At 38.2% G+C, this 144,179-nt stretch overlaps 1 pseudogene; it reads left to right on the forward strand.

Moving 5' to 3' along the window:
* The first annotated feature begins 54,907 nt into the window (after positions 1–54,907).
* Positions 54,908–91,606, forward strand: LOC130860737 (zinc finger protein 42 homolog; annotated as a pseudogene).
* Positions 91,607–144,179: the final 52,573 nt, after the last annotated feature.

The following is a 144,179-nucleotide window of genomic DNA, read 5'->3' on the forward strand; positions in this document are numbered from 1 at the left end:
TTTATTTCAAGCCTAAAGAAAATGACTTGGTCTCATAAGCCAACAATGCTTTGCACATTGAAAGCATCTAAGCAGAGTGAAATACCATCATAATGGGGACAGATGTGGATGTACTATTCTCACGTATCTTTTGTTTTCTCAGTGGACTACTGCAAAGGAAGTGTTAACTGATTTTGGCATTCTCATCTGCTTTCCAGAGGCCTGTTCAAGAAGGAATTTGAGCACTTTCAGAATCCTTGATGTTTTTGGAAAGTAGGTTACGTTAAAACATTCTCTGAGTCCTAATTATATTCATTTCCCTTTTTGTTCCTGGCATATAATAAGTGTAAAAATAAATATTTGTGGAATAAATGAATTTTTAGACTTCTCTCTAGCCAGCAATTCGACTGCAAAGTGCCATGTTCTCTCTGGAACATCACCAACTCACTCTAGCATTATCAAGCATCTCCCTTCTGTGGGCTGTTTTAGTGCCCCTTACTTTGGAAACAGCTGACTGTGGGGTGTAATGAGATACATTTGAAAATGTGTCTCCAACTAGCCTCTAAGTCCCTCAGGCAGGACAGTACCTTCTTTCTCTGTGCTTCTATTACAGGGACCATAGCATAGTCAGCATTTAGTAACTACTTAGCAGTAAACTACAACCCACAGTCATGGCAAGATAGTCTATAAAATGAGAGTAGCAAGGCAAGTGAGGGGGACTTATTGTAGTGTGTGGTAATGTGGTCTTAAGCCGTGTAAACAGAATCATGGTCTCAAGACTACAGGGGAAGGCAATCTCCTGGATTGGTTAGATAATGTGTTGTATTTAGTTCTAGGCACTACTGTCTTCAGAGAAATAGGGACAGGCTAGGGACAAGGTTGGTGATTGGCTGGAAAGCATATGATGTAAAGACTGGTTTGATGCTCTGAAAGCATTTACTCAGGAAAGAAATAAATTAGAGCTGGCATGAGAGTTTTCTGAAAATATCTCAAGTGTTGTTGTGTAGCAGCAAGAGTAAGCTTATTGTATGCATTTTCTTGGGGCAAAACTGCGATTGGTGGGTAGAAAACAAGCTAATGTGGAAATAGTAGCCCTCCACAATATGCTACAGAGAATAGCTCACCCTCGTCTCTTAGGGCTATATGTCTAAATTCACAAGATCCCCAAACTGTGATATGTTTACCAAGATCAAAGATTTGTATTTATCACACAGGACTCAACATTCCTTCCTGGGTGAGATATAGAATGAAGTATTTCTGAATGGGGACAAATACTTTGTGCCTATCTCCTACTTGAAAATCTTCAGCCTGAAAGTGAATCTGAGGGAGGAAGCATGTTACTTAGTAAATAAGCCTAAATAATTCTGTAAACTCTAAGCTACAGGGTACAGGTCCTCAAATCCTGCAGATCCATGGTAATACCCTTGTGAAGGCTTTGAAGTATTTTAGTAACCAGAGCATCAAAAATACTCAAAGTTTGAGAACGATTTGATTTCTATCATCTTCACTTATTTCTAACAGAGGCAATGGTAGTAGGCTTGTGAGGTCATGGAAAGAGCCTGAGCCTCCCTGATTTGCCAGTGTACATTAGGCTGGTCTTGTTATAATCTCCTCTTGGGAGGTAGATTTCAGTTTAATAAAAGGGATGTCTTTCTAGAAGCTGGAATTACCAGGTGATATATACTGCCTTGGTACATGATAAGCTTTCCAGAGGACAATACTCACGGACTAAAGAAATAGCCTTCTGGCATACTACAGAGAGTAGAATAATTAAGTGTATGGACATTCCAGGATTTCCATTCTACTTATGCCACTCAACCACTGGTGAGCCCCAAACACAACCATAGGCACACTCCTGCCATTTTCCATCTTGGCTCTCATCCACTTTTCTTTAATAATTCCTTGTACCTGCTTCCATCTGACTTCTCTCTTTCCAGCAATGAATGTTATTGTAATCCTCCTAAAGCCATCCCTTTCTCACCCCTAAGACTTGATGTTTGTCTTATGACTCTGATCCTCATTTTGCCTTCTCGTTAACCTAGTTATATTGTCTCTGAGTGCCTAGGATAAGCCCAGCTCTAGGTTTCGTTGGCCTAGGACCCTTCTATTCCAAGATTTCCTTCCTTTTGTTTCCCTTCTGCTGGTTGCCTTCATCTCCCATTAACAAATAGAGCAGCAACCTAGAGATTCCTCAATTCTCTGAATCCTTTCTTAATGCAAAGTCAACTGGTTCTCTAGGTTGTAGGGACATGCACCTACGCAGGAAGGAGACATCCTCTCCTTTTACCCAATCACTTGGAAGGCTGAGTTCTTTCAGCTGGCTAATTCTATGGTTTCCAAGTGCAGAACAGAGCTGTTGCTAAAGAAACAATAAAACTGGGTGTGCTTCTCTCCCCCAACATTTGTGTTTCCCTCAGTGAACCATGCTTTGTACCACACAACTTAATTAAAACACTTTTATACACAGCAAAATTCTAGATTAAATATCTCCTCAAGGAAGACATAAAACAGCAATAAATGGAAATGAGCTTTGTCAACAAAAAGCCTCTGAGTTATTTTGCAGTTTTTCTAATTTAGGCTCACATGTTGGTAAAACAATGTAATCTGAAATTTTCTTCACTAATTTGCCTTTACAAGCCCATGCTAATAATGACTGTCCCTGGATATAATTTTCTTTTTAATTTTCCACCTGCCCACTTTATGTGACATTCTGGATTTTTCCATGCCTATTCTCCCCCAAGAAAGTTGGTCTTAGATGTGCCAGTGCAGTTAACAGAGATGTTCCAGTTCAGAAATGCTTTTGAGGATATTTCTTCATAATTAAATATGAACTAGCAGAGCATTTAAAAAATGTATTTCTCTTTAGATAGTGACCAGAGCAACCACAAATGAATTATCTGGAGCCTGAAGCCTGACAGTGAAGCTGACATGTAAACATGGAAGTGGAGGACGGTGCCATGAGGCAACTGTGGGGCCAAAGGGTGTGTCTCTACACATTCACCTGAGCCAGACTGTGGATGTGGATAGAAGAAGAGAATGTGTAGTTCAAACAACCTTCTGGTTTCTTTCATTCAGCTGACGTTGCTTAGACCAGTGGTTCTTAACCTTTTTGGGGTCACAGACTTTGAGAATTTGATGAAAGATTCGAGAAAGTCCTTAGACTTTTTTTCCTTAGAAGAAGTCTCATTCTCACATGGGTAATTTTATTCATATAGAGATCAAACAAGAGCTCCAGGCAAGGAGATTAAGAGGTTAGAGACTCAAAGTAAATTTAAGGTCTAATTTTCAGCTCACAACTCAAGGAGTACTTTTTTTCAGATGAATAACTATCTCTGGTTCCAGAATTTCAGACCCATATTTTAACAACCGGCTAAGCATCACACTGAATACCCATCCATACATGTCATTAGTAATTCAAATTCAATCTATCTAAAATTTAACATCCAAGCTAAAAATCTAAGTCATTTTGATTTCTTCTTCTGTGTTCCTCTTGGCAGTCAGTCAACGTGTCCAACCATTCCCCCGGTACCTCCCTCCCCAGGATCTCTTACATCTGCTCCCTCCTTGCTGTTTCCTTTGCCAGTCAGGTCCTCATCACCTCTAAGATGTTTTGGAAGTAGGTTTCTAACTGGTCTTGTCTACATCAACAAAGCACAGCTTCAATTTTTTTTTTTTTTTTTACCTTTGGCACAAAAGCATTTAATTTTTTTTCACTCATAGATTCCATCCAAAATCTGTAGCATGATATTCAAGACTCATGACTTCCAACTTTGATTCCTGCTTTGATTAAAATGCTTCTCTTTACCTGGTGACTTCATATAACTCTGATCCTTTCTTAAGAATCTCTTGAAACTTCTCCCACTTGCCTTTACCTTCCCTGTCCTTCTCCCTTTTGGGGAAGATATCTTTTTAATTCTGAACTTCATGTCACTATACCTACACTTCTTTTCAAGTCTGAATATATATATTCTAGGCTATATATACATATATGCATATATGGCTTTATTGAGGTATAATTTACATACTAGAAAATTCACCCATTTTAAAAGGGCAGTTCAATGATTTTTTAGTAACTATACAGGGCATGTAACCATCCTCACATTACAGTTCTGTATTTTAATGTAATAATAATAACCACACTGCAGGCACCATGATCAGCATATTAACTTTCACAAGTACTACCATTCTGAAGGTAGTAATTATTTCTAGTTCATGAAAGAAGAACTTGAGGCTTAGAAATGTTAAGTAATTGTCTGAAGTCACACAACCATTAGAAGTGACGTCAGGATTGGAGTCCAGACCTGCCTGACTGCAAATACCCTGTTTTTAGGCAATATGACATAATGTTTCTCAGATAAGAGAAACAAATCCTACTTTAAGGCTGTAATTTACTAAATTAAAAGTGATTTGGTTTTAATCCATGGTTGTATCCAAATGCTAGCACACATGTAAGCAAGCAATACGCATCTGTTCAGTGACTTAAGAATCAAAACCTGTGTTACATTATGGCATTACTTTAGAATTCCTCCACTGTTATTTTTGTTCAGATGATAGGCCATTGGTGGTCTTAGCCATGGATATAGTTTGTGTAACTATGACTTGGGGTAGGTGAGGGGAGGGCTTGTGAATCCAGTGCCCACGTGAGGTAGGGGGGTGAATAGGGTCATTTACTATGCTACCTTTGACCTAAATAATCTGTCAGGGTTTTAGTTTTCTAATCTGTAACAATATTCTGTGCACTAACAATATACTATGTACTCACCTTGAAGAATGATTACAGTGAGAAAAATGTGAGAGTAAAGGTGGAAAAAAATAAAGGAAGAGTAAAGGAAAACCTACTAGCTACGTTTAGGGGTATGTACACAACTTCTTTCTCTCTTGCTCATGTCTCAATGGCATATCCATCCCCTTTTCTTCTTGCAAAAAGTAAAGAATAGATACTCTCATAATTCTCCCTTGGCCATCTTGAAATTCTAGGATTTTTCTGGTTAATATGAATCTAGTATCATAACAATCAAATAAAACATTGTCTGCACCTGGCTTTAACTTCATTTTACAAATTATAAAACATTGTCAAATATGAGGAAAGGAAAGAAGGGAAGAAGTAATAAAAAAAAGGAAAATAAATTAAGGGAAACAATTGATGACAGGGAGAGAAGAAATGAATGAAGGGCCCAGAAGAAAAAAGTAACTGAAAGAAGAAAAGAGAAAGGGGATAAAGGGGCAAGAAGAAAGCAGAGACAAACAGGAGAAAGGAAAGAAGAAAATAAAAGTGAGCACTCTCAAGAGGCATGTAGAAAAGTTAGAAAGGCAGAGAAGAAAGCAACTCAGTTCAAATGATTTCAGCCAGGTCTATGCATTTTGAAGCAATACTTTCTGAATCCATGCTTTAACCACAAGCCTGGAAATGCAGTTTGAACTGGAAACAGTCTCCACCCTGACATTTCTCCAAATGTTTTTCTGCTGAAAAGACTGCCTAATGCATGGGATCCTTTTCTGTTCCAGTCCCTGTCTGAAAGCAAACCTGGAAGCCTCGGTTTTCTATTTCCATAAGGAGTGAAGGGTTCTGGCCTTGAGTTAGCCAGACATGGAAGGGCTCAATTCACAAAGGCACACTGGCCAAGGAAGCGGAACGTGAGTTGTACATTGCTGCAGGAGGGCTGGCTGGCTCACGTCTTTCTTGGTTCTGCTCCAGTGTGATCTCACACATCGTGACAGGGATTCTATCTCACTCTGGTGAAAATGGTCCTCATTAAGTGAAACCTAGAAGGCTTGACAAGGCAGAATAAAGACAGTCTGGGCTTGTCTGGGGGACTCAGCAAAAGGGAAGGATGCAGGACTTTCTATTGAAATGTTTAAGCCCAATTCTTAAAATAATCCATAAATCATGCAAACCTCTGATGGATGCAAATTCCCTTCTCAAATGGACTATGCATTCTGTTTATCTGGAAAAATGAACACAGCCACTCTGCGCAACTGCTTTTTTTTTTCAAGATAATGATTTGCTGTCTGTTTTATAGTGAGGCAAAATGATAGAACACATCTGTAGTTCCCAGAAAAGATTGTTTATAGTGTCGGCATTTCTACCATACCCTTCATCAGTGTGCTGGAGACATTGATTAGGTCATTCATATTTATTGAAGCTTAATTTCTTTGCTAAATGAAGTTAAAGCAGACCACAGGAAAAGTTTTATTTAAATGTGATTATACTAGGTCCATATTAACTAGAAATTTCTAGTATTTCAGTGCACTCTACAGGGAATTATGGGAGTTGTATATATGTTATGGACTGAAAGTTTTGTGTCCCCACAAAATTCATATCTTGAAGCCATAACCCTCAATGTGATGGTATTTGGAGATGAGGCCCCCTAAAAAAAGTAATTAAGGTTAAATGAGGTCATGATGGTGCGGCCCTGATATGAGAGAATCAATGTCCTTATAAAAAGAGATATCAGACAGCAAGCTTGTTCCTCTCTCGCTCCCTCCTTTCCTCTCCTCTCTCTCTCTCTCTGTCCCTCCACGCACACTGAAGACATCACATGTGTGGATGTAGCAAGAAGGTGGCCCATCTGCAAGCCAGGAAGAGAGCCATCACTAGTAATTGAATCCACTGGCATCTTGATCTTGGACTTCCCAGCCTTCAGAATTGTGAGAAATAAATATCTGTTGTTTAAACCACCCAGTTTGTGTTATTTTGTTACAGCAGCCCAAGTGGACTAAGACAGATTTGGGTACTAAGAATAGGGTATTCCTGTAGCAAATACCTAAATATGTGGCAATGGCTTTGGAACTGGGTAATGGGTAGAGACTGGGAGAGCTCTGGAAAAGCCACAATTGCCATGAGGTTAGAAATAAGGAAGTTAAAGGTGATTCTGGTGAGGGCTCAGAAAAAAAAAAAAAAGTAGTGAGCTAGAGACAGAGAAAGCTTCTGTCTTCTTAGAGAATATATAATTGACCCTGAACAGCATGTTGGTAGAAATAAGAACATAAAAGGCCTCAGATGAAAAAAGGTAAGGTCTCAGATGGAAAAGAGGAGCAAGTTATTGGAAACTGGAAGAAAGGCAATCCTTGTTATAAAGTGGCAAAGAACTTGGCTGAATTGTGTTCTAGTATTTTGTGAAAGATAGAATTTGTAAGTGATGAAATTGGATATATAACAGAGAAGATTTCTAAGCCAAATGTTGAAGGTATGCCTTGAGCCCACTTGACTTGCTTATAATATAATGTGAGAGGAGAGAAGTGAATAGAAGAAAGAGTTTTTAAGCAAAAAGGGACAAGAACTTAAGTATTTGGAAAATTTTCAGTCTATTCATATTGCAAAAAATGAAAAAGCATGTTCTGAAGATAATACCAAGAGTGTGGCTGGACTATCATTTGATGAAGAGATTATGGGATTATAGGAGCAGAAACACTGCCAGTTTCAACTGACTGGAATGGAGGTGAGATGAAATGAAGAAAAGCAATTGGATTTAGATTCTATAGGATAGGATAATAGAGTTATTCAGTTGCAAATGTGCATTGTTCTTCAAGATAAGGAAGGATGACTCTGAAGTTGATTCAAAGATCATTAGGGCTGTCTCTTAGATTCAAAGCGGGGGAACCCCATCGGTTTCAACAGGCTAGATGGCCTCTGCTCAAAGCCTTGGTGGTGGGACCTCCACATGGCAGAGACACAGGGTAGGGGTCTTGCCCCACTGGGTCTAGAAGGTGGGACCATTGCCCTAAGTAGATCTGGAAGGTGGGGCCACTGCCTTAGAGGGTCCAGAAGACTGGGCATCAAACCAAAGAGGATTATTCTCAAGGCTTAAGATCTAATAGAATTTGCCTTGCCAAGTTTTAGATTTGTTTGGGACCCAACACCCTATTCTTTCATATTTCTCCCTTTTTGGAATGGAAATGTCTACCCTGTGCCTTTCTCACCATTGTATTAGGAAGTACATAACTTGGTTGGATTCACAGGCTCACAGCTAGAGAGGAATTTTGTCTTGGGATGAATTTTACCTTGTGTCTTACTTGTAACTGATTTACATGATGTTAAGATGAAATTTTGGACTTTAGAGTTGATGCCAGAATAAGATAAAAGTTTGGGGGCTGTTGGGATGGAATGAATGTATTCTGCATGTGAGAAGGACATGGATTTTGAGGGGGTCAGGGCAGGATGTTATAAATGGAATATTCGTGTCTCCTCCAAAATTCATATGCTGAAACTCTAACCCCCAGTGCGGCCATATTTGGAGATGGGGCCTCTAAGGAGGTAATTAAGATTAAATGAGATCATAAGGGTAGAACCCTGATCTGATAGAATTAGTGTCCTTATTAGAAGAAGCATCAGAAAACTTGTGCTCTTTTTCTCTCTCTTTCTCCTCCAGCACAGCCACTGGGGAAAGGTCATGAGCAAACTTAGCAAGATGATGGCTTCCTACAAGCCAAGAGACAAGGCCTCAGAATGAAATCTGCCTTGTTGGCACCTTGATCTTGAACTTTTCAGCCCCGAGGACTGTAAGAAATAAATTTCTGTTATTTTAGCCACCCAGCTAGTGGTATTTTCAGGCAGCATGAGCAGATACTCTACATCTTGTGAGGAGGAAATGGGATGGATTTGCAACCAAGATGTGACCAAGAAAAGGGGTGACTATGTTCCCTTAACTGTAGTCTGTGATTTCCCTTTATTTCTGAACCCAACACTTTCATTCTTTAAGTGTAAAGCCAGACACTATAAAACTCTTAGAGGAAAACATAGGCAAAATACTCTATGACATAAATCACAGTAAGATCCTTTTTGACCCACTTCCTAGAGTAATGGAAATAAAAACAAAAATAAACAAATGGGACCTCATGAAACTTAAAGGCTTTTGCAGAGCAAAGGAAACCATAAACAAGATGAAAAGACAACCCTTAGAATGGGAGAAAATATTTGCAAACGAAGCAACTGACAGAGGATTAATCTCCAAAATATACAAGCAGCTTATGCAGTTCAACATCAAAAAAACAAACAACTCGATCCAAAAATGGGTGGAAGACCTAAATAGACATTTCTCCAAAGAAGACATACAAATAGCCAAGAGGCACATGAAAAGATGCCCAACATCGCTAATCATTAAAGAAATGCAAATCAAAACCACAATAAGGTATCATTTCACACCGGTCAGAATGGTCATCACAAAAAATCTAGAAAGAGTAAGTGCTGGAGAGGGTGTGGAGAAAAGGGAATCTCCCTGCACTTTTGGTGGGAATGTAAATTGATACAGCCACTGTCGAGAACGGTATGGAGGTTCCTTAAAAAACTAAAAATAAAACTACTATATGACCCAGCAATCCCACTACTGAGCATATACCCTGAGAAAACCATAATTCAAAAAGATATATGTAACACAATATTCATTGCAGCACTATTTACAATAGCCAGGACATGGAAGCAACCTAAGTGTCCATCAACATGAATGGATAAAGAAGATGTGGTACATATATACAATGGACTATTACTCAGACATAAAAAGGAATGAAATTGAGTTATTTGTAGTGAGGTGGATGGACCTAGAGTCTGTCATACAGAGTGAAGTAAGTCAGAGAGAGAAAAACAAATAGCGTAGGCTAACTTGTATATATGGAATCTAAAAAAATGGTACTGATGAACCTAGTGGCAGGGCAGGAATAAAGACATAGACGTAGAGAACAGGCTTGAGGACACAGTGCGGGGAAAGAGGAGCTGGGACGAAGTGAGAGAGTAGCATTGATGTATTTACACTACCAAATGTAAAACGGATGACTAGTGGGAAGCTGCCACAGAGCACAGGGAGATCAGCTTGTGCTTTGTGAAGACCTAGAGGGGTGGGATAGGGAGGATGGGAGGCAGCCTCAAGAAGGAGGGGATATGGGGATATATGTATAAATACAGCTGATTCATTTTGTTGTACAGCAGAAACTGATGCAACATTGTAAACTTAAATCAAGATGTGAAAAAAAAAAAACACAAAAAAAATCTTGGGTTAAGTAAATATTCCCAGGACATTTTAACACTAATCTACTGATTCCACAGTCATATATAAATGTGTAAAATGAAATATTCCAGATACCATGTTTTTTGCCCCAGAGACAGTAGTAGCCTTACGCTGAATTCCTATCTCCAGAGAAGAAAAGAAAATTCTATGGGGAGGGAATTTTCATGTTCCCTTCAGCCCATAGATTCAATTTACCCATTCACAGAAACTCCAATAGTCAGATGACTGTGATATTTACTAAGTATTTCAGACTCAGTCCAATTTGTTAATATTTTCAGAAGAACTTTTAGACATTAAGGACTGGGACCTTTAAACAGAGTCTCCCTTTAAAGGAATTTATGATCAAAACCTGGTAGGCCTGCATCTGCTCCCAGGTTATGGCTTTCATCAAGGGCCTTCCTCCTTCCCAATTGCCTCTCCCCCCGGTCCCTCCTCCAGTCACACCCTTGTACCCATTGTCCTAAAAATAATCAGTGCTGAAGGCTCCAGATTCATTCACACCTCTGGTCTTTTACTTACTGTCTGGAGAGTGCTCCTCTACTGGGATAATCCTATTTATCCACTGTATCTATTTAATTAACACTTAGTGAGAGATTACTATTGGACAGATGTGTTCTATAGCGATGTTGACTCATTTAGTCCTCATAATACTCTTCTTCCCACAATTTCAACAGTTATCACTGCAATGGAAGTTAAATAACTTGTCCATCTATGCCTCTGGTGTGTAATACAGGGGTTTGAACCCAGGTAGTCAGATTTCAGTCTGTGCTTCTAATCGTATACTATGCTCTTATCAAATCACTCCACAGATGTCGCTTTCTCTGGGAAGCCTTCTCTTTATGGCTGGGTTGATTGTTGTGTTCTGTTTTTCCCATGTGCTCTGACAGCCCCTTGTACTTATCACTGTGCTGTAATCTTTGCTTTCTTTCTTTCCACAAATATATGGTGAGCTACTTGAGAGAAGGCACTGTTCCTTTTGTATATATTTTTCTCTCTTTACCTGGCATATAGTAGGCCCTCAATAAATGAGAGAATGAATGAAGTGAGTGGCTGGATCATATGCTAGCTCTACAGGTTTTCTTCTCTGGGTTGGCTGGTTTATAGTAAAAAGCATAAGAGTACCCTTGGTTTGGAAGTTCCACCCTGTTTTTACAAGTGTCTTATTTTTTTTTTTTTGACATTATTTACCATGCAGGTGAAACCTTATGTAATCATCAAGTATTTATTAAGAATCTATTATTTACAAGATACTGTTCCAGGCACTGGGGCTATATTGGCATCTGTGAATGAACAAATATTCCTGTTCTCAAGAAATTCATATTTTTTATAAGCCACAGGTTGTATTGTCTGGGAAGCACACTCTGATATGGAGTTTAGGAGCCAAGATGTTTATTTTGAGGTACTCCTGATATCAAGACATATTAAAGGAAAAGAAAGGAATCAAGATTAGGAAGAGGGAACATCGAGTGGCAATGCAAGCTCAATGACAGTCTTGGTTACCCCGTGGGGAGATTTAGAGCTAAACTGGCCATCACAGTTGTCCCCACTGAAATGGATGGACCTCTGTTCCCCACCCTGACTAACGATTATATCTGAGCTCTCCCAGGAAGGGAATGACTTCGGGCAAGGTAGCTTTCTGCTGCTGAGACAACATCTTAAGGGGCAGACAGTTGAAGGCTCTCTGATGAGCAGGAAGGACATCATTATGTCCATAGCATCAAACGTTACATGCTACACGTCATATAACTCCAATATAGGTCTGAAAAAAATTGTGAGCCTAAATCCCAAAGCCATAATTTTTTTGGTTTGTTTTTAGCAAAAGGCTATTTAAAAAAAGATAGGAGCTGTTGATAGAATGTATATACTTTGGGAAATAAAAGAACATTATAATGTAAATTATTATATAAGGGACTGCAAATACTATAGAAATGTGATGATTCCAATTCCACATAATTTTATTAATTTCAATATATGTAATTAAAAAAATAAACAGGTGCTTTAAATTCTTTTTATAAAAGTGGCATAAAATATATGTGCTTATACATATACTTAAAAGAGAATGCTTAATGTGATTCAATGTTTATAACCTTATAGACTTCAAAAAAATTAATTCACCAAGAAGAGCAAAAGTTGTCAAAATTCCTGTATCAAATCTTGGTTTAAAAAATATGGTCACTGTATCATTTGGGTTCCCTCCAATGTTTGGGGATGAGTAAGCTGATGAAGATAATGTGACCCATTCTGGCTCTCCAATCTCTGATTTTGCCTTTGACTTGTCCCTCAACTGCTGAGAAACAATGGCTTTCTGCCTTGACCTATGGCAAAGTAGACCTTCTCACAACTAGACCTTCTCACAACTAGACCTGGGCTATCCCTTTGAATGAAATGGCCTTGTCAGCACAAAGAATGTGAGGGGAAAATGATCCTTATGCCTGGAACCCAAGGTAGAGTAATGAGTACATAGTCTACAGCAGGACCTAAAGTACCCAGGCCCTTCCTGGACAACTCTCTCAAGAAGTAGCAAGGGGCTCAGACAAGTTAGTACATTTTACGCAATAAGTGGAGAAATAAAGAGAAACACAGAAACACATGCACATTGCACACACACACACACCACACACACCCACACACACACACACAGATTCTCTGTGTTTTCCAGGTAACTCCAGAATTTCCTGGACAGATAATGGTCTCTTCCCCTAGAACCTGTGATTTCTCCTCCACTACCTGATAGAAGTTAGACTCTTGTGAGTGGGATTATCAAGTCCATCTTCCAGAAACAAGTCATCCCTAAGTGGACTGTTAAAAATCTAGTTTCTGAACCTGCAAAACAAAATCCATAAACTGTGTCCATGAGTGGATGCGATAGAGCAGAAAGGCAGTGCCCTTGATGTTAGAAGACCAGGATTTGGTTCTTAGTTTTACTATTGGTGACTGCCTTTGGCAAGTCCTTTGTTAAACTCTGCTTTCTGCTTTTCCCCCTCTCTTTACTAAAGGGATGATGATGAAAATTTCACCCCATGTAGTTGAAGAGTGCTGTGTAAATACACAGTATCATCATGATACAGAAACTCTGAGATCATTATTCCCATAGCTAGAAAACATTTGAGAAAGTGTTTCTCCGAGACCCTACCTTTAGAAAAATGAATGTCTGAATCACCACTGAGCCCCTGGTTGATTTAATTCTCAATTCAAAGCAAGAAAACTTAGCACTTGGGAAAAATATGGCTTTTCAGCTGTCACAGCAGTCTCTCCACAAACATTCGTCCAATTGAATTAAGTTGGAAATATTTTATGCATAGCTGATGTTAAAACTTCAAGTATGCAAAAACCACCTTATTTTTCCTGTCATTCTTCTTTCTCTCCTTGCCCTCTATTCTACTTGCTGCAGATTGCTTGAGCTAGTTGCTTGCAGGTGATTTCAGTCAATTCAGATAGAAAGCTCAGGCCCATTCAGAAGTTTCTTCTTGTTCTCCAGTTTTACCCAGTTCCTGCCACTGGGGTCTATACAGTGGTCATCTGCACTGTATCTTCTGGGAGGTACAATTGTCCCGTCTGTTCTTTAATCATCCACTGAGGAGACCGAACCTTCTACATATTTGCATCTCTTGAGAGCTCTGTGCCCCGACTTGGCTTCCATGGTCTACAGTCTATGCTGCCTTCTTCATCCCTTTGCTCCTTTTTTTCCACCACTTTGTCATATCACTCTTACCTTCTCCTCCTTTTTCTCTTCTCCTTTATGTGTTTCTTTGTTTCTCTCTCTCATGGCCTGACACACACACACCATTTATTGAGCACATAATAAGTGTCAGCCCTATAAAAGTTACTCAGATGCGGTCCTTGGTCTTAAGGAGCTCTCAGATAAAGAAACCTGTATCATCAAGGTGAGGCCAAAAATTTCAGCCTTAAAAAAGCCTAAACTCTCTCAAAAGAACTTTTCCATGAAGGAAGCCAAATCCCTAAGCACCAAAGACACGAGAGCCGGAAACTATCTTGTCTCTGAATCATTTGAGAAAATTCTACCCATCACCTGGCTCAGTGCCAGAAATGAGAGTGTTGCAGGGAGACCCAGAGGCTTCCTTTGTTTGAGAGCTAGGATGAGGGGGCTCATCTTCATCATCTCTTGCTAATTGCCAGCACTTTGACTGTGGTTACTGATGAGGTAAATTCCCTCAGCAGGCTGAGGCAATATTTTCCAAAGGAAGGCAAGTTTTGTTTTGTATTTGCTCCTCCTCCTCATCACAAGCCCTGCTGAGGTTCCCAGTCTGGATCTGCCCACAAGCGACCATCTGGCTAGCAGCTGCTCTGTCCAAGTGGGAACACTCTGGCGTGAGTAGTCCAAGGACTCCGTTTACTTCTTGTAAATGACAATATCTGCATTGTAGGTTACCCCATCCTTTCCACTGAAAAGGCGACAACTGTCATTTTTTTCCCTTCTTCTTTTCATATGTGGCTGTTTACCGTGGAAGCACATATGCCTGGCATATGGCAGGGGGCTAGCTGGCTTAAACTGGTAAGCATGACCAGTTGCATTTCATCAACTCTGTGAGTGCAGCTCTCCAGGAGAAGCTTAGAAACTGAAGTTGTAAGGTTCGAGTTGTGGAATCCAGCCAAATGCATGCTCATTTGGTTGGGAGAGCCTGCTGGCTGAGTGCTAACAGTGGTCTCAGCACCAGAGAATAACCTATTCCTTCCCCTTTGCTTGCCCTGATCAAGCCAAGTGACGTGGTTCAGAATAACAATAGTTAATATTTATAGCGTGCTTATTATGTGCCTGGCATGGTGCTGAGTGCTTTACATGCATTATCCTATTAAATACTCTCAACTACCTTATGAAGTGTTTCTAAATATTACCCCACTTTAACATTTTGAAATCCGTGGGTGAGTCATTTGTTCAAGGTCACATAGCTTGTCTGCCTACTTCCCTTGCTTTCTCAACGGCAGGATTCTTGTAAGCTCAGGAACCGTGAATTGTCCAATACTGAGCTCTCAACACTTAGCACAGAGCCTCAATCACAGAAGATGCTAAAATGAAAACAAAAACAAAAACCTTCAAATTGCCCCCCAAACCCAACACCTGTGGTATAAGTAAATGTTGAATGAGTGCAGAAATCTGTGCCTTTTACAGTAGAAGGCTGTTTGTTTTCTCCAATGAAAACCATGACTCTCTCCAACCAACCTTACTGGAAGTCATCTACATCCAGGAATATGGTAGAGAAAAATGCCACTGTTACACTGACCTCTCTGGGGACTGCTTTCACCGCCATGTAGCCTGGCAATTAATGTCTCCTTGATTTTGCCCTGCAGCTTTCCCTGTGGTCATGCTGCTTGCTTCATTAACATATGCTTTTCGTTTGAATTGTTCAATCCTGTCCACGTTGGAGTTTCGGCTCAGACTCCCTGTCCTCCCGAACGCCTCCCCCAGGATTTCTTGATCTCTATTTGCTTCTACAGTGATTACATCACTTTAACACCAGTTAGAGGGTAGTGATTGCCAGGAACCCCAGATCATCTTTAGAGGCTTAGGGTTTAGGTCCACTGGTTAAAGAGTGCTTTAGGCAGATATAGTCCTGTGTCCTGGACACTTCCTGGGTTGGTAGTTAATAGTGGCTTCATGATCCAGAGTTTGTGGCCAGACTTTTGGTCTTGTGTCCTTCATGGCTCACACACCCTTCTTTCCTCAGTTTCTTTACATCTGTAGGGTTCAAATTGTACCTAGTAATAGATACAACCTTATAATGAGAGTGTTTCTTCATATTGAGATTTTAGGCAATATTCAAATTCATGTACACTAAAACCTTGGTTTGTGAGCATAATTCATTCTGGAAATATGCTTGTAATCAAAAGCACTTGTATATCAAAGTGAATTTCCCCATAAAAATAACGGAAACTCAGATGATTTGTTCCACAACCCAAAAATATTCACATAAAAATGATTACAGTACAGTAATATAATACAAAATAATAAAGAAAATACAAAATATAAAGAAAAATAAACAAATTAACCTGCACTTACCCTTTAAAACCTTCATGGCTGGTGTGAGGGAGACAAGAGAGGAGAGGGTTATTGTGTAGGATGACTTTCACTATCACTAACGGAATCACTGCTATCTATTGGCTCAATGGAATCTTTTTCTTTTCATGCAACTTTAACAAGGAAACTATCCAATGACACATGCTTTTGCCTCCTTTTGAGGATTTTGTGGAAACGTGACATTGCATTGTTGTTAAACAGATTTATCACTTGCACTGCTACAGCCTTATTCGTGTGGTGCTTTTCTACAAAATTTTGCACTATTTCCCACATTTTACATATCTCCCTAATCTCACTAGAAGTGAGGGTTTCCTCTGCCTTTTCCTGCTCCTCCTCTGCAGACAAGCTCTCCTCCATAACCTCTTGCTGGAGGTTTTGTGGATTCCTTCTCCCTGAATCTTCTCTGTTACTTCTTGCTCCCTCCCAAAGTTCCATTCTTAGACATTTATTCTTTTGGTTGGTCTTATCAAGGGGCAACCATTTGGGTTCTGATGGCCATAATATTATGCCTTGAAGAGCTTTTTTTGGAAAGGCTGACAATCCAGAGATTCCAGCTGTCAGGCTGGCCGTGAGTTTGGCTTTGCTTTCTTACATGACACTTCCGTGTATTAGAACTAGGGTCGGGATTACCTCATAACTGATATTTGATCTGAGTATCATAGTTTGCAAAGTTCTTTCAGAGGACCTCTCCTGAGCCTTAATTTTCCGTATAAGGAATAAGAAGATTCTTATTCTCATTTTGCAAATGAAGAAACCAAGATTTATAGAGACTGAGATTCTGATCCAAGGCCACATGGACAGTAAATGAAGGACTGGTGTGTTCCATGTCTCAGCTTTTTTCACCATACCATGCTTCCAGTTCTTAATGTTCCCCCAGAGAGTGCTAACCCAGACATTCGAAAAACCTGGGATGTTTATTAAAAATGCTAATGCCAAAGCCCTATCCCAAGCAATTCGGATCTAATTGGTATAATTAGATCCTGGACATCAGTATTTTTTTCATGTCCCATATTTCTAATGTGAGCACCCTTAATCCATAGTTTTTATTTCCATGACACTTGGTGAATAGCAAAGGATTCTACAAACTGGTAGCAGTATAAATGTCAGTGTTTTCACAAGCAGAGATAGGATCAAGATGGCAGATTAGGAGGACATGCTCTCACTCCCTCTTGCAAGAGCACCGGAATTACAACTAACTGCTGAACAATCATTGACAGAAAGACACTGGAACTCACCAAAAAAGACACCCCTCATCCAGAGACAAAGGAGAAGCCACAATGCGATGCTAGGAGGGGTGCAATCAGGTTAAAATCAAATCCCATAAATGCTGGGTGGGTGACTCACAAACTAGTGAACAGTTATACCACAGAAGTCCACCCACTAAAGTGAGGGTTCTGAGCCCCACATAAGGCTTCTCAACCTGGGAGTCCAGCAATGGAAGGAGAAATCCCCAGAGAACCAAACTTTGAAGGCCAGCGGGATTTGATGGCAGGACCTCCACAGGACTGGGGGAAACAGAGACTCCATTCTTGGAAGGCACACAAAAAAGTGTGCTCACCAGGACCCAGGGGGAAGGAGCAGTGACCCCATAGGAGACTGAACCAGACCTACCTGCTGGTGTTGGAGGGTTGCCTGCAGAGGTGGGGGGCGGCTGTGGCTCACTGAGGACAGGGGCACTGGGGTTCTGAGAAGTACTCATTGGCATGAGCCCTCCCAGGGTCTGCCATCAGCCCCACCAAAGAGGCTGTGGGCTCCAGTGCTAGGTGGACTCAGGCCAAAGGACCAACAGGGTGGAAGCACAGCCCCACCCATTGGCAGACAAACAGAGTAAAGATTTACTGAACTCCACCCACCAAATAGGATTAAAGCCTTACTGAGCTCCACTCACCCAGCCCTACCCACCATCAGTCCCTCCCATCAGGAAGCACACAGGAGGCTCCTAGATAGCTTCCTCCACAAGAGGGCAGACAGCAGTATCAAGCAGTACCAGCAGTATTTAATCTTGTGGAACTGAAAACCACAGCCACAGAAAGACAGAGAAAATGAAAAATCAGAGGACTTAGTACCAGATGAAGGGACAGGATAAAACCCTAGAAAAACAACTAGATGAAGAAGAGATAGGCACCCTTCCAGAAAAACAATTCCGAATAATGATGATGAAGATGATCCAGGACTTTGAAAAAAGACTGGATGCAAAGATTGAAAAATTTACCAAAGACCTAGAAGAATTAAAGAACAAACAAACAAAGATAAGCAACACAATAACTGAAATGAAAAATACACTAGAAGGAACCAATAGCAGATTAATTGAGGCAGAAGGGTGAACAAGTGACCTGGAAGACAGAATGGTGATAATCACTGATGTGGAAAAGAATAAGGAAAAAAGAATGAAAAGAACTGAAGACAGCCTGAGAGACCTCTGGGACAATGTTAAATGCACCAACATTTGCATTATAGGGGTCCCAGAAGGAGACGAGAGAGAGAGAAAGGACCTGAGAAAATATTGGGAGAGATTATAGTTGAAAACTTCCCTAACATGGGAAAGGAAATAGCTACCCAAGTCCAGGAAGCACAGAGAGTCCCAGGCAGGATAAACCCAAGGAGAAACATGCTAAGACAAATAGTAGTCAAACTGACAAAAATTAAATTAAATGTTTTTAAAAGCAGCAAGGGAGAAATGATAAATAACATGCAAGGGAATGCCCATAAGGTTAAGAGCTGATTTCTCAGCAGAAACTCTGCAAGCCAGAAGGGAGTGGCACGATATATTTCAAGTGATGAAAGGGAAGAACCTACAACCAAGAATACTCTACCCAGCAAGGATCTCATTCAGATTCGAGGGAGAAATCAAAAGCTTTACAGACAAGCAAGAGCTAAGAGAATTCAGCACCACCACACCAGCCCTACAACAAATGCTAAAGGAACTTCTCTAAGTGGAAAACATAAGAGAAGAAAAGGACCTACAAAAACAAGAACAAAACAATCAAGAAAATGGTAATAGGAACATACATGTTGATAATTACCTTGAATGTAAATGGACTAAATGCACCAACCAAAAGATGCAGACTGGCTGAATGGAAACAAAAGCAAGATGCATATATATGCTGTCTCCAAGAGACCCACTTCAGACCTAGGGACACATACAGACTGAAAGTGAGGGGATGGAAAAAGTTATTTCATGCAAATGAAAATCAAAAGAAAGCTGGAGTAGCAATACTCATGAGATAAAATAACCTTTAAAATAAAATATATTACAAGAGACAAGAAAGGACATTACATAAAGGTCAGGGGATCCATCCAAGAAGAGGAGATAACACTTATAAATATATATGCACCCAATATAGGAGCACCTCAATACATAAGGCAAATGCTAACAACTATGAAAGAGGAAATGCAAGGCAGAAATAGAGACACAGGTGTAGAGAACAAACACATGGACACCAAGTGGGGAAAGCGGGCAGGGTTGGCGGGGAATGAATTAGGATATTGGGATACCAAATTGTACACTCTACATATATGCTGTTTATTGTCTGTTAGCTGTATCTCAATAAATGTTCTTAAAAAACAAAAACAAAAACAAACAAACAAAAAAAAGCAGCCTCTTCAGTTCTCCCCTTATACCCTAGTTCCATTCTCCAACAACTGTAAAATATTTGACTATTTTTGACGTTTTCCTTCTCATTTCTAAATAATACGTTAATGCTGACTTCTTGATTTATTAATTTTACAAATTATTTGTTGACCTGCTATCAACTTTAGAAATTATCTATTTACCTACTATGGTAGTTGTGGATTTAGTTGTATGTACCCTCTATATCCTTTAACTTCTCTATTCTTACCCTCCCTTTGAGCATAGTTATGTTACAATTTTGTTAAGTACTCATTTACATTATTTTGTCCATGTAAAAATTATTTGCTGCTGAGCCAAGTAGTATATTACGATTCTATTTTCTTTCTTGAATGTTTTGTTTTCTTTCTCAAGTTAATTGCCTGCTTTTATGTTTATTTCTTTTCCTTTGCTGAAATTGTATATAACCTTTTCAACAATTTCTTCATAATGCAACAATTCCAATATGCCTCCCAATGCTATTTTTCACATGTATTGATATATCGTCACATGTATCAAAAAATCTCTTAGTTCCATTTTGATATTTTCCCTTGGAAACCTCTTTCTCTATTATTGCTCTAATTTTGATGGGCTGTTCTATAGAACTGCGGAACAGCTGTCATCCTTTCTGTAGTCAGAAGCCTCTGAGATGGCCTCTAGCAATCCTATCTCCTGGTATTCATGTTCTTGTGTAATCTTCTCCTCTTGAGTCGGGATGGAAGTTATTTACTCACTTCTAGCAAACAGAATATGGCAGAAGTGATGGGATGTCACATACTGAAAAAAAAAAAAAGACTATGGCTTCTGCATTGGAATCTCTTTCTTAAGCACATGGGCTCTCCCTCTCTCTTCTTCCTGGCACCTTGTTTTTGTTTCATGGCTACAATATCTTCTCTAACTTCTCTGAGTCTACGCCAGTAGGTCATTCCAGGTATGGTGGTAGAATCAAAGCTGTAAAAAAACACTGAGCCCAGACTATGAACACTTTATAAAGCTAGGGGCATTCTGTAGATTGTAAGGAGATCAAATGACTTAAGTCATGTGTGGTCCTTAGTGCTTTAAGGACTACACATGTATATACAACACATATAATATGTGTAGTTTTTATGTGCTAAGAACACAGCATGTAAGTATTCAAAAGATATTGGAAGAAGAGACGGGAGAGAGGGAGGAAATCTTTTTAATATTTCCAATGAGATAACCTTGATTTGAACTAAACAGTGACATTGGATATAAAATAAAAGAAAGGATCAGAGACCTCTTAGAATAGAGGGAAAACCATGCTGTGTGATCAGTCTAGCATTGTTCTCTGATTATCTGTTAACATAGTCTACTTAATTAGATTGTTAGCTTCTGAAAGGTAGAGAGGAATCTTCACATAAGTTGATTATCTGAAGTCTTCCATTAAAGCTGTGCATAAACTGGATATGATCACTATTGCATCTTACACATCACCCACTGACCTTCTCCTCTCCTTACCTTCTTGCCCAGGCCCTTGCAATTCTGCCAGATGACCGGTCTCATTAAAACTCAATTATTTTCACTTTAGCCTTGAATGAAGGGTATTCAGTCATTATGCCATTTTTCTTTGGTTACTTGGATTACTGAAAACATATTATCATTTATGGAACAGGCCTTATAGGAAGGGGAAGAATGGAAAGACAGGCTGGTAAAATACTTCCATTGTTAGCATCACAATAAACCTCACTAATTCTTCAAAAATAATCATCCATTCCTCTCTCCGAAAAGAAGTAATTTATCTAAAGCCAGAGAAAGAGACTAAGTTTCTACAAATGAAATTTATATTAATTCTATAACATCTAAGCAGTCCATGGGAATCTATGAAAAAATACTTTCTTTACTGCCTCTTGCAGGGATCTATATTCATTGCAGTTAGACACAGAGCTTAGATTTGCCTTTGCCATTCATATATGCAGTATATATAGCTCATACTATTTAGTCAAAAAAATTTGGACAGATACTCAAGATACCTACACAGGCATTAGACAAAGAGGGAAGAGAGGGTGGAAACATTGTGCTCTTATCACCAGCATTATACTTCATTCTAAGACCCCCAGAACATTTATGGTTCAATTTGCTACTGGGTAAAGAATAAAATATATTTATGGTTTTAGAATGGATAATTAAAATAGGATACACGGTTTCCTTCCTGCCTCCCTCCCTTCCTTCCTCCCTCCCTTTTCTCCCTCATCTCTTCTTTCAGTCTCCTCTTCCAGCGCACCTCTGGCTCTTCCTTAATTAATTGAGTGACTATTATTTTCCATCCACTGGGTAAGGCACAGTTAGGAAGATTAAGCCTCTGCTATATTAACTGCAGACCTGGGAATAATTTCTACCATTGACAGGCTTTAAGTACTAAATATAAAATCAGTCTCTCTCACAATCTAAAATAGAGTTCAGCATGGCGCCCCGCAGCCTGGTGACCTTCATGTCCAGCCGGTTGTATTCTTTATTCCTGCCCCTGTGTTATTGTGTCTTGTCTCTCCCCCACAACCCACCCCGAAATCCACCTCCTTCAACTCTACTTGACTGTGAACTCCTGGCAGGGCAAGAGATTAACTTTCATTTTAATCTCTCTTCCATGTATTCTGTTCCTCAGCTCCTTACTCCTCTCTCTGATAGCCAGAAATGTTATTCTTCACATTGCAGGGACTCCATAAAGATTGTTAAAATAGATATTCTGAACAAGCAAAACACACCACCAGAGAGGGCCAAAGAAATTGTTGTGGGAATTTGAAGAGGAAATGTCACAAAGCAATGTAGCAGAGCAAAATCAAGGAATGAATACGTGGAACCCTGGAATGGGTGAGCTGGAAACATGATTGTAAAGCCTGTTCACTCTGGGGACTCTGAGGAAATTACCTACCCTCTTTGAGCATTGTACCTTGCTCTAAGTAAAATAAGCATAATAATATCTTTCCTTACCTCCCTGGACTGCAGGAGTCCAGAATAACATGTGTAAAAGTAATCTGAACTCCTTGGAAGCAGGAGTGACAGCCCCAACGCATGGTATTATGATTTTTCCCCCTGAAATTTGGCATTTAAAATAGTAATTTAAATAACATTATTCGAAGTTAAAAGAATTAATATATTTCATTTATGATGATCTTTTAATTGCAAGAACCTAAAGGCATATAAAACATTGGTTCAGATGGTTTTTTATTTAAAGTAGTTGCCGTACTTTATTAGTCAGGAGAGGCTAGGCTTACTCTGTGGTAACAAACAACCCCCAAATCTCAGTGGTTTAACACCTCAAGTTATTTCTCACTAATGCAAAATCTGTTGGAAATCCAGGCAACTGTCCAGGGCAGCTGCCAGGGCAGGGATACAGCTGTCCACACTGCTTCCGTCTGGGTTCCCGCATCTTAATATGAGACTTTCTCTGTGATTGCTGAGACAGAGGGAAGGGAGATTAGAGACATGCAGAGATTTTCACTGACAGCCACATCCCATTCTCACTTGTATTTTATTAGTCAGAACTAGACACATGCTCCTCCCTCCCCCTGAAATGTTAGGATGCATAGTCTCCTGTACACTGGACTCCAGTCCTAATTCCACACATAATGAGACATAACAGTGATAAACATGATAAAGGCAATCCAGCACTGATGACTCATTGTAGAGATACAGACACTAAGGATTTATGCCCTAGGCCACGAGCCCAGTACTGAGGAGTTAGGACGAGAACCCAGAGTTCCTGACTCCCAGTCCAGAACCCCTTCTGCTCCAACAGCCTTCCCCAAGTGCTTTTTTTGGAGGTTAATACAGTAGCTCTCTCTTATACACAAAAGTGATTCTGTGGTTAAATTATTTCACAAAGACAGGGTTAAACACTAGGATAAATAAGGCTAAATAAGTTTATTTGCAGAATAGCTTCTCAAAGCCTTTAACATAATTAAATACATTGTGAACCTTAAGTTAGCCAAATATTCAGAAATTACTTACCATTTTTGAACACAGGAAACATCTCGTTCCCCCAACTATTTGTTTTCTTCAGAGTACCTTGTCGGTTACGACCATGCTTTAGGAAATGCTACATTATCATATTATTCTTGAAGAATTGTTCATCTTTGGAAGTTAGCCTCATCAATATTGGTTAATAAATAGATATTTTTTCTCTTCACCCCTCCTTAGGCACCCATTGCTTTCATATCCTAATTTTGAGGGCCCTATCCCACTGATGTATATCATTATTCTTGCATTCATACATATCTTCACTCATATAATAAACACTTAGTGAGCATACACTCTATGCCAGGTCTGATAGTGATGCTGGACACTTACAGATGAACAAGATATAATCTCTGTTTTTATATTGCATGTAGGCTAAAATCAGAGACTGATTCCAAATAAACCATAAAACAAAATGTTCTAAGTGCTATTATTGACATAAGAATGATATTCTATGAGTGTAAAAAAGGATGTGACCAAATCTGCTCTTTCTAGTGAATTAAGACTCCTAGGAGATTTTCACAGGAACTATTCTTAAGTCTCTCTGACCCTTTATTTAAATAAGTGATATACTGGATCTCAGTGCTGGGCTTTATACTCTATATCAGTTACACTGTGTATCTTATCCACTTTGGCCTCCTGGGATAACTGGACAATGTCCTTTGGAAGCTTGGTTTAGTAACTCATGTGGTAGCTCTTCTTCCTCACTACTGCCATTTGCAGATTTGATAGACTTCCTTGTATGTTTACATCCAAATCCCTAATAACAACTTCACTCAGGCAGGGCCAATGATACATATTGAGAATTACTCCCAGCATTAGAAAATTTCATGCTTCTAGAGAATTATCTTCTATCCTTAAACCAATATCAGTCTAAGTGAAAGTTCTGAAAAAAAAAAAAAGCAAAAAAAAAAAAAAAAAAACCCAGGAAACATTGAAATTGTTCCAAACGGGCCACTGCTTTCCAAATATCTTTTTTATAGAAATTTGCATCAAGAAGAGAGACCTTTTAGTCTTTAGTGACCCTTATTTTCTTCTCTACATCTCCTTTTCTAAATGTTAATTGAGGTCCTACTAGGATGCCAGACATGGTGATAAGCATGGTATGGACATTGAACTCAATCTCTATATAGTGGTCTTGTATGTTGGGTACTCTGATCCTCATGTTACACATACAGACATTGAGAGGATGAAAATTTACCTGTCTTGCCTAGAGATACACATGCCAGTAGGTAGAGGAGCTGGAACTAAATTTGGGTTTGTCAAATTCCCAGATCCAAAAAGATTTTATTTATAATATACTGTGCCTTATCCTGAGGCTTCACAAGTCTCTGAATACAAATACACCAACCATTTTATTGACACTTGAATCCCCTTGCCTTATTACCTGCCAAGTCTCTTGTAATTATCTCTGGGAGAGCACAGGGATATCTTACATATATGTTGCTCCAGTGGTTCCTAATTCCATATCATTAGAATGATCTGAGAAGATTTTAAAAATCAGTTTCCTGGGCCCCACATTTAGATAATTTTGATTATACAGGTCTACAGTAAGGCCTAGGAAACTATATTTTAAAGAAAGTATCCAAGTGAAAAGAAAGCCAGAGTAGCAATACTCATATCAGAAAAATTAGACTTGAAAGTAAAGACTATTACAAGAGACAAGGAAGGACACTATATAATGATAAAGGGATCAATCCAAGAAGAAGATATAACAATTGTAAATATCTATGCACCCAACATAGGAGGACCTCAATACATAAGGCAAATGCTAACAACCATAAAAGGGGAAATCAACAGTAGCACAATAATAGTAGGAGACTTAAACACCCCACTTACACCAATGGACAGATCATCCACACAGAAAATTAATAAGGAAACACAAGCTTTAAATGACACATTAGACCATCTTGACTTAACTGATATTTATAGGACATTCCATCCAAAAACTACAGAATATACTTTCTTCTCAAGTATGCACAGAACATTCTCCAGGATAGATCACATCTTGGGTCACAAATCAAGCCTCAGTAAATTCAAGAAAATTGAAATTGTATCAAACATCTTCTCCGACAAGAATGCCATGAGTCTAGATATCAATTACAGGAAAAAGTCTGTAAAGAATGCAAACACATGGAAGCTAAACAATACACTATTAAAAAACCAAGAAATCACTGAAGAAATCAAAGAGGAAATAAAAAAATACCTAGAAACAAATGACAATGAAAACACAATGACCCAAAACCTATGGGATGCAGCAAAAGCAGTTCTAAGAGGGAAGTTTATAGCAATACAATCCTATCTCAAGAAACAAGAAAAATCTCGAATAAACAACCTAACCTCACATCCAAAACAATTAGAGAAAGAAGAACCAAAAAACCCCAAAGTGAGCAGAAGGAAAGAAATCATAAAGATCACATCAGAAATAAATGAAAATGAAATGAAGGAAATAATAGCAAGGATCAATAAAACTAAAAGCTGGTTCTTTGAGAAGATTAAAACAAATTGATAAACCATTAGCCAGATGCATCAGGAAAAAAAGAGAGAAGACACAAAAAAACAGAATCAGAAATGAAAAAGAAGTAACAATAGACACCACAGAAATACAAAAGATCATGAGAGACTACTACAAGCAACTATGTGCCAATAAATTGGATAACCTGGAAGAAATGGAAAAATTCTTATAAAAGTACAAGCTTTCAAGACTGAACGAGGAAGAAATAGAAAATGTGAACAGACCAATCACAAGTATGGAAATTGAGACTATGATTAAAAATCTCCCAACAATCAAAAGCTCAGGGCCAGATGGATTCACAGGCAAATTCTATCAAACATTTAGAGAAGCGCTAACACCTATCCTTCTCAAACTCTTCCAAAATATAGCAGAAGGAAGAACACTCCCAAGCTCATTCTACAAGGCCACCATCACCCTGATACCAAAACCAGGCAAAGATGTCACAAAAAAAGAAAATTACAGGCCAATATCCCTGATGAATATAGATGTAAAAATCCTCAACAAAATACTGGCTAACAGAATCCAACAGCATAGTAAAAAGATCATACACCATGATCAAGTGGGATTTATCCTTGGAATGCAAGGATTCTTCAATATATACAAAACAATCAATGTGATACATCAGATTAACAAATTGAAGGATAAAGACCACATTTTCATCTCAATAGATGCAGAAAAAGATTTGGCAAAATTCAACATCCATTTATGATAAAACTCTCCAGAAAGTGGGCATTGAAGGAAATTACCTCAACATAATAAAAGCCATATATGAGAAACCAAAAGCCAACATCATTCTAAATGGTGAAAAACTGAAAACATTCTTTCTAAGAACAGGAACACGACAAGGATGCCCATTCTCACCATTATTATTCAACATAGTTTTGGAAGTTTTAGCCACGGAAATCAGAGAAGAAAATGAAATAAAAGGAATCCAAATTGGAAAAGAAGAAGTATAATTGTCACTCTTTGCAGATGACATGATATTATACATAGAAAACCCTAAAGATGCTACCAGAAAACTGCTAGCACTAATCAATGAATTTGGTAAAGAAGCAGGTTACAAAATTAACGCACAGAAATCTCTTGCATTCCTATACACTAACAACAAAAGAGCAGAAAGAGAAATTAAGGGAACTCTCCCATTTCCCATTGCAACCAAAAGAATAAAATACCTGGGAATAAACCTGCCTAAGGAGGCAAAAGACCTGCATGCAGAAAAGTATAAGAAACTGATGAAAGAAATCAAAGATGATACAAACAGATGGAAAGACATACCATGTTCTTGGATTGGAAAAATGAACATTGTGAAAATGAGTATCCTACCCAAAGAAATTTACAGATTCATTGCAATCCCTATCAAATTACCAATGGCATTTTTCACAGAACTACAGCAAGAAATCTTACAATTTGTATGGAAACACAAAAGACCCTGAATAGCCAAAGCAATCTTGAGAAGCAAAGACAGAGCTGGTGGAATCAGGCTCCCTGAATTCAAAGTGTACTACAAGGCTACACTGCTCAAGACAGTACGGTGCTGGCACAAAAATAGAAAGGGAGATCAACGGAAAAGAATAGAGATCTCAGAGATCAACCTACGCACGTATGGGCACCTTTTCTTTGACAAAGGAGGCAGGAATATACAATAGAAATAAGACAGCCTCTTCAATAAGTGGTGCTGGGAAAATTGGACAGCTACATGTAAAAGAATGAAATGAGAACACTTCCTAACACCATACACAAAAATAAACTCAAAATGGATTAAAGACCTAAACATAAGGCCAGACACTATAAAACTCCTAGAGGAAAACATAGGCAGAACACTCTATGACATAAATCACAGCAAGATCCTTTTTGACCCACCTCCTAGAATAATGGAAATAAAATCAAGAATAAACAAATGGGACCTCATGAAACTGAAAAGCTTTTGCATAGTGAAGGAAACCATAAACAAGATAAGAAGACAACCCTCAGAATGAGAGAAAATACTTGCCAACGAAGATATTGACAAAGGATTAATCTCCAAAATATACAAGCAGCTCATTCAGCTTAATACCAAAAAAGCAAATAACCCATCCAAAAATGGGTGGAAGACCTAAATAGACATTTCTCCAAAAAAGACATGCAGATGGCTAACAAACACATGAAAAGATGCTCAACATAACTTATCATTAGAGAAATGCAAGTCAAAGCCACAATGAGGTATCTTCTCACTCCAGTCAAAATGGCCATCAACAAAAAGTCTAGAAACAATAAACACTGGAGAGGGTGCGCAGAAAAGGGAACCCTCCTGCATTGTTGGTGGGAATGTAAATTGGTACAGCCACTATGGAAAACAGTTTGGAGGTTCCTTAAAAAACTAAAAATGGAACTAGCATATGACCCAGCAATCCCACTACTGGGCAGATACCCAAAGAAAACCATAATCCAAAAAGAAACATGTAGCATAATGTTCATTGCAGCACTATTTACAATAGCCAGGACTTGGAAGCAACCTAAATGCCCACCAACAGATGAACGGATAAAGATGTGGCACATATATACAATGGAATATTACTCAGCCATAAAAAGGAATGAAATTGAGTTATTTGTAGTGATTGTCATCCAGAGCAAAGTAAGCCAGAAAGAGAAAAACAAATACCGTATCTAACTCATATATATGGAATCTAAAAAAAAAAAAAATGGTATTGAAGAACCCAGTGACAGGGAAAGAATAAAGATGCAGATGTAGACAATGGACTTGAGGACATGGGGCGTAGCAAGGTGGGGTGGGGTGGGCCGAAAGGGAAGCTAGGGTGAAGTGAGAGAATAGCATTAGCGTATATATACTACCAAATGTAAAATAGATAGCTAGTGGGAAGTTGCTGCATACCACAGAGAGATCAACTCGATGATGGGTGATGATTTAGAGGGCTGGGATAGGGAAAGTGGGAAGGAGTTGAGGGAAGGAGGTGATATGGAGATATATGTATAAATACAGCTGATTCCCTTTGTTGTACAGCAAAAACTGGCACAACAGTGTAAAGCAACTATATTCCAATAAAGAGCTTAATAAATAAATAAATAAATTAATTAATTAATTAATTAATTAATTAATATAAATTTAAACCAAAAAAGAAAAGAAAGAAAGTATCCAAGTGATCTGATGACCAGCTAGATTTTATAACATTTGTTTGTTTTTCTTTTCTTTTTGTTTTTGTTTGTGTGTGTGTGTGTTTTCATGTCATCATATACTGGGATTGTGGGTTGAGGCCCAGGTGGGGAATAAATGATCAGCAAATCTTCCTGTGATAATAAAGTTTAGAAAATTAAACTTTTAGCCCTTTCTCAATGGTCCCTTTTCCATCTTCCCTCTTGGGAAGTACAGTCCAGGAATCAAAGAACTAGACTTTGGTTTTTTCTCCTTCCTTATCTACTAAAGAAGACTAAAACGGGATAAAGAACCGTGATGACTATACCACCACAACATTTTTGGAATAAGAACTCACCACTCCACCTCACTCCCAGTCTAGGCTAAGACACCATCATCTCTCTGTGGGGCTACAGCAATATTCTTCTAGCTTGGTCTCCCTGCTTCTACTCTTACCCTTTTGTTCTAGCCACGCTGACCTTCTTGCTCTTTTTTGAACAAGCCAAACTTATTTAGGCCTTGTGATTTCCACGCTTGTAGTCTCTGCGTGGAATAATTATGGGATAACTCATTTGAGGTTTTCTCCATATTTTTCAACCTTCTCCCTCTCTACCTTGCTTCTGTTATTTCAAGTAGATAATCAATCTTCGTAATGCTTTGCTTCAGGTATCTTCAGAGTGTAGAAAAGACAGTTTTAAGATTATAGCTTTTCAAGTTTTGTAGAAGGCTAAATCCATTGAAGAAACTATGCAAGGTGTTTTGAAGGCAGAGGGAAAAGTACAATCATCTTTGATGGGAATCACATCTAAGAAGAGATATTGCTCCATTGGGAAGGTCAGAGATGCTGGTGAGACTCAAGGGCCAAGGATGAGGCAAGCCTCTAAGTAGATGGTTAGGAGGTACTACATGGTAGCAGAGATGCCATATATAAAGAAAATATCACAAGCTATGTCACTGACTTTGTATGTTGTGAACATGATAGATTGGAGATTAAAACACTTCATCTCCCACTTTTGGAATATATACCCTATAAATATCCAAGATCCTACATACCTTGGGAGGGGGAGAGTTCCCCAAAATGATAAAGAAGTACACAGCCCTGAGTGATATGGGTGAAGCATATTGACAATGGATATTGATAATGGGGAAGGGTTGAATTTAGAATTAATTTAATTTTTTAAAAAATAAAGTCAGTGTTTCCTGCACACTTTGAGTTTGTCACCAGTGGTATGTGTCATAGGAGAGAGATGGGAATATTGATGAAGGGTATCCAACTTAGCACCTGGAGTCAGGTGGGTTGTTACCAAAGACATCCTGGGGAAATGACCCAGAGACACTCGTATGCAGTGTTATTCTGTCTGTCAATATGCCTGTAAAACAGTGCACAATTTTAGGCAAATTGTTTTATTGACAATAGTGCAAACCAGGAGTAAATTCCTAATTATATGCTACTTCTAATTTTAAATATTGTTGGAAAGGCTTTATCTGATAATGTTTTATTTGCGTGATGTTCATAATAACAGTCTTGAATATAATAAACCGTTCTACTCTAATCAGTAAAAATACATTTCATGTTTCCTCATCTTCAGCAGGAGATTGTGACCTCCTTGAGGGCAAGTCTCTAGAGTTTTAAATTTTAACTTACTTATTTTTGCATTGTGAAGAAGAGTGCCTGACAGTAGTGGGTGATTGGCAAAACCTCAAAAGGAGAAGAGCAATCATAAAAACAGAGGAGGAGGGGAGAGAGAAAAAAAGAGCTGCAGGTGGTGGAAGAGGATGATAGTAGAGAAAGAAAGGGAGAAGAAAATAGAGGCAGGAGGCAAAAACAAAGAGAAAAGGAGGGAAGGTGAGGAAAGAAATGTGAGCATTTGCCAGGGAGAAGGAAATGGGGAAGAGGCCAAAGAGGTCAGTCCATTTCTCCCATTTCTCCATCAGATCAGAACAGGTCGTGGCTCCCAGGAGGCTTCAACGCTTGTCCTACACACCAGGACACTTCCCGCCTTTCTTGGAAAGAGTGACCCTACTTAGTGAGCAGTTTCATAAAGCTTGGTGATCCACCAGTTTTTCTTCACTGACAAGTTTGCAACCCTTGGTGCAGAGTACACAACATTCTGAGCGATGTTCTTACTTCCCTTCTGGTTGTTTTAATATTGGACAAAGTTGTATTGTGTTCAGGAAGAGAGAAGGGGTTAAGCTTTCACGCTTCTCACACAGCTGAGCTGCAGGTGTTCCAACTGGAGGCATCTTCCATGGATATCATTATTATCACTGAAGTAGCTTAAAAATATGTTAGGTTTTCTCCTCCCGTAAGTGTGAAATTAAGCTTTTCTTGTTACTTCCTGGGAATATTGCCTTTTCTCTAAACACGTTATTGATTTTTCTCTGTTTCTCCAGCATAGGCCCAAACAATTATATCTTGTTTACTTTTCTCTTTTTTCTGGTCATCACCCATGCCAGCAGGAAATCTGAACAAATTGTGCTACTCAAGCGGCTGCTGCCATGCTAACGGACATCACTACCGCCAGCCATTGGCAAAGTCACTATGGAAACAAAAGAGGAGAAAAGACAGGTATTTACTGGAAGAATGCAGAGGAGTGGCCAGAAACTGCCAATGAAATATATACCACTTTATAGCTCCTGCGTGTTAATGCATTAAGTTTCCTTAGAAATGAACAGCAGTGCTTTTTAGGTTAGGCAGCTTTACAAAAGTTTCTCTTCTGTATAAATGACTTCTCTCAGAGTTAAAATTGTTCATTTCAAGCCCAAGACTGAAAAATGTTACGTTTGGTATCCAAAAATATATTCTCTACTCCTTTGCCTTCTTACACAGGGACTTCTGAACTTGTAACAGTTTTTCTAATAAACAAGGATCAGTCCTCTGGGCCTCCATTCTTGTATTTGATGGTGATAAAATCTTATTTTCTGTCCTCTTTTATGCTAAATAAATAGTCATTTTCAAATGTTTCTCCCTTTTTTCTGTCTCTCTCTCTTTCTCATACTTTTCTACTCTTAGGTTTATTCTGTACGCCTTTCAAGGCAAATGGCTTTGGTGCTTGAGCTGTGTGATGGCTATTTCATGAGGTAAGGAGGGCATTTTTTGCTTAATTTAAAGGCATATTTGGAGCATTGAGTTTGCTAGAAATATGGCCTGAGGAAAATGGAACATTGCTTTATCAAAATTCACACATTGCTTCTTAACCACTGCAAGAAACTCTCCAAATAGTCATTTGTTACTTTTAATCACATAGGGTTTTTATAGTATGAACTACTCAACAAACTACTTTTTAAACTTTCTGCCAAATTACTATTTTGTGCCGGTACAAACTGTTCATCCTAGAAAAACACACTGGTCAGGTCCTGAGTGATTATGTGTGTGTGTGTGTGTGTGTGTTCATGTGTGTGTGTGCGCGTGAGAGAGAGAGAGAGAGAGGGGAGTTTGTTTCTCAATCTATTATACTTTTTTTTTCTTAAAGACAAGATTTGCACAAATAAATTGAAATCATTAGGATGCTTTGACTTAAGTTTATTTTTTTAAGGCCATCATTTGGAAATAACAGGGAATAGAACCAATTTTGCTTCTGTATTAAGTACAGAATGAATGCCTTCTATACACCAGTTACAGACATTCTGGCAACCAAGGCTGATGTTTAGCAGAAAGAGACTGGAATTACATCCACTGCAAGCTGATTTTCTGTCCTTCATCATCAGTCATAAATGACTTTATCCTGAGGCTCAGTTGATTCTGTCCCATAAACACAAATAATTATAGTTACAGAATTCACAGGGTTACCATATTTCACAGTCCCTTAACATCAGCTTTTTAATATATTGACTATGACTAAACAGTAGTTTAAAAAATACCTTCTTGTGTTCCAAGTGTCTCACATGACATTCTGTCCTCAGCCCTGCTGCAACAGAACATGGTACTCGGCTGCCATGTGTGTTTCCAGTATAAGGCCGCTAGACCTTGGCTCCAGTTTGACCAAATTCAGCTGCTTCCAGAACACACTATGACAAATTGGAGAGAGTCTATAATCAGCAGAGGATTTTTGTGGCTTGCAAATGCACCCCAAATTGCCAATAATGAATATTCCATAAGCAAGAAGGCTTTTTTTTTACTTCCAAATGCTATTAGGGAAGCAAAGATTTCTGTCAAAAATACTTATTTTGCTAAATACTTTTGAACTTAGCAAATGACTTTAGAGATTAAACAGAAAGAGTCCAAGCATGAGTGCTATTTACATCCAAAGTGGGATTTTCATGTACAAGCTGACTTCAGATGAAACCTCTCAAAATCATACTTATCTTCCAAAGGAGATGAGAAATTTGATCACATTTTCCAAAGGCTCAACCTCTAGGTCCAATCAATTTTGTTTATATTACTGGAAGATTTCTATTTATAAAAGATTGGATGTGTTCCTGCCAGTGACTAGGAAATAAATTGTTCACTGTTTGGAAGACAATTGACTTTCTCAGGTGGCTAGATGATTTTGTATGCTTTGGGGTTTTGCTGAAAAAGTAGAACTGCATTAAACAATTTGATTTCAAACAGATATGTTTGGAACATTTTAGAGCTGAAGGGGCCTTTGAGAGTATCTGGTTAAGAGGCATGATTTTAAAGATGAGGAAACCAAAGCCTAGATGTGAGAAAAATGTACCCAGATTTATGCTGTAAATTAGGTTGATCTAACTCTTCTGAGTTTCAGTCCCTCAAGTATTCCATCACATTAACGTATCATCATTTTTTCCACATTTTTAATCAGTTATTTAGGACATGCTGTATACCAGGTACTATGGAAGGTTCTGGATATACAAAGATGAATAAAAGAATTTCTCTATTTGGGGATCTAAATAATGGAGTGAGGGCAAAACAACAACTACAAAACCAATGGCGTTGTTGTATTCAATGTACTATGAGAACATGGAGTAAAGGATGAATGCCTTGATAGGGGAGGTAAGTGGGGCTGATAAAGACCAAGAAGGGGGTTCAAGAAATGAGTCCTAAAACCTTACTAGGATGAAGGATAGAGGAGAGCAAGTGCCAAAGATATGATGCATTTGAAGGACAGCAAGTAGTTTAGTGCAGTGGGATCAAAAGAAGATGAATCTGATGTGATAGACAGAGGTCAGATAATGAGAGGTACATACACCATATAATGGTTTGAACTCCACCACTATATTATAGGAAGATACTGAAAGGTTTAAGTCAGGGCATGATGTGATAGTATTTGCAATTTATAATCACAGAGCTAACAGGGTAGAGAGTATATCAGAGAATAAAAAGACCAGAGGCAAGGAGAACACATTGGAAGCAATAACAGCAGGGGGGCAAGAATGAGTGATGGTATGAATATTATGATAGTGATGATGAAGAGGAGAGAAACGGAGGGATTAATTTGACAGGTCTTCATAACTGATTGGATATGGGGAGTCTAGGAAGAAGAATTGGGGATAACACTCAGATGTCTGTGTCAGGCTCCTGGTAGAACAGTATCTTTTATTATGATGGGAAGTCCAAAGAGAGAAACGTTTGTGGTGGGAAATTAGGGCATGTTGAGTTTCAGATGCTACAGTGCACCCTAATGGAGGCATCCAGTGCATCTATGGCTCTAGAAGTATACCTGGGCTAAAGCTAAATATTTAGGAGTAATTAATTCTCCCAACCATAATAGCTACGCATGGAGAAGTTCTACATAATAGAATTTGACATGATGATCCCACCTAAGTTATCCATAAACCTTCCTGGGCCTCGTTCTTTCTTCACTCTTTTCCTTCTTCCATTTATTTTTTCTTTAAAAAATTACTTTGACTCTGGAGCCATAAGCTTTAATTTTGAGTAACAGCTCTTCCAATGTTCCAGCCTCATAATTTTGTTCAAGTGCTATATGATCTGTGAAAATTAGGTTTCTCTTCTATGAAAAGTCAATGATCTTCCACAGGGTTGATGTAACCCTAAAATGAAGTAATGAACGTTTAGGGATTTTGAAATGAAATGTAGATATGGAAGGCTTTGTATTATTTTGATGATGAAAAAGCCATGGCTACAATGAGATTTCATAACCTAAGGCTGTAAAAGTGCATGCATGCAAACGTGCACACACATACACAAACACACACAGTGTGTATTGCTGTCTTCTCTTCACTGTGTTGGCTGCTATCCTTGGTAAGGTCTTTAATATCTTTCCTTTCGATTGCTACAGTTTCCTATTCTTTTTAATTCCTATTCGTAATTCTCTCTCCTAGTGTCCTACATGCTACAATAATTTCGAGATTGCTTTTCTTTTAGTATTTTCAGCTTACTATTTAGTAACTTGCTAGATCTTGGTCAAGTCACTTTAACTCTTGAAACCACAGTTTACTCTTCTTTACATTTATTTTTATTTATTTATTTATTTATTGGCTGCATTGGGTCTTTGTTGCTGTTTTCGGGCTTTCTCTAGTTGTGCAGAGCAGGGGCTACACTTTGTTGTGGTGCATGGGCTTCTCATTGAGGTGGCTTCTCTTGTTGTGGAGCGCCAGGAGCCACCAGAAACTGGAAGAGGCAAGGGACAGACTCGATCTAGCCTAGAGCCTCTGAAATCTTTTTTTTTTTTTTAATGTCTCAGTGTAGGTTTCAGAGAAGAGTAGTTGGGAAGTGAAATTTTTTTTCTTTATTCTTTTAAATTATTTGTATTTTTTAATAAATTTATTTTTATTTATTTTTACTTACTGGCTGTGTTGGATCTTCATTACTGCCTGCAGGCTTTCTCTAGCTGTGGTGAGCAGGAGTGGGGCTACTCTTCACTGCAGTGTGTGGGCTTCTCAGTGCAGTGGCTTCTCTTGTTGCGGAGCATGGGCTCTAGGTGCATGGGCTTCAGTAGTTGTGTCAAGTGGGCTCAATAGTTGTGGCTCGCGGGCTCTAAAGTGCAGGCTCAGTAGTTGTGGTGCACAGGCTTTGTTGGTCTGTGGCATGTGGGACCTTCCCAGACCAGGGCTCAAACCCATATCCCCTGCATTGGCAGGTGGATTCTTAACCACTGCACCACTAGGGAAGTCCCGAGTCTTCTTTAAAATGTGTCTAATAACATTTAACCTCACAGAGATGTAAGAAGTGAAGATCATGTATATGAAAGACCTTCACAAATACAAATCATTATATTAATATTTAGATATTTTATTTTTAAATATTCTATTACATCATTTCCATAAAATTAAAAAATCTTTCTCTACAGCATCAAGATTCAACTCATCTTCTTAGTTTTTAACAGCCACTCTTCTCATTCCAGAAGAGCTTTCTGAGGCTATATCCATGATCCTCTCTGATTCAGTGCCTCTGTTTGCTATGCTCTGATCATTGACCCTATGAAGCCTGTGCTAGTATTGCTATGATAACACTCATCTTAAAAAATACTCCACATTCATCTGTAGCTACCTCCCCCTTCCTTTGTTTACATTTATAGCACAATTCTCAAATATCTCTATTAGCTCGCTAAACTTTTTTGCATTCTAGTCTTTCTGCAGCATTGATGCAGTTACTCACTTGTTCCTTCTTGAGATACCTTTTTTACTTGAAATCTGGGACACTGCTATCTCTTGGTTCTTTTTAATGATTCAATCACTGCTCCTTCTTAGTCTTGGCTGTTATGTCCTTCTAATCTTCTGGTTGTGTAAACATTGGAGAGTCTGGGAGCTCAATGTCTGAATGCCTTCTTCATCTCACGCATACCGCAGGTGAGCTCATTCTGTCCCATGACATTAATTACCACTTATACGCTAATAAATCAAACATTTACCTCCAGCCCCGGCTTTTCCTTTAAACTAAAGACTCACCTACTCACTTTCCCTCTAAACATCCACGTTTAGATGTCTGATAGTGATCTCAAACCTAACATGTCTAAAACCTAGCTTAATTTTTCTCTCCTCCAAACCTGTTCCATTCTCAGATGACCCCATCTCAGTAACTGGAAACAACATCCCTTCACTTCCTCAGATCAAGATTGCTGGAAGTTATCCTAGACTTCTCTCTATCTTTTGTAAACCACATCAAGTCTGTGTTAGTTTCATTAGGCTGCTGTTAACAAATTATCTCAAATTTAGTACCTAAAGACAACAGAAATTTATTCTTTTATGGAAGACCAGAAGTCCAAAATCAGTTTCACTGAGCCCAAATCAAGATTTCAGAGGCTTGGGGCCTCCCTGGTGGCACAGTGGTTAAGAATATGCCTGCCAATGTAGGGGAGATGGTTTCGAGCCCTGGTCCGGGAAGGTCCCACATGCCACAGACCAACAAAGCCTGTGCACCATAGCTACTGAGCCTGCACTCTAGAGCTCACAAGCCACAACTATTGAGCCCACTTGACACAACTACTGAAGCCCGTGTGCCTAGAGCCCGTGCTCTGCAACAAGAGAAGTCACCGCACTGAGAAGCTTGCACACTGCAGTGAAGAATAGCCCTTGCTCCCGCACGCCACAAGTAGAGAAACCCTGCAGGCAACAAAGAAGACCCAACACAGCCAATAAACAAAAATAAATAAATTTATAAAACAATACAAATAATTTTAAAAAATAAAGAAAAACAAATTCCCTTTCCTAACTACTCTTCTTTGTAACCTACTCTGAGATATTAAAAAAAAAAGATTTCAGAGACTCTAGGCTAGATCAAGTCTGTCCCTTGCCTCTTCCAGTGTCTGGTGGCTCCTGATGCTCCATGACTTGTGGCTGCATCCCTCTGGTCTCTGCCTCCATGGTCATATTGCCACTTCTTCTTTTTTGTGCCTATTAAAGCTCCCTCTGCCTCTTTCTTATCACATTTATGATTGCACTTAAGGCACCTTAGCTCAAAGTCTTTAACTTAACTATACCTGCAAAGACCCTTTTTCCAAATAAGGTAACATTTTCAGGTTCTAGAGATTAGGACCTGATATTTTGGCATGGTCATTATTCAGCCTACTACATTATTTATCAACAAATCCTAACAGTTCTGTTTTCAAAATATATCCAGAATCTAACCAGTTCTCACTACTTCAACAGCCAGTATCCAGGCCCATCACCTCTCACCTGGATTATCGCCTAACTGGTCTTCCTGCTACAGAGCTTATCCTCATCAGTTAATTGTCAAAGCAGCAGCCAGGAAAATCCTTTAAAAAATTCAGTCAGATCATGTCACTGTTTCTACTCATAACATTCCAAGAATTTCCATCCTCCTCAGAATAAGATTCAAAGCTTTAACCAGGCTTTACAAGGCTCTGTTTACTCTGGTCTCCTACCACCTCTCTGACTCATCTTTTATTACTAATTCTTTTCTAGGTTACTCAGTGAAACACATGCTAGTCTCCTTGAAGTCATCAGGCATGTTCCCACCTCAGGCATTTTGTCCTGCCAGGAAGACTCCTCCTCAACTTATCTTCATGATTTCCTCCTTCAGTTTATTCAAGTTCTTACTCAAGTACCAAATTTTCACAGTGACTTTCCCTGACCACTCACTATAAAAAGCAACCCTTTTCAGTATATCACTTTCAAACCCTAAATGTGCTTTATTTTTTCCCTTTGAAATGCTTATCACCTGTAATACACTAGTGATATTTATTGTTATTCTCCCACAATACAATGTAAGGTGTATGTCAATTTTGTTTCTCAACTGGCATATGGTCAGCACTCAAATTTTTTAAAAGGGTCTAGAAGACACTACGGATGTAAGTGCAATATATAAAATAAAAATACTTAAGTATATCCTGATGAAAATGATGAACAGCATTTATTTCCTTTTTAATCTATACCAAGGGAAAAACTATGCATATTTAACAGAATGCCTTCCTGAAATTCTTTGGTTTTAGTATCGACTGATACCCCAAAGTCTGAGAACAATGCAAGAAATTCTAAGTGCCCTCACATTCCTGAGTGAGTTGTTGACCACTTATACAGAGCTGCAGAGGTAATAGTTGTGAATCAGTTTTGTGATTCTCAGTTCAATAAATTTTCAATAGTACTTCAAAGGTTGGAAGGTTTGAGAAGCACTTTTTAGAGATAATTTCTATGGAGAGGGTTGTTGGACTTGAGTAATGTCCTACTTTCCCCAACCCAATCCCATACCTCCCAAAGGATTTTGAATCTGTTGGGCTGCTTATTTTTCATTTCAAGCCAAGTGAGAATGGCTTCAAAAGAACGATTCAAGGAGTTTGACTTGTATCCTGGAATTTGTGTGGTACAGAGACCACTGCTAGCCTGGTACCCAAAACACTCTAAAGGTAATGGATTATAGCTTTCTAGTATCTTAGAATAGCTGTATTGCACAATAACTTTATTTCTACCTATAGTAAATCAAGGGTGCATGTTTTTTTATTTTGTTTTTATTTTAATTTAATTTTATTTTACTTATTGGCTGTGCTGTGCACCATTTGGGATCTTAGTTCCCCTACCAGGGATTGAACTCATGCCGCCTGCATTGGGAGTGCAGAGTTTTAACCACTGGACCACCAGAGAAGTCCCAAGATGTATATTTTATTGATTATTCATTTTATTGATGATTCTACAGATGGGTCCAACTTGGGGTCATTTTGAATTCTTTTCCAAGGAAAGTCTAGAGGGGAAACAGAACCCCTATCCCTGCCTAAGCTGGAAAAAATACCTTCTGCTTCTGTTTTATTTTGGGGGCTTCCACAAGAGTTTATGCAATAATTTTGGATGGCTTGAAACAACAGCCTGAAATCTGCTGAAGAAAAACAAAAATAATCACTGCACAATGTGATAAATATTATATATTCAGTTTTAGAAGGTGTGAATGCCAGCAAAGAGGTAGAAACAATGAACTCTTCCAGAAGAGAACTTACAGGATGTTCTTAAAGAAGTAAGTTTTGACCTGAGTTTTGAAGAAAGAGAGAGGCAGAGGAAGAAGAGTGACAGTCTGAGCAGAAGAAACACTGTGTATTAAGGCTAGGGCTGGGGTGGGGAGAAAGATGGCAGTGAAGTAGAAGGATGTAGAATGCATCCCTCCTCACAGATGCATCAGGAATACATCAAAAGACACAATAATTCCCACAGAGAACCAGCTGAACACCAGCAGGAGACCTTGGACACCAGAAAGGACTACAAAGATCCCAACATAACTGGGAAGGACAGAGGGGGGAAAAAAGGAGAAAGAGGGGAGAAGAAAGGAAAGGGATGGGTCCCACACCCTGGGGTGGGGGGAGCTGAAACAGAGGGGAGATTGCTGAATTCAGGTAAATGTCCCTTATCTGATGGGGAAACCCCTTCTCCAACAGGGAATTTCATTGGGTCATAAGGGAGGCACTTGGGACTGTTCAAAGAGGGTGAAGTGGCTGATCTGTGGCAGACGGGAAATAGTGAGAAACACACAGAAGGTCTGCACCACAGCTCAGCATGTCCAGACTGAGATGTGGGTTCACAGCTGAACAGGGGTTCTGAGAGCTGGAACGTGGGAACCAGAGAACTGGTTCAGGGTGAGAAACATTGTTGGCAGTGGGGGGATGGACTGAGAGGACAGGAGGGAAGAAATCTGCAGTGGAAAATGCCTACCATGGAAAGCTGGGCGGCCATGGTGGTGGCTCACTACTGCTAACTTACAGGCAGTAGGGAGGAGCCACAGGTGTAGGCCCTCTCTCAGTGCCTGCAACGAACAAAGAAAGACCCTCTCTGGGCCTGGCTATCTCAGTAACAAAGGACCCCTGGCGGGGCTGGTCTAGAGTGCCTGCAGCAAAGAGCCAAATGTCTGCAGAGTGACCCAGATGTGGAGACATTCTGTTTACACCTGAGTTGCTGGCTTCTCTCTGCAATAGGCACTGCCATCGCCACCCAGGCTCCTGCAACCCAGGCAGGGTGCTACTGCAGTCACACAAAGGGGGGAGGAGCTGTGGTTGTAGTCTCTCTCTCTCGGCATGAGCCACTGGGGTCCCTCTGCTACAGGCACCACCACCGCCACCCAGGCTCCCACAACCCAGGCAGGGTGCTACTGCAAAGTCACACACAGTGGGGAGGAGCTGCAATTGTAGTATCTCTCTCAGCACCTGCAATGAACAAAGGACACCCTCTCTGGGCCTGGCTATCACACTCCACAAGAGATAACAAAAAGCCCCCAAGTGGGCCTGGCCTGGATTACCTGCAGCAGAGAGCCAGAAGTCCACAGAGTGGCCCAGCACTGGAGACATTCTGTTTACACCTGAGCAGCTGGCTTCCCTATGCGATAGGCACCACCACCACTGCCCAGGATCTCACGACCCAGGCAGGGTGCTACTGCTCATGCACTCCCAGGGGAAGGAGCCACTATTGTACCCACTCCCTCCCACACACCAGAACTTACAGACGAACAATAAAGGAAGCTCTACTGGTCACAGAATAATACAAAAAGCCCAAGGAGGGTAGAAGGACACTTACAGTGGAGACCCCAAGGAAACAGAAATATTATTATTAATTCTATTGATCTGGTCCATTCTGGGGTCAGTTCTAGGTTTTTTTTAAATTAATTATGATCTTAGTCCTAAGGGATCTACCTGTTTTACAACATATTTCTTTCTTCTATTTTTTCTTCTATTTTTATTTTAAGCCTTTTTATATATTTCTATTTTTAGCTGTTTTTTGTAGTGCTGACTTTATCTCGCCTACCTTTTTTTCTTATCTTTTATACATTTCTATTTTTCTCCTTCTTTTCATATTTCCAGTCACACTATGCTCTTCTGTTGCCCTGTTTTCTATCCTTTTTTAGTTTATTTTATCTTAATATACTTATAATCAATATTATCAGTCTGTTCTGTTTCCTTGCTTTATTCTTCAGATGACACACTGCTTTGGTTTTTATTATTAAGTTTTGTCTTTATCGTAGTTCTAATTATAATTGTCTGATTTTGTTTTGGGAATCTTCAGTATGTCTGGTTTTACTCTTGCTGTTTATTACATTTGATCCTAGCTTGTAAAATTTCCCTGGATTTGTGTTTGTGTGTGTGTGGTTTTCTTTCTTTCTTTTTTTTTTCTTTTTTTTGGTTTTGAATTTTTGTTGGTTCTCTTTGATTATCTGATTGTACACTGGGGTTCTTCTCTCAGGTCTCTCTAGGGCCTTTTGTTCTACTGGATTCAGTATTTGTGTGTCTTGTGCATGTATGTGTTTCCTTGATTTAGTATTTGTTTGACTCAACACTCTGCCATCAGTCTGGGGCTTGGACAGTTATTTTTAATCCCTTTTATTGCTGGGACAAGCAACCTCTGAAGTCTGGACTACTTGATCAGAAGTCGAGTAGGAGGCTCTGGGGAGGGAACACCAAATCCAGGATGCTGGACCACTATGGAGTCCTCAGCCACAAGGAAGTCTAATGGCAGAAAATTCTCACAGAGCCCTGTATCAGAGTCTAAGATCCAGCTTCATCTGACTGTCTGCAACTGCCAGTGCTGGACACCTCACACAAACTACAAACAAGACAGGAACACAAAATGACCCATCATCACGCAGACTACCTAAAGCCATATTAACCTCATTGATACCCTAAAACACACCACTTGACACTGTCCTGCTCATTAGAGAGTAAAGACACAGAGCCACACACCAGAAAGCAGACACCAGAGCCGCCCACCAGGAAGACTACTCAAGACACTGGACAAACCACACCACAGGGGGCAGAAAGAAGAAACAAGGGGAATTACTACTAGACAGCATAGGGAAAGGAGACAACAATTCCTATAAATTAGAAAAAATGAGAAAAAAAAGAAACAACTTGCAGGCAAAGGAGCAAGAAAAAAACCCACAAGACCAAATAAATGAAGAGGAAATAGGAAAACTGCCTGAAAAAGAATTCAGAGTAATGATAGTAAAGATGATCCAAAATCTCTACAACAAAATAGAGAAAATATGAGAAACAGTTAATAAGGACTTAGAAGAAATAAAGAGCAAACAAACAGTAATGGACAACAAAATAAGTGAAATTAAAAATACTTTAGATGGTATAAACAGCAGAATAACTGAGGCCAAAGAACGAGTAAGTGAGTTGGAAGATAAAATGGGGGAAATAACTGCCACAGAGCAAGAAAAGAAAAAAGAATAAAAAGAATGGAAGACAGTCTCAGAGACTGTGGTGACAACATTAAGCAAAACCAACATTCGAATCATAGGAATCCCAGAAGAAGAAGAAAAAAAGAAAGGGTCTGAAAAAATATTTGAAGAGGTTATAGTGGAAAACTTCCCCAACATGGGGAAGGAAATAATTAATGAAGTCCAAGAAGTGCAGAGAGTCCCATACAGAATAAACCCAAGGAGAAATACACCGAGGCATATATTAATCAAAATAACAAAAATTAAAAACAGAAAGAAAAAATATTAAAAGCAGCAAGAGAAAAGTAGCAAATAACATATAAGGGAAAACCCATAAGGATAACAGCTGATCTTTTTGCAGAAACTCTACAGGCCAGAAGGGAGTGGTAGCATATACTGAAAGTCCTGAAAGAGAAAAACCTACAGCCAAAAATACTCTACCCAGAAAGATTCTCATTCAGAATCGACAGAAAAATCAAAAGCTTTACAGACAAGCAAAAGTTAAGAGAATTCAGCACCACCAAACCAGCCTTACAACAATTGCTAAAGGAACTTTTCTAAGCAGGAAGCACAAGAGAAGGAAAGGCCTGCAAAAACAAACCCAAAACAATTAAGAAAATGGTAATAGGAACATACATGTCAATAATCACCTTAAATGTCAGTGGATTAAATGCTCCAACCAAAAGACACAGACTGGCTGAATGGATACAAAAACAACACCCTTCTATATGTTGTCTACAAGAAACCCACTTCAGACCAAGGGATGCATATAGGCTGAAAGTAAGGGGATGGAAAAAGATATTCCATGCAAATGGAAGTCAAAAGAAAGCTGGAGTAACAATACTCATATCAGACAAATTAGACTTTAAAGTAAAGACTATTGCAAGAGACAAGGAAGGACACTACATAATGATCAAGGGATCAATCCAAGAAGAAGATATAACAATTGTAAATATCTATGCCCCCAACATAGGAGCACCTCAATACATAAGGCAAATGCTAACAGCCATAAAAGGGGAAATCAACAGTAGCATAATAATAGTAGCAGACATTAACACCTACTTACACCAATGAACAGATCATCCAAACAGAAAATAAATAAGGACACACAAGCTTTAAATGACACATTAGACCATCTTGACTTAACTGATATTTACAGGACATTCCATCCAAAATCTACAGAATATACTTTCTTCTCAAGTGCACACAGAACATTCCCAGGACAGATCACATCTTGGTTCACAAATCAAGCCTCAGTAAATTCAAGAAAATTGAAATCATATCAAGCATCTTCTGTGACCACAATGCCATGAGACTAGATGTCAATAACAACAACAACAACAAAAAAAACTGTAAAAAATACAAACACATGGAGACTAAACAATAGGCAAGTAAACAACCAAGCAATCACTGAAGAAATCAAAGAGGAAATAAAAAAATACCTAGAAAAAAATGACAATGAAAACACAACCCAAAACCTATGGGCTGCAGCAAAAGCAGTTCTAAGAGGGAAGTTAATACCAATAAAGTCCTACCTCAAGAAAAAAGAAAAATATCAAATAAACAACCTAACCTTACATCTAAAACAATTAGAGAAAGAAGAAGAAGAAGAACAGCAACAACAACAAAACCAAAGTGAGCAGAAGGAAAGAAATAATAAAGATCAGATTAGAAATAAATGAAAATGAAATGAAGGAAACAATAGCAAAGATCAATGAAACTAAAATATGGTTCTTTAAGAAATTAAACAAAATTGATAGACCATTAGCCAGACTCATCAGGAAAAAAAAGAAGACACAAATCAACAGAATTAGAAATGAAAAAGGAGAAGTCACAACGGACACCACAGAAATACAAAAGATCATGAAAAACTACTACAAGCAACCATATGCCAATAAATTGGATAACCTGGAAGAAATGGGTAAATTCTTATAAAAGTACAAGCTTCCAAGACTGAATGAGGAAGAAATAGAAAATATGAACAGACCAATCACAAGCATGGAAATTGAGGCTATGATTAAAAGTCTCCCAACAAATAAAAGCCCAGGGCTAGATGACTTCATAGGTGAATTCTATCAAACATTTAGAGAAGAGTAACACCTATCCTTCTCAAACTCTTTCAAAATATAGTAGAAGGGGAAATACTCCCAAGCTCATTCTACAAGGCCACCCTCACCATGATACCAAAACCAGGCAAAGATGTCACAAAAAGAGAATATTACAGACCAATATCACTGATGAATATAGATGCAAAATCTTCAACAAAATGCTAGCTAACAGACTCCAACAGCACATTAAAAAGATCATACACCATGATCAAGTGGGCTTTATCCCTGGAATGCAAGGATTCTTCAATATATACAAATCAATCAACGTGATACATCATAACAAATTTAAGGATAAAAATCTTATGATCATCTCAAATAGATGCAGAAAACCTTTTGACAGAATGCAACACACAGTTATGATTAAAACACTGCAGAAAATGGGCATAGAAGGAAATTACCTCAACATAATAAAAGCCATATATGAGAAACCAAAAGCCAACATCGTTCTAAATGGGGAAAAACTGAAAGCATTCCCTCTAAGCACAGGAACAAGACAAGGGTCCCCACTCTCACCATTATTATTCAACATAGTTTTGGAAGTTTTAGCCACACAAATCAGAGAAGAAAAAGAAATAAAAGGAATCCAAATTGGAAAAGAAGTAAAATTATCACTCTTTGCAGATGACATGATATTATACATAGAAAACCCTAAAGATGCTACCAGAAAACTGCTAGCAGTAATCGATGAATTTAGTAAAGTAGCAGGATACAGAATTAATGTGCAGAAATCTCTTGCATTCCTATACACTAACAACGAAAAAGCACAAAGAGAAATTAAGGAAACTCTCCCAGTTACCATTGCAACAAAAAGAATAAAATACCTAGGAATAAACCTGCCTAAGGAGGCAAAAGACCTGCATGCAGAAAAGTATAAGACACTGATGAAGAAATCAAAGATGATACAAAGAGATGGAGGGACATACCATGCTCTTGGATTGGTTGAATCAATACTGTGAAAATGACTGTACTACACAAAGCAACTTACAGATTCAGTGCAATCCCTATCAAATTACCAATGGCATTTTTCACAGAACTACAGCAAGAAATCTTACGATTTATATGGAAATGCAAAAGACCCTGAATAGCCAAAGCAATCTTGAGAAGGAAAGATGGATTTGCTGGAATTAGGCTTCCTGACTTCAAACTATACTACAAGACCACAGTGATCAAGACAGTATGGTACTGGCACAGAAATAGAAAGGGAGATCAATGGAACAGAATAGAGAACCCAGAGTTAAATTCAAGCACATATGGGCAACTTATCTTTGACAAAGGAGGCAAGAATATACAACGGAAAAAAGACAGCCTCTTTAATAAATGGTGCTGGAAAAATTGGACAGCAACATGGAAAAGAATGAAATGAGAACACTTCCTAACACTATACACAAAAGTAAACTCTAAATGGATTCAAGACCTAAATTTAAGGCTGGACACTATAAAACTCTCAGAGGAAAATATAGGCAGAACACTCTATGACATCCATCAAAGCAAGGTCCTTTTTGACCCACCTCCTAGAATCATGGAAATAAAATCAAGAATAAACAAATGGGACCTCATGAAACTGAAAAGCTTTTGCACAGTGAAAGAAACCATAAACAAGACTAGAAGGCAACCCTCAGAATGGGAGAAAATACTTGCCAATGAAGATATTGACAAAGGGTTAGTCTCCAAAATATACAAGCAGCTCATGCAGCTTATGGCCAAAATAGTAAATAACCCAATCCACAAATGGGTGGAAGACCTAAGTAGACATTTCTCCAAAAAAAGACATGCAGATGGCTAAAAAACACATGAAAAGATGCTCAACATTACTAATCATTAAAGAAATGCAAGTCAAAGCAATAATGAGGTATCGCCTCACACCAGTCAGAAAGGCCATCATCAAAAAATCTAGAAACAATAAATGTTGTAGAGGGTATGGAGAAAATGGAATCCTCTTGCACTGTTGGTGGGAATGTATGTTGGTACAGCCACTATGGAAAACAGTTTGGAGGTTCCTTAAAAAACTAAAAATGGAACTACCATATGATCCAATAATCCCACTAGTGGGCATATACCCAGAGAAAACCATAATCCGAAAAGAAACATGTAGCATAATGTTCATTGCAGCACTATTTACAATAGCCAGGACTTGGAAGTAACCTAAATGTCCATCAATAGATGAAAGGATAAAGAAGATGTGGCACATATATACATTGAAATATTACTCAGCCATAAAAAGGAATGAAATTGAGCTATACATAATGAGGTTGCTGGAGGAATTGGTAGAGGTACGCAGGACACTGAGGCTTATAATGCAGGAAGCAATGTTTATTGTACTGCTACAGGCCCAGTGGATTCACATCCAAAGACTGAGCCCCGAACCGAAGGAGAGCTTCTCCTTTTTTAGACCAGTTCCCCCACTTTTTGGAACCTATAGCTATGTTTATCTATGCAGAAGCAATGCACAGAAGCCAGAGTGCATATGTCAGTGTTTCCTTATCTTGTTGACCAAGATGTTTGTGCTGTCCCTGGCAGGGTATTGTGAAAGAGGCCATAAGTTATTTATTCCCTGGAGCTTGCATTTTCCTATGTTTGCCTTGTCCTTCCCTGTTTTTGTTATTAACCTGCCTCATTTCCCCCTTTGATTCTTGGATCTAACTTAAGGTCCAATAGCATCATTTTCATTTTGACTTACTGGTTGATATTTCCATAGCATCAATGCATGGGTGGCCTTTTTTCTCTCAACTAAATTTTCAATGTAGTTTGAAATTTTCCATTTAATTAAGGGGACAAAACAGGGAAGTAATAGGAGAATTCCCAATATTGTGAGCACACTTATTATTAGAGTCTTGTAACCACCTAAAGTTGAGAACCATTTTTCCAGCGAGCCAATAACAGAGATTTAATTACTGAATTTCTAGCCAGTTCATTTACCAATGATGATAATCCCTTGAGGGTCTTAGTTATGGTGCCATCTGGGGTGGTGTTATTGGGGATAAAAGTACAGCAGTTTCCTCCCGGCATGACACTTACTCCCCCCTTTTCTCCTAACAACACATCTAAGGCAATTCTATTTTCCCAGGTCATGTGGCTAGTGGCATCTAATTGGCTAGCCACCCCTCTAGGGCCTCTCTAGTGTAGTTAATAAATCTTTGCTGGTTGTAGTAAGTACAGTTTATCCAATCTACATTTTTGTTAATTGTTTCCCATCAGAAAAGGAACAACTCAAATCATGTTGCTATCTGATCTCTGGCCTTGAACTCGTTGGGGACTCCCTGCGGCACTCCTATTGAGTCTAGATATACATCTGGGTCAAAAGATCCAGTATGGATCTTTTGGCCCTTGTAGGGGCATGGAATGCCAGGATGGATGGTATAGCCAATTGAACCAAGGCACATATTTCCGTCCATCCAGTGGGTAATCTGTCTAAGAGAGTCTGGTTTCTGCAGTACCACCAGACATCGGCCCAAGGAATATTTAAGTTAAAGTAATTGGCTCATGGTTCGTGCGACACATCTCTTGACTTTACACAGTCTGACAGATCTCCCATAGGAGTAGTGAACTTTTCTCCCCATCTAGAGAGACGTGAAGAGTAGTTCACCTTTCTCACCGAGAAGGAGGGTGTTACCCCTGGGTCTTACTCACAGATCACCAGGTAGACCAGAGCCAAATTCCTACATGCCTCATTTCCCCAGGCCTTTTTTTCTTGATAGAATGCCATCATGCAACCAAATCCGGAAGAATCATTGTCCCATCCGAGAGGTAACGGAACTACCTGTGCCTGTGGTCACCCTGCAGCACATGCGTAACAGTCACTTTTGTTTAGGGCCAACACTGAGAATTTTATCCAGGCATTTGGCCCCCCATATTCTGTTTCCATTTCTATGGTCTGTCTCAGATCCTTTACTTCGATCACCTTTACCTGTTTTGGATTATTTACAGGCTGGCGTTTTGATGTCTCTTTTCTTGGGTTAGGTGCCATGATAGTAGATTTAACTACTGGATCGCTGACTAAAGCTATTTTGAATTTTCCCTGGGGGTGCCTTCCAGACACATCAGCTCCCAGTCCATAAGTCCAAGGGTCTACTACAGGGAACGTGTTTATTTCAGCAGGGTTATTAATAGAAAGGATTATCGGCTTACACTGTAATGGCTGGCATTTAGGGGGTGTAGTTCCTTTGTAAATATGTAATTTTGGCTTCAGGTGGTCCCATCCCCGCCTAAGTTGCCACCTGAGTGGACTTGTGCTGGCTGTCCACCCTTGATACTGAATGGTCCATCATATGTCATTCCAAGTTGGACAGGGTGGCCCCATGCTATTATCTGTCTCAGGACAGAGGTATTTATCTAGCAGGGAAAGTTGTTTTTGTGCATTTAGATTTCCACAGGGTATGACTTGGCAAGCAGCAAACTTTACAGAAAAGGGAGTAGCTGATCTAGTCACATTAATGGTCAGCTTGATAGGGAAATGGGGGTTTTGGGTACTTCCTATCACAACAATTATCCCAAGCATCTAATAGCAAGCAAGAAACATAAGAATGAGGAAAAACAGCATGAGTAAAGTCCTTACCCCCCATGTCCAATCTTCAGGGGCAGTAGACACTAATCCCAAGCTAGATTTAGTGCTAAAAGTGCAGCTAGAATCAAGAAAAAAGGGTTACAGTCCATGGGGAGGTAATAATAGTCTTATCTGTCCTTTTGCTGTGGTGTCCTTTCTCAGGCTTCCGCCATGTGTAGATCAGTCAGCCTCTGGAGTGACTGAGGCAGGGCTGTTGTCTTCCAGGGTCCCAAGCACTGCAACTCGTTTCTTTTGAACAGTCAGTTTACACGGGGCCGTTGGATCAGGGATGCACTCCCAGTCTGCAGGGAGAGGCCGGCTTCACTCTGCTGTGGTGAATCCAAGGTGTCACCTCAGCCACCTTTACTGCAGTAGGAGTGGATAGAATAACACTGAATGATCCCCTCCAGAGGGGCTTCAAAGGCTGGACATTCCATTCCTTCACCCATACAGTATCTCCAGGTTTGAAGGAATGGACGTCAGTAGTTAGACTTACAGGCAGTCGTTCCCCAACCCAGTGATGTATATCCGTTAGGGTCGAGCCAAGAGCCTGCATTTGTTGCCTTAAAGTGATATTTCCTATTTCTTTTAAATCTCCCCTTATGCTCTTAACTATAGGGGGCAGTCGCCTGTAAAGAATTTCAAATGGAGAAAACCCAGTCCATTTTGTGGGGGTTGTCCTAATTCTCAACAGGGCAATAGGTAGCAGTTGATCCCAGTGTAAATGAGTCTCCTGACGTAACTTGCTTAGCTGTAGCTTTAAAGTTCTATGCATTCATTCTATTATCCCTGAACTCTGTGGGCGATAGGCCATATGTAATTTCCAAGTAATTTTTAATCCTTTGGCAACTAACTGTACTATTTCTGCCACAAATACAGGCCCATTGTCTGACCCTATGGTAATTGGAATTCCAAACCGGGGAATGATCTCCCTTAGAAGGAGGCAGGCTACTTCTCTTGCCTTTCCCATATGGGTGGGAAAGGCCTCTACCCACCCTGAGAATGTGCACACAAATACCAACAGATACTTATAGCCCCAGACGCAGGGGAGTTCAGTGAAATCTACTACAATGTTTTCAAATGGGGTCCCTCCAACACTTTGTGACCTGGGAGCCATTACTGGCCCCTGGCGTGGGTTGTTTTTGGCACACAGTTCACATTGTTGGCTTATTGCCCGAGCGATACTAGAGAGCCAGGGAACATAGAAGTGTCAGCTCAGGGTAACCTTTGAGGCTGTCTGACCCCCATGTGTTCCTTGATGATATGATTTGACAAAGGCCAGAGCAAGGGCTTCTGGGATGATTATGAGGCCATCCTCAAACTGCCACCATCCACTTGGGAGATATTTTCCCTTCTCAGTTTTTATCCAAGTTTCCTCATTTTTATAGTACCAAGGGTTCCATTCTGTTAGGGGATAGGGGAGTAAAGTTGTACTTAAGGATGCAGTTTCCTGAAGTTCTCTAGAGGCCGCTAGTCTTGCCTCTCGGCTGGCTCAAGGATTTCCCCTGGCGGTTATTGTGTTTTCCTTCTGATGTCCCTGACAATGCATAACTGCCACTTTCTTGGGGGCCCAGACTGCATCTAGAAGTTCAAGAATTTCTCTTCCATGTTTTATATCTTTTCCTCCTGAGTTAATTAACCCTTTTTCTTTGTGTAGGGCTTTACGTACATGGAGAGTGGTGAAAGCATATTTAGAATCAGTATAGATATTTACTTGTATATCTGCTGCCAATTGAAGGGCCCTGATCAATGCAATCAACTGCCTTTTGGGCAGAAGTTCCCTTTGGCAAGGGCCTAGCTTCTATGGTGGAATTTAATGTCACCACCGCATATCCAGCCAACCGCTCTCCCTCCTTCACAAAGCTGCTACTATCAGTAAAATATTCTACATCAGGGTCTTTGAGGCTGATCTGTTAAATCTGATCTGCTAGAGAATACTTCATCCATGACTTCAATGCAGTCATGGTCTGGCAGACCTGGTCCCACCGGCCACAACATAGCTGGATTGAGAATTTTTACCGCTTCTAGGTGGACATGGGGGTTTTCACATAACATTCCCTGATATATAACCATCTGAGCATTGGTCAGCCAATATTGTCCCTTATAGTCCATCAGAGTTAGCACCGCATGTTGCACCCAAACCTTCAATTCTTGTCCCATAGTGAGCTTGTCAGCCTCAGCGACCAGGAGAGCAGTAGCTGCCAGTGTTCGCAAACAAGGGGGCCATCCTCTAGCAACTGTATCCAATTGTTTGGACAAGTATGCTATGGGATGGTGCCAGGAGCCCAGAATTTGAGTTAACATTCCTATCACTAACCCAGTACTTTCATGTACATATAGAAAGAAAGGTTTTGAGACATCCGGGAGCCCTAAACTGGGGGCGTTAATGAGGGCTCTTTTGATCTTTTCAAATGCCTCCTGTTGTACCTGTTCCCATATCAATGGTTCCCTTCCCCCCTTTTTGTTGCTTCATATAGGGGTTTTGCCATTATAGAAAAGTTGGGTATCCAAATTCTACAAAAGCCTGCCACCCCAAAGAATTCTCAGACCTGGCGTCAGGTTGTAGGGACCAGGATTAAGCAAACAGCTTGATTTCTTTCTGGGCCTGTCTGTCATTGCCCCTGTGAAAGGTGGAACCCATGGTATTTTATGCTTTCCTGGAAGATATGGGCTTTTCTTTTAGATACTTTATAGTCTGCTTCCCATAGGAGGGTAAGGAGGTGCCAGGTTCCCTTCATACATCTTTCTTTGATTTTTCTGGCTAATAAAAAGTCAACCACATCTTGGAGCAAGGTGCAGTCCAGCTGGTCGGCTGGATAAGCCCTTAAATCAGTTGCTAGGGCCGTCCCAAAGATAGTCAGGGAGTTTTTAAAACCCTGTGGCAACCTAGTTCAAGTCAGCTGGCCCTTGTCTCCATTTACAGGGTTTTCCCATTAGAATGAAAAAATGTCCTGACATGGTGGAGCTAGATGGATGCAAAAGAATGCATCCTTAGGTCTAGACAAGTAAAGTATGTTGCTTCAGCAGGAATGAGTCCTAATAGCGTGTTCGGGACAACTAGAGGCAGGGTGACAGTAGCCTGGTTTAAGGCTTGGAGATCTTGAACTGGCCTATATTCCTCCGTGCCTGGTTCCTGTACAGGCAGGAGAGGTGTGTTCCATGCTGACTGACAATACCGTAGAATCCCGTACTTTAGGAGCCTCTCCAAATGTTTTTGCATCCCAACCTGAGCTTTTCTGGGAATGAAATACTGCCATTGGCAAATTGGCCTGGCCCCAGGTTTTAGTTCTATCATCACTGGGGAAATCTTTCTAGCCAATCCAGGGAGGTTATCTTCTGCCCATACTCCAGGTATTTGGAAAGGGAGCTTGGGTCCTTCTTGTGGGTCCTTCATGGCACTATAGAGGTGCCATTCCTCTTCTTGGGAGAAAATAAGAGCCAAAATCCTAGTCTTGGGCTTTCCCAAAGTCAAAGCCGCTTGTCTGTGTGAGTTAAAGTTTATCTGGGCTTGTAATTTTCCCAATAAGTCACGCCCCGTTAGGGCTATGGGACAATTTGGAAGATATAGGAACTCGTGAACCACCTCATGGCCTCCTAGCCTGCATTGCCTAGGTAACAAAAAGGGACGGTGCCCTCAACCACCTGTGGCCCCCACAATGGTAGTTTGTTTTTGTGAAATAGGTCCTACCAATTGCATTACTACAGAGTGTTCTGTCCCCGTGTCCACCATAAAGTCCATGGGTTGGCCCCCTACAGTTATTCGGACAATGGGCTCCTGTGGACCTAGTAAAATGGAGCCCAGTCTATCCTAGTCTTCCTCGTATCCTTCCACGGCTGCCAAACCCACGAAGTCATCAGAGGAGGTCTCATGTCTCTGTCGCCCAGGCTGATATCGTCCCTGGATTACTCGCCCCCTTTCCTCTCCTTTATGGCCTGATTGATGGTCCTCTGATTGGTGAGGACATTCCTTTTTCCAGTGTCCCTTCCCTATGGCAATGGGCACATTGGCTTGGTCCCAGCCTGGATCTTGGATAGGTTGGTTTCCCCTCTAGACTCACTTCCAGGCCCCTGCTGTGGCCTTGACCTCAACCTCGTATGTCCCTTCCTTGGGGACACACTTTCCTTTCTGTAAGAGCAGCCACAAGTAAATCTGCCTTTCTCTTTCATTTTCATTCAGCCTCCCACTTAGCTTCTTAGTCTCGATTAATATAGACCTTGGTGGCTACCTCCAGCAATTGACTGATATTCATCCCAGCAAAACCCTCAAGCTTCTGCAGTTTTTGTCGGATATCCCCTTGGGCCTGGCTCACAAAGGCTGCATTAAGCATCCTCTGGTTCTCTGTGGCTTCAGGATCAAATGGGGTGTAAAGGCAGAACGCCTCACACAGTCTCTCATAATATTGGCTCGGGCCTTTCCCAGGCTCCTGGGGGACCTCAGTGGTCTTATTCATGTTCATAGCCTTTTTCCCGCCTTCTCTCATTCCATGTAACAGGGCCTCCTGGTATCGTTCTAGCATTTGAAGGCCTTGGATTTCATTGGGGTCTCACTGGGGGTCTTCCTCAGGAAAATAGCATTGGACTTATGCCTGGGTATTAAGAGTGCCTTCTGGTGAATGTTCCTCTAGCCACCGCAGGGCAGCTTGCGTGACTCTACGGTGCTCTTCGGTGTTAAATAATGTCAATAAAATCTGACAGCAGTCCACCCAAGTGGGTTTATGAGTTTGAATTATGCACTGCATCAAATCAATCATGGCTTGGGGCTTTTCTGTGTACAAGGGGGTATGGTTTTTCCAAATTAGGGGGTCTGCTGTGGAAGGGCTGATACACGAATGTATGCTGTTCCCCCATATTTGTCCATCCTAATCATAGTAGAGAGGTCCCTGCGTTACCCTCAATGGCATTTCTAGGGCTGCCTGTAGGCCTCAAGTGAGGGGTGGGCTGCTCTCATTTCCCTTCTGTTCTCAAGGGTTCAGAGACTTCCCCCTAGGAGGAGGTTTGGAGTCTGATGTCTGGGGCATAATGGGTGAGGAGACTTCAGATGAGCTACAGACCTCACTATTCCTTGCTGAGTCAGTAGCAGGTAGGGGAGGGTATAAGGGTACATATGGTGGGGGCACTTCCTCTGGCTTCTCTGCTAGGACTGGCTTTTTTGGTTTAGGCTTACACCTAGAGGAGGCTATTGCCTGTGCCATCAGGATCTTACAATTTTCCTCTAGGCATAACCGAAGCCAGGGTGGCTTTATCAGGACTACATCCTGCCATAAGTCTATATATGGGAATTGGTCTGGGTATCCCGGGTCCCCTGTCACTACTTCATATATCTTATTGATTAGTCCCTTGTCCAAGGAGCCCTCCAAGGGCCATCCTATTCCGAATGATGGCCACTCTATTTCAGACAAGGTGTGGAGTTTTCTAGGGGTCAATTTAACTCCATAGTCTCCTGAGTATCCCTTTTTAAAGTTCTTAATCATGCATTCTAATGCAGTGGGTTTACTTTGGTTGCCACCCATTTCCTCCCATCCTATCAGACGACGCACACACACACAAGGGAGGGTAGGAGTAGGAAAATCAGGTTTTGGAAATGCGCTTCATCCATCTCTGGCCGCTTCCCTTGCAGAAATTTTCAGGCACCTCTTAGCATTGGTGGGATGGAATAAACCCTACATCAGGCCTTCTCCAAAAAGAACTACCCTAAGCCGTATGAGGATTACCATCAAACTGGACCAGGACTCAACACTGTCTTTGACCTTAATTAGTCAACTCATTTACTCACATTCATTCAACAAGCTCCAGCCCTCTGCCCAATCCTTTAACGTTAGAGTTGCAGTTTCGCCTCCTCCTCTCCCCCTGAGAGGGTCTTGGAGGTTACTCAGGAGACTCTTGGGAGGTGATCAGGCTCCCCTTCCATCACTTAAAGAAGGGCCTGTTAAACCAGAATGAACCTGGGTTCTTACCAGTCTGTCAGGTGGTGCTCCCTGCACTGGTTCCTGCACCTCTCCAGGTTCCGTTGTGCTCTTAGAAGTCTCACCCTGACATGGTGGGAGGCTAGTTTCCTATGGATCAATTGGTCTGCTGGTGCCAGGTGATGTTACCACCCCTGGTGTCCCAGGGGTTGTACCCTGGAGACAAGGGAGGTGAAAGCACTGTCTCTGTATGCTGTCTCCCAATCCCAGATGAGCCCCCAGAAATGTTGGAGGAATCGGTAGAAGTAGGCAGGACACCAAGGCTTATAATGCAGAAAGCAATGTTTATTGTACCAGTACAGGCCCAGTGGATTCACATCCAAAGACTGAGCCCCAAGCCGAAGGAGAGCTTCTCCTTTTTTAGACCAGTTCCTATGCTTTTGGGAACCTATAGCTATGTTTATCTACAGAAGCAGTGTACAGAAGCCAGAGGGCATATGTCAGTGTTTCCTTATCTCGTTGACCCAGATGTTTGCACTGTCCCCGGCAGGGTATTGTGAAAGAGGCCATAAGTTATTTATTCCCTGGAGCTTGCATTTTCCTATGTTTGCCTTGTCCTTCCCTGTTTTTGTTATTATCCTTCAAGGTGGATAGACCTAGAGACTGTCATACAGAGTGAAGTAAGCCAGAAAGAGAAAAACAAATACTGTATGGTAACTCATATATATGGAATGTAAAAAAATGGTACTGATGAACCCAGTGACAGGGCAATAATAAAGATACAGATGCAGAGAATGGACTGGAGGACACAGGGTTGGGGAGGGTGAAGGGAAAGCTGGGATGAAGTAGCATAGACATATATACACTACCAGCTGTAAAATAGATAGCTAGTGGGAAGCTGCTGTGCAACAAAGGGAGATCAATTCAATGATGGGTGATGCCTTAGAGGGCCAGGACAGGGAGGGTAGGAGGGAGTCACAGGAGGGAGGGGATATGGGGATATATGTATAAATACAGCTGATTCACTTTGTTGTACCTCAAAAACTGGTACAAGAGTGTAAAGCAATTATATTCCAATAAAGAGCTTAAAAAAAGAAAGAGCTAGGTCATTTCATAACACACACACACACACAAACAAAGGCTCAGAGGAAAGAAAGAAGATGTAAAATTCACAGAAGAGTCAGAAGTGCAGGATGTATGGGTGTGGGGTTGAGAGAGTGGTAAGAAATGAGTTTACGAAGAAGCTCCCTGAAAGGTCACAGATGAACATGCCATAAACTGAAATTTTCTTATAGTTTAGCTCTGGAATATTCATTGGTACTATTGCATTAGTCTTCCAAAGGGTTTCCCTTCATTTACTCCTAAAGCTTTCTGATCCATCCATGCAACTACAATAAAGGACATCTTTTTGCTTAAATCAAGCTTGTTATAATCCTCAGGATGAAGTAGTAAAATACTTAACATGGCTCACAATGTCCTGCTTGGTCTCACTTCTGCCCACTTCTCCAACCTCATGCATCCCATGCTGCCCTCCATTCCCTGTGCTCCTCTCACAGTGATGCCTCTTTTATTTCCTTTAATGCATCATGCCACAGGACTTTCATTGTTCCTTGCATTAGGAATGCACTTTCTTTGGCTGCTTCCTCCTCCCTGACCCTTGGCACCTGAAATGACTGCTCCATTCTATCTCTCACCAGCATCATCGCCTCTTCAGAAAGGCAGCTCCAGAAAAAATCAAATACCCAGAACATATAGTCTCACTGCAACATGTACATTTCTCATAGTTGCCATTGCACATTATCTGTGCAATTTCTATAATCTCCCCTAGGGAAATTACCATGTGTTTTCCTTCTCGCCATTGCATCTTTAGTGCCAAGTGGTCAGGCTCTAGGACATTTACACATAGTAGGCATTTAATAAATATCTGTTGAATTAATTAATAAATTAATAAGGCATTCAGTTATGTAGGTGATAAATATGGATAATGATTTTGATATGAAAGTGATATGTGAAGTGATAACTATTGATTAATCTAATATGTCCTCCCAAATCAAATTTGAGCATTTAGTATCCACATTAAAAATTTTTCTATTCTCCTTATGCAGAAAGAAAAACATGAAATTGTCTCTGAAGTAATTTTTATGAATCAAAGTTGAATGCATTACTAAATATGTAATAGAGATGAGCTACTGTGACAATAAAAATAAATACTTCCACTATGACTTTGAGCAATTCCAGATGCTTTGGTGTGGCATTTTAATAAGAATGTCTTCTAAATTACCACTGTCAAAAACATTTGCTTTATATAAAGTTCTAGTATATATTATAGCTGAAGCATACAAAAGCAAATTGCATGGTGTACAATGGCAAGTTTTCCATATGAAATATAACATATGGTTTGAGTAATTGAATCAAAGAGTTTTTATGTCAAAACCTGAACATAATGCTAAGAGCCATGCCATTTTCTCTTAATGAGGGAAAATGCCATCACTTAGTGATAATTTTTATTATTTTGTGGAATTTAAATATATGACTGTTTTAGTTCCATAATGGTTTTAGTTCAAACAGTGTAACATCTCCTATTTGTAGTCTCTTCTCCAGACCAAAAAAGCATCCATAAAGTGAAAATAGAACAAACTGAGGCAAAGTGAGACTCTGTTGTATGATTCTTTAATTTATTCATGTAGTCACCAAGCACAATAAATTTCCTTTAATTAGATTACAGTCTAAAGAGTAAACAATTGAGATTCAGCCATCTAATTAACTGACATTCCGTCTTCCTGTCTCCAATGTAGGCTGGAGCAGTGCCTCTGGAAACATATTTTGCATACTAATCACCATGGAATCTTGTTAAAATGCAGATTCTGATTCAGCTAGTCTGTAAAGAAACCAAAGATACTGCATTTCTAACAAGCTCTGGGTGGCTTAAATGCTGCTAGTCCTGAGACCATATTTTGAGTAGTTAAGAGCTAGAGTCCTGAGACCATAGCGTTGCAGAAGACTGGAGTTCTGGCTCTTTACTGGAGCTCTGAGTTCTGCTGCATGGACTGGCTGGCACTAAGTGTTTGTGTTGGAGAGGTGATATCACCTTGTACCATGTCTCCACAGTTGTTTTCTGTTACCTTTCAAACTTGAACTTAACCACTGGCTGGCAGCCCTGATTTTATTAATGGTACCATCATTCTCCCAGTTATAAATGCTTGAGAGCTCTAAGTTATCTCTGACTGTTCCTTCCACCTTTTTCTCTATCTCCTACATTCAATCATGTGGGAAAGCAGATTGCTAACCCAGCCATGTGCCTGCCCCTCCCGTCACCTGTCCCCATTGTTCATCCTCTTAACCAACATTAACTGAGAACTTGCAATATGGGCATTATATGCATGATGCATTTTAAACCTTAAAACAACCATGAGTCAGGTATTTTAAAAACTTAAAATCCATTTTACTAATAAGGAAAGTGAGGCTGAGAGCAGTTTTCCAATTCACATTAGTAATAAGGAGTGAAGCAGAGACAAATTCAGTGTATCTGATTATAGATGTTGCTCCTAACCAGTGCTTTCACATACATCTCTTTTCCTTTAAGTCTATATTAATTTTTTACTAGGATTTAAGCAGATTAATTATTGCTTACCATAACCTTAACTAGTATGCTACAGGTTAAAGAATATTCTAAGTATTTAAGTCATTGAATCTGTTACACACTCTAGTGTCAGTTTCTTCCCAGTGCTCATTTCTGATGATGTCTTTATTGCCTCCCAAATAAAGACATTTGAGCTCCTGCATCATATGGTCACACAGTACCTTCCTTCATACATTTTTCACCCTCACGTAATTGAGATGCATTCAAACCTCAATGCCTTTTACCAGGACTATCCTTCCCCATCTCAATATATTAATCATAACACAGAGTCAAGTGCTAAAATACTAAATATCATCTTCTACATGAGGTATATGTTGATTTTGTACTAAAAACATTCTTTAACTTCCTGGGTATATGTAGCACTTTATACCTACTTCTGGCTCTTATTATATAAGAGGCAATGAGGGTGTCATGATTTAACTTCTAGTTAATAACATGAATTCAAGTCAGAACACTGTTAAACCAAAGCAACTCTCTGGGCTACTGTAGTCAAGTGTGCTGATGAGGGAGAGAGTAAGTGCTAAATCCAGTCTAAATCCAAGTCTAGCAATCTTTCTCATTAGGAGTTCCATAAAAGAATCAAGCTCTATGCCCTAATGCATCCATTGTATGTAATAAACTAACATATCTGCTATGCATCTAGAATGGTACAATACATGTACCATTCTTGGGAGAGCTGAGAAGAGTCACTGAAATATTTTTGGTGTTTCGTGGTTCAGTTGAGGAACTCTGTTTCAGACAGATTGGGAGGAAGAGAGACTTTTGTAATTCGTACACCTGGAAGGGGCACTTTTTTGTAATTTCCACAAGGGCACTATAGGTGCAAGTGAAGGTCTTGGATACCAGAGCAATTTATAAGCTTACCTATTGTACAAACTCGAGGGATTATTATTATTGGTATTTTCCCCGGTAAAATGTAAATTCCTTGAGACAGAGGCCATGTGCTCTTTCTGGTACATGCCTTGCCATCACTCCCTCCATCCCTTCACTTATCTTCAAATATCTCATTCTTACCCAACCTTTCATAACAAGTCTTCTGCATTTTCCTCTGATTTAAAGAAGTTTGGTCTTGCTACATCTGTGTTTTTTTTTCTTAAGGTATTATAAATTCTTTTTGAAATTAGGACAGAAGGAAAAGAAGACGAAAGGTAGGAAGAGAAGCAATTAAAATGATTGAAAAAATATTGCTGTCTGTGTTTAATTTCTACTGTACACTTCCCCTGCAAAAGGGATTGGAGGGCAATGCCCTGTGGCACTTGGGCACTAAGCTTTAGGAGCTTCAGGCAACTTCTCATTTTTCTCCTCATGGAGTGGTGGCACTGCTGCAGAGCTCCCCACTTTCACACGGGCACTGTGACTTACAAAGAATTATTAATAGGGGTTATCCCAATAGACTGAGACTAAAATTGGCTTATTTCTTCTTTTTCTGGGACTCAGTGCTGGATGTTCTTATACCATACTGGGCATGGGGGAGGATAATTCTTAACAATAACAGCTTTTTTTTCTTGCTTATCTTGTTGATGGGTCTCAATATGGATTTAATTATAAAACAAAAAATTGGGACTTTCTTATGTTGACATGAAACGAAGAGACTGCCAGATATTTCTCCAGCAAAGATGGGTTTATTCAGCAGATAATTGTAATTTGAGGTCTGCAATCATGGTGAGCCACATATAAATCCCACGGGGCAAGGGAAGGAGAACGCTTTTATAGAGGGGAAAAAGAAGTTGGGAGTAAACAAAAAGTCTGGCTTTTCATTGGCTGAGTTGTTGCCAAGACAGGAGTCTTTCCTCTTCTCCTTGGGTTCTGCTATTGTCTCAGGGCTTGAGAGTGCCCCCTTCTGGTCTCCCAACTCCATTTAATTGAGGTTTTTGTTTTTTAATTTTTAATTCCATATATTTTAGAATAATTTATATATATTTTGCAGAAAAAAGGGAAGGGAGCAAATAAAGGAGGCTCCCTTTGTTACATTTATATCTCTTGTAATGCCTCAAATTGTTGCAAAATAAATTAATTGATTCAATACTTTAGAAGCCCCTACAGATCTCTTGTTTTAGGTTTACTCCCTTCTTTTGGACAAAAAAGCCAAAGACAACACTCATTGTCCAGAAATGCTGTAATTTCTCATGTAGCTGTGCACAGAAAAGCCCCACTTAGAAAACCAGTAGTGCTTAGTTCTGCTCTCTCTTTACTCTGAGTCTACTCTTTCTTGCTCACTCTTTGGCTGGCTCTTCTTTCCATTATTGCCTCCAGTTTTGTCTGCTTCTGATCCCATAATTTTGAAAACCCATTCAAAATTCACTCTACAGTGCAAGTTCCTAATTAGGATTGATATCTATATTCCTCCCAACTCTGCTATTTTATGCATTCCCATAAGTTTGGTGTAAAAGACTCCACCAGCTTTTGCTTCTCAGGACCCCACAACAGGATGAGTCTATGATTAGAGGAAGGGTATTTATTTAATGGCTATAGTGTTTCTTATTTTCCTCCAGATTGTTTTTCTTGGTACAGATACCCACCCCAATGTTAATATATCTGCATTTTTGAAAATAAGTAGTATATAGAAGAAACATTTGGGTAGCCAACTGAGTTTGCTGTCAACCAGAAAGCTTAGGAATCACCTATCACGAATTATATTTTTAAGGAAAGAATCTCCCTCCCCCTATTTTTTCATCAACTCTAATATTAAAATGTCCTATACCGGAATTTCCTCGCTGTAATTCTCTGAGAGCCTAACAATAATCTCTGGTTGAAACCATTTGCTAATATCACTATTTTTATGATAGTCCATCATTCTTTGTTGATAAGTCAAATTGCCATAAGAATCACCTTTGTTCACAATCTGAACTTCTGTCACTTTATTCTAATTCTATATCCCGAAGCAATTTCTTCTTTCCTATGTTATCACTTCAAGTCGTTGAAGAAAGTTGTAGTTCTTCCCCTTATTTTAACCAAAATACAATGTTTCAGTCTTTTCTACTGTTCCTCATATAACTGCTTTTTCCAATTTGAAACAAAAATTATTGCCTTCTGATTACAGGGTCTAGAAGTGGCCTACTTGGGTTGAATCCCAGCTCTGCCATCTACTATCTGTGTAATATCAGGCAAGCTGTTCAATGTTCTAGTGTCTGTTTCCTCATCTCTAAAATGGGACTATAAATAATACTATTAATAGGTTTCATGGGAACTAATGGAGAATGTATGTACAATGTTTGCACCTGTTAAAAAATCAGTGTGATGTGTGAGGTATAGTTTAGATAACTTCAGGATAAAAAATGGAAATATCACCTCTTCTCTTGTAGAAATTTTACTTTTATCCAAGAAATAAAGACTCCATTGGCTAAGTTAGGGATTTCACTGTTATTAGATTATATTGTTCTTATACTAAACTGAACATCATAAAAAGAGCTTCTTTGAGATCCCAAGACTCCCTCAAACTATAGTTTAACAATGCACGTGTAGAACCAAACTGCGTGACTTTACATCAATTCTTACTACAATTGACTTTTTTTTGGTCCGTTGTTTCAGAGTTTTGAAACCTAAAATATTTGCTATCTTTCTTGATTATGGCTAGCCACCTAACTGATACTAGCTCATGGTTTTACTTATTGTGTTCCTTTAATCTTCCTTAACTATAAATTGAGACTCCAGAAGCCTTTAAAAGGAGGGTTCCCCCTGCCCCCTTGGAGGCCCTGAGAAGGCTTATCACTGTAGAACTTACATAGAACAGATGCAAGTTTATTGGCTGTTGAATTTCTCCTCTTACAAAGCATTTTTTAAAAGTGTAAGTAACTGTGCTTTTTAATCAGTAAGAAGTGGTATTTTTCCAAATGGTGATGCTATTTGAAATCATCAGTCATTTTCAACTGGTCAAAACATCTGTGTTCTACAGCTGCTGAAGTCGATTTGACTGATGTCCCACAGCTTTATGTTAGAGTCCACTGCAGGTATTGCTCTTAGCAGTTTTTTAAATAAGGAGTTATAAAAGCAATAACCTGATTTCTGATGTCTAGACGTTCTTTCCCACATGACTCCATCGAGGAAGGCTGAGATTCAGGCTGTCTCAACCTGCATAATTTATTTAGTTGAGGCTTATTTTCACTGTCAAGAAGCCAAATCCCTCAGGCAGCCTTGCCAAAGAACTGCTCCACTCATTCTTCCTCATCCCCAAGGACTTCATTCTCACACTGGCTTCCCTTATTAACAAAAAGCAGGAAACAAGCTCCTATTTGTGAGATAATGTCTTTTCCACTAACAGTTGAATCCTCAAAGGGAATTGTCCCTTTTCAAGTTGTTTGCTTTCTGTTTATATCTCCCATGCTCATGACTTGATATTTGAGGTAAGCCTTCAAACATACTTGTTGGGTTCAAGTGACTAAATGAATTGTGTTCCTGAGAAAATGACATGCTTCTTCTGAGTCAAATGTTTCTAAATGTCAATAAATATTGAAGATCAGGGGGGTACTTTTCTGTCTAATTACTTCTATACTAGCCTTTTGGGGAGTGGGGACAGAGGGCTGGGTGTGAGATCCCAAAATCCTAGTTTTTAAAAATTATGAGTATAGTTAAAATTATTTTATATGACAGATCATATGTTAACTCACATTTTCCCCCCACTATGACGAAGCATGAAGGTAGTAGAAAAAGAAATTGGGCAAAAGTTAGAAGACCCAGGATGTAGTGCTGGGTACAGTATGGTTTTGTGAACGTGAGCTCATGAATTTTCCACTCTGGGCTACAAATTCCTCATAGAAAGAAGAGGAATCTGGACTCAGATAAATTCTATAGGTCTTCCCAGCCTCAATACTTTAGAAAATATAGTCTGAGGCCTCACCTTGAATAACTACAATGCAGGGAGTACAGAGACTGAGAAAAGAAGAAACAGGAAATAAGTATGGGAGGATGGAAATGTTTCTAGACCCTGAAGATCAGGATTGGAAGAGCAGAAGAAAGAAGAAGTAGATTGTGTAAAGCAGTTCAGTTTTGCCTGAAGCATCTATTTTCATATAACAAAAGAGAGAGACAGTTTATGCTTAGAAACATGGGGAGAGAATATGTCACCAAACTTGCCCTGCTACCTTTCTATTTTTCTTATTTCCCACTCATGGAAGCTATAATTTCTATACCTGAAAAGTAAGACATATCCAGAGAATCACAGACTAAAATATGGTGTAATTCTGGAGGCATAGTGAGTGTTCTGTAGTGAACTTGATTTTGAGCACTGCAAAGACCATGGAATGGGCTGGTACTTGTTGTCCCATGGTTTAAGGGACCATATGGATAATTCAAAGCCATCACATTTTTACTGCCAAGAGAAGCCCTGCTAAATGTCTTTCTTATGTCACGTGGTATAAAAGAAATTGTTGTCTAGCGTGGCTTGAGAAATCATAAGAAATATTCACATACCAGTTTCATGGGAGAAAGCAAAGAAAGGTAGCAAATTTAGTTTGAAGTTTTTGTTTTTTTGAATTAAATTTTACGTTTATTTAGTCATTATTTATGTCCAAATTTCTTACAACTTGTCCCTCTCTGATCACCAAAACAATCCAAATCCCATGAAAATAACGATTGGGTCATAATTAGGAGAGATGAGAAGAGTGAAGACTAAAAACTTATCTTCTTTTAGGCTTTATCTGGTACTTTATCACCACTGTGTGGGCTCTTGTCATCCTGGGACATGCTGCACTTGTCAATTAAAACTACAAAAGGCTCCAATTCTAGCAGATCTAACATCCTGTTACCAAAAACATAACTCACATTTAAATCTATTCAAATAAGTTTCCTCCATTCTGTCCTTCACTGGAAGAAAGATACTAGATTATTTAACTTCTACATAGCAAAAAGAATCCTGATTTGACTTTTTAAAATATCTTAAAACAGAAGGAATTAAAGTGTATCATTAAATGGCCATTTCCATGGAAAAGAAAAAACAGAACAATGGAGAGTTTTATAACATCTAACTATAAGATTGAAGGAAGGAGGAACTTTGCGAATGTATTTTGGGAAATTCCATTGATTTTTAGAACTTTGACCCTTTCTTTGTGTGTTTTCAGCTCAATTTCAATGCCATAAGATGCTTTAAGCCTATTAAAATTATCCTTTTTTATATTTGAAGGAAATCATTGATGAAAATTTGAGTTAGGTTCTTGAGTTGAAATGTATTTCAGGAATAATGACAACATTTTATTAAAGTTGGCTCCCTAAGAATCTGTGTATATATGTGGTACATATATACAATGGAATATTACTCAGCTGTAAAAAGCAATGAAACTGGGACATTTGTGGACCTAGATGGGACATGGATGGACCTAGAGACTGTCATATAGAGTGAAGTGAGTCAGAAAGAGAAAAACAAATATCGTATATTAACACATATGCATAATATAGAAAAATGGTACAAATCAACCAGTTTGCAAGGCAGAAATAGAGATGCAGATGTGGAGAACAAACATAAGGACACCAAGTGGGGAAAGTGGGGAGGGTTGGGGGGGGAATGAATTGGGAGATTGGGATACTAAATTGTACACTCTAAATATATGCAGTTTATTGTATGTTAACTGTATCTCAATAAATGTTCTTAAAAAAAATGTAAGATAGATTCAAGGATGTATTGTGCACCATGAGGATTTGGGAGATTGGGATTGCCATGTATACATTTGTAATAAGAAAAAAAATATCAAATTGTACACTTAAATATATGCAGTTTATTGTATGTTAACTGTATCTCAATAAATGTTCTTAAAAAAAATGTAAGACAGATTCAAGGATGTATTGTGCACCATGAGGATTTGGGAGATTGGGATTGCCATGTATACATTTGTAATAAGAAAAGAAATATCAAATTGTACACTTAAATATATGCAGTTTATTGTATGTCAATTGTATCTCAAGTAAAGTGGTTAAAGAAAAAAAAAAATTGACAATTACAAACTAAAAAAAAAAAAGAAAGAACAGACAGAAGACACAGAAGAGATGGCTCCCAGAGGAACAGTACTGCTAGAGAATTTACACAAAATTTTTTTTAAATGTAAAAGATCGCCTATGCGGGGGGGGGGGGGAGTCAAGGAAGGGAGGGAATACGGGGATATGTGTATAAAAACAGATGATTGAACTTGGTGTACCCCCAAAAAAATAAAAAATAAAAAATAAAAAAAATAAATAAAAAAAGATCGCCTATAAGGAGTCAAATACAAAAAACAAAATCAACCAAAACCAAACAAATCTTAATCTTTTTATATTTATAAACATGACTGGGGGACCAAGAAAGCATGTAGGCAAATAGAAGAAAAGCGGCAGGGGAGTCATAGCTGAGACCTTAGTTAGTGTTTGAAATAAATACAGGTACCCTGCCTCTTTCTGAAAGTTCATATTACCACCACTTTGCTTTCACAAAAGATCTACATTAGTACCTGTTTTCTCTAACCAAAGGAAATTCGACGAAGATGTTCACTTTTATGAAAAAAGCTGTTACTATATTAATCTAGATCTTTCATAGAAACAAAGTGCAATAAGGGAACTTTTGGAAAGTGGGGGGATATTCTGCATTTCATGCCATGTTTACCTATGAAAGATTTCACAGGAGCTTTCTACTTTCTGGTGTTGGATGAAACCATATCTCAAAACAAATTTAAAAAATAGCGAGAGATGGACATTATTAAGGAAAGGAATCTTGGAGAATGGAGCCGGCATCTCCAGCATGTGAAAATAATGTTTTCCCAAGGAGAAAACAAAGCAATTGAAGAAAAACAACAAATAAATTAACAATTTATTATGAAAATGGAAACAGACCCACTGAATTTTGGATGGTGGTGATGACAGAAGATAGAAAAACTCAAATCAGTATCTGATTCTCGTATGAAACACTGGAAGCTAGAAAGTGGTGGAGTAGCACATAAAGAATAGTTAGTTAACAAAAAGGATGGCAACCCAAGTATAACATTTAATTGTATGGATAAGAAAAAATATGTCAAGATATTAAAGATATCAAAAAATATCTACCAGTCATCTATACCACTTGAAAGAATATTCATGTAGGAATTACAAACAAAAAGCAAATAAATCAGAATTGAGATTTCAGGACAGTAGAATATGAGCTGTAAAGAGAAAAAGGGTGATAAGTTTGCAATCATTATACTCAAAATCTAAGTGGATAATCAGTAACTGGGAATGTGGAATTTAAGTGTAAAAATTATTTAACTAGAAGGGATAGAGGAAATCCTAATTATTGTTTCAAACTAAAGTACTAAAAGAACTGCAAGCTCAAGTGTTTGAGGAGGCAAATGGAGGGAGATAAGTAAATGCCTTTTACAGACTTCAGGGAGTGGAGGAATGTTGGAAAGGAAACATCTTAGATGGTCTAGCTGTGTTGGGGAAAAAGGGAAATCACTGATGAAATAGAATATCTTAATCAAGGGAATAGCCTCCATCAAAAATTAGTGTCTGGTTATTGTATTTGGAAAAAATTTAACTATAAAGCAATGTAAGAGTTCAGTGGAAATCCCAAATTACAGGAGGAAATGAGTAGCCATTTGACCAAACCAGTAGAAATAAGAATGACAAGAGGACAAGGTGAATAAAACAAGCAAAATAAAACAAACAGAAATAGAAACTGTTTTATTTGGAAGTAGTGATCATGGCTCTAACTTACAATGCTAATAGTAGAGTCTAGTACATAGTATACTCTCATTATAGTTTTTTTTCTTGAGTAAATTTATTCCTTGAGTAAACAAATTAGTATAAGATTCTCCTTCTTGGGCAGATTAGTAATATTACAGGCTGACAACATTTTAAATAAAAAATCCTAAATGAAAAGTAGGATTATTCAGTGGAAGCTATTTCCACTGGCCACCCTTTCCTGTGGTCTCCATGCTTAGCACTAAACAACGTCTGTGAAATTGCTATAAAAAAAATGTGTTGGAACAGGAATTCCAGATTCCCAAACTGGGTGGAGTTGCAACACTTTATTTTTTGCACTCTGATGCTGGTATTCCATTGCCCCAAATTTTCTAAAAGGGCACCAGAGAAAAAGGCCTTGTAGTTGAATAGATTAGAATTCTAGCTAAAGCAGCGATTCTTTTCTAGTTGGGTGATCTTGAGCAAGTCAGTTAAGCTCTTTGGATCTCAATTTGACTGTAATAATTATGACAATGAGGGTGATGGTGATAATTTATAAAAGGGTTTGTAAGTTATTGGTCACCTTGTGCCATGGCCTGTACCAAACACCCCCAGGTACTTGCTTCCTTATACAGCCTGCCATCTTTCAGCTGTGTTTCCTCATAATGAATATCAGGTATCAAGTGTCTGCCATGTGTGGTAGGTGCTCTCCAGCATGGACCACTTCTGAATCACTCTAATCCACACACTTCTGCCCTTTCTCAACTCAGTTGACATAAATTTTGCTCTTTTTTTCTGTATTTTCCAGACTGATTTGCCATAGGATTTCTGCATTCTCTTGTCTTCCTGGCCGCAATATTCTAACCATTATTTTCTAATTGAAAAATAAAAAGTTTTTTTCCAGAAAAAGAAAATTGATGGTAAAGATATTCTTAATATAAGAATTTTTACATATCAAATTATTATTATTTTCATATCCATAATTTTTACTCTGCAAGGTCATCTTTAATGATTGTCTAGTTTCCCACTTATGAATCAATCATGATTTATTTTATCAGTCTTATATTAGAAGCTATTTAGAATCTATATCTGATTTTTGCTCTTGTATCAATCCTACTATCGTGGCTATTGTGGCTCTAGAGCTTTCTCTCCAATGACAATTATTGCCTTGGGAAAAATCAGAGGTGATGAAGGCTTGGATACATAATTCCAAAATGAACTTAGAAAGATGTTAATTTCTTCTTCCACTAGAATATAAGATTTCATATTTACCCACATCCTACTAAGACTGAATATTGAAATTTTAAAACATCTGCCAATTTAATGGATGAAAATGGCATTTAATAATGATGTTTAATTGAGATGAAATATTTAATATATTTATTGTTCATTCATATTTCTTCTCCTGTGATTTACCTGTTGGTTTCATTGAATCATTTATCTACTATGGTGTTCCTTTTGAATACAGATTTGAAGGAGGTTTTTGAAGTATAGTTGATGTACAGCAATATTATGCAAGTTACAGGTGTATAATATTGTAACTCATAATTTTTAAAGGTTAAACTCTACGTATACTTATCATAAAATTTTGGCTATATTCCTCATGGTGCACAATACATCCTTGAATCTATCTTACATTTTTTTTAAGAACATTTATTGAGATACAGTTAACATATAATAAACTGCATATATTTAGAGTGTACAATTTAGTATCCCAATCTCCCGATTCATTCCCCCCCAACCCTCCCCACTTTCCCCACTTGGTGTCCTTATGTTTGTTCTCCACATCTGCATCTCTATTTCTGCCTTGCAAACTGGTTGATTTGTACCATTTTTCTATATTATGCATATGTGTTAATATACGATATTTGTTTTTCTCTTTCTGACTCACTTCACTCTATATGACAGTCTCTAGGTCCATCCATGTCCCATCTAGGTCCACAAATGTCCCAGTTTCATTGCTTTTTACAGCTGAGTAATATTCCATTGTATATATGTACCACATCTTTTTTATCCATTCATCTGTTGATGGACATTTAGATTGCTTCCATGTCCTGGCTATTGTAAATAGTGCCGCAATGAACATTGGAGTGCATGTCTCTTTTTGAACTCTGGTGTTCTCTGGGTATATGTCCAGCAGTGGGATTGCTGGGTCATATGGTAACTCTAATTTTAGTTTTTCAAGCAACCTCCATACTGTTCTCCATAGTGGCTGTATCAATTTACATTCCCACCAACAGTGCAAGAGGGTTCCCTTTTCTCCACACCCTCTCCAGCATTTACTATTTGTAGATTTTTCTGATGATGCCCATTCTAACCGGTGTGAGGTGGTACCTCATGGTAGTTTTGATTTGCATTTCTCTAATAATTAGTGATGTTGAGCAGGTTCCATGTGCCTCTTGACCATCCGTACGTCTTCTTTGGAGAAATGCCTATTTAGGTGTTCCACCCATTTTTTGATTGGGTTGTTTGTTTTTTTGATATTGAGCTGGATGAACTGTTTATATATTCTGGAGATTAATGCTTTGTCTATTGATTCGTTTGCAAATATTTTCTCCCACTCTGAGAGTTGTCTTTTCGTCTTGCTTATAGTTTCCTTTGCTGTGCAGAAGCTTTGAAGTGTCATCAAGTCCCACTTATTTATTTTTGTTTTTATTTCCATTATTCTAGGGGCTGGATCAAAAAAGATCTTGCTGTGATTTACGTCAAAGAGTGTTCTTCCTATGTTTTCCTCTAGGAGTTTTATAGTGTCTGGCCTTACATGTAGGTCTTTAATCCATTTGGAGTTTATTTTTCTGTATGGCGTTAGGGAGTGTTCTAATTTCATTCTTTTACATGTAGCTGTCCAGTTTTCCCAGCACCACTTATTGAAGAGGCTGCCTTTTCTCCATTGTATATCCTTGCCTCCTTTGTCATAGATTAGTTGCCCATAGTTTATCTCCGGGCTTTCTATCCTGTTCCATTCATCTATATTCCTGTTTTTGTACCAGTATCCTACTGTCTTGATCACTGTAGCCTTGTAGTATAGTTTGAAGTCAGGAAGCCTGATTCCATCAACTCCATCTTTCCTTCTCAAGATTGCTTTGGCTATTCGGGGTCTTTTGTTTTTCCATACAAAGTGTAAAATTTCTTGTTCTAGTTCTATGAAAAATGCCATTTGTAATTTGATAGGGATTGCATTGAACCTGTAAATTGCTTTGGGTAGTATAGTCATTTTCACAATGTTGATTCTTCCAATCCAAGAACATGGTATATCTCTCCATCTGTTTGTGTCATCTTTGATTTCTTTCATCAGTGTCTTGTACTTTTCTGCATGCAGGTCTTTTGCCTCCTTAGGCAGGTTTATTCCTAGGTATTTGATTCTTTTTGTTGCAGTTGTGAATGGGATTGTTTCTGTAATTTCTCTTTCTGATTTTTCATTGTTAGTGTATAGAAACGCAAGAGATTTCTGTGTGTTAATATTGTATCCTGAAACTTTACCAAATTCATTGATTAGCTCAAGTAGTTTTCTGGTAGCATCTTTAGGATTTTCTAGGTACAGTATCATGTCATCTGTGAACAGTGACAGTTTTAATTCTTCTTTTCCAATTTGGATTCCTTTTATTTCGTTTTCTTCTCTGATTGCTGTGCCAAGGACATTCAAAACTATGTTGAATAGTAGTGGCAAGAGTGGACATCCTTGTCTTGTCTTGTTCCTGATCTTAGAGGGAATGATTTCAGTTTTTCACCATTGAGAATGATGTTTGCTGTGGGTTTGTTGTATATGGCCTTTATTATGTTGAGGTAGGTTCTCTCTATGCCCACCTTCTGGAGAGTTTTTTTTTTTATCATAAATGGGTGTTGAATTTTGTCAAAAGCTTTTTCTGCATCTATTGAGATGATCATGTGGTCTTTATCCTTCAGTTTGTTAATATGGTGTATCACATTGATTGATTTGTGTATATTGAAGAATCCTTGCATTCCAGGGATAAACCCCACTTGATCATGGTGTATGATCCTTTTAATGTGTTGTTGGATTCTGTTTGCTGGTATTTTGTTGAGGATTTTTGCATCTAAATCCATCAAAGATATTGGTCTGTAATCTTCTTTTTTTGTAGTATCTTTGTCTGATTTTGGTATCAGGGTGATGGTGGCCTCATAGAATGAGTTTGGGAGTGTTCCTTCCTCTGCAATTGTTTGGAAGAGTTTGAGAAGGATGGGTGTTAGCCCTCCTGTAAATGTTTGATAAAATTCACCTGTGCAGCCATCTGGTCCTGGACTTTTGTTTGTTGGGAGATTTTTAATCACAGTTTCAATTTCATTCCTTGTGATTGGTCTGTCCATATTTTCTATTTCTTCCTGATTCAGTCTTGGAAGGTTATGCCTTTCTAAGAATCTGTCCATTTCCTCCAGGTTGTCCAGTTTATTGGCATAGAGTTGCTTGTAGTAGTCTCTTATGGTGCTTTTTATTTCTGCAGTGTCCATTGTAACTTCTCCTGTTTCATTTCTAATTTTATTGATTTGAGTCCTCTCCCTCTTTTTCTTGATGAGTCTTGCTAGAGGTTTATCAATTTTACTTATCTTCTCAAAGAACCAGCTTTTCGTTTTATTGATTTTTGCTATTGTTTCTTTGTTTCTATTTCATTTATTTCTGCTCTGATCTTTATGCTTTCTCTCCGTCTACTAACTTTGGGTTTTGTTTGCTCTTCTTTCTCTAGTTTCTTTAGGTGTAAGGTTATATTGTTTATTTGGGATTTTCTTGTTTTTTGAGGTAGGATTGTGTTGCTATAAGCTTCCCTCTTAGAACTGCTTTTGGTGCATCCTGTAGGTTTGGGATCATTGTGTTTTCATTGTCATTTGTCTCTAGGTATTTTTTGATTTCCTCTTTGATTTCTTCAGTGATGTCTTGGTTATTTAGTAGCATTTTGTTTAGCCTCCATGTGTTTGTGCTTTTTACAGTTTTTTTTTCCTGTAATTGAGTTCTAATCTCATAGCATTTGGTCAGAAAAGATGCTTGATATGATTTCAATTTTCTTAAATTTACCAAGACTTGATTTGTGACCCAAAATGTGATCTATCCTGGAGAATGTTCCATGTGCACTTGAGAAGAAAGTGTAGTCTGCTGGTTTGGTATGTAATGTCCTATAGATATCTATTAAATCCAGCTGATTTATTGTGTCATTTAAACCTTGTGTTTTCTTGTTAATTTTCTGTGTGGATGACCTGTCCATTGGTGTAAGTGGGGTGTTAAAATCCCCCACTATTATTGTGTTACTGTCAATTTCCTCTTTCATGGTTGCTGGCATTTGCCTTAGGTATTGAGGTGCTCCTATATTGGGTGCATATATATTTATAATTGTTATCTCCTCTTCTTGGATTGATCCCTTGATCTTTATGTAGCATCCTTTCTTGTCTCTTGCAACATTTTTTATTTAGAAGTCTATTTTATCTGATATGAGTGTCACTACTCCAGCTTTCTCTTGATTTCCATTTGCATGGAATATCTTTTTCCATCCCCCCACTTTCAGTCTGTGTGTGTCCCCTAGGTCTGAAGTGGGTCTCCTGTAGACAGCATATGTATAGGTCTTGTTTTTGTTTCCATTCAGCCAGCCTGCATCTTATGGTTGGTGCATTTAGTCTGTTTACATTGAAGGTAATTATCGATATGTATGTTCCTATTACCATTTTCTTGATTGTTTTGTTTTTGTTTTTGTAGGTCCTTTTCTTTTATGTTTCCTGCTTAGAGAAGTTCTTTTAGCATTCGTTGTAGGGCTGGTTTGGTAGTGCTGAATTCTCTTAGCTCTTGCTTGCCTGTAAAGCTTTTGATTTCTCCATTGAATCTGAATGAGATCCTTGCTGGGTAGAGATTCTTGGTTGTAGGTTCTTCCCTGTCATCACTTGAAATATATCATGCCACTCCCTTCTGGCTTGCAGAGTTTCTGCTGAGAAATCAGCTCTTAACCTTATGGGCGTTCCCTTGTCATTTGTCATTTTTCTCTTGTTGCTTTTAATCATTTTTCTCTGTCTTTAATTTTTGTCAGTTTGTCTACTATGTGTCTTAGCATGTTTCTCCTTGGGTTTATCCTGCCTGGGACTCTCTGCATTTCCTGGACTTGGGTGGCTATTTCCTTTCCCATGTTAGGGAAGTTTTCAACTATAATCTCTTCCAATATTTTCTCAGGTCCTTTCTCTCTCTCTTCTCCTTCTGGGACCCCTATAATGTGAATGTTGGTGCATTTAACATTGTCCCAGAGGTCTCTTGGGCTGTCTTCAGTTCTTTTCATTCTTTTTTCTTTATTCTTTTCCACATCAGTGATTTCCACCATTCTGTCTTCCAGGTCACTTATTCGCCCTTCTGTCTCAGTTAATCTGCTATTGGTTCCTTCTAGTGTATTTTTCATTTCAGGTATTGTGTTGCTTATCTCTGTTTGTTTGTTCTTTAATTCTTCTAGGTCTTTGTTAAACTTTTCTTGCATCTTTTTGATCTTTGCATCCAGTCTTTTTTCAAAGTCCTGGATCATCTTCACCATCATTATTCTGAATTCTTTTTCTGGCAGAGAGCCTAACTCCACTTCATTTAATGGTTTTTCTGGGGTTTTATCTTGTCCCTTTATCTTGTCCCTTCATCTGCTGCAAAGTCCTCTGCCTTGTCATTTTCCCTATCTTTCTGTGGCTGTGGTTTTCAGTTCCACAGGATGAAATACTGCTGATACTGCTTGATGCTGCTGTCTGCCCTCTTGTGGAGGAAGCTATCTAGGAGGCTGGTGTGTGCTTCCTCATGGGAGGGACTGATGGTGGGTAGGGCTGGGTGGGGGGAGCTCAGTAAAACTTTCATCTGCTTGTTTGCCAATGGGTGGGGCTGTGTTCCCACCCTATTGGTTGTTTGGCCTGAGGCTACCCAGCACTGGAGCTTACAGGCTCTTTGGTGGGGCTAATGGTGTACAGACTCTGGACTCCAGGACTCCGGGAGGGCTCATGCCAATGGGCACTTCACAGAACCCCTGCTGCCAGTGTCCCTGTCTCCTTGGTGATCCACAGCTGCCCCCCACCTCTGCAGGCAACCCTCCAACACCAGCAGGTAGGTCTGGTTCAATCCCCTATGGGGTCACTGCTTCTTCCCCCTGGGTCCTGGTGAGCACACTATTTTTTGTGTGCCCTCCAAGAGTGGAGTCTCTGTTTCCCCCAGTCCTGTGGAGGTCTTGCAATCAAATCCTGCTGGCCTTCAAAGTCTGGTTCTCTGGGGATTCCTCCTCCTGTTGCCAGACCCCCAGGTTGGGAAGCCCGACATGGGGCTCAGAACCCTCACTTTAGTGGGTGGACTTCTGTAGTATAAGTGTTCTCCAGTTTGTGAGTCACCCACTCAGCCTTTATGGGATTTCATTTTAACGTGATTGCGCCCCTCCTACCGTCTCATTGCGGCTTCTCCTTTGTCTCTGGATGTGGGGTGTCTTTTTTGGTGAGTTCCAGTGTCCTTCTGCCAATGATAGTTCAGCAGTAAGTTGTCATTCCATGTCTCTTGAACCCATGATCCCTGTCTTACATCTTACACCCAATAATTTTTACCTTCCATTCCCCTACCTCCTAAGTGCCCCTCCCCCTTCCCCATTGGTAATCACTAGTTTGTTCTCTGTATCTGTGAGTCTGCTTCTTTTTTTGTTATATTCACTAGTTTGTTGTATTTTTTAGGCTCCACATATGTGATATCATATAGCATTTTTCTTTTTCTGTGTGACTTACTTCACTTAGCATAACGCCCTCCAAGTCTATCCATGTTGCTGCAAATGGTAAAATGTCCTTCTTTTTATGGCTGAGTAGTGTTCCTTTGTGTATATATATCACATCTTTTTTATCTGTTGATGAATACTTAGGTTGTGAAGGAGATCTTTAACATTATAGATACTCATTTCTCCTGACTCATTTAAAAATAATTTTCACACTTTGTCATTTGCTTTTAATGCTTTTCTCCCACGGTTTTCTGTTAAGTTTAGATTTACAGAGTATTTGCAAAAATAATTTCCTCATTTGTGCCTAGATATCCAGACATTTGTCCCAATGCTATTTATTGAAAAATCCATCTGTTATATAAATTTTTAATGTGCTTTGTCATTGGTCTATTTTTCTTTGCCTTTACCATTCCCAGACTGTTTTAATTTGTATAGTTAATACCATATTTTAATACTGCTACGTCCCATTTGAAAAATGTACTATACTGTCTATTTTGCTCATTTTTTCTTTCTAGATCAATTTCAGATCTTGTCAAGTTCTAAATATTTCCTATTGTGTTTTCATTTTGACTTTCTAAATTGTATAGCTTTATAGAGGACTTTGCCTTTATTCCATATCTTGAAGTTAGTTTTAAGTTATGTGTCAGTCTTTCTAATTGTTCAAATCTGAAATTTCTCTTACTTTTAATTGTTTTCATTTTAGTGATAAGTTTTTAAAGCATTTATTAACCTTTATACATGCTACACACATAGGATTAGGATGAAAACTCACTGGTAAACCCTAAACAACTTCAAACTGCCAAGCAATTTAGTAAAAACAAACAAAAAACCAAATAAACATGTATAATACTCTACAGACAAAAATAATAAATAAATAAAAATAAAAAGTTTTTGGTGTTAAATATTAATTTATTCTGTTGGGGTATTTTTAGTTGACATTTTTTTCACTTAATAACGTGTTGAAAATTGTTAGCAAAGAAACACCACCTGCTTTGTGATATACATAAATTTTGTCAAAACTATGTTGTGCTCTTACCATAGAATTTTATACAGTCATGACAAGTATTTCAAAAAAGTTTATAGCCATGGACACAATTCTTTTGACATAACATTGTAAGCCTTAGTAGTTGATAAGAAAGAAAAATTGCAATTCCAGTGAAATAATTGAGAAATGCCTTTGGATTTAGCTGAATAGGACCCACTCAGAAGTGGCAGTTGCAAAAAAAGTCTTATTTCTAATGTATAAAAATATCAAGATACTGAAAACAAATATTTTTAAGGTAGACCTTTACCAGGCTATACTATGAAGTAATGATTATAATAAAACTTGCGTACCTCCCCTGACACACACACAGATTAAAAGCTGCAGGGTTGGTAAGAGTTGATAATCCTAACAGACTTTGCATATTGCACAAAATCAAAAAACAAGATGAGCTTAGTTGGATAATAAGTGTAGGTAGAATCCTCTTGGAAGACACATACACTCTTGTCTGAGAGAAAAGATGAATAAAATATTTAGAATTATCTAGTATATTTAATTTGCATATTTTGTGACTAGGAGACACAAAATATGACTGAATTTGTAGTCAAGGGATAAATATTGGAAAAGCCTAATATGTTAAATGAATATTATTTATTGTGCAAGTGGTATGTATATATTTAATAAAATGTTTATTTTTATTAATTTATACAGTGGATGTTAGCAAAGGTCATATAATATTGGATTGCTAAACAAGACAAGAAGACAGCCCTCAGAATGGGAGAAAATATTTGCCAATGAAGCAACTGACAAAGGATTAATCTCCAAAATATACAAGCAGCTCATGTAGCTTAATATCAAAAAAGCAAATAACCCAATTCACAAATAGTCAGAAGACCTAAATAGACATTTCTCCAAAGAAGACATGCAGATGGCTAACAAACATGTGAAAGATGCTCAACATCACTAATCATTAGAGAAATGCAAGTCAAAGCCACAGTGAGGTATCTTCTCACTCCAGTCAGAATGGCCATCATCAAAACATCTAGAAACAATAAATGTTGGAGAGGGTGTGGAGAAAATGGAACCCGCCTGCACTGTTGGTGGGGATGTAAGCTGGTACAGCCACTATGGAAAACAGTTTGGAAGTTCCTTAAAAAACTAAAAATGGAACTACCATATGACCCAGCAATCCCACTACAGGGCAGATACCCAGAGAAAACCATAATCCAAAAAGAAACATGTACCATAATGTTCATTGCAGCACTATTTACAATAGCCAGGACATGGAAGCAACCTAAATGCCCATCAAACAGATGAATGGATAAAGAAGATGTGGCACATATATACAATGGAATATTACTCAGCCATAAAAAGGAATGAAATTGAGTTATTTGTAATGAGGTGGATAGACTTAGAGACTGTCATACAGAGTGAAGTAGCCAGAAAGAGAAAAACAAATAGCGTGTGCTAACTCATATATATGGAATCTAAAAAAATGGTACTGATGAACCCAGTGACAGGGCAAGAATAAAGATGCAGTTATAGAGAACGGGCTTGAGTACACGGGGTTGGGGGGAGGGGCGAAGGGGAAGCTGGGATGAAGTTAGAGAATAGCATTGATATATATACACTACCAACTGTAAAATAGATAGCTAGTGTGAAGTTCTTGCATAACAGGATGATAAACTTGAAGATGGGCGATGACTTAGAGGGCCAGGACAGGGAGGGTTGGAGAGAGTGGCAGGAGGGAGGGGATATGGGAATAAATGTATAAATACAGCTGATTCACTTTGGTGTACCTCAAAAACTGACACAAGAATGTAAAGTAATTATATTCCAATAAAGAGCTTAAAAAAAACAAAGAAAAGAAAGGGTAAACACTTCATGAAAAAAAAATACTGGATTGCTTTCTAGTCATATAAACCATTCAGGTACCAAAGGATTCATTAATACACTATAATATGCTTTCAACCCATTTTTTTAAATATAGAGAGTGAAAATTATTTTATAGGAAAATGACTGCAAGAAAGTACACTGAACTATTTATAGCAGATTCCTATGGTAAAATAGGAGTAATTGCTATTTTTAAACATTGTTTTTTAACTTCTAAGAGTTCTACAACAAATGTATTTATCAGAGCTGGATTGCATTATAGTAAAAAACAACCATGATCATTAATTTTATGCCAACTTGGCTAGGTTATAGTGCCAAGGTGTTTGGTCAAATACTACTCCAGATGTTGTTGTGAAGGTATTTTGTAGGTGTAATTAACATTTGCAACCAGTTGACTTTAAGTAAAGCAGATAATCCTTCATAATGTGCCAGATCTTATCCAATCTATTCAAGGTCTTAAGAGCAAAAACAGGTTTCCTGGAGAAGAAGGAATTCTACCTCCCCACTCATACAGAACTCCTGGCTGAGTTTTCACCCTGCTGGCCTGCCCTATGGATTTTGACCCAAGACTCTAATATCAACTTTTATCTGAATCTCCAACCTGCCAGCCTGCTCTTCAGATTTTGAACTTGCCAGACCCCGCAACTGCATGAGTCAATTCCTTAAAATTAGTTTCTCCATATACATCCTATTGGCTTTGTTTCTTTGGAGAAATCTGAATTATACAACAACCACAAAATCTAAGTGGTGTAAAACCACAAGAGTTTATTTCTGTATTCTGCTCTCTGATCACTGTGGGCTATCTAGGAATGCTGCCTCCATGGTGTTTCATGTTTCTCTCGTAGGTAGCCTGACAAAGCAGCTAATATCTATAATTTTGCCAGGCTCTGTGGCAGAGGGAAAACATGATGTGGCCAAGATCTGCTAGCGCCTTAGAGTTTCTGCCTTGGTAGGTATTATTTCCACTCATATTTCATGGGCCAAAGCAAGTCATTTGGCCATATCGGAGGTCAATAGTAGGAAAGTGCACTCCAGCCATTGCCCCAAATTGTGAACAGCCCTAATACCTACCACAATGTGTTAATAAAATCAGAAAATTTTTTATACAAGTACATTTAATAAAATTGCCAAATTTAGTTAAATCAGTGATTTTGTGGAATGTGAAGATATTTGACACTGTATGCCTTAACTACCACTGTGTCTACTTGTAGGATCCCAAGTGGTTTGATATCAAAACCCTTTGGAAGAATCTCCTTTCCAATACTTCTTTTTCTCTTCTGGGGTTCTCTCAGCAGCAGATAGCTAAAGAGAAGGGAGGCTTCTTTGGCCTTCTATCTTTCTGGAACAAAAAGAGGAAGATTTTTCCAGGTCCTCTCTCCTACTGTAAGGAAAAGAAGAAGATATAAGAAGAAATATGTAAGTGTTGGAACACTCCTTATGCTCTAAAGCTAGAATAGGGCAGGAAGGATGTGCTTCAGGGAAGTGTTTTGATTTTCTTCTCCAAGCATCCTAGAATGAAAAGAGGATAAACTCATATTCTCAGGAAGAATTGAGGTTCCTGTGGATAAATCAAGTCCAATCAAAGATTTAAAGAGGAAAAGAAATGGATCAAAACATTAAAACTAAAGCAAAGTTAGAGATCTAGAGGGAGTGTGATGGCCTTTAGAAAAGGGCACAAAAGAAGCGAAGAGGATCTGATTTGAGCTGACTAGTGCAATACAAAACCCAGTGTCTGTGGCTTGTTTTTCTCTTTCCTAGCTATATGGTACAATGGGTGGTTCAAGTTGGATTAAACTTTTGAGTCTAGTGTGGCTTCTTGGTCAACTAATTTCTAAAATGTTTCCTTTCAAGGTGCTTTTACTCTTGGGCACAGAATTAGTCAGATCTCTTGTTTGCAAGTTGAAAAAATACCTACCTCAAACTGGGACTTGACTGCTTCACATAACCAAAAGGTCCAGCTTCTAGTATGGCTGGAAATAGGGCTTGATTTGCAGCTTTGATGGATTCTTTCCCCCTTTTTGACCTGCTTTCCTCTATGCTGACTTAATTTTCAGCTAGTCTATTTCTTTGTATCATGAATGTGGCTGACAGCTTCCAGACTTGTATCCTAATATCACAAGAAGCCCAGCAGAAGAGAGCACACCTTTTTCCTAACAGTTCTAGAAAAAAACCTAGAGCAGGATCTCAGCTCAACCTCAACAGCTATGGGTCACATGCCACTTTAGAAGGTAAGCTCTGTGAGAGTAGGGAACTTGCCTGGATGTCTCATAGGTGTTCAATAAAGATCATCAGGTTAGTTCATTTAGGTGCCAATCCCTGGAACCAGGGGTGGGATTAGCCCAATTCAAACCCCATGAACCAAAAGGAGGGACCTAATGGACCCTTTCATTCCACCTCTTGGGTGTACCCATCAAGGGCACTATTCTGGTGTTTATCACTGCAGAATAATTCCCCTTGTTTTTGAAATTCATATGAATGAAATCATACAGTATGTATATTCTTTCAGTTTGATTTCTTTCTTTCAACATTTGTCTCTGAGATTCATCTGTGCATATATAGGTAAGTATAATGTATGATAACAGAAACATAAAATGATATGATATGGCATGATATAAATGTGTATCTGTATGTGTGATTTTATTGCTGAGTAGTATTTCATTATATGAATATTACACCATGATCCTTTATTCATTTTACTGTTGACGTGTTTGGGATGTTTTCAGTTTCTGGTGATTATGATTAAAGCTGCTGTGAATATCCTTGTTCATGTCTTTTGGTGGATATAAGAGTACGTTTTTTTAGGTATACTCAGGAGAAGAATTATAGGACCATAGAGCATATGGAGGTTTAGTTTTAGGAGCTACTGACAAACGTTGTTCTTAAGTGGTTATACCAATTTATATTCCTGCCTTCAGTGTGTGTGTTCTAGTTGGTCTGCAACCTTCCCCAAACCTGGTATTGTGAACCTTTTAAATTTTAGCCATTTGGCAGGTATGTAGTAATATATCTTTGTGATTTTAATTTGCATTCCCTGATGCCTATTGAGTATCTTTTCATATGTTTATTAGCCTTTTGGATATCATCTTTTATAAAGTGCCTATTTAAGTTGTCTTCACATTTTAAATTTGTATTTATCTGTCTCATTAATTTGTAGAAATTTGTTGTATATCCTAGGATATGAGTCTATTAAAGTTAGTTTTTGCTATCTGAAAAACTACCCTAAATCTCAGTGACTTAAAACAAAGGTTATTTTGCTCACAATTCTCTGGATGATAAATTTTATAAGCACTCATCCAGGAAGTTTGTAACTGATGCGCAGCTGTGGTGTCTGGGGATGGAGGATTTACTTCCAAGACGGCTTCTTTACTCATCCACCTGAAACCTCAGCCCTCTGGTTTTTCCCAGTATGGTAATCTGAGGGTGATGCACTTCTTACATTGCTGCTGTCTTCCTAGAGACAGAAAACAGAGCTGCCAGGTGTATTAAGAGCTTTTATAGAAATTGGCACAGCACCAATCTGCTTTATTCTATTGCTCAAAGAGTCATGGGGTTGGGCCAGATTCAGGGAGGTTTGAGTAACAGACGCTGACCCTTTATGAAGCAGCAAGGTCATGTGCCAGGTGAGCGTGTATGATGGGAGATATTGCAGACATCTTTGGGAAATACAAGTCTTTTCAGGGAAGGCTTTTTGAATAGAGATTAAAACATGTATACTGACCAAATCAGCAAATTGTTTGACTGTATATAATTATAACACTTGAAAGGTACATATATTTAGCCTAATCACTCATATCTGGTCCTCACTGTATATTTCCTTTCTTCTTCCCTTCCTCCCTTTCTCCCATCCTTCCACTCTCCCTCCCTCCCTATTTTCCTTCTTTGCTTCCTTCCTTCCTTCCACTATTCTGGCTGTTATAACAGAATGCCATAGATTAGGTAGCTTATAAACACTAAAATTTATTTCTCATAATTCAGAGGCTGGAAAGTCCAAGATCAAGGTGCCAGCAGATTCAGTGTTTGGTGAGGGCCTGCCTCCTGATTTATAGACAGCTGTCTTTTTCCTGTGTGCTCATTTGGCAGAAAGGGTGAGGGAGCTCTCTGGGGTCTGTTTGATAAGAGCACTAACCCTATTCATGGGGGCTTCACTCCTTACCTTGATGACCTAATCACCTCTCAAGGCTCTGCCTCCTAGTACAATCACATTGAAGGTTAGAATTTCGACATAATGAATTTTGGCGGGACATAAAAGTTCGGTGTGCTGCTTTTTCTTTTCTCTCTGCTTGTTTCCATTGTCCAACTTCTAAAACTCTTATGTACAGTTTTTGATAAACTTTCTTGGCAAAGTCCAGAAGCCTAGAGCTAACTGAATATGAGCATTGCTTCATCATCATTCCCAACATCAAGCAACACAACTTTTCTTAAAAGAACAAACTACAAAACGCTCATACCCTACATCTGTTTTTAAAAGAATTTTAATCTTTCTTAGTCATCCGAGTCATTGCACTACTCCCTTGTTAATTTTGAAATTTCCATGGCTCACTTGGAGGGTAGAAAGTACAGGTAGCTATATAATCATGGCTTAATTCCAAACTTAAAACTTTTTGGTTGTTATTTACTTTTTAAAAAATATTTATTTATTTATTTATTTACTGACTGCGTTAAGTCTTCATTGCAGCGAGTAGGGGTGGGGCTCCTCCTCATTGTGGTGCATGGGCTTCTCATTGCGGTGGCTTCTCTTGTCATGGAGCACGGGCTTTAGGCACGGGGGCTTCAGTGGTTGTGGCATGTGGGTTCAATAGTTGTGGCTCATGGGCTCTAGAGCACAGGCTCAGTAGTTGTGGCACATGGGCTTCATTGCTCTGTAGCATGTGGGATCTTCCCAGAGCAGGAATCGAACCCATGTCCCCTACATTGGCAGGCAGATTCTTAACCACTGTACCACCAGGGAAGCCCAGTTGTTATTTACTTTTGAAACTAGTACTTAATGCCAACATACTTATTAGAACAATGATTTCAATTTCAATATCAAGGATCATAATTTAAAATAATGAATTGTGGCAAAAATGTCAAGAATTTTATTAGTTTTTAGACTTTTTCCTGTATACTTTATTTCATTAAATGTCATAACAACCCCATGAGGTTGGCTTATTATTATTCTCTTTCACATAAGGAAATAGAATGAATGAGGGTCAGTAACTGGATTCAAGTCACACAGCTAGTAGATGACTATTTAGGAAAACAGCACTTCTGATCCCATGGCATTTTCATAACACTAAATAGTCTGCATTAAAATGCAATATAACACAGTCACTACAATGGCAGGAAACTATTCTTTTCAGTAAAAATGTGTGAGGTAAATGCACATTTGATGATAATAATGACAATAAAATATTGGATTCTGTATCATATTTAGTAAGAATTATAATTCAATGTATTAATTCTGCAGCCCTGAATGTTTCTCAGTCATCAAAGAAGACTTAATTGAAAGTTATAATGTGTCAAGTCCTATGCTCTACTTTATGAGGACTCAAACACAGCACTCACATTGTCCCTGCCTTCAAAACATGTAAAACTAATTGGAGAGACAAGAATGTCTGCTTGAGATGATTACATAATATTTATGTGGCTTATGGCTTAGGTTGAGTGGGAACATGAGGTCAACCATTTTGCAAATCATCAAAATATGGACAACAGTGAGACGCAGGATAAGAACTGTCATATCAGTGCTGGACCTGTAAATGTTCAAATGAATCTATGGAAACAATTAATAGTACTGATAATCTTCTAAGACCGAACCAAGTGCCTGCTTGGTCACTAAATGATGATAACTGATTTGATGTCTAGAAGAAGACACAAATTGGAAAGAAGCCCAGTCCTTTCTTTTTAGAGACTGAGAAGTAGAGACATTCTTTATGAAAGGGTAGTGATGTGCATGTTTTCAGGGGTGAGGGGAAAACCTGGGTTTGGTTGAGCATTGAGTTTGCAATGGGTAAAAACATTTAGAGTAAAAAGAGTGTTCTCTCATTCTCCATGGGATTGACAAGGGTGGAGTGGGGGTGTTCCCTAGGATGTGTTTCTCAAACCCATAGGTGAATGAAATGCTGCTGGAGATCTTGTTTAAAGAAAGATTCAGATTCAGTAGATTTGGTGTGGGATCTGAGATTTTGAACTTTTAAAAATCTCCTGTTGCTATTGATCCATTCACCACACTTTGAGGAGCAAACCCCTAGGGCACTAATAAGAAATATCTGAAAGGAGAAGGTTCAGGAAATTCAGGTGAGGTAGCAGGGGTAGGTTGTTTTGGAAAGTGGGCACAGAGAGATGCATAGCCATGAGAGTTTCCTGTGGAATGAAGCATCCAAGTAGGAGGTAGGATAGAGAGGATAGGGAGGAGCAGAGGTGGACTGGCTGTGAATCTAATGATGCTCAGCTTTGGGGACCCTCACTTGGTAAAGCTGACATAGTAACACATTGTTAAGCATCATCTCTTAAGGCTGCTGTCTCTTACTATTCTCACTTTTACTCTCTTTCTTGTCTGGTGGTTTCAGAGTGACTGGGTATTTGGGGGATACCCGAACGAAAGGGAACTTGAGCCAAGGATACATTTAGTGGCTCGCACTCACCTCCGTGTATACGGAGTAAGTTATTGCTCACTATCTCAGCGCAGTAGTGATTTGTAGGAATAATCCTAACTGCCCGGATGCCATCTCACTCAGTAGTGAGGCTAAATGGTGCAGATGCCGTGTGATGATACAGACTTTCCTGATGCACCTGGGCAATGGAAGCATGGAAGTAGTGAGCAGAAACAAGCTTAGAAATGAATGGATCCAGAATCTAGTCTGAGGAAATGTTTTAAATCATCAACTATAATATTTAATGCTGCATATTCAGCTCCTAATAACATCTAATTAAAGTGAAGTTCTCTCCTATTGGGAATATTCTCAATAGTATAGTGCATAAAATCATTAATGCCTCATACAATGAAATTATTTTTCATAGCCTGGTTGTACGAGAAAGAGTTCAACCAGTTCTTACTGTATGCAATCAATAGAAATTATTCTGATACTGAAAGGTATATTGTGACAATTTTTTATCATTATATTTAAAGCAGTAACTTATTAAGAAGAGATACAACTTGAATGTAGGTAATGAATAGGCTATTATTTTGATCAATAATTAAATTAACAAAGTGGAATGAATCATATGAATACATTAGAAAAAGAAGTGGATACTCATTAATTTGAAATGAAATACTAACATGGACAAAAACAACATAATACATACACTTCAACAGTACAATGGAAACATCCAAAACAAACTAGTTAAGGATTATCATTAATTAAAAAGTTTTAATGCCATTTACTGAATAAAAATTTTGAACTGCCCCAAAATTTGACAGTCCACATATGAAAAAATACTTGATATGTTTCTTTTCCAAATTTGATAGTCATGTTAAACATTTACATGAAATTAGCAATAATTGTTTAGAGCTGAAAGAAACTTCTCTAAAACATCAATCATAATAAAAAAGCACAGACAAGTTTTGATCCACAATGATAGAAGAAATTTTGGCTTATCTTTCTAATCTCTCTCCAGAAAATTATATCACAAAATTATCATATTAGTCATCATATTATTATTATTTTATTATTGTCATATGAAGAGGCATTCAAAGAGCATGCAGGCCAAGAAACATAAGACAAAATATAAAGACATATCAGGCAGGTAACAAAAGAGTTATAGTTCCAGAGAGTTTTATATTTATGATATATATCACCTTTGCAATTTGTTTTGATTTCTTTTCTCATCTAAATAAATAATCTGGTCCTTGGTTAGGGAGAGAGATCTGAGGTGTTGTGGAATTCTTTTACATGAAACAGTGGGGATGGATCAAACATGGAAGGATGGGTCCTCTGAGCAGCAAAGCAGGGATGAGCAGGGCTGTGCTCACATAGTGATGCTTGGATACACACATATGCACATGTGCTCCCACAGGCATGTTAAACCTCAAGGTTCTAAATGAAATATTTACAGTTAGTGCTCAGATTCTCTCTTCTTGAGTTTTAATGCTTTGGGAGATAATAACTGAACAGTTCAGAGCTTACAATTTGGGTCATAGTTGTGGAATCCTAAATGAGTTCTTACATGCATTGGCTATAAGTCCTCAGGCAAACTGATCAGTTTTGTTTGGCATCATTTTCCTTACTGGTACAATAGGGATCATAGGGCGGGTTTGATGTCTTCTGGGCTCTCATCATCTTATCTGGGACTCTTGGAATAATCACTCAGTTGTCTCCCAAAGGGAAAGAAACAGAGGAGGCTCTGGGAGAAGTATGGAAGTTCAAAGGCAAGTCATCTCCTTTTATCTTAGTATCTTAGGAAGATTTTCAGGAGGTAGACTTGAAAAAGCAAAACAAACAAATAAACAAACACCTTAAAAGTACGTTTGTGTTAAAATCAAATACAGCCTCAGGACTATCAGGTTGAAAAATTGGGGTAATTTGAGAAAATAACTCAAAATAATGTAAAATTTGGAAACACTAGCACTAACTATAAATCAGCCATAAATTTAGTAGAATGTGAAAATTAATTATTATAATATGACTTTTTTCTTTGTCTTTTGAACACGTATTATCTCTACCTATATAGATGGTTCGGACTTTGATTTAAGGTAGGCTTGATTTTGGATTTTAACTCTATTACTCTTAGACTTCTTTGGTTGGTAGGTGATACACAGATGTGCCTCCTATTTTCTAGAAGCTGTCAATGGTACCAATATCTCTAAGTGAACACTTACTATCCCAGGCACTGTGCTAAGGGCTTGTGCTATTATATCACTTAATAATAATAATAATCCTATTTGGTTGATTCTGCTATTATCACTGTTTTATAGGTAAGGAATTTACGGCACGGAAAAACCAAGAACTTGCCCGAGGTTAAAAAGTATCTAGCAGGTGAAAGGATTTGACTGTAGAAATTCTGATTCCAGAGCAAATGTTCTAGATCACTTAAAATGGTAACCACTTTAGACTTGGAGGGAAAGAAAATATGAAGAAAATGTATGTAAAACAAGAAGGCACATTACAAACCACCACTTTGTGGCCTCGTCCTTAAAACTCTTCACTTGCTGCAAAGGCAAAAAAAACCACAGAAGCCTGGTGTGAACTGGGGACGACTTCATGAAGGAAGTGAATCAAACTTCCTGATAGCTGCAGGAAGAACCAGCAAATAACATGATATGAATGGAAAGACATGCAACAATTCATTCATTGGTACCACTTGTGGAGCTAGACCTCAGCGGTGAAAAGAAACAAAACCTTGCCCTAGAAAATATTTTGACTCAAGTTAGAGAAAGCCAGTAGAAGTAAGCCCAAACAAGTCATTGAAGTTTCCTCCTGCCTTAAAAGAAATGGAATGTCCTGATTCAAGTCTTAAATCTTTCTGGTTAAGCTCTCAAGAGTAATAGCAATAGATTATTGCATGTGTGTATTTAAGGGACAAATGACTATTTCTCCCCTCAATGGGAAATCATTTAAATATCATACAGTAGGGCAACAGAAGAATCTGAGTCAGTTTGTGCCAAATTAAACTTCAAGGAATGTTTCTGTATCAAAGTTTACCTGGACTTGCCCTGTCAGAAAATCTGTTATTGAGATATATGAGCCTGGTTGTACAAGAAAGAGTTCGACCAGTTCTGGGGAAATCATGACTCACAGTAATTCAGTCCTCATGTGATCTTGGCAGAGATCAACTGTTACTTTACAACAGCTGGGAAATCTGCATGGATACCTCTGTGAGTGGTTGATGATGAATGGCCAATGGGAACATGGGGCTTTGATTTAGTTGAAAGGGTTCTAACTGACATAGTACACCTGTGAGTACTGCTCTGTATTTTTGGGAATGGCAACAAATGTTTTACATTCTTCAGTCCCAGAACATCTAGTTATATTTATTGAATGGATAATTCAAAGAAGATGACCCTGTCATCTCAAAGCATTGTTGAATTTTTTATTTTTATTTTTTCAAATCTCAAAGCCAAACCATCACTTCATTTTGAGCTCCGGATGAGCTGTAGGTAATATTTAGCCTGACAGTGATCAAAGTGAGAGAGTAGCATTGACATATGTACACTACCAAATGTAAAATAGATGGCTAGGGGAAAGCTGCTGCATGACACAGGGAGATCAACTGGATGATGAGTGATGACATAGAGGGCTGGGATAGGGAAGGCGGGAAGGAGTCTCGAGAGGGAGGGGATATGGGGATATATGTGTAGATGCAGCTGATTCACTTTGTTGTACAGCAAAAACTGGCACAACAGTGTAAAGCAATTATATTCCAATAAAGGGCTTTAAAAAAAAAGACTGTAAATTATCTCGGTTCATATTAACTCTGCAACCATGCCAAGTGCTGCCACCTTCTTGAGATGCCTCAGGCTCCAATGAGGAGTAATTTGTGTAGCGAAGTGGCACTAGGGATGAAAGGTTTTGCTATTTTGACTACATGATTGGGATCCCAAGACTAGAATTTAGAATATAGAATTTAGAATATAGAGTTGTTATTTCCATATATCTGGCTAGTGATAGCTTCATAAAGGTGCGCAAGTCCTTGGTCCTTGACTCACAGAATTTTGGGACCTTAGAATTTCAAGTCCAATTTCTTCCGATTATATTTCTCTCTACCTAGGGTGATAGTTGAAATATTTAACAACGAGGATGGCTGGACACTGACCAATTAGAAACAAAAAAAGCATTTAGTTGTTAAATGACAACACTACCTATTTCATAAAGGTCAGAGCAGATTAAATGAGGAAGTGTTGTAGTATCTAGAAGATAGTAGGTACTCAATATATACTCAATACTTATTTATTAATTTGATTTCATCACATCATTGCATTCTTTCTCAATGTGTATTCCTACCTATTGCTGAATTTTCAATAGATTCTCTCTTTCTCCCTCTGTCTCCCTCTCTCTCTTTGGGGGGATTTCAATAAATTGACATCCATACGTTTAAGCTTCTACCTGTAGATACCTATATCATAGATTTTATCACTTAGTCAACTAATGTTAAACTCTTACTCTTAGCTGTAGCATTTTCTAGACTGTGTGAAAAATAAAATATATTAGGCATAGTGATGTCCAAAGTAAAACTTACATGTATAGCTGGTGTATCACTTTCTAAACTGTGTACTGCAGAATATTAGTGGGTTTGCAAGATGTTCATGGACCAATTGGTTGAAAATACTCTGGTTAAACATTTTTTTAAATTATAGGACTTCTTTGGCCTTTTAATATCTCCTGACTTTTGTGAAAATTTAAAGATAACCATAGAATTATATCATGCAGTGTTTCTCAAACTCATTTGACCTTGGGACACTTATTTTTATTTAAATACCTATTCACATTTATTAGGCACTGGTATTCCACAGAACTGACTCTGGGAAATGATTTAAGGACTGGGAATCAAAAACACCTGGACACTCATCATTTGTCTGCCACCAAACAACTATATGAAATTAGGCAGGTTGCTTAAACTTTTCTGTGCCTCTATTTTCCCAACTCTTAAACGGCAGTAATAAGACCAATAATAGCAGCCTCTAACCACCATATGGAAGAGGAAGTAGAAAGACAAATGTGAAAGTAATTTTGAAAAGTCTCATTGGTATACAATTGCATACCCTTATAAGTCAACTAGAAGAAAATAATGAAAGATAATTTATAGAATCATACTGGAAACTACTTAATTGTGTGGTTCTGTTGGAGCATTTCCTGTGATGATCATGAAAATCTTAAACCATTGCTTTTCATCCAAAATTGAAAAGAAGAGCTATAAATTGTCAAGCAAGGATTATAAAACATAAATTTATCAAAGTCTGAATACAAATGACTCTGGTTTCTGCGCTATTACTCTAGCAACTTGATAGAAAGCCTCCGGGAGCAGTTTCTTCTACGTCTTACCTTGAAAGGAATTGGAATAGGAGATAGTGCTTCACGGTAGCATGGGTGCTTGCTGAAGACAACTCACGTAGATCACTCCTACCCAGAAGTAGTTGATCTATCCTGGTGCAAACTTTCAAGGAGGGCGCTCTCAGGACAACACGGACCAGCAACTGAAGGAAAGGGAAAAGACACTTGGCCAGAAAGGCCTGGGTGGAAGAGCTGTCCGTGGGGACAAGTCACCGCCAGTCCAGCAGGAACCTCCTGACATGACGTGGACCTTATGTGATGCGGATGTGTGCTATGAGACTAGCTTTCGGGTTGTTGAAGAGGATTCCTTCTCTGACTGTTACATAGAATGCATAATAAGTGGTGAGTTTTCTGAACCTATTACGGAAGAGGACTCACTTCTTAAGTCCTTTGACTGTCTGAAAGAAGGACCAGAACAAGAGCTTTCTCAACAGGTTCTTACGGCAAGCTCATTTCTTGAATGTTCCTTGGAATACATGAAAAGGGGGGCAAAACAAGAACTTCCTCAACAGATTGTTGGAGAGAATTTGCTTGCTGAGTTTTCTGAGTACATGACAGGCAAGAAGCTTCCTCCTGGAGTTATACCCAGCACTGACTTTTCAGATCCTAAACAGCTCACAGAATGCACTACAATGAAGCTAAGTACAAATAAAGAATATGGTACTCCAGAAAAAATTGTTTGTCCTGAGAACAGATGCATAAGAGAGTTGAAGAATAGAGCATCCCTGAGAAAGCATCTCTGAGTTCATAGTCCCCGAGATCATGTATGTGCAAAATGTGGGAAAGCCTTAAAGAGAGCGCAAAACTAAAAAGACATTTTCTGGTTCATACTGGAGAGAAGCCATTTCCGTGCACTTTTGAAGGGTGTGGAAGACGATTTTCCCTGTCTTTTAATTTGCGTACACATGTGTGCATCCACACTCAGGAGAAAGCTTTTGTGTGTCCTTTTGAAGGCTGTCGCAAGAAGTTTATTCAATCAAATAACATGAAGGCTCACCTTTTAACTCATGCAAAGTGAAGGAAAATAATCCTCAAAATTTGACAAGCATATTAACAAAAGAGTGGGGACAAATATGCCTCACTGATTATTGTTTCAGGAAACAATTTTTAAATCAAATGCCACCCTACAAGGTATATTTTTTAAATGTTACTAAGATGCTTCTATAGTCCAATATTATTTTAGAACTTTGTGTACAGAATTATAGTGTGTTTCCAATAGTAAGGTCAGTAATGAACTTACTTCAAAAGCATAATATATTACAAACTGGATTTTTGGATATGGGACTTAACATTTCATACTATTAATATGAAATTAACTTTGCTTTTTAAGTTTGTAGTTTCCAATTGTTTAGCTTTTTCCTTTTAGGAATATACTTAATATGTGATAATTCTAGAGAATGAAAATTTTGCAGTAGATTGTCAGTAAATGAATGAGTAATTAAAAATTTTTTTAGTTAAATACCTTGTTCAATTATTTTATTTTTTATCATTGTATCAGACTATACTGAAATCATACAGTAGTTATAAATGGTTATTTGATAGTGTCAATCCATTTTAATCTATTTTAGATATTTTGAAATAAAAGGAAATAAAACTTGAGAAATGTAGTAAATCTGTTTTAAAAAATCAAAGGAGTATGCATTAAAAAGAGATACCAGTATCGTATTGAGCCACCGCCGTGGCCGCACAGCTTTCCACGGTAGTACCTGGATCTCAAGACTGAGTGTTTCAAGAGGAAGGAAGCAGAAGCTCCCAGGCCAGCTAAGGGATGAGCCCACTTCACTTCACTTTCGCCATATTCTACTGGTTCATGCAGTCACAGGCCCATGAAGATTCAAGGAGATCAGACTTAGTATCCGTTTAACCCAACACTCGCACATTAGTCTGAGGCTTGGACAGTTTTCTATAAACACCTCTATCACTAGGATGAGCAACCCTAAAAGTTTGGACTACCATGAGGAAACAAAGAAACACCACGCAGGCAAAGGAGCAGGAAAAAACCCACAAGACCAAATAAATGAGGAGGAAATAGGAAAAATGCCTGAAAAAGAATTCAGAGTAATGATGGTAAAAATGATACAAAATCTCGATAACAATATAGAGAAAGTACAAGAAACAGTTCATAAGAACTCAGAAAAACAAACAGCAATGGAAAACAAAACAACTGAAATTAAAAATACTCTAGATGCTATAACCAGCAGAATGACTGAGGCAGAAGAACAAATAAGTGAGTTGGAAGATAGAATGGGGGAAATAACTGCCATAGAGCAGGAAAAAGAAAAAAGAATAAAAAGAATAGAAGACAGTCTCAGAGACCTCAGTGATAACATTAAGCATACCAACATTCGAATTATAGGCATCCCAGAAGAAGAAGAAAACAAGAAAGGGTCTGAGAAAATATTTGAAGAATTTATACTGGAAAACTCCCCCAACATGGGAAAGGAAATAATTAACCAAGTCCAAGAAGCACAGAGAGTCCCATACAGAATAAACCCAAGGAGAAATACACCAAGGCACATATTAATCAAACTAATGACAATTAAACACAAAGAAAACATATTAAAAGCAGCAAGAGAAAAGCAACAAATAACATATAAAGGAAAACCCATAAGGATAACAACTGACCTTTCTACAGAAACTCTGCAGGCCAGAAGGGAATGGCAGGATATACTGAAAGTCCTGAAAGAGAGCAACCTACAGCCAAGAATACTCTACCCAGCAAGGATCTCATTCAGATTCAATGGAGAAATCAAAAGCTTTCCAGACAAGCAAAAGTTAAGAGAATTCAGCACCACCAAACCAGCCTTGCAACAAGTGCAAAAGGAACTTCTCTAAGTAGGAAACACAAGAAAAGGAAAACACCTGCAAATACAAGCCCAAAACAATTAAGAAAATGGTAATAGAAACACACATGTCAATAATCACCTTACATGCAAATGGATTAAATGCTCCAACCAAAAGACACAGACTGGCTGAATGGATACAAAAACAAGACCCTTCTATATGCTGCCTACAAGAAACCCACTTCAGACCAAGGGATACATATAGGCTGAAAGTAAGGGGATGGAAAAAGATATTCCATGCAAATGGAAGTCAAAAGAAAGCTGGAGTAGCAATACTCATATCAGACAAATTAGACTTGAAAGTAAAGACTATTACAAGAAACACGGAAGGACACTATATAATGATCAAGAGAGCCATCCAAGAAGAACATATCACAATGGTAAATATCTATGCCCCCAACATAGGAGCACCTCAATACATAAGGCAAATGCTAAGAGCCATAAAAGGGGACATCGACAGTAACACAATAATAGTGGGAGACTTGAACACCCCACTTACATCCATGGACAGATCATCCAAACAGAAAATAAATAAAGACACACAAGCTTTAAATGACACATTAGACCATCTCGACTTCATTGATATTTATATGACATTCCATCCACAAATGACAGAATACACTTTCTTCTCAAGTGCACACGGAACATTTCCCAGGATAGATCACATCTTGGGTCACAAATCAAACTTCGGCAAATTCAAGAAAATTGAAATCATATCAAGCATCTTCTCAGACCACAATGCCATGAGACAAGATATCAATTACAGGGAAGAAACTGCAAAAAATACAAACACATGGAGGCTAAACAATTCACTATTAAACAACCAAGAAATCATTAAAGAATCAAAGAGGGAATCAAAAAATATCTAGAAACAAATGACAATGGAAACACAACAAACCAAAACCTATGGGATGCAGCAAAAGCAGTTCTAAGAGGGAAGTTTACAGCAATAAAGTCCTATCTTAAGAAACAAGAAAAATATCGAATAAACAACCTAACCTTACACCTAAAACAATTAGAAAAAGAAGAACAAAGAAACCCCAAAGTGAGCAGAAGGAAAGAAATCATAAAGATCAGAGCAGAAATAAATGCAAAAGAAAGGAAGGAAGCAATATCAAAAATTAATAAAACTAAAAGCTGGTTCTTTGAGAAGATTAAGAAAATTGATAAACCATTAGCCAGACTCATCAAGAAAAAAGGGAGAAGATGCAAATCAACATAATTAAAAATGAAAAAGGAGAAGTAACAACGGAAACTACAGAAATACAAAAGATCATGAGAGAATACTACAAGCAACTATATGCCAATCAATTGGATAACCTGGAAAAAATGGATAAAATCTTAGAAAAGTACAATCTTCCAAGACTGAACCAGGAAGAAATAGAAACCATGAACAGACCAATTACAAGTACGGAAATTGAGGCAGTGATTAAAAATCTCCCAACACACAAAAGCCCAGGGTCAGATGAATTCACAGGCAAATTCTATCAAACATTTCGAGAAGAGCTAATACCTATCCTTCTCAAACTCTTCCAAAATATTGCAGAAGGAGGAACACTCCCAAACTCATTCTACGAGGCCACCATCACCCTGGTACCAAAACCAGGCAAAGATGTCACAGAAAAAGAAAATTACAGACCAATATCACTGAGGAATATAGATGCAAAAATCCTCAAAACAATAATAGCTAACAGAATCCAACAGCACATTAAAAAAATCATACACCATCATCAAGTGGGGTTTATCCCTGGGATGTAAGGATTCTTCAATATACTCAAATCAATCAACATGATACATCATATCAACAAACTGAAGGATAAAAACCATATGATCATCTCAATAGATGCAGAAAAAGCTTTTGACAAAGTTCAACATCCATTTATGATAAAACTCTCCAGAAAATGGGCATAGAAGGAAATTACCTCAACATAATAAAAGCCATATATGAGAAACCAAAAGCCAACATCGTTCTCAATGGGGAAAAACTGAAAGAATTCCCTCTAAGAACAGGAACAAGACAAGGGTGCCCACTCTCACCATTATTATTCAACATAGTTTTGAAAGTTTTAGCCACAGCAATCAGAGAAGAAAAAGAAATAAAAGGTATCCAAATTGGAAAAGAAGTAAAATTGTCACTCTTTGCAGATGACATGATATTATACATAGAAAACCCTAAAGATGCTACCAGAAAACTGCTAACACTAATTGATGAGTTTAGTAAAGTAGCAGGATACAAAATTAATGCCCAAAAATCTCTTGCATTCCTATACACTAACAACAAAAGATCAGAAAGAGAAATTAAGGAAACTCTCCCATTCACCATTGCAACAAAAAGAATAAAATACCTAGGAATAAACCTGCCTAAGGAGGCGAAAGATCTGTATGCAGAAAACTATAAGACACTGATGAAAGAAACCAAAGACGATACAGACAGATGGAGGCACATACCATGTTCCTGGATTGGAAGAATCAACATTGTGAAAATGACAGTACTACCCAAAGCAATTTACAGATTCATTGCAATCCTGATCAAATTACCAATGGCATTTTTCACAGAACTAGAGCAAGAAATCTTATGATTTGTATGGAAACACAAAAGACCCCAAATAGTCAAAGCAATCTTGAGAAGGAAAAATGGAGTTGGTGGAATCAGGCTTCCTGACTTCAAACTATACTACAAGGCCATAGTGATCAAGACGGTATGGTACTGGCACAAAAATAGAAAGGAAGATCAATGGAACAGAACAGAGAACTCACAGGTAAGCCCAAACACATATGGGCACCTTATCTTTGACAAAGGAGGCATGAATATACAATGGAAAAAAGTCAGCCTCTTCAATAAGTGGTGCTGGAAAAATTGGACAGCTACATGTAAAAGAATGAAATGAGAACAATTCCTAACACCATATGGAAAAATAAACTCCAAATGGATTAAAGACCTACATGTAAGGTCAGACACTATAGAACTCCTAGAGGAAAACATAGGCAGAACACTCTATGACATCCATCAAAGCAAGATCCTTTTTGACCCATCTCCTAGAAGAATGGAGATAAAATCAAGAATAAACAAATGGGATCTCATGACTTAAAAAGCTGTTGTGCAGCGAAAGAAACCATAAATAAGACTAGAAGGCAACCCTCAGAATGGGAAAAAATAGTTGCCTACGAAACAATGGACGAAGGATTAATGTCCAAAATATACAAGCAGCTCATTCAGCTTAATACCATAAAAGCAAATAACCCAATCCACAAATGGGCAGAAGACCTAAATAGACATTTCTCCAAAGAAGACGTGCAGATGGTCAACAAACACATGAAAAGATGCTCAGCATCACTAATCATCAGAGAAATGCAAGTCAAAGCCACAATGAGATATCATCTCACACCAGTCAGAATAGCCATCATCATAAAATCTGGAAACAACAAATGTTGGAGAGGGTGTGGAGAAAAGGGAACTCTCCTGTACTGTTGGTGGGAATGTAAGTTGGTACAGCCACTATGGAAAACAATTTGGAGGTTCCTTAAAAAACTACAAATAGAACTACCATATGATCCAGTAACCCCACTACTGGGTATATACCCAAAGAAAACCATAATTCGAAAAGAAACATGTACCATAATGTTTATTGCAGCACTATTTACAATAGCCAGGACATGGAAGCAACCTAAATGCCCATCAACAAATGAATGGATAAAGAAGATGTGGCATATATATACAATGGAATACTACTCAGCCATAAAAAGAAGTGAGATGGAGCTATACGTAATGAGGTCGATATAACTACAGTCTGTCATACAGAGTGAAGTAAGCCAGAAAGAGGAAGACCAATATTGCATGCTAACTCATATATACGGAATCTAAAAATGGTACTGATGAACTCAGTGACAAGACAAGAAAAAGGACGCAGATGCAGAGAATGGACTGGAGAACTCGAGGTTTGGCGGGGCGGGGGGTGAAGGGGAAGCTGAGATGAAGTGAGAGAGTAGCACAGACATATACATACTACCAACTGTAAAATAGATAGCCAGTGGGACTTTGCTGTATAACAAAGGGAGTTCAACTCGTGGATGGATGATGCCTTAGAGGGCCGGGACGGGGAGGGTGGGGGAGAGTCGAGGGAGGGAGGGAATACGGGGATATGTGTATAAAAACAGATGATTGAACTTGGTGTACCCCCAAAAAATAATAAATAAATAAATAAAATGAAAATTAAAAAAAAAAGAAGATACCATTTATTTGTCTTCAAAATTAAAAAAAGAAAAAAAGGAAAGCCTTCGGAAGCAGATGGCTCACAGTTGCCAAATAGTTTCACACGAAATTGTACTCATATGTAGAAACAAGCAGCATGATGTAATTTTTGGACAGTCTTCATAAAACAAAATTAATGTGTTTCACTTAATTCCCAATGCACATTCAATTATAGGATTTTTTTTCTATCAAAAGATATGTAATAGTTTTAAAAATTCTTTATAGAATCATCAAGTAAGACCAAAATAATTATGCATCAGTCCTTTGAAATGCATGTGGAAACATGTACTGGATGAACACTGTCAGGAGAACAGAAATTTCTCTTTTACTATGTCACAGGGAAAATGTTTATCTTAGTTGTTATCATGGGTTGAAAGATTCCCAAAGACATTGCTAGTATTTTGTCTTGGATTTTTAATTGTTTTCACGGTTTTCCTAGAATGCTGTCACAGCCAACAAGGAAAACCAGTATAAAGATGGAATACTGTCCCCCAAAAAGTGAGAGAAAGGAAAGGACACAAAGAGGGCTAATGGAAAGGTCTAGGGATGTTCAGTGACTAAAATGAGCGTGATGAGTGTTGGCAATTCAGCCTGGTCCTTCTCCTGTGCTACAAAAGGCAATGTTTGTCATGATAGGAGGTCAGAATGCTGCATTCAGATATAGGATGTGTTAGATAAGAATCTTGGCTTTCTCACTTTCAAGTTGTGTGATCCGGGAGGCAAGTTACATGGTGCTTAAACCCAAGTTTTCTCTCCCGTATTACAGGGATATTATTGGGTTGGCCAAAAAGCCAAAACCCAAACAAACTTTTTGGCCAACCTGGTATGATTTACCTCAGAGCTTGAAAGAAGTGTTCAATAAAAAACCAAATCTATTATAGTGACTGGTACATAGAAGGCACTCAATATGCATTTCAGAACATGAGTTGTGATGAGAAACTCTTTCACCAGTTGATGGTAACAATTTTACCATTGTTTCTAACAGTCACTTTTTATGTACCATTTTAGTGAGAAACCAGCTCCTTTGAAATCCCTGTGAGCAACAGGAAAAGAATATAGGAGTTCAGTCTTACTATGGATACTCCAAACACTTACTTGCCTTGCACATGTGGGACCTTCAGATTGAATCTGTACACTCTCTGGTTCTGCCTTTGGAGACCACCCAGAAGCTTCAGCTGGAGCAGACTGTGGCTCATTTTCCCTGGACTGGGAGCCAAGAGGAAGCTGTTACACATCTGCTCTACTCTCTGTCCTGAATACCCAGTCTTTTTATAGTGTAGCTCTAAGAAATGGACCCAAAGTCTGAACCACATGCCTTGAAGATTATCTATGTGAGCTTTTCCCCCTGACTCTAGCCAGGGACTCCTGGCCCTCTTAAAAGTATCTGAATCACTTTCTTAAATTCTGTTTATAAGCAATGTCTCCTTAAATATTTTTCATTAAATTGACCAACCCAGTAGTTAACTAATATGTATTTTCATGGCACTAAAAGAATTCCCCAAATCATTGCTGTTTGATATATTAAAGACTTTACCCTTTGACACTTGTTCGTATTCATTAAAATGCTATTCCACTGGTTTATTGAAGACAATTACACCTCACAGGTAACAATCAGATAGCAGTCTCATGCAATAATTCAGATTCAGACAACTATGAAGTGCTACAGATCTGAGTTCAAACTGCAGATTCACTAGTTACTATTTCTATGATACTGAACAAGACAACTTCTCTCAATGTCACTTTCTTAATCAATAACATGAAGATAATAGTATCTGTCATAGGACTGTTGTGAAATTTAAATAAGAAAATACATAGAGAGTAGCGTAATGCCTTGGTCAAAGTAAGTCTTCAATTCCTGTTACCTATTCTTAGAATGATCATAATTATTGTATTTTTATTAAAAATAAAAATTAGGCATAGGGAGAAGTCAGATGTAAAGTTGCTTTTTGATAAGTTGAATTAGGCACAGAAGAAGATGCAGTCTAAATAAGAAATCAACTAATGAAGAATTTATTTTGGGAAAATATGTTCAGTTCTGGAAAAAAATTCAGAAAATGCAAATTAGTATATAACGGGAAGTAGCCAGCTATTTTCCCAAAGAGGTCTCTACTTTTCCTTTGTATCTCTAATATATTAAAAAAACATTTCTAAGCAGAGGATAGTTCTCTAACTCAGCTACTAGATGTATTTTGCTAATCAAATTATATCAAAGATAGTTTAGATTTGTATTTTGTTGTAATTTTTAGGTTAAGAATGACTTCACTGACTTTTTAGAATCCTTTTTTCTTGCATTTGTATATAAGACTTTTCCAAATTATTGTTATTTTTCATGACTAAAGAAAATTATACTTTCTACTGGTGAAATTTGGGAAGTGAAATGAAGTGGCTATTTTACTTTTCCTAGGTTTATTGAATTTGCTAACATAACCAAAAAATCTTTAGCTCAGCTTCTTAGTTAGTAGATTTCTCTCAAAACATGCTGAGTCTGAAGTTAAATTTTGGTCTAGTGCTACATTGAAAATACCTGTTAGTGCACTTGAAATGCCACTTTTATAAACTTTTGTTATTTACTGCAACTAACAATGACAAATTCAATAAAACTTGTTAGATATTCTCATGGTTTCTTTCTTCAAACCTCACCATTATTTAACTAAATCTAAAAGTTCATAAATAACAATATAATATTTTCAAGTTTTCCATGGTTAAGCTACAGTGTAGATACATGATCCCATAATCACAATTCCTGAATCTAATTATATAATGGCTATGGTTAGTGGAGTGGAAACAAAAACAATTTTTTTTGTACAATACAGTTTAGAAATAAAATGATTTCATAGACATTTAGTGTTGCAATATATCCAAGGGTAAAGAAAGTTATTTGGATATTATGTACCGAAAATAAGACTTTACCTAATATATTCAGACACTTGGAGCTAATTTTTCTGTACCTAATTCGCTTTAATCTTCCAGTTAGCTGTATTTAGATAGAGCTACAATTAAGTTTCTAATTTTGCTGAAACTGCTTTTGTGTGACAATCACAGGCACATCAGATCAACTTAAATCAGGTTAAATCCATAGGCTCTAGTTTTAATTCTACATTTTGTGAAAAATATAACACCTAATCTGGATATATAGTAAAGGTGTCCTATCTTTTTTGCCCTAGTTTCATCACCATACTCATATCCAATGTGAAGAGAACTTTGGGAATTCCAAGATTTAAAAGATAAGATCTATTTTATTTCTGATTTCATAGGTTTTTATCTGTGAAAAGTAGAAAATAATCAGTGGGTCATGTAGTCCTAAAAATAATGCCATCCCTATAATAGAAAGTGCTTAAAATTATAATCAGTATCACTTTTAAAGTACTTTAAAAGTAGTTTACCTAATTATCAATTGGCACAACCTCTTTTAAAAGTAGTATGATCTATGTACTGAGTCACAAAACTGCATCTTATGGGCCAGTATTTTTCAGTCTTCTAGGAATGAATATCTTATATAAAAACACATAATATTTGCTCCAATATATTTATTGTGGCACTAGTTACATTAGAAAAATTTGAAAAACATACAATTCCAAAAAGTAGAGTGGTTTGGGTGACCCATATTCTTCAATTTGATGAACTATAAAGAGCCACTAAATACATAATCACAGAAATTGTTACAATATCTGTATCTATGACAAAATGTTTAATGTTTGATATGAAATCAAAATGATATTTATTCATATTCACAACTATGAAACTATTAATACAGAGATCACAGTAAGAAAATTGAAGACAGTTATAATTCAAGGTATGAATTGTAGTTTTTCTTCATCCCATCCTTCCTTCCTCCCTCCCTTCCTTCATTATTTCCTTTAGTACTATTAAATGTTATTTGTAAAATACACAATAATTAGGAGAAAAAAGAATGTATTGTATTATCCCTCCTCAAAATATCTGTATTAGCAAAAAACCTTTCCATTATATCAACACATGAAGTGAATAATCAATTTGTTTTATAACAGCAGACAGTAGCAATCTTTCACCTAAAATTGAATATTGAGAGTTACCTTCATTTTTCATGCAGTATCTCTGGATAAAACAAAGAAGCAGTTAGGCTACTATATACTACTGAACAAGTAATTGATCAGGCAAACATTCTAAATTAACTGTTTAAAAGTCTACATAAAACCCAATTAAACTGAATAATACAGTAAATCTAATTAACAAATTAATCTCAGAGAAAATAATCATATTTAAGATCGATACATATTTTTCAGACTAATCAGAATGCTTTCCATCTAAGGACTATTGAAATATAATTCAAAACATCTGTAACATGTTCTTTGTTAAAGTCTCCTAATTCTCTTATGGCTGTTCTCTACATTTTGTAATCTTGTTAGAAATCCCTAATTTAGCAGCAGGATATTACTGGAGGTCTCTTTGTTAGGGGAGCCAAAGATCTGCATTTTAAACCTAGTCTGGCACACGGTCTCTCACTGACCCTGGGCAATATGACAAATCTCTCTGGAACTTGGATTCTTCAACCGTGAAATTAAAGAGATAGTCTATAATCTCCCTGTAGGTTTTAGGATACCAATATTCATTAATGGGACTCCAAAAATAAAGGCCTTATTTGGATCTTTTTTTTTTCCCCATAGATGCAATAGATGATTAGCTATTTAGTTCACAGAAAGGACTCTGGGACAAACAGTATTTCTCCATATAGTCTCAGGACTAAAAGTTCCTTAAGGACATCAGCTGGTCAAAGCATATCATTTTCACGAGAGGATTCATTAGTTAATCAAAATTTTAGCACGTATGAGTTTTCTGATTAAACTGTCTCCTCTCTTTGTCCCTTAGGATAAGTTTGGGACCCTGGGTCCCCAATATATTTTGATGGTAAATAGAGACCCAGGATATGCGGCATAGACAGGCTAATGGCAGGCCTAGTGATGTTGGGGAAATAGAATTTAATAAGAAACGTTATTGAAAAGAAGTGGAAATAGCAAGATAATCCAGTTCTTTCAAAATTTTGCATTCTACTATCTCTTTTCCAGTCTAAAAGAAAAGTCAGCAAGGGTGCCTGGTACTCTTTCTGAGTGGATCGGATTAAGAGAAGTTGATTAGGAATTTTGCAAACACTAAGGTCATCTTGGCAACCTTCAAAGCAGGAAAGATACATTTAATTAGGTAAATTATTTGTCTTCAAAATAAAGTCACATCATTCTGTCCCTGTCCCAAGTAATTTTCTTTATTTTTTTTCAGCCAAGTTAATATATCTCTTTGAATCCTCTTGAATACATTTTATTTTCAAATTGCATGAAATTGTGTTGAAGAAACTCCCCATAATGTGCTTTCTTCCAACTTGGCTTCCTTGTAAAGCAAACAGCCCATTTTACCTTAAAAGACTGTAATAGTAAATGCCTGGTTGGCTTTGAAAACCAGCTGGGTTGTATGAGAAGGTAGCAATTATCCTCCAAATGAAAAGGGGTCTTACTGTTTTCTTAACCTTCCATGGAGAGACTATTTACAAACTATTGATAGAAATCATAGATTATTTTCAATCTTTCTTGCTTTGCCAAGCATATTCACATTGTAGTATTAACCAGGCATTCTGGAATCAGGGAACTCATTAAACTTAAGATTTAATTCTATTTATGTTTTAATTTCCTATTCATCATCTACCTCTTAATTTTTAAATTCACCTAAAAACCAGACTGGAAAACAAACTAAAAACTGGAGTTCCTGTTCACTGGAAAAGTTTTCCCAAGAAAATATGACTTGCCTTTAATTACTCCAGCATTGCTATTACTTAACTTTTATTGGGGGAAAAAAATCTAGTAAGGTAAAATCCCATCATCACCCAAAAGCTGTTTTGTTTAAATAGAAGCATTGAGGTTAAATCGGTCTATTATAGTTTATTGGCTTTCCTTATGGTTGATTTGAGTAATTCAGCAAGGATTTCTTTCCCCAAATTACATTATATATGAAGTTTCCAAAATTTGCCAGATAGTTATATTCTAAGTTTCTTTATATGCATACGACCAACTCAACTAATAATTCACACTGGAGAAAATGAACAGTAATAGACTACTAAAGTTAAGAATCACATCCAACTCTTTGAAGGATAAAATTTTACAGAAAGCAATTTATGTTAAGTTAACAAAAGGCAATTTCAAAACTGTGTTGTAAAATAATTCCATTTTTGTAAATAACATACATACAAAACTTTGAATAATAAGATTAGAATGATTTTAATTTTGGTTTTGTATTCTAAAATGTCTGCATTACAAATGTATGTTTTGTAATAAAATAGTTTAAATTTCTTTTTAAAAATTAAGTAAGGTCATTACAATGGTTGTGAATTTTTTCAGCTATTTTATATTTCATTATGTGAACAGATCAAGGAGTGAAAGGTGGTAATTTTTACTTATAAACCAAAATAGTATTTTTTATTTCTGTAACTTCCTGAAATGCACCATTGCATTTATTTCTCTTTATTTTTTTCTTACACTTTAAACATTTCAAATTCTTCACACGTATGTTTGACATCAATAACTTTATCACCACCAGGAGAGGCTAAATGATCAATGGTGCTGGTCTTTTGACTATGTAAATGATATTTCCCCTTAGACTTTTATTTAGAAGAATTAAGTTGTAGTTCTACATAAGTTTGGCCAAATATTTTCCCCATTGATCATGATCAAGATGGCTATCCCTACAGGTATGGGTCATAGGGAAACAATCTTCTCAGAACAGATCTTTCTTCTGCTGATGAAGCTTTAATCAAGTCATTGTCATTTCATGTACTCCCATCTCATGAAATTCTTGTGTCAGCTAACTTGGGTTTCACACTTCTTTTCAAATGAGTGTTGCATTTCAATTCAAATGAAAATTATTCCTTTTTTTTTTTTTAAGAAAAAAACGTTTTATTTGGAAATAATTTCAAACTCGTAGAAATGTTGCAAGAATAAAAACAGTACCTGGAACATTCAAATGCTGTTTACCTAGATTCACCTATTGTTAACATTTTGTCCTGTTTACTTTATCATTTTCTCTCTCTTTTCCTCCATATGAGGCTAGGTTGCATGGTTCATGTCCATTTACTCCTAAATACTTCAGTGTATAATTCATAAGCATAAAAATCTCTTACGTATAGCCACAGATATGGCTATATAATAACTTCAGTAAATTTAACTTTGATATAGTGCTTTTTAATTTATAGTATGAATTTCAATTTTGTTAATTAGCTCAAAAATGATCTTCATACACACTAATTTGTGGTATCTCAGTGTTAGGACACTGGCACACATTCATTGAGGAAAATTATCATAAATACAATCAGATAAAACTTTCCATAATATCTGCAATGAAGATGTTGTCCACTGTATTCTAAGGTGTTATCTTTATAAGGATCCGTAGAAGAAACTTGGGTTAAGTCTTACCACCAGAAATAGCTGTGTGCTTCTGGAATACCATGGTCATTGAGTATCCTTTCATGTTTACCTTGGCTATCAAGAAATCTAAAGCCAGATTTAGGTGGCAGCTCTTCAAGAATGTATGGTGGTTTGTTTGTCTTTCTACTCTCCCCAGATTTATTATTTTCTCTTACTATTTTAGTTGGTTCAGGCTGTTGTAACAAATTACCAGAGACTGGGTTTCTTAAAAACAACAGAAATCTATTGCCCATATTTCTGGAGGCACCGAAGTCCCACATGGTTGGGTTTGGGTGAAAACCCTCCTTCCGGAAGCAGATTGCCAATTTCTCCTTGTATTCTCACATGGTAGAAAAAGAATAAACAAGTTTAGTGCTAGATTAGTGTCCTTCTCATAAAGGCACTAATCTCATTTATGAAGACTCCATCCTCATGACCTAATTACCTTCTAAAGACACCACCTCCAAATACCGTCACAGTGGGGATTAGATTTCAGCGTGTGAATTTTGGGGGAAATAAACATTCAGTCCACAGAATTTCCCTTTTGTTCCAGTTTCCTCATCTATTTACTTTACCCTTAATATTAGCTTTAAGTCTGCCTTAATTTCTTCCAGAACAAAGGCCAAGTATAAATAAACAAGTAAGTGGAATGAGTACATATATGCATTCATACATGCATCCATAATGGACAAATAAAGCATCATATATACATATATAGATATAGATATATAATGTTGTAGTTAGACTTAAGACAATAAAGAGCCTCTAACCAGATGTCTGTGGGTAGCTTCTCCTCACATGCCCCCTTTTCTTGACCAGCTTCTTACATTTTCAGCAGAGAATCAGGAACTGAAATCACATCCTCTCAGAAGGCTATCCCTCTGATTCTCTTACAGTCTCAAGAATTCCTAGCAACCTATGCAGAGTCTAATCACAGCAGATCATGTCAGATCACTCCCATCTTCACCAAGGCGGGTACAGGTGACACTTAGAGGTAAAGACATTATTAAATCCCCTTGAGGGCATGATAGTAAAGAAGGTTTTGTAGCATTCATGTTGCTAGAATTAATCCATTTTCATATTCTAGACCCCTTTTTGTGCCTGGTTTCATTCATACCCTAAGCTGCTCAGCAAAGGCTGAAGTCACACGTATGAGCCAACTTCAGGAAGAGGGGACCTTTCAGGCTTCTGTAACAATGGCTTTTGTTCTCCTTTTTTATTTGGAAAACCTTTTTGATCAAAACCCTAAATGGAGCTGATTCAATTCAGAACACTTTGGCATTAAAAATCAGAGACTGCTGAGTCAGATATAAAAATGTGATATTTAGAGAACATTTTTCTTGAGATTTCTTTTCTTAAAAGCTCATCTTCTTACAGGTCAGGGTGTTGTTTCATGTGTGGGAAGCCCATGCCAACCTACATTGTTATCTCTATGGGCAGCATAGGGGCTTTGAATGGTTTCATTGATCCCTCACTTGGGAATGTATTTGATAGTTTAGAAAATATAGCCACATTCATGACCTTGCCTGATTTTCACAGCAACCCAGTGAGATAATCACAACATGAATTATGATGTTTATTTTATAGATGAGGAAATTGTGGCCCAGTGAGTTTAAGCTGTCCAAGGTCAGGAAAAATCTGCCTGCATTCTACATTCTATTTGTTCTATTGCAAACCCCAGACCAAACTTATCACTTACCCATTTCACTGGTGGCATCCACATGCTTTCAGTCTTCCAGGATAAATAGCTTAGATTAATCTTCAACTTGTCCTGCTCTGGAACTTTCTGCACTTTGTGAAGAAGCCAAGCTCTGTTGTCTTTGGTCTGAAACGTCCCTGCCATCTGTTCCTTCCTTCTGTCATTCACCCTCTGAAAGCTATTGCTGTGGTACCGTGGACCTGAGTTCTACTAACCATTTTCCAACTGGTCAGCCTGCCATCAGCTTCTCTCTGATTCTAATACAAATAAGTTACCAGAGTGCCCTATCTCTCTGACATATATAAATAATCATGATTCTTTCTGCTTTGGAATCTACAATAGATTTATACTGCAAGTGAAAATTTCAGATTGCTCAAGCTGTGAAACAGAGCCCTCAACTCTATACCCAACTTCATTTATAATTTTATTTTCTGCTACATCATGGACTCCCAACCTGTATCTTGTATTACAGCTGTCAACTGAAAAAAAAAGCACATCCTAAAAGTTGAGAATTATGTTTTATTTGGCAGATATATTGAGGACTTAAACCAGGGAGACAGCCTCTCAGATAGTTCTGAGGGACTGTTCCAGTGAGGTAATGGAGGGGTCAGGATATGTAGGTTTTTGCAAAAAACCAAGCAACAAATAAAGAAACAAACAAAAAATCCCAGGGAGTTGGAACATCAAGAGATTACTGTTAATTAAAGAAAACTGGACATCTCTAATTAATGAATTTAGCACTTTTCTATGTATGGAAAGATGTAAGAGTCTGGACATATTGAAATCATTCCTTTGATATACACTTTAACTATCTAGGGCCAGTACCCTGTATTTTTCCAACCTGAATCCCTACAGGGTGCACAGCTGGGGATGACTGCAGTGGCAGATGATTTGATGGCCACAACATCCTTTGTTCAACAATATGGTAGGAGGCTTTCTTCATCTTCTCAGTCACCATGTTCTACCTGTTACTCTCCAAAAGCACTTTTCATTCCTTAGCTGCTGGGTCTTAACTTAAGCTACTCATGACATTCTCAAAACTCATTCTTAAGGATTTAGTTCAAACATGCCTCCTGCATGAAAATCTCTTTTACTTCTCCAGCTGGGATTCATCTCCTTCTTCCACATACTACCATGACTTTTGGTTCAACTTCTACTCTAACGCAATGGAATCCAATCTCTCAATATTTATTTCTGTGTGTCTGTCTTCCACACCAGACTACAAATTCTGCAAGGGTAAGGGCCAAGTCTTTTCTCTTTGTCATTTCCTACATTTATTTAACTAGATTTCTATTTCATTTATTACATTAGTAAGCATTCAATCAATGTTTGCCAAGTTAAATTACCTGAGGGGCTCAGGACTTTGAGTTAAGCTGTTATCTCCATTTTTTTAAAAAATGAGATGCCACCTGAAAGTAGCAACATATTGACCAAGTGCATCCATTTTCTCTAACTACGGATTGGTTATCAGAACAACAAAAGGTAGAGCAGTGTTCTTTTTTTATTGAAGTATAGTTGCCTTAACAATACTATATTAGTTTTAGACATACAACAAAGTGATTTGATATTTTTGTAGATTATACTCCATATAAAGTTATTATAAAACATTGGTTATATTACATTACATGCTTGTAACATTTATTTTATACCTAGTACTTTGTACCTCTTAATCCCCCTCACCTATCTTGCCCTTTCCTCCACCCCTCTCTCCATCAGTAACCACTTGTTTGTTCTCAATGTTCTGAGAGGCTGGGAGAGGAAAGAGGTAAATTAGGAATAGGAAGATTTGGTACCCGTAGCATTTTTGCATAGGTCAGGATGAAGGAAGAGGGCCATTAAAGGGATACACAAGCTTATAGGGAAAACCTGATGGGCAGTAAAAGTGTAAAAGGTAAGGAAAGAAGGAAGCTAGAATTTCTGTAAGTGCCAATCCTGCACCCAGAGACTTTAGCATAGCTCTATTTTTAACCCTCCATCACACTAGCCACAAAAAATGTTCTTATGCCAACTATTAACTTATTTAAAAATAGATTGAGACTCAAAGAGGTTTAGTGAATCTGAACCACATACATCTGTTTCTAAAGCCTACTGTGTTCTCTGCCATGTTGGCTTGGTTAAGATGGATGTTTGGGGGTACAGAGGGGATTAGCAGAGGTGCTAAAAGGATACACATAGGGGATGAATGATCAGATGTTAATGGGAAATTTCTATTTTATTTATGATTTTGCCTCTTTTTTAAGAATAAAGGGAAATATATTCTGACAAGAAAAATAGACTTCAAATCATATTTCAAGCTCATGTCTCGTTTAGCCTCTGCCCTTCTCATTTCCAGTTGTACATTTTGCTGCTTGTCCTGGATCTGCAGAAAAAGAAGGGAGATGGACATGGGGAGAGAACTGACTTTTTATACAATCACTTTCTTTTATGGAACGAAGTATGGTGCTAAAGTTAGTCTTGCATCTTTTAGACCATAAATCTGAGTGGGACATGCTGTCTTGGCAAAAACCAGTAGCAATGTGCTAAGTGTTTATTGCCAAAAGCAATAGCATCATGACAGCAGATAATTATGAACAGTACTAGTGAGCAGTACTGGGAAGAGACAGCTCAGAGAAGAGAGTGGAGGCTCTGGCTGAAACCAATCTGACTCTCAAACCCTTGCCTCTGATCCATCTTTAAGCTCCATGCACTTTTTTTCCTTAAAGAGCAAGAGGTTTGTTTGGAGTGAGAACCCTTGAGAACCATCTAGAACCAGGAATGAAATGATGATCTAGGGTGAGCAGGAGATTTTTTTTTTTTCTTTTTTAAAAATGTTAAGCCCAAAGCATCTTTATGTCCCCAAATCTGTAAAAAGTGTTGGTATTCCAACACGGGTTCCTGAGTACCCTTGTTATTTAGGATCTTTCATCCAATTTTCTCTCGTGATTTTCAGTGGACACATTTTATGAGGTGTGATAGCTGGATTTTGCTGTCTCTTTCTCTTGGTCTGCAGTCAACTTATGAATGAGGGCAATTCAACCACCACAGCATGGTTGGGAGGAAAAAAAATAAATCTAATGAATTCAGGCTGTAAGGGAAAAATCTGCTCTGGGTCTCTCTTTGATGGGGATGGAAGAAGAAAGGAGGCAGTCAGGCTGCTACCTGGCAGTGTCTGGAAGCGGGGTGTCGACTGGACGAAGGGTTTCCTGCTAGAGTTAAAGAGGTCCTCTGTTACATAAGCCCTGGCTGGCCTTGCTCTGTAGGCAAAGCCACTGTCTGATGACTACACCCCAGTCCTGCTTTAAAGAGGCTTTGCCTTGGCGCTTTAAGACTTTGTTCATCTCATCAAAACACCCCTGTTTACAAGGTTTTGTTTTATCTGAACCCGTGCCCTTCCTGTGAGCAAATTTCTCCAAGAGTTAATGAGGCATAGCTACTACAAGAACATTTTGTTGACCTAGCCTCATAAGAGGTTTCAATCTTCTAGCAAGTAAATTGTCTGTATAAATCATGACTAACCACTTGATCTTCAGGAAAAAAAATTTATTCAGTGATAATCAAGATCTTTCTTTAAAAGCAATACCTACTTACTTCTTATTACACTTTTTTAAAGCTCTTTATTGGAATATAATTGCTTTACACTCTTGTACCAGTTTTTGAGGTACACCAAAGTGAATCAGCTGTATTTATACATATATCCCCATATCCCCTACCTCCCGTGACTCCCTCCCGCTCTCCCTGTCCTGGCCCTCTAAGGCCTCACCCATCATCGAGTTGATCTTCCTTTTTTATACAGCAACTTCTGCTAGCTATCTATTTTACAGTTGGTAGTGCAAATATGTCTATGCTACTCTCTCACTTCATCCCAGCTTCCCCTTCGCCCCTCCAACCCCGTGTCCTCCAGTCCATTCTCTGCATCCTCATCCTTATTCTTGCCCTGTCAGTGGGTTCATCAGTACCATTTTTTTTTTTTTTTTTTTTTTAGATTCAGTGTATATGAGTTAGCATACAGTATTTGTTTTTCTCTTTCTGGCTTACTTCACTCTGTATGACAGACTCTATGTCTATCCACCTCATTACATATAGCTCCATTTCATTTCTTTTTATGGCTGAGTAATATTCCATTGTATATATATGCCACAACTTCTTTAACCATTCATCTGTTAATGGGTGTTTAAGTTGCTTCCACATCCTGGCTATTGTAAATAGTGCTGCAATAAACATTATGGTACATGTTTCTTTTCGGATTATGGTTTTCTTTGGGTATATGCCCAGGAGTGGGATTACTGGATCATATGGTAGTTCTAGTTTTAGTTTTTTAAGGAACCTCCAAATTGTTTTCCATAGTGGCTGTACTAATTTACATTCCCACCAACAGTGCAGGAGAGTTCCCTTTTCTCCACACCCTCTCCAACATTTAGTGTTTCTAGATATTTTGATGATGGCCCTTCTGATGGGTGTGAGGTCACATCTCATTGTGGCTTTGACTTGCATTTCTCTAATGATTAGTGATGTGGAGCATCTTTTCATGTATTTGCTGGCCATCTGCATGTCTTCTTTGGAGAAATGTCTATTGAGGTCTTCCACCCATTTGTGGGTTGGGTTATTTGCTTTTTTGATATTAAGCTGCATGAACTGCTTGTATATTTTGGACATTAATCCTTTGTCAGTTGCTTCATTGGCAAATATTTTCTCCCATTCTGAGGGTTGCCTTCTAGTCTTGTTTATGGTTTCTTTCACTGTGCAAAAGCTTTTAAGTTTCATTAGGTACCATTTGGTTATTCTTGATTTTATTTCCATTATTCTAGGAGGTGGGTCAAAAAGGATCTTGCTGTGATTTATGTTGCAGAGTATTCTGTCTATGTTTTCCTCTAGGAGTTTTATAGTGTCTGGCCTTACATGTAGGTCTTTAATCCATTTTGAGTTTATTTTTGTGTATGGTGTTAGGAAGTGTTCTAATTTCATTCTTTTACATGTTGCTGTCCAATTTTCCCAGCACCACTTATTGAAGAGGCTGACTTTTTTCCATTGTATAATTCTTGCCTCCTTTGTCAAAGATAAGGTGCCCATATGTGCTTGGGTTTACCTCTGGGTTCTCTATTCTGTTCCATTGATCTTCCTTTCTATTTTTGTGCCAGTACCATACTGTCTTGGTCACTGTGGCCTTGTAGTATAGCCTGAAGTCAGGGAGCCTGATTCCACCAACCCTGTCTTTCCTTCTCAAGATTGCTTTGGCTATTCGGGGTCTTTTGTGTTTCCATACAAATCATAAGATTTCTTGTTCTAGTTCTGTGAAAAATGCTGTTGGTCATTTGATCGGGATTGCAGTGAATCTGTAAATTGCTTTGGGTAGTACTGTCATTTTCACAATGTTGATTCTTCCAATCCACGTGCATGGTATGTCCCTCCATCTGTCTGTATCGTCTTTGGTTTCTTTCATCAGTGTCTTATAGTTTTCTGCATACAGATCTTTTGCCTCCTTAGGCAGGTTTATTCCTAGGTATTTTATTCTTTTTGTTGCAATGGTGAATGGGAGAGTTTCCTTAATTTCTCTTTCTGATCTTTTGTTGTTAGTGTATAGGAATGCAAGAGATTTCTGGGCATTAATTTTGTATCCTGCTACTTTACTAAACTCATCAATTAGTGTTAGCAGTTTTCTGGTAGCATCTTTAGGGTTTTCTATGTATAATATCATGTCATCTGCAAAGAGTGACAATTTTACTTCTTTTCCAATTTGGATTCCTTTTATTTCTTTTTCTTCTCTGATTGCTGTGGCTAAAACTTTCAAAACTATGTTGAATAATAATGGTGAGAGTGGGCACCCTTGTCTTGTTCCTGTTCTTAGAGGGAATTCTTTCAGTTTTTCCCCATTGAGAATGATGTTGGCTTTTGGTTTCTCATATATGGCTTTTATTATGTTGAGGTAATTTCCTTCTATGCCCATTTTCTGGAGAGTTTTATCATAAATGGATGTTGAACTTTGTCAAAAGCTTTTTCCGCTTCTATTGAGATGATCATATGGTTTTTATCCTTCAGTTTGTTGATATGATGTATCACGTTGATTGATTTGCGTATGTTGAAGAATCCTTGCATCCCAGGGATAAACCCCACTTGATGATGGTGTATGATTTTTTTAATGTGCTGTTGGATTCTGTTAGCTATTATTGTTTTGAGGATTTTTGCATCTATATTCCTCAGTGATATTGGTCTGTAATTTTCTTTTTCTGTGACATCTTTGCCTGGTTTTGGTATCAGGGTGATGGTGGCCTCGTAGAATGAGTTTGGGAGTGTTCCTCCTTCTGCAATATTTTGGAAGAGTTTGAGAAGGATAGGTATTAGCTCTTCTCGAAATGTTTGATAGAATTTGCCTGTGAATCCATCTGGCCCTGGGCTTTTGTGTGTTGGGAGATTTTTAATCACTGCCTCAATTTCCGTACTTGTAATTGGTCTGTTCATGGTTTCTATTTCTTCCTGGTTCAGCCTTGGAAGATTGTACTTTTCTTAGAATTTATCCATTTTTTCCAGGTTATCCAATTGATTGGCATATAGTTGCTTGTAGTATTCTCTCATGCTCTTTTGTATTTCTGTGGAGTCACTTATTACACTTTTGAAAGTAACTCTACACTTTCCTTGATGACCTGAGGTCATAATTAAATGCAGTGATTTATTGTTTTAGTACATGGTGTGATATGATGGTTTATTTAGGCAGAGGTGAGAGGCAATATATTTAGCAGTGGTACATAATGGAACTAACCAATTAGAATAGGTGCTGGCCATGAATAACCCATATGGTCTAATTAGTGAGCCCTTGGTGATGATCAGCTCTGTTCCTAGGGGGTCAGTGCACTCAAACTAAATACCCTTAGCCACTGGCTTTTATCAAGTATCTACTTTACTTTTGTTGGCTAATTTAATCCTCAAAAGACAAGATGTAGGTAAAATTATTTACATTTTACTTAGGAAAAAGTGTTCAGAAAGGCTAAGCAACTTGCTTAATGTCACAAGTAAGAGGCAAAGCCAATGTTTGAATACTCCTTATTTGTCTGACATCAATGTTGTCTACAACAGACCATCCCATTCATTCCTCTTGTCTGCTATACAGAAACTACATAGCCAAGTTTATTAACTTGCTAGTCTCAACCAAACACCGCACAGTCCTCTCTCTTCCATTATTGCAGTAAAGAAGCATTTATTGAATACCTATGATGTGCCAACCACAGAAAAATCGATTTGTCCATACAACGAACAAGTGACACCAAATATAAGCCAAATGTGATTGATTCAGAAATCTCTTTCAAAGCAGAATTATTGTCCTTTGGCCTAGTGGAGACCCTCTAAATTTTATTTCCAATTTTGTTTTTAGTGGATGAGAGAGTTGGAAGGTTAACTCTGGATAAGCAGGTTATTGATCCCTTCTCACCTGCCTGATTCCCTTCAGCTTAAAACACTCAGTTAAGAAGAATGTGCTGAGCAATCCACATCCATTGGTACCAGTAGAGGTGACAGCAAATCTCTCTCTTGCTTGGTCTTAATTCATTTCCTGTATATTTATTGACTGCCTGCTATGCGTCAGACCCTCTTATGGGAACCAATCTAAATGTTTGTTTCAGGTCTAACCATGTTATTCAACCACTGTTCTATTTGAAGCAGCATTTGTACTTTTGTATTTCATATTTCTGCCTGAAGCCTTTTCCCCAGTTATAGCCAAGAGCAACATGAATTTTTTGAAGCAGAGTTTACAATCTTGTTTTTCTATTACTAATATAGCATGCTGTTCTCATCATAGGTCTGATTTGAATATTGACATGGTGACATTTTGGAATGTTTTCTCAGTGAGCCAGCGGTGAAAAGGAAGCAACAACAACCAAAAAAGCACAAATAGTTCAGAACAAGTAGGTTCTTTCCAGAAAAGTCTACATAAAGGAATTCACTTTCTTCAGTGCTCAAAAAACCAAGTATTTGGCATCATAGAACAGGTCTGGATATTTTCTGAAAAAAAAAAAATTATTGGGGAAACCTGGGAAGACCATGAGGCTGACCCTTCACCCCTCCTCTTAACTCTTCAATGGCTCCACAGCATCTTTTGGAGAGACACAAGCTCTTTAGCATGGCATACGAGGTCTTTACGATTCAATAACTCTTTCTCCTTTCAGAGCCAGCTCAAGAATCACCTCTTCTGAGAAATCTTTCTGGATATCCCTGTCTTAATAAAACTGGCTGGTCCTTTGTCATCTTACTTTACTATTCAATAACATGTTTCATGCTGAATTTCAGTATTGACTCAGCATTTAGGCTCCACAATCAGATTGTCTGGGATTGGAACCTGATTGCTGCACTTAATTGCCTGACTTTCAGCAAATTTCTTAACATCTTAAGAAATTTCTCTATTCTTATGCAGTTTCCTTATCAGTAGAATGGAATAACAATAACTATCTTTCGAACAGGTTTATTAAGAGGATTAAATGAAATAATAGGGATAAAGTGGCTAGCATAGTACTTGACATATAGATCTCAACAAATCTTACACCTTATTATTATTGCATGCCTATTTTGAACTCAAGTGCAAAACCTGTGTCACTTATATATATCTAGTTAATGTCTGGTGATGTTCTTAACTCATGGATAAAAGCTTCATAGAGTAGGGTATGATTCAACATACATTATATTAATTAGGAAAACAGCAAACAATAACAAAATAAGAAAAAACAATACAAGTTCATATCTTGTTTCTGTAAAATTTCAAATAAATGTGTCTGATCATCAGGTATCTCTCCTCAAAAGCGTAAATACAGAAACCTGATGCTTCCATCATGTGGCTCCCTCACCCAAAACACATGACTTCCAGTATTTTTATGCCCAACTGTATTGACTAGAAAAAGGGGAAAAAGGCAGGAGAAAGCACATTTTCTTCTTGGTCACCTTGCCCCAGAAATAAAACATCTCACTTCTACTGACATTCCACTGTAAAATCCATTCTTGGTCCTACAACTTTATGCTACGGGATAGGTGAGCAATTAGCCATTTCTAATAGTCCTTAAAGAGTATTTTAAAATTTGATGGGTAAGATATGACAGGGAAGGGTGTTCCAGGGTAACGATGAGTGATGAAGGAAGGAAAGTTTGGGATTAGAGAAACACCATTTCACATTTCAACAGAAATATAGGATGTGTGCTAGGGAGTACAGGAGATGAGTAGGAGGTTGGGCCCAGTATGTACACTTCATTATGAATGTTGGCTTGGCATTGCACACAGCTTGGGACTCCACATTCCAAAGCCTGGCTTCACATACTGCCTCCAACTCCAGTGTGAAAATTGGAGAGTGTGAAAATGTCTGTGCCAATTAGATAACGATCAATTGTGACCATTTTAATCAGGGTTGCCAGATTTTGAAAACAAAAATATAAGACATTGAATGAAATTTGAATTTCAGATTTAAAAAATGTGTTTTAAAAGTATAAGTAAGTCTCATAAAATATTTGGGACATGTGCTGCTTATCTAAAATTCAAATTTAACTGGGCATCCTGTACATTATCTGACAACTCTAATTTTAAGGACAAGAAAAGATGTCTAAATTATTTTCCTCTTGGTTGGAATTATAATTCTCTGAACTTTAGATAAATATTTTGGGGATTTTCCCTTTCCCAGTCATACTTTATCTTTCTTGTCCTACACCAAAAAATCATCTTCTGCTAACAATCACTGTTTCAAATGGCCTTGAATGGTAAGAAAGAGAGATGCATTGTGAGGAATCATAGTTGGTCCTAAGGGTAATTAGCCCATTAAATGATAAGACTGAAAATAGGGACTACAAATTCTATGAACAGTTATGTTCTATAGCATCTGCCCTTTAAGAGCTAGAGCTGAAGGCTAGTTACAAAACTATAGTTCATTGGCTAGATCATCAACAAAGCTATAGTCCATCGAATAGATTAATTTGTTAATGATGCCAACAATTTTCCTGGGAAGGTTCTTATTTCCTCCCAGACCAGGCCATACCTCTAACACAAGCCAGTTATCTTGTAAATATAAAGTAATAGTAAAACAGTGTTAATATAGTAAGAGTACCAGTAGTAGCATCTTTATTGATCACTCACTATAGGACAGCCACTTACACAGTTATTTCATATGAATTATCTCATTCAATCTAAATAAGATAAACTTGTAACAGAGAGGTTAACTAACTTACCCAAGTCTAAAGGGCTAGTAAATGAAAAAGCCTGGGCCAGTGGGTTAAGGATTGATGTTAGCTAGCAAGTAGTATTTGGCTGCATCAGTGAAATTGTACTTCCCCATTGGGACAATGACTCAAAGCATCAACTCTTCCATATTGAAGCGCATCCTTGTAGTGAGCTGATTGAGGTTCAAACATTGCCTTGTCACTTCCTAACTGGTACTTTGGGTAGCCTATTTAACATTTCAGTACTTTAGTTTTACCTATAAAAGGAAATTATGATAGCTACTTTATAGGGTTACAGTTTAAAAGAGTTTTTTTTTTTAATGCATAGAACTTAACATAACATAGACTCTCAATAAATGGTAATCTATATTATTATGAATATATACTTTCATCCAAACTGGTTTGCACAGATTTTTCTTATCTTATAGAATTAAGCTCCTGATGTTCACATGTAAGAAAAAACAACTCTCTCCTATTTCTCTCTTACGGTTCTACTATTTCTCTCTTACTCTTCTATTAGTATCATAGATTGTATGTGTGTTTTAAACAAATGACAGATTTAGAGCAACAGATATCACTGCGAAAACTAAGAAATAATGGAAACAAAAAGCTAAGTACTTTTCAATGCTTGTTTGTTCAAAAACATCATTATATCCCCTAATTTTGTTTTCTAATGGAATGGCTACATCTATTTTCCCTCATAATGATTTAGGTACTTTTTACTACCAAATAAATTAAAACAAGAATGCCATTTTTGATGAAAAATATGTGATTGTTGATTTGAGAAGAAAATACTGAATGCTGGCATCACACTCAAAAGATTACTTGATGTCTACTCTTTGTTCTGGAAACGCAGCATGTACACACTTGTCTGTATTCCTTTGGTTCTGCTGTTTTCCTCTCCTCTCCTCTCCTCTTTTCTGCATATCCACACTTTATTCTAGTTTCTGCTTCAAGTTCCATCCCATAGATCTACAGAAAAAAATACTGGCTATCTCTGAGTGCCCAGTTTTTTCTGACCAATCCTCATTCCAAACTCATGTAAGACAGAGTCTTTCCAATAATTTGTATTAGCATCAAGTTATTTTGTAAAATTCATACAAATAAAGCTGATTGGTGGAAAAAGCATGAAGTTTTTGAATTCGAGGGTCTGTTTTTCCACTTCTAGGGAATCAGATACAGTCTTATTTATCTTCCTCACAATAATTTCAGTGTTGATACATGAGAAATTTAGTAAATGTTTGGTCAATTATCATAAGCAGGTAATTAATATATGACATTTATTTTCCATTTTTATCATAACCATGATACATATGTGACCATGCAAGCTCATGGATACCTATTGGGAGTTGAGCTGGACTCTGTATAAGTTCCTGATTAGATTGACCCTGCATTCCAAGAACTGAATATCTAAAACTCTACTTCCAACTGTTTGACAATCCTTGGTCAACCAGATGGCTCTGATGTTGGATATTAAAAAGCAGCCATCATGAGTAGGATATTGTTAAGATTTTTTCAGGGATGGAGCTTCTGGAGCATATGGAAGATTGTATTTTCAAAGATGTCTGTCCCATACATCTGTTTTACCATGTGACATTGATAGACCTCCAAGAAGAGGCAGGGTTTTTGCCCTCCCCTGACCCTTTGAAACTGAATCAACCCTCACCCAATAGTGTAGCCACATACAAGAAGTGACATTATGTCCTCCTTGCTTGGCTCTGTCTCTCTCTGGACATGCACCTTTGGAATAGTAAGTCAACATATAAAAAGTCCAGCTACCCTCAAGCCCCCATACTAGAGAGAACATGTGAAGAGGCCACACTGAAAGATGCCCAAGGAGACCCAGCTGTGCTAGCCTCCAATCCTCCCAGATCAGGTATCAAAATGTGTGAGTGAAGAAGCCCTCAGTCTGATCCCAGCCCCAGCACTGTTTCACTACACACTCATTACAGACCCCAAATCAGAAGGCTCATATGGGCTGCTTCTGGATTCCAGACCCACAAAATTGTGAGAAATAATAAATAATTATTATTATTTTAAGACACTAGGTTTTAGGGTGATTTGTTATGCAACCATAGCAACAGGAGCAGGACAATTGGGAAAAAAAATTTCTTCAGCCAGTTCAGTCCAACTGTCCAACAGATGAGCCATGTCTTAGAACATTCCATCCCTTAACTGATGTGACCACTGTGATGGGCGGGTAAGGGATACTGTCCAATTTGTGAGGTTTCCATTGCTTCCTGGGGTTGTGGCAAATGAAGAGGCCTAAGACACTTTTGTCCTGAAAAACTCATGGTTCTGGAAGTATAAAATATACTTTCTTCTTAAGAGCTTTTCCAGTAATTAAAGTTTTATTTCCACATCCTTTTTAGTTAAGTGTAAAAATACATTCCAAATCACTCTCCCTCCACGTGGGACAACGAGGGGGGAAGGCAGAAGCCATAAGTCTCCAAATAAATGTAATTATTGGCTCTGCATTTACCAAATTCACAAACCTATACTGTGGTGGGCACAGGATGGTGCAGGGAGATTTTCACATCTGGATTGTATCAAATCATAATGGTTGCAGCTTGCAGACTGCAATTTCTTGCCAATTTTCTTATTATTAATCCCTTGGTACTATGAAAGAAAAAACTATGGTTCTAAACTCTTTATAAACTAAAATTGGGCAATAGCCATGGTGCACGATAGGCAACCCAGACTTGCTACATGTTAACACAGCTCCCCCCTCACTACCATAAGGTGAAAGAAAAATGTGAGGTCTACACAAATGAAGAGGTAAGTAGAATGGTTTTGCTTCTGGCCAGAAGTGATGTGAATGAAAACAAAATGTGCAAATCCTAAAGGGGCTGAGAGCAAGAAACCCTGCATAGTCCACCTGTGGACAAGGTGTTGAATGTTCACCGAGTCCATTTGGAACTGCCCCAGAGGGAATGGTTTCTCAAGGCTTTGGTCTGACAAGGGGAACACAGCATTGCTGATAGATGATTGTCAGGCCTAGAAGTAAGGGAAAGAACTGAGGAAGGTTCACGGGGGCAAGTTCTTTTTCCATGTGTTTTACTGGCCTGTGAATAGAGTCAAAAAAAGAGAAATCATGAGTCTCAAACACAATTTGAGCTCTTACACCAAGAGTTGGCATGAACTCTTACAAAACTAAGGACAAAATTGAAGCGAAGGGGAAATAAAAACTAGGTTGTTCTTGGCTCCAGTGAATAAGCACCTTTGGTTTATGGTTGATGCTTATGAGCCTTTAAAATACCTTTCCCCCTAAACTACTTCTAGACTATATGAGCAAATATTTTTGAACAAGTTAGTACCTGGTGCTCTAAATTAGGTTATTCAATATTATCCTTTATTCTTTTTTTTTTTTAAGATTTATTTTATCATTTATTTATTATTTATTTTTGGTTGTGTTGGGTCTTTGTTGCTGTGCATGGGCTTTGTCTCATTGTGGCCAGCAGGGGCTATTCTTTGTTGCAGCACGTGGGTTTCTCATTGCAGTGGCTTCTCGTTGTGGAGCACGGGCTCTAGGTGTATGGACTTCAGCAGTTGCAGCACGTAGGCTCAGTAGCTGTGGCGCACGGGCTTAGTTGCTCTGTGGCATGTGGGATCTTCCCGGCCCAGGGATTGAACCCACATCCTCTGCATTGGCAGGCAGATTCTTAACCTCTGCACCACCAGGGAAGCCACTATACTTTATTCTTAATTTAGGGTCATGGTTAAGAGGATGGATCTTGGGCTTATACTCAGATCATCACTCCTTGATTGCTTGGACAGGTTTCTTAATTTCTCTGTGCCTCAATTTCCCCATTTTTAAAGCTGGATAATGTGTGCCTACCCCAGAGTATTTTGTGAGGATTAAGTATAATGAAACACGTAAAGGCCTTAGAGTATTTGCCTGGAACTTAGTTAGTGTGCAGTAGATTTTAGTTATTATTTTTATGTTTTATTATACTTGTCTGACCCATCTATACCTACACACAGTTTTCTAGGCTGGTTTTTAGTCTGTTTTCTTACTTTCCTCCCTCTGGTGTAGTGAATTGACTATTGTCACTTGTGGCATTTGCTGTCACAAGTCATAGGTAACAACAAACTTCCTCCTCCTTTTCACTTAGCTTGAGATAATTTGCCTGCAGTTAAAGAGTTTTTCTTTTTCACATGCAATCTTACTAATAGCATTTAAAAAGCCAATTCTGTAAAAAATCAATCAACTAATCCCCAATGTCTGGATATGACTGAAGAGATAATTATTTGTTCATAAGCTCTGTGAGGCCAAGGACCACATCTGTTTTGTTCACTATTTTAGGGTATGTATAAAGTAACAACAAGTTTTATTTTTAATGTTGCTTGCTATGGTTAATTCCACAGTAGGCTGGCTCTTTACATTCAGCATTCCATCAGGAAATAGGTGGCTAATTCAAACTTGGTGATTTGAAGAGAAATTAATAAGTGCACTAATCTGAAAAGCATAGGCAGGCTTTAGGGAGCCCAACAAAGTCTAGTGCATTCACTTGGACAATAAGAGCAGGGCAGCTGGGGCTACCCATTGATCTGGAGAGAACAGGGCAGAGAATAGTTATTAGGAGCCAGAGGGAGGGTAGCTGTATGGAAGGAAAGGCCTGGCAGGAGCTGTGTCCTTGAGAAAAGGACACAAGTGACCTGTGGGAAACTAGCAGGGAACCAACCAAGGAAATGAACCTCCTACCTCACTGTCTCTCTGTCTCTGGTCTCCTGTCAGGACCTTCCACGAGCAGAGCATATGAGCTAGAAGTTAAGGAACATATACTATAGTCCCTTAGGTTTAGGCTTCTGGATTCCAGAGGTGGGAGGGAGAAGTACAGAGACTGGATCTGGGGGGCAAATTGAAGACTTCTAGCACTGGATTGAACATGGCCATCTATCACTGCTATGCTGTGTTTCTTCAAACCCTCTAACCCTAACTTTAGGCGCTCAATATCCTCGGTCTATCCTCCAAGATATATTCAGTGGTCAGGAAGTCACAGCTTCAGGTAGTTCAGTAAATACTCACAGAACCAAGGCAAGCTAACTAAGTAACAGCTCTTGCCCTCAGGAACCTCTCACATACCTGAGTAGGAGACAGGCATGCCAGCAAATAATTGCAATTCAACATAATAGGTACCAAGCAGGATAGAGAGGGCATTAAACACTGTGGGAAATAGAGAATGACTTGCTTTTCCATTTGTGGTAAGAGGCAGGGGAGGTCAAGAAAAGTTTTATAGATATGTAACATTGTGGACGTTGGAGAACAGTTAAGTGCCATGGTTATTCTTCCCAGGGACCTTATTTTAAGCTTTGTTTCTAACTCTTATTTTAAAAGCTCCCTCCTTTTTTGTGGTAAGCAGATTCTAAGATGACTTCCAATAATTCTTGTCTACTGGTGTTCCTTTCCTTGTGTAATACTTGTCCTTGAGTGTAGGCTGGAACATTAGAATTGACTTGCCTCTAACGAACAGAATATGGCAAAAGTTATGGGAGGTCACTTTTGAGATTAGATTACAAAAGGACTCTGGCTTGCAGTTTGCTTGGCCTCTCTTGCTCTCAGCCTCACTTTCCATGAGGCAAGCCAGCTTCCATGCTGTAAACTACTCAATGGAAATGCCCACGTGGCAAGGAACTGATGTCTGCCAAGACCAAGCACCGGTGAGAACCCAAGGCTTGACAAGGGCCACAAGTGAGTATAGAAGTGAATACGCTCCTATTGGGTCTTGAGAGGTGACTGCCGCCTCAACTGACACCTGAGTGCAGCCTTGTGAGAAACCTTGAGCCAGTGTCCCAGTTAGGCTAAGCCCAGGTTCCTAAAACCAGGAGATAGTAAATGTGTGCTCTTTTAAGCTGCTAACTTTCTGAGTAACTTATTATGCAGCCATAGATAACTAAGAGACTTCTGAATGATATTTCAGACATCATTCACTAGGCAGAAAATGGAAATGCAAAGCAGAACTTTCTTGAACCTCCGGGACCCATCATACCAGATCCAAGCATTCCCTACTCTGTCAGTACCCAAGACCAAACCTGACTGGGCTCCATCTTGCCACAGCATGGTAGTTATTGATCTTTTTATATGTATTTATAAATTCTCAAAGATTAAGACTATTTTTTAGAGCAGTTTAAGCTTCACAGCAAAATTGAAGGGGAGGATTTCATATGACTGTCCTACCTTTGCATAACCTGCTCCATTATCAACATCCCTCACTAGGGTGGTACAACTGATGAACCTACACTGATACATCATAACCACCCAAAGTCCATAGTTTACATTACAGTTCATTCTATCCTTCTACCAACTGCAATAGTCTTTGCCTGTGTCTTGGAGGTGACGGATTTCTCTTTCTCCATTAGAGGCTTCATATGAGAAAAAATTCTGGGGAAAAAGATGAGGTTTCTTAACCCTCCTATAGCAGCAACTGATTACTTCTTGCAGGTCTACATTACCAAAGGAGCTTCAATTTTTTCCCCGTGCTACCCTTAATCTTTCTCATTAGTGGAAATTTATGAAAAGGAGCCTGAGAGTAAATGTCAATTCCCCCTGTGTCTGGGGCCCCAGCTATTTTAGATGGACACAGGCCGCATTCATCCTTCAAAAGAGTTTTAACGTATTAGCTGATTTCTTCTTGGTCACTTATATGGCAAGTGCCCCATTTACCCTGTGTCCTGCTACAACTCGCATGTATCATCTTTTGTTGGAGGAACTTGGTCTTCTTTGAAATTCAGGTTATTTGACAGTTTTTTACAACCCTCAATTCTCTAGTGAGCTCAAGAAAAGTCATGTGGGTATAGTTTATTTTAATATTTCTCATTTTGAGTTTGGAAGTGATACTCTTTCCTAGGTAGATAGAGCTTCATCTTAAGTGGAAGCAGAAATTGAACAATGCTTTCTTTTTTTTTTTCCACAGTGTCATGAAGGCAAGCTGCCACTTATTTTATTTTGCTTTATGACATATATCCAGATTACTGAGAGAGAATTGATCTTCTGGTAAATTAGGAAAGCGTCCTATGTAACTCAATCGAAATTTAAGGAGTACAGCTTTCAAGAAGCTATTGATATTGAAGAAATATTATTGTGTTTTTAATTTAATTTTTATTTTACATTGGAGTATAGTTGATTTACAATGTTGTATTAGTTTCAGGTGTAAAGCAAAGTGATTCAGTTATACATATACATATATCCATTCTTTTTCAGATTCTTTTCCCATATAGTTTATTACAGAGAGTCTTCTCAGTGCTATACAGTACATCCTTGTTGATTATCTATTTTACATATAGTAGTGTGTATATGTTAATGGCAAACTCCTAATTTATACCTCCCAGAACAATGAGTCCCCATGTGTATATCACCCTCCTTTCAGATTTGGGGATATACAAATATTAACAGAACATTTGTCCTCCATTCAGGACATTAAATTTTGCAACCTAGGTAAATAATGAAGAACACAAAGTATTAGTTTCTAGAAATACGAATTTATTTGCCAAATGAAAACATATATTTGTTAAGCCCATTAAGAAATCAATTTAGACCTAGGTCAAGGTGTCCATATTTATACAGGACATTTCTTCAAAGAAAGAATTTTAATGCAAAGCCATATAAGCCTATGGGTGTGCCTGTTGCTCTCATTTATGAATAAATACCTAAGCATGATCAGAAATTCTTTTGTTGAATCTCAGGTATAACCTACCCCATTTTATTTAAAATGTACAATAGCACGACTAAACAATCCAGTTTGCCCAGGGCTGTTCCAGATTTTGCTGAAAAGTTCCTGTCCCAGGAAATCCCTCAATTCCAGGCAGACTGGTAAGGTTGGTCACTCTATGACAGAGACCAGCAGCACTGCTATTACCCAGGAACTTGTTAGTAATGGAGAACCCTGGCCCCACCTCAAACCTACTGAATTAGAAACTATATTTTAATGAGATCGGCAGGTGATTCATACGAACCTTAAAGTTTGAAATCTAGAAACAAGAGTTGAGAATGTGTATACCTGAAATCTAAAATAGCTGAGGCATTTCAGAAAATGTTTTCAAATGTCTCTATGTTACATTCTCTTTACTCTAACATCCGCATTAAATAGTTTATGGGCAGATCCTCACATGTGTCCCACCAGGACTTCGTTCATTATAATTATTCTTTGGAAGCACAGAATGTCAATCGGGTATCAGCTGTTTTAGCTCCATTAACTTTCTGCACGTGTGCGCATGTGTGTGTGTTTGCTTTCTAATTAAATTCTCTTTTTGTTGAGTTATTTTAATTCAGATATACTTAGGTCTCTGGAATGTTATAATCAAACTCTCTAAAACATACAATAAGCGAATTACCATATTAAAAAACTAGCTAATGAATAAAACTCTAGTAATTTTCTTTTATATTTGATCATTGAGGTTTGAAAACTGTATCATTGAACTTATCTGCACAAATGGATGAGTTAATTTTTCTAGCCTACTTCTTACTTCTTTGGGCATGGCAACACCTTTCATTTTCATTTTTGCACAAATGATTATCTGATAATTATGTTAAACCTTCATAAAACAAGTAGTCAAAGTGATAAATTATATCATTTGTTTATAATAAAAGATCTGTGTATGTCCTCCCAGCTCTATGTCTTTCCCCTTTTTGGAGACAACATCTATTATACTGAAAAGTAGAAAATTTAAGTTTTCATATTTTGATTTTGTCCTCTGTAAAGTTCCTTTTTAAGTTTTTTTTTTTTTAGCATTGTGGGCTTTCTACTTCTGCTCTCAGATCCATGGAATACTCTTCTGAACCTCCAAAGTTTGTTTAAGTTGGCATAAAATACTAGAAAAATTACAGCAAGGCTCCCTGTGGCCAGAAACAAAGCCCAGATTCACTACTAGCCCATTACCTGAAACCTTGACTGCTAAGTGGAACTGCAGGGTTGACTTCAGCTCAGGAATGAAAGTATGGCTTTATGGAGCAATTAGGTTTCTCTTCATTCTCATTCCAGTTTAACTAAGGTTTTCTACAGGATAAATTTGTTAGACAAAACACCCACATTTCTTTCCAAGAAAAATGGTATTGTCAATATAAGATTTGAATCAAGACAGACCTGAGTCTGCCTTTACTCTGCCAGTAAGAGTTGAATAACTTACAGAAAAATCACAGAAATTCTATGAGCCTCAATAACACCATTGATGAAACAAATCATAACAAATATCTTGAAGATTTATTATGTGAGTTAAACGAATATGTATATGAAAAGCACAGCGCACAATGCCTCAGCATATGTTAGTTTCTTCCTCCTAAATGTCACCATGGTGGATCTCCATGGTATTTGTAAAACAATAGTACTCGCAGTCCTGAAAATAAAAATAAAATAAATCTATAATTCAGCACATATGGCTAGACATATGTATTTAAACATGTTCATGTGTTTTCCACCACTATAATTTATTTGCACAATCTTTTCCTAGTCTTCTGCCCAAAGTATTAAATGTCTTTGGGGAAGGGAAATAAAACAACACATGCTATGACTTGTCCCAGACCAATTCCTTATTTTGTACCCAGATTATATCAAAATGACATTGTTTTCATGGAATATTTATAAGTGTACATGAAAGCTCACACCAGAGCCTTACTCAATCTTGAGTACTGATCTATATTCTTTTCATGCATAGCATGTGATGAGTTTTCCCTTGATACCATTTAAGACAAAGATTCCAATTTTTGCAAACATTTAAATACATATTCTACCCTCCTTATATAGTGGACAGCATAATAAAAGGATTTGGAGCCAGAATACCTGCTCTTAATAACTGCTTAATCCATGGAAGTAATTTAATTGTTCTCAGTTTTAGTTTTCTCATATGTACAACAACAATAATAATATGTATTATTATTACCATAATAAACATAACAATAATGATGAGTGCCATGAACGTTTATTGAAAGCTTACCATGCCCTAACCAACATATATCTATAATCCAATTTAATACTCACAACAATGAGGTTGGTATTAGTATTATATCTACTTTATAGATACTAAACTGAGGCTCAAAGAGATTACGTGGCATGGCCCAGGTAGGCATCAGAGCTGGTGTTCATAGTTTATGCTTCCAGATACTACAATCTACTGCTCTCCACCAAATAAGCACAATAGTTTTATCTGCTTCTCACGACTGTCATTAGCAGCTAATAAGTTAATGCAGAAAAAGAATATTTTCTATACTACAAAGATAAACAAGTGTTGGTTATTATTAGTTTAATTAAAGGACTCTGACCTCTGAAGCTAGGGTAAAAGCTACACTGACACCAGGGAAAATTTAAGTAGTTAAATCCCTGCAAATCCACCTTTCCAGCTTCTTAAAGAATTGGGTATTTCAGACATGTTGCCTCTTTAGCTAAGGATGCTTTCCAAAATTTTTCTTCATTACAGGTTGATCTCATTTCCTCTATTAAGATAAAAATGGTAGATCCAGATTTCTACCTTTCTTTGACTGCGAATGTGGATAGTTGTATTGGTTTCCTAGGGCTGCTGCACACATTTGGTGGCTTAACACAATAGAACATTTTCTTACAAAATTAAGCATACTTTTACTATTACATCCAGTAATCCCATTCCTTGGTATTTACCCAAATAAATTGAAAACATTTGTCCACCCCCAAACCTTCAGACAGATGTTTCTGGCTGCTTTATTCATAATTGCCAAAACTTGGAAGCAACCAAGATTTCCTTCAATAAATGAATGGATAAATAAACTGTGGTCTATTCGGACAATGGGATATTGTCAGCACTAAAAAAATGGGCTATCAAGCTGTGCAAAAACATGGAGGAAGTGTAAATGCATATTATTTGTGAAACAAAGCCAATCTGAAAAGGCTGTATACTCTTGATGGTTAATATTGAGCCAGAGAGAACTGAGATATTTGATCAAATGTATTCTGGTGTTTCTGTGAGGATATTTTTGGATGAAATTAACACTTAAATGGGTAGACTGAGTAAATAAAGGAGATTGCCCTCCAGAGTGTGGGTGGGCCTTATCCAATCAGTTGAAGGTCTGAATAGAACACAAAGGCTGACCCTCCCTTTTTTTTTTTTTAATTTTTATTGGAGTATGGTTGATTTACAATGTTGTGTTAGTTTCTGCTGTACAGCAAAGTGAATCAGTTATACATACACATACATCCACTCTTTTTTAGATGCTTTCCCCATATGTGTTATTGCAGAGTACTGAGTAGAGTTCCCTGTGCTATACACTAGGTCCTTATTGCTTATCTGTCATATATAGTAGTGTGTATATATCAATCCCAATCTCCCAATTTATCCCTCCTCCCCCTTTCCTCCCTGGTAACCATAAGTTTCTTTTCTACATCTATGCCTCTATTTCTGTTTCGTAAATAAGTTCATTTGTACCTTTTCCTGGATTCCACATATAAGTGATATCATATGATATTTGTCTTTCTCTGTCTGACTTACTTCAATTAGTATGATAATCTTTAGTTCCATCCACGTTGCTGCAAATGGCATTATTTCATTCTTTTTATGGCTGAGTAATATTTCACTGTATGTGAACACCTAAGACCCTCCCTTCCTGCCAAATGGCTTTTGAACTGGGACTTTGGCCTTTTCCCTACCTTCAGATTCAAACTGAAAACATTAGCATGCTGGGTCTTGAGCCTGCTAGCCTTTGGACTGGAACTGAACCATTGTATCTCCTGGGTGTCCAGCTTACCAGCTCACCTTGCAGCTCTTGGGGTTTTCTAGGCTCCATAATCATGTGAGCCAATTCCTTATCATAAATCTCTCTTGCACACGCTTTCTCTCTCTCTCTCTCTCTCACACACACACACGCAGTATTGATTCTGTTTCTCTGGAGAACCATGATGAATACAATATTATATGATTCTAATTACATGACATTTTGGAAAAGGCCTAATTATGGAGACAGTAAAATGATTGGTGGTTTCCAGGGATCCTAGGGGAAGGAGGAACAGAAGGGGGCGTGCAGAGGATCTTTAGGGCAGAGAAACTACTCTGTATGTTACTACAATGGCAGGTACATGTTATTAAATATTTGCCAAAACCCATAGAACGTACAACACCAAGAGTGAACCCTAATGTAAACTATAGACTTTAAGTGATAATGATGTGTCAGTGTACGTTCATTGACTATAACAAATAACGTACCATACTGGTGCAGGATATTGATAATAGGGAAGGTGTGAATGTGTTGGGCAGGGGATATATGGGAACTCTGTACTTTCTGCTTATTTTGCTTATTTTTCTGTGAACCTAAAACTTCTTTAAAAAATAAAATCTATTAAAGCAAAGACAAAAACAAATAGAAATTTATTTTCCCACAGTTCTGGAGACCAGAAGTCTGAAATCAAGTTTGTCAGTAAGGCTACACTCCATCTGGTGGCTCTAAGGGAGAATCTGTTCTTTGCCACTTTCAACTTCTGTAGCTGTGGACATCCTTTGACTAGTAAGCACTTTACTCCAATTTAAATCACTTCCATGGTCACTTTGCTTCCTCCTCCTCTTTTCCTCTGTGTGTTTCTTGTAAGGACATTTGCCACTGTATTTAGAGCACACCCAGGTAAACCAGGATAATCTCTTAAACTCAAGATACTTAACTTGGTTATCTCAGCAAAAATCTTTTTTCTATATGAGATATGATTCATAGGTTCCGGGGATTAGTGCTTGGAAATATCTTTTGGAGACCACCATTCAGACCTCTATTGCGGTCAGTTACTTAATCCCGGAAAATAGGCCTTGGGGAAGTCTACTCAATGACTTCGAGGAAAGGTTTTCTCCTTTATTTCTCCTCTGTTTATTAAAAGGGATGCAGAAGAAGAAATAACTTCCCTTTATACTTTTCTATGCAGTTGTAAGAGGAAAAGTTGCCAGAAGCAGCAGCAGCCATCTGGGGGTCCAAGAGGTGACAAGCCTGAAAATTTGGCTGAGTTGCTGAAATGAGCCTGAAACCATCCATTTCCTGAATTTCATTCTATCTGAAATTATAATTATCTCTGTGGTTTAAATGACTGATAGTTGTAATTTTTGTTACTTGCTTCTCAAAGTGTCCTAGCCATTAAAATAGTAAAACAGATATAAGGAAAAAGAGAACTTATGTAGTATTCAAAAGATTACAGGCTTAGAATCGAGGAAAATAAGCAACTATCTCAATTGTCAAGTTGGCTGAAGAGAGAGTAGTGTGGGGCTTATTCCAAGAACACAGATAAAAAGAATGGTATTTATCCTTAGGAATAGGATGTGAAGAGAAATAGCTTAGCTGGGGGTGAGAAAAGTTGGAACCAGCTTCTAGACTGTAAATTTCATGAAGTCAGTTAGAACTGTATTGAGATGAATGTACACATAAACTGTATCAAACATAAAGTATCTATTTGTCTTGCTTCCAAATCTCACAGTTCACATGGGCAACCTTGAGATCTTGCTCGGTATTGCAGTAAAGATATTTATATATTCAGCACATTGAAAAACTCAGGCTTTTGTTTGCAGCAACATGTGAAAACAATTGTGAAGTGGACAGAGCCTGATACAGTACTGCATAATTGGAGCTGGACTTGAGACAAACCTTATGTAATAAAATGCCAGTCAATCCTCTGCTTCTACTCCAACCACCACTGGCTCCCTTAGCAGTAATGAAAGGGTGACCCAGACAAGTTCTCTTACACACACACAGCCTGACATGCAGCCAGAGGAAGCTTGTGAAAATTATGAAATAACCCTCCATTATGAAATTCATGGACTCACTCCCTCAACGTGATTAAGTGAGCTTTAATTTCAATTGCTGTCAGATTTTACAGCTTTCAACACCTGCAACTCCCTGGTAGACTTGAGGTGGGTCTTTTTCAAAACTCCTTTTCCTTTTCCACATCTACAAAACAGAATTTCATTTCACTGGAGCCATGACAGATCTTCTCTTTTGCAGTCAGCAGGTCTTTGACTTAAGTAGATGAGTTAGCTCCCTGGTCTGACAGTTCGGCTGTCTTTTTTTCTGCTTCAGTATTCTTCTCAATCTCTACCTCCCAAAGCTGTCTTCATGCCACACATCTCAGAGAAAGAAAGCAATGTTCCTGCCCAATGTTAGAATCATGAAGGATTCTCAGGGCCTCAGTCACAGCATGGTGAAACTCTGCCTTTTCATGGGGAGTTCCCCATACCACACCAAACAACCCTGGTGACCACCCCACCAATCACCAAAAATATACCCCTGGGGTTTTGTTAGTACCTGAAGAATAGCCCCTGAGCAATTCCAAGTTTTAGGGCAGAGGACAAAGATCCTCTCTTTTAAAAATATATTATAATGCTTACCAACACCAATGTCTTGTCTTAATAATACCTGGCATTTACTAAGCAATATTCACATCTCCTTTAATCCTAACAAACACCCTATTTTGTAGGGACCACAATTATTCATTTTATAGCTGAGAAAGTCCCACTTACCGGTCAAATCACTTAACTAGTAAATGATGTAGATGAGGTTCAAATTCAAGCCTTCCTGTGCTTTTAACGTCTACGTCTCCTCCTGTGACTGAGATGTTTACCGGAGCTACATTTGTACTTATAGCTCTAGATTGCCCCCAGAGAGATCCCTACCTAACCAAACCTTCATAAAAAGTGGAAAACACTCTAATTTGGGGACTATTGAGGCAAAAATCTGTCCGTTAAGTTGGCAGTTATGCAATTTCATTTCAGGCTCTATCTACTTCATAATAGTTTTCACATGTTGCCAAAGTGATGGGACAAGAAATATAACATGTAGGCAGTTTGGGTCAGAATATAGACAGTTCCTTTGGTCTGGAAGAAAGGGTATAAGTCCAGAGGGAAAAGTGAATTTGAAGCTCTGTTGTGAGATCAAAATTGGAGAAAGAAGTCAACCATGAAATCCCCACATGTGTGTAATAGATATGGGCTGGGTAGAGGATGCAGAGAGATCTCAATGTCACAGGATCTGGGATTCCACCCGGGCATCAATAAGACATCTGGGGGATAGGCTTTAGGTGGGGGAGACCACATGCACCTATCTCCATGACAGTAAAATATAGTCCAGCCCATTTGTTTTAATCAAATGGCTGCATTTTGGGGTGCTGATGATGTGCCACATACAGGACTAAGCAAAATATTTTTTATCTTATTTTGTTCTCATGATACGCTCCCAAAGGATACAGTGTTATAGCTTTTATTTTTAGAGAAGCTGTAGCTCTACGGAATTACATTTCTTAACCTCTTTCTGGTGCTTATATCTGGATTTTCATTCTGATTTAAAAGATGACAGAAAGTACTACACTTAAATGATATGTGCTCATAACTAAACTCATTTACAAATATCATGTAAAACATCTATATGCAGTAATGAAGGATTGGGCTCCAGCAGGTGTTCCCAGATGTTTGGTCCACATATGATGATAGTTTGTATTGGATATGCCTGGATGTATGATTTTTTTCAAAAGTAGCTTCAAAAATCTTAGGTCTCCAGGATTTTGGAAAGGTGACCTTCTCTGAATTTTCTAAGCATAGCTTGGGGTAGGAAAAAGATGGCTTGAGAGTAGTCCATGAAAAATTTTTAAAAACTCAAATAATTGAACTGACTGTTCAATAGGTCTGTGATGTGAATAGCTGCAAAATGAACTAATTAAATTTAGGCTTCCTAAATAATGGAATCATATTAAAAAATTTTTCTCCCCACAATGTGCTTTTAAAAGAAAATCCCTAAGGAGAGTGTTCTTAGTATCTTTCCAAATCTAGGCTTAACTTAAAATGAATACTTGTTTTAATCAAACCTTTATCCCTTTTCTTTGAATCCTAGATACTGAACTAACCCAAAATGCTTGGCTTAAGTGTCACAGAACCACCCCATATAGGCCATATGTTTCTTGTGATGTTCTATTGGATAAACACCAAAAGAACGTTCCTGGGACTTTCCTGGTGTCTTAGGAGTAAGCTCTAGTTTACCTCAAGTTCAGAGATCCATTTTCTTCACTGAAGCCTTTTATAGAAAGGCCAGCCCTCCGTGTAGTTGTGAACATTGCTCCAACGTTGGAGCTCTTGAGAACCTCTCAGGATGTCAGAAGGAGCCTCTTGACAAAGCTCCTATATAGCACAGGGAACTTTACTCAATATTCTGTAATAACCTCAATAGGAAGAGAATTTGAAAAAGAATAGATACATGTATATGTATAACTGAATTACTTTGCTGTACACCTGAAACTAACACAACATTGTTAATCAACTATACTCCTTTATAAAATAACAATTAAAAAAAAAGAAGGAGCTCTTTGAAAGAAGGTTTTTGAAAGCAGGGGCTATGATTTCTAATTGTCATTGCTTTCGCATAAATCTTAGAATCTGGGAACCATTGAATTGTACTTGTGTTTGTATGTGTCAGATTCAGGGAAAGGCAATGTTTCAGCATGAGATTTAGCACCAATAACTGGTTTATGAAACAAAACCCATTCTACTGAAATCTTTCATTAGAAAACATGTCCCACAGTTTACCCCATTCATTCCAGGCCTTTTAGCCAGTGAAATGTTTATAGTTTTGACTTGAGTAAAATAGAATCATTCAGGGATATGTCAGTGTTTCCATTACACCCCTTCTTTTTTTTACCCTAAAGTAGCCCAAGTTTATTAGTATGTCCATAAAAATTAATATTCCACTGAAACCTGGCACCAAACCATAAAGTAAACGTTTACATATCCCTTCAAATATTAACTCAGTTGTTTCTACAAGATGATAGGTGTGCCAGGCATGAACATTCTTGATTCATAGCCTTTCTCAGCTAATTCAGTTGCACTATTCTTTCAATGACTAAACTTAGCTAAAAAGCAGCACCTGAATTGGACAGGGTGCCAAAAGAGGGCTGAGAGAAATTTTGTTAATTATCCAGAAGCTTCCAACATGAGGTCATCCTGGAAAGTGGAAACTATCAAACTAAGCAAGTATAGCAAAGCAGGAGGGTTATTTGCACCCAAACATACATGCCTAGTCTCTGTCAACTGCATGTCAGCTGTCAGGAAATGGCCTGAGGACAAACCCACATGTGGCTGCAGCAGGGGAGGTGCTTGGGACAGAGTTGCAGAGGGAGTGCTTACTGTGCTCCCAGCTTTTTTGGCTGACCCAGTGGCAGGGAAGCCAGGCCTCCATCAGTGCTTAAGACTTTAGGTCCATTGTAGAAAAGCTGACGAAACAATTCTCTGGATGACTGAGGGGCCAAGGGAGGACAGGGAAAAGGAAAGTGTGGTCAGCTCAGGGGTAGAGACAGAGAGAAACTGAGGAGCCAGAGTTTCTTCTTTTGTCAGCCCCTATCCTGGTTCTGCTTAGAATGAATCCTTGTTCTGAGTCTTCTGTCTCCTTGACTCCTCCCCTGTCTTTCTCTGAATACGTATTGTAGTAAAAAGGATGTCAGAATTAGAAGACTGACTTGATTCGAGACCTGCGTCCACCACTTCCCAGCTGTGTGGTTTTGAGCAAGATACTTCCTTACTGAATATTCCTTTCTTTATCCGTAAAGTTAACATCTAATAAAGGGTTCTCAGTAAATACCTGATGGTACTAAGCGCTGCCCCTTTTATCTTCACGGTTAGGATCAGAGTCATATGAGCTGACACATATAAAACTATTTGGATAATAATAATAGTTATAATGATAATCATTTATTAAGTGCCAGGCAAGGTTAAGAATTTGGCATAAACTCTTTTACCTAAAATATACAACAGACATGTAAGCCATTTTTCTTTTTCAAATTTTCAGATGGAGCATCAGAGCTGAAATTTTTAGCACCTTTCCCAAGATGCTTTTGCTCCCCAAATTGATGTATACATTTAGCAACCAAGATCCCAGATGGCTTACCTTTTCTGTAGATTTTGACAAGCTGATTTTAAAATCAATATGGAAATGCAGAGGGCCTAAAATAACCAAAACAATTTTGAAAAAAATAAGAACATCAAAGCAATTTAGGTGATGCGACCTACCAAATTTCTAACCTTACCGTAATAGCAACAGTCATCAAGACAGTGTGGTATTGGCATAAAGGCAAACATATAGATCAATAAAACAGAAAAGAGAATATAGAAATAGACCCACAGATTTATGGCCATTCAATTTCAACAAAGGCCACAGGATAATTCATTGCAGAGAAGCAGGGTTTTTTTTAATGAAGGCAATAACTTCATCCATATGGACAAAATGTACCTTAATCTCTGCTTCACATAGTACAAAAATAATTAAGTAAAAATAAATAAGTAAAAATAATTATAGATCTAAATATAAAAACTCTAAAACTTCTAGGAGAGAATCTTTGTGACCTGAGGATAAGCCAAAAGTTTTAAAAATAGGACACACACTAACCATAAAAGATATATGTACAGTTGACCTTTGAACAATGCAAGGCTTACGGTTGCTGACCCTCCATGTAGCAAAAACTCCATGTCTAGCTTTTTAACAGCCGGCCCCCTGTCTCTGAGTTTCTGCATCCACAGATACAGCAGATTGCAGATGGCGTAGGGCTGTGATACATATTTAGTAAAAGAAATCTGCCTATAAGTGGACCCATGTAGCTCAAATGCATGTTGTTCTGTTGTTCAAGGATCAGCTGTTTATACATAAACTTAAAATATATCCTTAAAAAACTAAAAATAGAACTACCGTATGATCCAGCAATCCCACTCCTGGGCATATATATGGAAAAAAACATAATTTGAAAAGATACATGCACCCCAATGTTTATGGCAGCACTATTTACAATAGCCAGGACATGGAAGCAACCTAAATATCCATCGACAGATGAATGGATAAAGAAGATGTGGTGCATGTATACAATGGAATATTACTCAGCCATAAAAAAGAATGAAATAATGCCATTTGCAGCAACATGGATGGACCTAGACATTATCATACTAAGTGAAAGAAAAATATCATATGATACCACTCATGAGGAATCTAATTTTTTTAAATGATAGAAATGCACTTATTTACAAAACGGAAGCAGACTCACAGATTTCAAAAACAAACTTATGGTTAACAAAGGGGAAACACAGGGGGAGGGATAAATTAGGATCTTGGGATTAACACACACACACTACCATATATAAAACAGACAGCCTTCAAATGTGTGAGCCTGGAGGTCAGCAGAGATATCTTGGCAGAATATACACATTTGTGAGTCAGAAGAGCAGATGTTAATAAAGCCACAGAATGGATGGGATCATCACTGGAGAATTTGTAATAATAAAATAAGAGGCCTAGGACAGAACTACAAAGAACATGTGATTTAAGAGATAAGCAGAGAAAGAGATGCCTGTTAAACAGAGTAAGTTTGTGCCATTAGATAGCTAGGACAAAAGCAGGAGAGTGAAGAGTCATAGAGGTTAAAGTGTCACAGATGTTAGAGGAGGTGACACATATCATTTCAGCTAACATTTAATTAACAAAGCACATCTTAATGGCCCCTCTGACTTTTAAGAGGCAGGCAGTACCACCCTAACAGGGGCTAGGAAGGAATAAACAGAAATATGAGTGAATACTATTGATGGCTGTCACACTTTGTGGTAAATTTCCTCCCCCTATTTTCAGCTTCACATCTCATTCCTGTTCTCCACTGCTTTATCTATTTTTAGGGGATTCAATGACTTTCTGAACTTTGTGGCAAATCCACTCTTTTCTTCTCTATATTCTTTTTTGCTAGCACTCTAACCTTTGGCCTTCTCCAAAAGTACCACTGCTTTTGTCAGAGTTTTATTGAATTGCTTATCTGCTGATGATGTTTTCTGTTACCTTTATTATTTAGAATTTTAAAACTTTAAAAGTTCTCATATACTAATTTTAGTAGGGTCTCCACAGGGAGAGGAGAGAAATACATGGATCTAATTTATTATCTTTAATGACACTAAACAATTACACTTAAATCATCATTTTTTCTTTTATACTTATTGCTTTCTGTGACTTGAATCCATTGCCTACTCCTAAGATGCAAAGATATTTTCCTTGAAGCTTTATAATTTCAGTTTTTAAGCTTGGATATGTAATTCATATAAAATTAAGTTTACATATGGATTGAGGTAGAAATAAATGTTCAATATTTTTCCTTATGAGATTATAGACTATTTGTTGAAAAACTCTTCCTTTCCTCAGTAGATGTCTTTGTCACTTCTTCAAAAATCTTTTAACTATATGAGTGGTATATTTCTGGGCTTTCTATGATCTATTGGTCTATTCTTATGATGGTATTATATGCTTTATAGTAATGCTTAAAGTCAGGTAATGTAAGTCCCCCAGAACCTTATTCTGATGGTAGAAGATGCTGAGATCCCCAGTAGCAAGAGGAATGATAGAATTCTGGAACAGCAGAGACCAGGTGCCCCATCAGAGTCAAAGCATAATTCTCATATTGGGCAGTATGGTCATAATGGCCTCCAGAAAGTCCTGATTCATAAGGATCTATGTATGTGCTTCACAGAACATGATATTCTATTTAAAAAAATAAATGGGTAGCCAATAAGAGTCAGCTCCTTAATTATAAGCCATGATCCATTGCCCAATTTCAAATCTCAGGTTAGTTCTAAGCCTCAGGACCCATCAGTTAAAATAGAGGTCCCATCTCCTTAAGTGGTCATTTCCCCAGTCTGTTCCCAGACAAACCTGTGACCGCTTATGATGAGGAAAGGGAAAAGCTCAGATTTTTAAGGTCTGTTGGATACAAGGTCCAAGCAGAAATGAATACCCAGGGAAGCAATGTGCCACTGTGCCTCTTCTGTTAGAGCAGAGGTGTGTGGAAGTCAGGTAATAAACAGAGTTCTAGTACTGGCCTGTCTCATCAGTATTCATTTCTCTGGTTTCTGAATATATATATTTGTCATATATGGACATACATATAGCTAGTAGAAACTTAACATTGATTATTTGGCCCATGGAGTAAATGCAATTAGAGTAATAGCATGACCATATTAGCTTAGAGCCATATGTAGCCAGCCACTCAGAACGAGTCGTACAGAACCCAGAATAGAAACTTCAAGTCTGGCTTCTCAATATAGATGTTTATTTTGAGGTCTAGTAACTCAACCCAGAGACATTATTTAACCCGTAATTTCTTTATTTTTAAAGATCTTTTGGAATAAAAATCTATTTATACATGAATACCAAGAAACAGTTTATCACATAGTTATTTTGAGGTCTAACTAGAAATTACTTCAAGAACTGTAAATCTTAGAAGGGTCTAAGATTTCATACTACTTGTAAGCTAACAAGTTAGCCTACTACAGTTTCATGGATGCTGGCAGAAGATGTGATATTTTTAGGTCAAAAAGTGCATTTTTCATAGCATAGCACATAGCATTAACTTCATTTTTGCATTGGTTCCCCTTGCCCTCCAAGTTCCATGGAAGTGAGATGGAGTAGCTTGGGTACATCCTGCGTACAATAGTGGGTGTGCATGCATGTGTTGAGGAGCCTGGAGCTTAGAAAACTCCATTTAATGGACCTCCCTCAAACAAATCTGCTGACATCTGTTTCAGAGGGAGACATCTTTATCACACTTGACAGTAAACAAACTCGCCTTCTGCTCTAGAGGGAGACATTATCTTTATCTAAGGCTGTTCACTATACCAATATCCTCGAAAAAATGATCTCAGTGAAACGCAAGAGGGGCAGAAACATGGAGAATTGTCTCTCAACATTAGTATATCTTTCTCTTTCAAATTTTGATAGAAAAATTGATATGTTAGAGGAGATACAAGGGCTATTGATAGACTGGAATATTGAGACATGATTTACTCCAGTGGAACCCAACGCTTAACATCTCAACCCCCACTATTAACAAAAAAGGCAGATACATTTTTTACATTAATCCTAGCGTTTCTCCAGTAGTTAACACTCTTTGTATTCTTACATTTTCAAATACCTTAGTACTAAACGTATGCCCTAGGTCAAGGCGGATGATTGTGCAGATGAAACCATTGTTTTAGGTCCCAAGAGCGTTCCCACTGGGTTAATGTTGATGCCTTTATTTGTCTCCTCATTCCATTTGAAAGCTTGGCCATCAGATGAGAGAGAGATTTTCCTAAGGGGCCTTCAACTGAACTTCACATTTTTTTTTCCCAGTTCATTTCAGCCAAGGGATAAACTGGCACAGGGTCTGATGTGAGTACGTAGTGGAAAGAACATCAGACGGAGATCCAGGAGACTCATGTTCTAATCCCATTTCTTCCATTAGTTTGCTGTGTAACCTTGGACAAGCATGTAGGGCTTTAAGTAGCACAGGATAAGAATCACTTATAAACAAATAGAGCCAAAAAAAAAATGAAAGAAGTTTTGCCAATTTCAAATTACATATCTGGCTTCTAAATTTCAAGATGGATTTTTTCTTTAATAAGCAGAACAAGATTCTTCCATGTGAGAAGCAAACCATTTTACTGTAGTTCTTCTTTTAAACAAAGAAAGAGAAAAATCAAATAAAAATAAAAATATAGACATTCCAAGATGTTTTCTAAACCTCTAACTGTGGAATGATTCAATATTTTATGTCACAGATGTAGAATATCATAGAAATTTTAAATCAGAAAAATTCTCAAATTTTATATTTTATATAATATATTTGAAGATTTTTACCTTGCACTTTGAAAATATCCTATTTCTTATTTCAAAATAAGGTTATTTTAAGTATGTATCTTCCCTTCTTATTCTCATAGTCACTACTCTAGACTGGCCTAGAAGATTAAATCATTAATCCCTTAACTGATTTCCAAGTTTCTGGCTTGTCTCCACCTTTAGTCTGTCTTTTCAATGTAATCTTCTTAAAACTTAAACCACCTCTGCCTATTGGATTAAGTTCAAACTATTCATCATGGTATTTCTAGTCTCAGGTTGTCTTGTCTAGTCAACGTTCCTCTTCCTCTTTACCAAAAGGGAACTCTCGTCCCAGTCAGATGAATACATTTATGTGTGTCTAGAATGCATCATTTCATCTCAACCTCCATGCCTTTCTAACTTAGGACTTTTTTTCCCATCATCTCTGCCTATCTGATTTCAACCTTTCCTTTAAGAATCAGTTCTACATCCACTTCCTCTCTGAAGCATTCCTTGATTTTTCTCAGATCCTAGTAAAACTTTTAGACATTTTATAAAAGTTTGTAGTACTAGAACTCTACTCTGAACCACATACATTTTTGAATTTTTTTTTTGGTTATTTTTCCTTAGGTTGAGTGTTGTTTTTTGTTTTGTTTTGTTTTTGTTTTTTTGAGAGCAGAAAATTAACTGACATTTATCACTCCTCAAAGCCTTTGACTCCCCAGTTTTTCTTAATTCGATTGGTTGATTTGTGACTTGGTGTGATTGTTTGCCATGCTTCACCATAAGCAAATTGGAATATTTCTTTACTGTTGTTCTGCATCATGGAGGTGATGCAGAGTGATTTGACTTTAGTGGGCTGAACCAGGATTTGTATCCTAAGTTTACACTGATGTTTTCACTTATGGTACCAATAATCTAGATGAGGATTGAGTAGAGGATTTTTGATTTGGCAATTCGAGAGTTATTGATTGGTTTTAAAATTATAATTTTATTTTATTTTTGTTTTAATTTTTTAAACTATTTATTGGAATATAATTGCTTTACACTGTTGTGCCAGTTTTTGCTGTACAACAAAGTGAATCAGCTGTATTTATACATATATTCCTATATCCCCGCCCTCCCAGGACTCCCTCCCACCCTCTCTATCCCAGCCCTCTAAGTCATCACTTATCATTGAGTTGATCTCCTTATGTTATGCAGCAGCTTCCCACTAGCTATCTATTTTACATTTGGTAGTGTATATATGTCAATGCTACTCTCTCACTTCATCCCAGCTTCCCCTTTGCCCCCCCTCACCCCGTGTCCTCAACTTCATTCTCTATATCTTCATCCTTATTCTTGCCTTGTCGCTGGGTTCATCAGTACCATTTTTTTAGATTCCATGTATATGAGTTAGCATACAGTATTTATTTTTCTCTTTCTGGCTTACTTTGCTCTGTACGACAGTCTCTAGGTCCATCCACCCACTACAAATAACTCAACTTCATTCCTTCTTGTAGTTGAGTAATATTCCATTATATATATGTGCCACATCTTTATCCATTCATCTGTTGATGGGCATTTAGGTTGCTTCCATGTCCTGGTTAATAGTGCTGCAATGAACATTATGGTACATGCTTCTTTTTGGATTATGGTTTTCTCTGGGTATCTGCCCAGTAATGGGATTACTGGGTCATATGGTAGTCCCAGTTTTAGTTTTTTAAGGAACCTCCATACTGTTTTCCATAGCAGCTGTACCAATTTACATTGCTACCAACAGTGCAGGAGAGTTCCCTTTTCTCCACACCCTCTCCAGCATTTATTGTTTCTAGAATTTTTGATGATGACCATTCTGACCAGAGTGAGGTTGTTGCAGAAATCGATCCCATGAAAAACCAAGCACCACACTCAGAGAGTTGGAGAATCAGGTTCATTGAGCTGGCAGACCTAAACAGGTTAACGCTCCAAAATTCTGGGCCCCGTTTCAGGCCAGTTTTCTCCTTTTATAGATTAAGACATATAGCTACAGTTGGTACTAACTGATTGGTTACACAGTTTCTATAAATTACAGGTGGTTACAGAATGTGGGGGTTGCTAAGGGTTACAGGACACAGGAGTTGCTAAGGGTTACAGGATGCGGGAGTTCAGACAAAGGTGAGCAGAGGCAGGAACAGTACATTTTATACTTATTCAACCATTTCTATGCAATCATTAACAGGCAGGGTTCACATAGCAGGCCTCAAACTGTAGTTTTCAAATCTTCCCCATCATTCCCCCCTCTTGATGCCCTTAAAAGCTTTATAAGGCATCAATTTCCAGGTCATCTGGGCCCATAGGCCGATATCCCCTTAGGGCTAAGAGGTGGGTGGTTGCCCTTTTATCTGCAGCAGCTTCTGCCAGGCTAGTGTCTAGCTCTATGAGTAATGGCAAGAGGCAAGGTAAGAGGAGGCAAGGTAAGAGGAGGCAAGGTAAGAGGAGGCAGGTTCTAAGGAGGAGCAGGACTATTCCCACAAGGGTTTTAAGTCCTCCCAAGTATGAAAACCAACCTCCAAATGGCTCTCTAGGATTTAAAATCATGAAGTTGACAGGGTTACACATTCCTAACCTGCAATTAGGTTCAGCAGTTTCCTTTCGGAGGACGGCTGTCTTACTTTGGTTTTCTCAGATTGCCCAGGTGACACAACTCCAGTAGGGGCAACCATAGCAGGTAGAAGGGGCTGGGGCTTGTTCACACATATATTTATCATTTAGCCTGTATTCCTGTTCCCATGCCAAACCTCCACATCTTATAGTTGTTTGGGGGCTTTTGCTAATAGTATCACATACATCAAAATATACTGACACTGGAGGTTTTAAATTTGTAATTCATGTCTGATTGATCAGAAGTTCCCCCTTCTGATGTTGGACTTCTAACCAATCTTCACTGAGGGGGGGTTTGGGGTCAAAACATGTACATTGGCAGGTCTGCTGACAAACAGAAGAGGTGGTCTTGTTATGTTCATAGGTTCCCTGGATCTCTCCATGACAGGAGAAATGAGTCTGATAAAGTCCAAGTGATTCCTTGTCCTGATCTGGTCATGTGGATACATGGGGTACATCAGGGGTCTATGTGGGTTTCTGAGCCTAGTTGAATATAAATCATCTTTACATAAAATATTTGATTCCATTTGTAACCTAAGTGGAGTGTCATCGTGTGCTTGGTCTTTGTTGAATTATTCAAGCTTCTGCTGTGCATAGACCAGTCATCCCTGGAGTGACTGGAGCACGGCTGAAGTTCTTAGGTTGGTTTGGCTGCTTTCGCAGGAAGATCTGAAGTGGCTGGCTTGGATGAGCTTCTGCAGTCCAGGTTTCTCGCTCTTCTAGAGGCTCTGCTTTCTTCACCTGAGTGTGGTGGATCCATGATGTTATTCCTGTAACTTTAACAGCAGTAGGGGTTGCCAGGATGACCGTATGAGGGTCTGCCCAAACTGGCTGAAGTGGTTCCTTTTTCCAATCTTTTACCCATACCTCATCTCCTGGCTGATAGGAATGAACCCAATTGCCCAAAGGAATGGGGGTCCTTTCTAGGGCTTCTCAGGTAAAATGGCAAAAGACATTTCCCAGGGCCTGGAGGTGTCAAGACATCTCCAGGTCAGGTAGTTGTTGGGGGTCTCCCTTGAGTCTCCCTACCACTGCAGGGTTCTCCCGTATAAGATTTCAAAGGGAGAATAGCCTGAGGACCTCGTGGTGCACCAGGCTTGGAGCAAGGCTAGAGGTAGCATGTCAGTACAGGGTAATTGGGTCTCCTGAAAGAGTTTAGCTAACATAGTTTTAAGGGTTCGATTCATGCACTCCACTTTCCCTGAGCTTTGTGGCCTGTATGCAGCGTGAAGCTTCCATTTGATTCCCAGTGTCTTGGATATAATCTGGATTGCTTCAGATAAAAAGGCTGGCCCATTATCAGATCCTATGGAAAGAGGTAGTCCATATCTAGGGATTATATCCCTTAGTAGGGCCTTGGCTACTTCTTGTGCCCGCTCAATGTGTGTGGGGTAGGCTTCAACCCACCCCGAGTAAGAGCAGACTATCACAAGTAGATATCTATAATCTCGGCAAGGCTTGACTTCAGTAAAGTCCACTTCTAAATCTTCAAAGGGCAATGTCCCAACTGTCTGCACCCCTGGGCTTGGTCTTGGCCCTTGACTGGTATTGTTTCGTGCACAAGTCATGCATCTAGCACTGATCTGGGCACACAGGGTTGGAAGCTTAGGAATGAAACAGTACTGGCCCAGTAGACTTTCTAGTGCAGTCTTCCCTAAGTGAGTTGCCTCATGGTGTTGCATCACCAGCTGGACTGCTATAGCACTGGTGACAAAGAGTCTTTGGTCTGAAAGCTTCCAACAGCCCTCCTTTTCTTTAGTCCCTCCTTCACTTAAAGCCCATTGATCTTCTTCTTTGGTATACCTCGGGAACAGGGACAATTCTGGTGCCAAGAGGACCTTAGAGATTGGTTCAGGGCCCAATGTTGGACACAGTTGGATCGCTGCCTCCTTGGCTGCCTGATCAGCCAACTGATTTCCTTTGCTAAGTGGATCAGTCCCTTTCTGGTGGCCTTTGCAATGGATGACTGACACCTAGGAGGGCTTCCAAATTACCTCTAACAGCTGAAGAATTTCTTCTCTGTTTTTGATCTCTTTTCCCCCTGC

This window comes from Hippopotamus amphibius, chromosome 9 (genome assembly GCF_030028045.1).
Source record: "Hippopotamus amphibius kiboko isolate mHipAmp2 chromosome 9, mHipAmp2.hap2, whole genome shotgun sequence".
NCBI lineage: Eukaryota > Metazoa > Chordata > Mammalia > Artiodactyla > Hippopotamidae > Hippopotamus > Hippopotamus amphibius.